The sequence below is a fragment of the Etheostoma spectabile genome, unplaced genomic scaffold (genome assembly GCF_008692095.1).
Source record: "Etheostoma spectabile isolate EspeVRDwgs_2016 unplaced genomic scaffold, UIUC_Espe_1.0 scaffold00018647, whole genome shotgun sequence".
In the NCBI taxonomy this organism is placed as follows: domain Eukaryota; kingdom Metazoa; phylum Chordata; class Actinopteri; order Perciformes; family Percidae; genus Etheostoma; species Etheostoma spectabile.
The window spans coordinates 1-120,000 of record NW_022604376.1 but is presented as its reverse complement, the minus strand read 5'-3'; the positions used below and the strand labels follow the sequence as shown (position 1 = coordinate 120,000).

At 41.1% G+C, this 120,000-nt stretch overlaps 1 protein-coding gene, 3 long non-coding RNA genes, 24 other non-coding genes and 1 pseudogene across 29 annotated transcripts; 16 read left to right on the top strand and 13 right to left on the bottom strand.

The window, feature by feature from the left end:
• Positions 1 to 26,372: 26,372 nt before the first annotated feature.
• trnav-aac (transfer RNA valine (anticodon AAC)) lies at positions 26,373 to 26,445 on the bottom strand. Its single transcript has one exon. It is a non-coding gene; the product is annotated as a tRNA-Val (tRNA).
• A 241-nt stretch (positions 26,446 to 26,686) lies between these two features.
• trnad-guc (transfer RNA aspartic acid (anticodon GUC)) lies at positions 26,687 to 26,758 on the top strand. The gene has a single exon. It is a non-coding gene; the product is annotated as a tRNA-Asp (tRNA).
• Positions 26,759 to 30,298: 3,540 nt separating this feature from the next.
• trnav-aac (transfer RNA valine (anticodon AAC)) lies at positions 30,299 to 30,371 on the bottom strand. Its single transcript has one exon. It is a non-coding gene; the product is annotated as a tRNA-Val (tRNA).
• Positions 30,372 to 32,621: 2,250 nt separating this feature from the next.
• trnav-aac (transfer RNA valine (anticodon AAC)) lies at positions 32,622 to 32,694 on the bottom strand. Its single transcript has one exon. It is a non-coding gene; the product is annotated as a tRNA-Val (tRNA).
• Positions 32,695 to 34,939: 2,245 nt separating this feature from the next.
• On the bottom strand, positions 34,940 to 35,012 carry trnav-aac (transfer RNA valine (anticodon AAC)). Its single transcript has one exon. It is a non-coding gene; the product is annotated as a tRNA-Val (tRNA).
• Positions 35,013 to 35,252: 240 nt separating this feature from the next.
• Positions 35,253 to 35,324, top strand: trnad-guc (transfer RNA aspartic acid (anticodon GUC)). The gene has a single exon. It is a non-coding gene; the product is annotated as a tRNA-Asp (tRNA).
• Positions 35,325 to 37,573: 2,249 nt separating this feature from the next.
• trnar-ccu (transfer RNA arginine (anticodon CCU)) lies at positions 37,574 to 37,646 on the top strand. The gene has a single exon. It is a non-coding gene; the product is annotated as a tRNA-Arg (tRNA).
• Positions 37,647 to 43,113: 5,467 nt separating this feature from the next.
• On the top strand, positions 43,114 to 43,195 carry trnal-uag (transfer RNA leucine (anticodon UAG)). The gene has a single exon. It is a non-coding gene; the product is annotated as a tRNA-Leu (tRNA).
• Positions 43,196 to 57,357: 14,162 nt separating this feature from the next.
• trnal-aag (transfer RNA leucine (anticodon AAG)) lies at positions 57,358 to 57,439 on the top strand. The gene has a single exon. It is a non-coding gene; the product is annotated as a tRNA-Leu (tRNA).
• A 349-nt stretch (positions 57,440 to 57,788) lies between these two features.
• trnag-ucc (transfer RNA glycine (anticodon UCC)) lies at positions 57,789 to 57,860 on the bottom strand. Its single transcript has one exon. It is a non-coding gene; the product is annotated as a tRNA-Gly (tRNA).
• Positions 57,861 to 62,036: 4,176 nt separating this feature from the next.
• trnaw-cca (transfer RNA tryptophan (anticodon CCA)) lies at positions 62,037 to 62,108 on the top strand. The gene has a single exon. It is a non-coding gene; the product is annotated as a tRNA-Trp (tRNA).
• A 346-nt stretch (positions 62,109 to 62,454) lies between these two features.
• On the bottom strand, positions 62,455 to 66,138 carry LOC116681525 (uncharacterized). The gene is made up of 3 exons (XR_004330032.1): positions 65,500 to 66,138; positions 62,802 to 62,972; positions 62,455 to 62,517 (listed from the first exon to the last, which is right to left on the bottom strand). It is a non-coding gene; the product is annotated as an uncharacterized LOC116681525 (long non-coding RNA).
• trnaw-cca (transfer RNA tryptophan (anticodon CCA)) lies at positions 63,836 to 63,907 on the top strand. The gene has a single exon. It is a non-coding gene; the product is annotated as a tRNA-Trp (tRNA).
• A 1,079-nt stretch (positions 66,139 to 67,217) lies between the features above and the next one.
• Positions 67,218 to 67,289, bottom strand: trnad-guc (transfer RNA aspartic acid (anticodon GUC)). Its single transcript has one exon. It is a non-coding gene; the product is annotated as a tRNA-Asp (tRNA).
• Positions 67,290 to 67,530: 241 nt separating this feature from the next.
• trnav-aac (transfer RNA valine (anticodon AAC)) lies at positions 67,531 to 67,603 on the top strand. Its single transcript has one exon. It is a non-coding gene; the product is annotated as a tRNA-Val (tRNA).
• An 888-nt stretch (positions 67,604 to 68,491) lies between these two features.
• On the bottom strand, positions 68,492 to 68,564 carry trnak-cuu (transfer RNA lysine (anticodon CUU)). The gene has a single exon. It is a non-coding gene; the product is annotated as a tRNA-Lys (tRNA).
• Positions 68,565 to 72,219: 3,655 nt separating this feature from the next.
• trnak-cuu (transfer RNA lysine (anticodon CUU)) lies at positions 72,220 to 72,292 on the bottom strand. The gene has a single exon. It is a non-coding gene; the product is annotated as a tRNA-Lys (tRNA).
• Positions 72,293 to 81,335: 9,043 nt separating this feature from the next.
• LOC116681523 (putative nuclease HARBI1) lies at positions 81,336 to 82,797 on the top strand. The gene is made up of 3 exons (XM_032509637.1): positions 81,336 to 81,395; positions 81,772 to 82,114; positions 82,166 to 82,797. Exons 1-3 carry the CDS (start codon positions 81,336 to 81,338, stop codon positions 82,795 to 82,797), a joined length of 1,035 nt encoding a protein of 344 aa, XP_032365528.1.
• Positions 82,798 to 83,534: 737 nt separating this feature from the next.
• On the top strand, positions 83,535 to 90,083 carry LOC116681528 (uncharacterized). The gene is made up of 3 exons (XR_004330035.1): positions 83,535 to 83,593; positions 88,928 to 89,093; positions 89,717 to 90,083. It is a non-coding gene; the product is annotated as an uncharacterized LOC116681528 (long non-coding RNA).
• A 2,108-nt stretch (positions 90,084 to 92,191) lies between these two features.
• LOC116681529 (uncharacterized) lies at positions 92,192 to 92,310 on the top strand (annotated as a pseudogene).
• Positions 92,311 to 92,813: 503 nt separating this feature from the next.
• Positions 92,814 to 92,886, bottom strand: trnav-aac (transfer RNA valine (anticodon AAC)). Its single transcript has one exon. It is a non-coding gene; the product is annotated as a tRNA-Val (tRNA).
• A 241-nt stretch (positions 92,887 to 93,127) lies between these two features.
• Positions 93,128 to 93,199, top strand: trnad-guc (transfer RNA aspartic acid (anticodon GUC)). The gene has a single exon. It is a non-coding gene; the product is annotated as a tRNA-Asp (tRNA).
• Positions 93,200 to 94,775: 1,576 nt separating this feature from the next.
• LOC116681527 (uncharacterized) lies at positions 94,776 to 107,374 on the bottom strand. Of its 2 annotated transcripts, XR_004330033.1 has the most exons (3): positions 107,364 to 107,374; positions 103,870 to 103,876; positions 94,776 to 94,914 (listed from the first exon to the last, which is right to left on the bottom strand). It is a non-coding gene; the product is annotated as an uncharacterized LOC116681527 (long non-coding RNA). The 2 variants fall into 2 exon arrangements; XR_004330034.1 differs by lacking the exons at positions 103,870 to 103,876; positions 107,364 to 107,374 and adding an exon at positions 96,844 to 96,879.
• trnak-uuu (transfer RNA lysine (anticodon UUU)) lies at positions 95,116 to 95,188 on the top strand. The gene has a single exon. It is a non-coding gene; the product is annotated as a tRNA-Lys (tRNA).
• On the bottom strand, positions 97,158 to 97,229 carry trnae-cuc (transfer RNA glutamic acid (anticodon CUC)). Its single transcript has one exon. It is a non-coding gene; the product is annotated as a tRNA-Glu (tRNA).
• Positions 102,136 to 102,207, top strand: trnag-ucc (transfer RNA glycine (anticodon UCC)). Its single transcript has one exon. It is a non-coding gene; the product is annotated as a tRNA-Gly (tRNA).
• Positions 107,375 to 113,009: 5,635 nt separating the features above from the next.
• On the top strand, positions 113,010 to 113,081 carry trnaw-cca (transfer RNA tryptophan (anticodon CCA)). Its single transcript has one exon. It is a non-coding gene; the product is annotated as a tRNA-Trp (tRNA).
• A 4,035-nt stretch (positions 113,082 to 117,116) lies between these two features.
• trnaq-cug (transfer RNA glutamine (anticodon CUG)) lies at positions 117,117 to 117,188 on the bottom strand. The gene has a single exon. It is a non-coding gene; the product is annotated as a tRNA-Gln (tRNA).
• Positions 117,189 to 117,547: 359 nt separating this feature from the next.
• trnas-uga (transfer RNA serine (anticodon UGA)) lies at positions 117,548 to 117,626 on the top strand. The gene has a single exon. It is a non-coding gene; the product is annotated as a tRNA-Ser (tRNA).
• Positions 117,627 to 120,000: the final 2,374 nt, after the last annotated feature.

The window sequence follows — 120,000 nt, the reverse complement described above, 5'->3', positions numbered from 1 at the left end:
AAATTACATTTTTATTTTTTTTAAGCAGGCTGGTTGGTTAGTTTGCTAACGCTAGCTTGCTATTCCCCCAACACTGGCGGTGGGCTCCCGGGGGGTTACGCCGCTGCTACCGGGTCTGGAGCTTTCCATGTCCCGCTGGAGATCAGATCACGTCGAGGTCGGCAGCGGAGCTTTCTAGCGATGTTTCCCCGCTGGCCAAAGCCCACTGACGGCGGACCGTCTGCAGGACCTGGAGCTCAGCGCCAGTGTTTCAGTTTAACTGTTAAAAAGTGTTGAGCTAATTAAAAGGTATTTACAGTATTTAGAAGCGGGCTGGATGCTAGTAAGCTTGTGCTAGCTTTCATGCTACATAACTAAGCCGGACAGAGTTGTCCCTCATCTGGGGATAGACTTTAATGCTTTACAAACACCAAAGCAAGTAAGCGCTGTGACTAACATTACTCTTCTGAAGTGATTTTGGAGAGGGACATCAGGTAGAAATACGCTGGTTGACTAGCATGACACCATTGTATTCATATAATAATCAATCCAGGCTAACGTGAATGACAGTGACTGCATGTTGCTTCCTCTAAATTTCAGGTTGTGGTCGACTAGCGAGGCCAGCTCGTCAGTTGGATAAACTGACCAGACCTGCATGCCTCTTGTTTCTTTGGGCTAGTTGTATTAGCTTTAGCCTGGCTGGTAGCAGCTTTCTGCTTGTTTCTTTAAGCTAACTATATTAGCTTTAGCCTGGCTGGTAGCAGCTTTCTGCTTGTTTCTTTAAGCTAACTATTTTAGCTTTAGCCTGGCTGGTAGTGCCTTTCTGCTTGTTTCTTTAAGCTAACTATTTTAGCTTTAGCCTGGCTGGTAGCAGCTTTCTGCTTGTTTCTTTAAGCTAACTATATTAGCTTTAGCTTGGCTGATAGCAGCTTTCTGCTTGTTTCTTTAAGCGAACTATTTTAGCTTTAGCCTGGCTGGTAGCAGCTTTCTGCTTGTTTCTTTAAGCTAACTATATTAGCTTTAGCCTGACTGGTTGCAGCTTTCTGCGGTGGGAAATGGCCGGGAGACGTTGTGATTATGTTGCATTAATCAGGGGGTTTAGTTTGTATTTGAGGAGAACATAAAACCCCAACTACTGTAGCGTCACTCACTACCCATCAAATACTATGACATCACTGTGTTAGAGGCAGCTGTTGCCAACGGTAGGCTACTTTTCTACACACGGAGAGCCTCACTTCCCATACCAAACCCCGTCGGACTAACGTCACATCCACACGTTGCCCACATGGCTACCTGTCTTAAAGGGGAACGGTCGGATGGTAATAATCATGTAAAGGAGAAACGGTGAAAGGTTACTTTTCTATCAAGCAGCAAAAAAGTATTAACGTCAACATCGTAACGTCCTGCAATGTGACTTTTGCGCATGCGCACATCGCGATGTCGATGCTAAAACACAATATTGTTCAGCCCTAACTGACGGTATACTTCAGTAAGCTAGTTTGCCACTTTTATCTTGGGTAATGCCACATGTAAGTATATCTTAGTTTATTTAGATACCCAACATAGGTTATACTACGTACACTGTATAACAATACATTACGTGTTTCTTTATTTCATCTTACATTTTTGCTAGCCTGTTGTGTAGTTATATTGTTTTTACAATTATCTTTGTTTAATATCTGTGACTCATTACTATCTAAGTAACTGGTCATTGTGTTTTCTCCCAGTTTCACCCTTTGTAACTCAAATAAACGTGTTACAAGGATCCCGGTCGCCAGTGCTTGATGGTGGAAGGTGTTTAGCTGCTGGTCAGATTGCACTGCGTTACGTACGTGAAGGACAAGACATATTTCATGGTAAGTATTTCCAGGTAATCTCTGCACCTCTAATCTCTGCACCTCTGTTATTCTAATATTACCATGTAATAAAATTGAAACAGGCAGTTTTGCATTTTCCACCACTGATTCATGGTTGTTTGACAGTAACTACCAGAAGCATTTCCAGGTTATCACTACACCTCTGTCTTACTACGTAATAAAATAGAAACAGGTAGTTTTGCATTTTCCACCACTGATTCATGGTTTTTATTTCAGAAACTGCCGGAAGCATTTCCAAGTAATCACTACACCTCTGTTTTTGTATTATTACCATGTAATTAAATCGAAACAGGCAGTTTTGCATTTTGGACCACTGCCTTCTAAATCTCTAGCCATGCGCCATTTCTTGCCTAAAACAATATAACCAACAATATGTTAAATTAAATTAGATAGATGTAACTCCCTGATGGTCTAATGGCTAGGATTTGGCGCCCTCACCGCCGCGGCCGGGGTTCAGTTCCCGGTCAGGGAATGGTCAGGACTTGACAGACACAGATTTAAAAGAGCAAGTTTTTGGTTGATTTGTCAAATTCTTCCTCATTAGTTTAACGTTTTAAAGAGTACCATTTCCTTTAAATCAGACCCCGACAGTGGATGTATCCTTTTGTCATCATTGATGGGTCATAAACACTTCATCTGCCTCCATCTCAATAACAATTCTTTTCATTTTTTCAAGCAGTTACTAAACCCCTAACCAACATTTTTAACTGAAAACCAATGTATGTGAGAGTCCAGTAATGTTATTGTTGGATTCAGGTCCAAATTTTGACATTTTAGCGCAACGCAAAGGTGCATAACAGATTTTTTTTTCTACATACCTGGGGCGATGCAAAGCAGGGGTGGCCGACTAGTCAAGGAACAGCAAGAGACTTGGTATTTAAGACTACAAACTGACTATGTGACAGATGTGTAATCTGTCATGTCCTGCCTTCTGAAGCTCTAGCCAGGAGCCATTCCTCGCCTAAAACAATATGACTCATTCCAGTAAATGAAAAGAAAACTCACATCTACAAAGATAAATTTGAAAGATGTGACTCCCTGATGGTCTAGTGGCTAGGATTCGGCGCTCTCACCGCCGCGGCCCGGGTTCAGTTCCCGGTCAGGGAATGGTCAGGACTTGAGAGACTCAGGTGTGATGTTTGAAAGAATAAGTTCCTGGACTTGATTTTGATTTGTCAAATTCTTCCTCATTAGTTTAAATGAACTGACAACATCAGTTAAATGACTTACAGTTCTCAAAGACGCACACAATCTCAACTGGTTATCCTTTAGACAGCTAGTCTCTTTTTCTTTTCTCTCACTTTTTGTCTCTGTCTGGCCTTATGTATTTGCTTGTATTACATCACGTGACCTGCATACCAATGACCGTAAAGATTAATATGTACAGTACATGGTTTTCAGAACTGTATCTTCAGATAAAGGTAAGGCCACTTGAGTTATCTTTGGGCTGCTCTATATTCACCTGCAGAATGATAAACCCTAGAGTTGGCTTACTCCAGGTTATTTAAGCAACAAACGTCCCTGGGTGGACTTGAACCACCATCCTTTCGGTTAACAGCCGACTGCGCTGACCTATTGCGAACAAGGTGAGGGCCATGTGGGGCCTCTGAGCATCATTTATAGACTAATTAATTATTCTCGAGTCAAATTTTTATTGGAAAACACATACTTACATGACCATAGAATATTTTTAGTTTTCTCCTTTTAAGTAATGCATATTAGTATCTCCATACTTCCAGCCAACAATCTCCTATATTACTGACACATTTCATCTCTCCTCCATCTGTACAGGCTTAGCAATATACTTAAAATATAAAAGTAAAAGTAGCCTTATGAATGACAAAGCTCCCTGGACCAGACACATGTAACTAGAGAGCACACTGAGAAACTACAGTGGACATGGAGAAAAGACTCTTTATTCTTTATTCTTTATATGCCATTGGCTACGTTTTAAAATGGCCGTCTGCCAATAGGCCTAAAACATATATAAACATATAGCCTATTTATATTGACAGAGACTGGGACTCCAGGTTAATAAGATTCTGACCGAGTAGCAAGATATGAATTCAAGTGTGATTTTGTGAGAAGTCTGTGTATGTTCCAATTTAATTAGATTAAATTTTGTAATGGTAACTCCAGGGAAATTATTTGAAATTTAGTGAGGACTAGATTAGAACTGGATTTAAAGCTGATTGTGGTTTCCAACTTCGGCCCAGGTGTGTCTGTTAAAACACAGACGGAGACAACTTCTCTCTGTTGATTTATTACAATCAATCATCAGTATAAACATGGGGGGGGCAGCTCTGCTATGAATGTGTGTGTGGTAATAAATGAAATAAACAACATTGTAAAGGCTACCATACACAATGTATAGGAATCATATATGCTAGTAAATAATAACAATAAACCAACTACTAATTACATTATCTTAATGAGCAAGGACGTTCAACAATCGCCATTATATCGAATCAACAGCCAGGTGTAACCTAGCCAACAGTAGAAGAACGTAAACAAGCTAACTTTTAAATGTGCCAGAACTACAGACCAATACAACAACAGGCTTACATGAACTGACAACATCAGTTCTATGACTTACAGTTCTCAAAGACGCACACACGATCTCAGCTGGTTATCCTCCAGACAGCTAGTCTCTTTTTCTTTTCTCTCACTTTTGTCTCCGTGTGCCGTGCGCGCCTGCTCGTGGTGTGAGGCGCGTGTCCGCGCTATTCTCCGACATGGACTCCAAATCACACCTGATAGACAACCTTTAGCACAAAACTAAAGTAACAAGCCAATTTTGTAAAATGTAGGGAGTAGAAAGTACCGATATTGTGGTAAAATGTAAGGAGTAAAAGTAAAAAGTCGCCAAAAAAATAAAGAGTAAAGTAAAAATATCCGCAAAATCTACTTAATTTAATTTTATTTTATTTATAGTATCAATTCATAACACTTGAGTACTTGAGTACAGTAATGAAGTGTTTGTACTTCGTTATTTTGTTAACAAAGTATTTGTACTTCGTTAGTTCCCATCACTGATGACTGTAAAGATGAATATGGACATGGTTTCCAGAACTGTATCTTCTGATAGACATATGGCCACTTGGGTTATCTTTGGGCTGCTCTATATTCACCTGCAGAAGGATAAATCCCAGAGTTGGCTCACTCCAGGTTATTTAAGCAACAAACGTCCCTGGGTGGACTTGAACCACCATCCTTTCGGTTAACAGCCGACTGCGCTGACCTATTGCGAACAAGGTGAGGGCCATGTGGGGCCTCTGAGCATCATTTATAGACTAATTAATTATTCTCGAGTCAAATTTTTATTGGAAAACACATACTTACATGACCATAGAATATTTTTAGTTTTCTCCTTTTAAGTAATGCATATTAGTATCTCCATACTTCCAGCCAACAATCTCCTATATTACTGACACATTTCATCTCTCCTCCATCTGTACAGGCTTAGTAATATACTTAAAATATAAAAGTAAAAGTAGCCTTATGAATATCAAAGCTCCCTGGACCAGACACATGTTACTAGAGAGCACACTGAGAAACTACAGTGGACATGGAGAAAAGACTCTTTATTCTTTATTCTTTATATGCCATTGCCTACATTTTAAATGGCCATCTGCCAATAGGCCTAAAACATATATAAACATATAGCTTATTTATATTGACAGAGACTGGGACTCCAGGTTAATAAGATTCTGACCGAGTAGCAAGATATGAATTCAAGTGTGATTTTGTGAGAAGTTTGTGTATGTTCCAATTTAATTAGATTAAATTTTGTAATGGTAACTCCAGGGAAATTATTTGAAATTTAGTGAGGACTAGATTAGAACTGGATTTAAAGCTGATTGTGATTTCCAACTTCGGCCCAGGTGTGTCTGTTAAAACACAGACGGAGACAACTTCTCTCTGTTGATTTATTACAATCAATCATCAGTATAAACATGGGGGGGGGGGCAGCTCTGCTATGAATGTGTGTGTGGTAATAAATGAAATAAACAACATTGTAAAGGCTACCATACACAATGTATAGGAATCATATATGCTAGTAAATAATAACAATAAACCAACTACTAATTACATTATCTTAATGAGCAAGGACGTTCAACAATCGCCATTATATCGAATCAACAGCCAGGTGTAACCTAGCCAACAGTAGAAGAACGTAAACAAGCTAACTTTTAAATGTGCCAGAACTACAGACCAATACAACAACAGGCTTACATGAACTGACAACATCAGTTATAGGACTTACAGTTCTCAAAGACGCACACGATCTCAACTGGTTATCCTCCAGACAGCTAGTCTCTTTTTCTTTTCTCTCACTTTTGTCTCCGTGTGCCGTGCGCGCCTGCTCGTGGTGTGAGGTGCATGTCCGCGCTATTCTCCGACATGGACTCCAAATCACACCTGATAGACAACCTTTAGCACAAAACTAAAGTAACAAGCCAATTTTGTAAAATGTAGGGAGTAGAAAGTACCGATATTGTGGTAAAATGTATCAGTAATAAAAAATAAAAGAGTAAAGTAAAAATATCCGAAAAATGTACTTGAGTACAGTAATGAAGTGTTTGTACTTCGTTATTTTGTTAACAAAGTATTTGTACTTCGTTACTTCCCATCTCTGATGACTGTAAAGATTAATATGGACATGGTTTCCAGAACTGTATCTTCTGATAGACATAAGGCCACTTGGGTTATCTTCAGGCTGCTCTATAGTCTCCTGAAGAAGGATAAATCCCAGAGTTGGCTCACTCCAGATTATTTAAGCAAACGTCCCTGGGTGGACTTGAACCACCATCCTTTTGGTTAACAGCCGACTGCGCTGACCTATTGCGCCACAGAGACTGCATATGTCTGATGTTTTTTTTATTTCTGATTCTGATGTAGAGATGGACAAACGACTCAAAAGCATAATTCTTCTTGCCGTGACATAACAAGAAACAGTAAAAAAAGAGGTTGGCGAGATAGAGTTCAAGACCCTTTTTTCAGGACACCCAAACTTTGTCGCTCAATATGACAGGAATTCTATGCATCCAGGGCCAAATGTTTTACCATTTCATCCACTACGTTCAACCCTCACACGGGGCAGGAGTTTTAAAAAAAAAAGTGTTTAAAAAAAACACTACTGCTGCTAAAAATACAGTGACAGTTGGTTGAATACTGGCACAAGCACATGAATGGAATTTGTCATTCTTTGGTTATTTCTGAGATTGATACAATGAAAGGAAGTATTTAAGAGTCGTAGCAAACCAATGAAAAGGGTTATAGAACATATGTGGTATGTCCTTAGACATACTATCCAAGCAGGGAGATGAGTACAGAGATTTGGGTGCTAGCAAGATGGATGTAGGTTGCCCATTGTTCATTTAGACTTACCAGCAACATTGTTATGATACAAACCTGCTTGAAAAACAGCCACAATTCTTTTTAAAGACTTGTGCATGGAACACACATGAGATGGCAGTGTCTGAAGTGTTCAGGTATGTCAAATGGACAACTCATCTAGCAGAATGTGCAACTTTACACTGGACAACTTGGTAATTTTTCATATCCTGCTTCAACGGCATGCAATAGAAAAAACTGGGGAAAAATGTGAGGAACAAACAGGACTCTCCTTGTTCGTTGGTCTAGGTTTATGATTCTTGCTTAGGGTGCGATAGGGTCTGGATGAGACTACTTTGCATAGAAGTGGAGGTATGGATTGAATAATCTGGTTTATTTATTGAGTGTGATGGACGAGAGAGTGTCACCTATTTGGCAAATTCATCACAATATTACTATTACTTTTTACTGGCAAAATCAAGTCTGTGTTTTGGTAAAAATATTTTGTATCAAATGTTTCCTGTTGGCAAACGATATCGGGAAACTGACTAAAGCTGCATTTCCTTTTTACGAATATGAATGTTAACCTGCAGTCCTGGAATGTTAAGTTGCAGTTCTGGAACAATAGGTTGAAGTTGTAGAATTTTAAGAGTTGCGGTCCTAAACTGTTAATTACAGTTCTAAAATGGTACATTGTATTTCTAGAATGTTAAGCTGCAGTTCTAGAACAATAGGTTGAAGTTTCAGAATTTGAACATGCATTGTCACCAGACTTTAGTTTGATCTGAGGAACAGGAGGTCAGCACAGGCCATGATCATAGAAGGCAGGCTCATTTTAGACTGGTAAATTACAGGGATTTTTACACTGGGATGGAACTGCTATTCTTGCGATTGACAGACGATCTGCCCCAATACAGAAACCTGATACTGTGCAGAACTCAGGCATTCCCACTCTCTAAAACACCACAGCCCAACGTGGGGCTCGATCCCACGACCCCGAGATTAAGAGTCTCATGCTCTACCGACTGAGCTAGCCAGGCACTTCTTAACCCTTTTGTCGTCCTTCGTGTCCTGGGGACCCGTGCAGTTTTACCCATAGTGTTGTCCTTCATGTCCCCGGGACCCGTGGCGTTGTACTTTGGGTTCCAGGGAGCCGTAGCATTGTCCTTTGGGTCCCGAGGACCCTTGACGTGGTCCTTTGGGTCCCGGGGACCCATGACATTGTCGTTTGGGTCCTGGGGACCCTTGACGTTCCTTTTCGGGTCCCAGGGACCCTTGACATTGTCCTTTGGGTCCCGGGGACCCTTGACATTGTCCTTCGGGTCCATAGGACCCGTGGCATTGGCCTTGCGGGTCCAAAGGACCTGTGGCATTGTCCTTCGGGTCCCGGGCACCCTTGACGTTGTCCTTTGGGTTCCAGGGACCCGTGGCATTGTCCTTTGGGTCCCGGGGACCCTTGACATTGTCCTTTGGGTCCTAGGGACCCGTGGCATTGTTCTTTTGGGTCAAATGGACCCGTGCCGTTGTCCTTTTGGGTCCCGGGGACCCTTTACGTTGTTCTTCGGGTCCATAGGACCCTTGACATTGTCCCTTGGGTCCATAGGACCCTTGACATTGTCCCTTGGGTCCATAGGACCCTTTACATTGTCGTTCGGGTCCATAGGACCCTTGACGTTGTCCTTCGGGTCCCGGGGACCCTTGACGTTGTCCTTCGGGTCCATAGGACCCGTGACATTGGTCTTGCGGATCCTGAGGACCCGTGGCATTGTCCTTCGGGTCCAGGGGACCCATGACGTTGTCCTTCGGGTTCCAGGGACCCTTGGCATTGGCCTTATGGGTCCTTGGGACCCGTGGCATTGTCCTTCGGGTCCCGGGCACCCTTGACGTTGTCCTGTGGGTTCCAGGGACGCGTGGCATTGGCCTTATGGGTCCTTATGACCCGTGGCATTGTCCTTTGGGTCCCGGGGACCCTTGACGTTGTCCTTTGGGTCCTAGGGACCCGTGGCATTGTTCTTTTGGGTCAAATGGACCCGTGTCATTGTCCTTTTGGGTCACGGGGACACGTGGCGTTGTCCTTCGGGTCCCTAGGACCCGCGACATTGTCCTTCGGGTCCCAGGGACCAGTGGAATTGTCCTTCAGGTCACAGGGACCCTTACGTTGTCCTACGGGTCCCGGGGACCCATGACGTTGTTGTTTGGGTCCCGGGGACCCATGACGTTGTCCTTCGGGTCCCAAGGACCTGTGGCATTGTCCTTTGGGTCCCGGGGACCCTTGACGTTGTCCTTCGGGTTCATAGGACCTGTGGCATTGTCCTTCGGGTCCCTGGGACCCGTGGCATTGTCCTTCGGGTCCCGAGGACCCTTGACGTTGTCCTTCGGGTTCCAGGGACCCGGGGCATTGGCCTTATGGGTCCTTGGGACCCGTGGCATTGTCCTTCGGGTCCCGGGGACCCTTGACTTTGTCCTTTGGGTCCTAGGGACCCGTGGCATTGTTCTTTCGGGTCACATGGACCCGTGGCGTTGTCCTTTTGGGTCACGGGGACACGTGGTGTTGTCCTTTGGGTCCCAAGGACCCGCGACATTGTCCTTCGGGTCCCAGGGACTCGTGGAATTGTCCTTCAGGTCACAGGGACCCTTGGCATTGGTGGTACACTCAATCGGACGTATTATTTCTGCTACCCTCCCATCGTCCTGCTTTTGAGTCCCTGGGATTCTGGCCAATGGCTTGTAGTTGTAGTAAAAACAGGAAAGGCAAAGGCGAGTGGAAAGGGAGGTTAAAAAATAAAACTAAAGGCTTGACATCAGTCTACTAATTATTTTCATTACACACACACACAATATACACTTTAGACACATTGGTCTTCTTGTTGTCATCATTTTTTTTCACGTCATCTTGTTTTGGACCTGTGCACTTGTTGCACGTGGCTCGGCACAGCCGGGGGAGCAGCTGCAGCATGGCCCGTCGTTTGACTCAGGAGTTGAAGCTGCATCGGATTCTCGTGAGTGGCGGTGCCGCTCGCAATGTCTCCGCTGAAGCCAAGGTACAAAAAGGAGAAAACCCACAAGAGGCCTGCGACGAACAAGACGACGACAACCACCACCACCGTGACTGTGATGGCGGTGGGTGTGCGTCACAAGAGGACCAACACATACACGACCACAGCGGCGAAAAAGACTACTGCTGCTACGACGACGACGACAAAGATGATGACCAAGGCCAAGTGGACGTTGAAGTTCAAGACGAAGAAGGACAACAAGTGAATGAAGAAGAAGAAGTAGAGGAAGAAGAAGACGAAGACAAAAAAGTACAAATAGGAGAAGACGTCGAAGAAGAAGAAGAAAAAGAAGAAGAAGAAGAAGAAGAAGAAGATGGTAGTGAAGACGAGGGGCAAGAGGAGGATGAGGAAACATTTGTGTCAAAAGATGGCAAAGTCAAATGGTCCTCAAAAACGTGTCATCCCAGTGTCCCTAGACCTCATTGCCACGCTACCGAAAAAGACAAACCCGACCAAGAAGAGGACACAACAGACGCTGCTGTTTGTGGCTGCCACAAATCTCATTTTCCGTGCCACGATGCCAATCAAGCAGTTCCACGCGTACTCTAGACTGTTGCGATTTGACGACCGTGTGTCAAGAGCTGCCCAATGAGCCTCGGACAAACTGGCGGCCGTACGAGAGGTGTGGGACGAGTGGACGCGGCAGCTGCCTCGCCTCTACAACCCGGGCACCGACGTGACGGTGGACGAGCAGCTGGTGCCCTTTCGAGGTGTTGTATTTGTTGCTTTGTTGTTGTTTTCGGTTTTTTTTTTGTACCATTGCCGTACAATTGTCTTAGTGTGTGTGTGTGTGTGTGTGTGTTACATTTTTTCTTCCATCTCTTTCCATCATGTTCCATCTTCTTGTTTGGACACGCCACTTTCACACACCCGAGAGGGATCTGGTCGCCCGCGTGGTGCTGGACGTGACCGAGGGCCTGAGGGGCCCGCGTAACGTGACGTGCGACAACTTTTTCACTTCCTACGCGCTGGCCCAGCAGCTGCTCGTCGAGCGGCGCCTCACCGCGGTGGGCACGATGGGCAAAAACAAGCCTGAGTTGCCGGGGGCGTTGCTCGCCAAGAAAGGTGCCTTGCGGTCTTCTCGTCCAAGTTTGCCTTCACGCCCGTCCCCACTCTGGTGTCCTACGTGCCCAAGAGGCACAGGAACGTGGTGCTGCTGAGCACGCTGCACACGGGGGATGCGCGCGTTGGCGCCGGCAGGCAAGCCAAACCTGACATCATCCTCCACTACAACCACACCAAGGGAGGCGTGGACAACCTGGACAAGCTCGTGGACACATACAGCTGTCGCTGGAAGATGGTGCGCTGGCCCCTCGCCGTGTTCCACAACATCCTCGACGTGTCCGCCTACAACGCCTTTGTGCTGTGGCGAGAGCTCAGGCCCGAGTGGATGCGCGGCAAGCTCAACAAGAGGAGGGCGTTCCTCGAGCAGTTGGGAAGGGCCTTTGTGAATCCGCTCATCGAGAGACGGCGGCGTCTGCCTCGCACGGAGGCGTCCGCCGCACTTGTCAAAGCCATCGTCAAAGTGAGGAGGTCCTGTGGTGGTGGCGGCTGTAGTGGCGGCTCTAGTGGCGGCAGCGGCGGCAGCGGCGGTGGCACAGTCACAAGGGGCCTAGAGGAGGACGGGGATCTTTGAACCGGACACACCGAGGGTGCAAAGCAAAAGGAAGCAGTGTCAGCTCTGTCCAGAGGGAAAGGACCGCAAATCACACATTGTGTGCAGTGGCTGCAAGAGATACATCTGCGGGAGCTGCTCCCGGGCCTACTACTGTGCAGACTGTGTTTGTCCTTAGCCTCTTGGCCCGCGTGGACAAAGCCCCGAACAAACCTTGAATCTGTTTTGGATAAACACACACATGGGGCATGTTGAGTAGTCACCTGGTCGCTAATGTAACTTGAAGAAGCTCCACATTTGACAGTATTGACTGGAAGTGATAGTAATCAGTCCCATATGGTCTAGCGGTTAGGATTCCTGGTCTTCACACAGGTGGCCCGGGTTCAACTCCCAGTATGGGAATCGATGAAGGTCTCTAGCAAGATAAGTAAGCTCTTTATTATTGGTCTTGTATTAAATCATGGATGTAGTTTGACGTACTACTCGTCATTAATGGAGGAAAATAGCAACAACCCCAGGTTTATCTTCAGCACTGTAGCCAGGCTGACGGAAGGTTATATGGTTATATTGTTATACTGCAGCTTAACATTCTAGAATTTAAAGCTAACATTGTAGAATGGCAGCTTAACATTCTTGAACTTCAACCTAACATTCTAGAACTGCCAAGTAACATTCTAGAACTGTAACATTTCAGAAGTTGTAAGTGAAATTTTTGGACCGCAACTCAAAACTTGAGAAGTGCCTGGCTAGCTCAGTCGGTAGAGCATGAGACTCTTAATCTCAGGGCTGTGGGTTCGAGCCCCACGTTGGGTGGTGGTGTTTTAGAGAGTGGGAATCCCTCAGTTATGCAAAGTATCAGGTGGCTGTATTGGGGTGGGTCGTCTGTCAATCGCAAGATCAGCAGTTCCATCCCAGTGTACTAATCCCTGAAATTTACCAGACTAAAATGTGCCTGCATTCTATGATCATGGCCTGTGCTTACCTCCTGTTCCTCAGATCAAACTAAAGTCTGGGGACAATGCATGTTCTTCAACCTATTGTTCTAGAACTGCAGCTTCAACATTCAATGTAACATTTTAGAACTGTAATTAACAGTTTAGGGCCGCAACTCTTAAAATTCTACAACTTCAACCTATTGTTCCAGAACTGCAACTTAACATTCCAGAACTGCAGGTTAACATTCTTGAACTTTGACCTAACATTGTAGATTAACAGCTTAACATTCTAGAAATTAAACATAACATTCTAGAACTACAACACAACATTGTAGAACTGTAAGTAACATTTTAGGACCATAACTCTTAAAATTCTAAAACTACAACCTATTGTTCTAGAACTGCAACTTAACATTCCAGAACTGCAGCTTAACATTCTTGAACTTAAATCTAACATTCTAGAACTGAATATTAACATTCTAGAACTCAAACCTAGCATTCTAGAACTGCAACTTACCATTCTAGAACTAAGATGTAACCTTTTAGAACTGTAAGTAACATTTTGGGACCGCAACTTACAAATATTCTAAAACTTCAACCTATTGTTCTTGAATTGCAACTTTACATTGTATAATGGCAGCCTAACGTTCTAGAACTACAACATAACATTGTTGAACTGTAAGTAACATTTTAGGACCATGACTCTTAAAATTCTAAAACTACAATCTATTGTTCTACAACTGCAACTTAACATTCCAGAACTGCAGCTTACCATTCTAAAACTACAATGTAACATTTTAGGACTATGAGCAACCTTTTGGGAATGTAACTTATACAAATTCTAAAACTTCAACCTATTGTTCTGGAATTGCAACTCAAATTTCAACCTAACATTCTAGAACTGCAGCTTAACATTCTAGAATTTAAAGCTAACATTGTAAAATGGCAGCTTAACATTCTAGAACTTCAACCTAACATTCTAGAACTGTAACATTTCAGAACTTTTGAGTGAAATATTTGGACCGCAACTCAAAACTTGAGAAGTGCCTGGCTAGCTCATTCGGTAGAGCATGACACTCTTAATCTCAGGGTCGTGGGTTCGAGCCCCACGTTGGGTGATGGTGTTTTAGAGAGTGTGAATGATTAGATTAGATAGATTAGATTAGATTATACTTTATTTATCCCACGACGGGGAAATTCTGTCGTTACAAGTAGCAGCATAGCAGCAACAGCAAAAAACAGAAAAACAAAACAATAACACACAAACAAGTAAGCACGAAAGAAATACAAGGCAAGAAATACAAGGCAAGAAATACAGGCAAGAAATAGACAATGAAAATATGGTAGACTGAGTAAGTAAAATGCCGTCAAACAAAAGGAATTTTAAAGTGCGGTTGCCATGATAAGAGAAACAATATTGCGGTGTAAGTGACGTTAAAAATTAAGTTAAGTTGAATGTGTAATTAGAGCAAAGAAGCAAGAGTCGGTAGCATAATTTAAATTATATTAACCTGAGACCATAAATATTGAAAAGTAAGTACTTGTAATAAAATAATATAAATACCAATATTAAAGATAAACAGAAAGTGTGTGATGTAGATGGGAGAAAAACAGGAACAGAAACTACAACACTATCAGGTAGAGCAGGTGTTGTAGAGTCTGACAGCGGCCGGGATGAAGGACCTGCGGTACCTCTCCTTCTTACACCGTGGGTGTATCAGTCTGCTGCTGAAGGAGCTGCTCAGGGACCCCACAGTGTCATGTAGGGGGTGAGAGGTGTTGTCCATGATGGATGTCAGCTTGGCTAACATCCTCCTCTCCCCTACTTCCTCTATGGGGTCCAGAGGACAGTCCAGGACAGAGCTCGCTCTCCGGATCAGTCTATTGAGTCTGCTCCTGTCCCGGTCCGAGCTGCCCCCCCTCCAGCAGACCACAGCGTAGAGGATGGCAGAGGCCACCACAGAGTCATAGAAGGTCCTGAGGAGAGTCCTACACACTCCAAAGGACCTGAGTCTCCTCAGCAGATGGAAGCGACTCTGGCCCATGATGAGGTCATCAGTGAGGTCACAAAACGTCCACAGAGGACCTTATAAGTACAAGCCATGTTGAGTCTTTAAGTTCAGGGTTCTGCTCCTGGTAGCTGGAGGCCAGCGGATTCGGCAGAGACTAGGCGCTGCAAAAGCAGCTTGTCTTGGAGGCCTCGCTCCCAGAAGACTAGGACCAGATGCTGCGAAAGCAGTTTGTCTTTGGAGGCCTCGCTTCCAGAAGACTAGGACCAGATGCTGCGAAAGCAGTTGGTCTTTGAGGCCTCATCGCCTGAAGCCGCTGTTCTCCAGTCAGCCAGAGCAGAGGGCCCGACCTGCTCCGCCGAGGAACAGAGCTACCAGCTCTGGAGGCAGGGGTCAGGGACCAGGGTAAGTGGTTTAGAAAGGTATTAGGGATCGTAAATGCGCTTCAGCAAAGCTGAAAACAAGTCTGAAAAAAAAGCCCATAGTGTCACACCACCTTGTGTTTGTGTTGTGTGTGTGTGTGTGTGTGTGTGTGTGTGTGTGTGTGTGTGTGTGTATGTGTGTAACTAGATAAAAAATTAAATGCTTTGGACTTTTATTTGGCACTTTAGAGATTTATGGCTTTGACTAATTCTGTTTATCTGTAAAGGTTATATTTTAGGTTTGTCTGTGATTTGTCCTCAGACCTGCTGTACTTTCCTATGGACTATGGGATCAGGTCAGAGTTGACTGTGGGAACAAGTTTTATCTGGCATTATTCATACAGGGTCGGCAAGATGGCTCTGTGTCGTGCGGCAGCCTGTTGCAGCACCTCCTGATTGTATGCGTGTTTTGTGTGTTTTTAGTCACTTTATTTTTATTTATTTTTTGGCCGGGGGCCAAACCTGAAATCCCAAAGGAACTACGAAGGAGACGCCGGGGTTGCAGAGGAGGAATAAAACGTAAAGAAAAAATAAGAAAACACAGGCCTGCCGTCCCAGCGATCATTATGGGGAATGTACCGTCTCTGGGGAATAAGACGGACAAACTAGCAGCACTCATCAGAATCCAGAGGGAGTTCCGCGAGTGCAGCATGCTGTGTTTTACCGAAACATGGCTGCACTCGCACATCCCGGACTATGGTGAGGCGGTACCAGGCTTTTTGACCGTTCGGGCGGACAGGAACGTTATAGAAAGTGGTAAGAAGAATGAAGGGGGGGTTGCACTGTATGTGAGTGAAAGGTGGTGCAACCCGGGACATGTGAATGCAAAAGAATGTTTCTGTAGCCCCGACATTGAACTGCTGGCTGTGGGGTTTCTTCCGTACTATCTACCGAGGGAGTTTACATCCGCCATAATGATAGTTGTCTACATTCCACCGTCTGCTGATGCGGAGGCAGCTGCTGACATCATTCACAACATGGTCTCACGACTGCAGACGCAGCAGCCCAACGCCTTCATTACTATCTCTGGGGATTTTAATCATGCTTCTCTGGATAAATCCCTCCTGGACTTTAAACAATATATTTACTGCCCCACAAGAGACAATAAAACTTTGGACCTCCTGTATGCAAATGCTAAGGATGCATAAAGTGCCGCTGCCCTTCCCCCCCTTGGCAAATCAGATCACAATCTTGTCTTGCTGTCTCCTATGTATGTTCCTTGTGTCCTCCGGCAGCCTGTCCACAAAAGGACTGTGAGAGGTGGACTCAGGAGGCTGAGGAGGCACTGCAGGGCTGCTTGGAGTCTACAGATTGGAGCGTGCTCTGTGAGCCACATGGGGAGGACATCAACAACATGGTTGTCTGTATCACAGAATACATTAAGTTCTGTGAGAACACCACCATGCCCTCCCGGACTGTACGCTGTTTTCCCAACTACAAGCCGTGGATCACCAGTGACCTGAAAGTCCTTCTGAAGGAGAAGAAGACAGCTTTCAGGTCATGGGGCAGACAGGAGCTTAGGGAAGTACAGCACCGACTGCGGGATAAACTGAGGGAGTGTAAAAACATCTACAGGAGGAAGCTGGAGGCCAGTCTCCAGCAGAGCAACATGAGGGAGGTGTGGACAGGGATGAAGGAGATCACCGGGTGTGGGGGGAAGAAGAGGACAAACACCAGGCAGCAGGGAGAGAGCAAACGAGATAAACTGCTACTTCAATAGGTTTAGCTCACAGCCATCCCCTGCCTCCGTGTCCCTTCACTTTCCCGGTCCCTAAGAAGTCGACTCCATCTGGCCTTAAGGACTACCGCCCAGTGGCTCTCACATCCCATGTGATGAAGGTGCTGGAGAGGCTGGTCTTGGCCTACCTGAGGCCGCAGGTGAGTTCTTCTCTGGACCCTCTACATTTTGCCTACCAGACTCGTGTGGGAGTGGACAATGCTGTCATCTATCTTCTGCAGCGTGCACATTTGCACCTGGATGGCGGTGGCGGCACTGTGAGAATCATTTTTGTTTGATTTCTCCAGTGCATTCAACACCATCCAGCCACTGCTACTTGGTAAGAAGCTGCAGGTGATGGGTGTCGGTCTGTCCACAGTCCCCTGGATCACTGACTACCTGACAGACAGACCACAGTTTGTCCGCCTGGACCGTGTTCTGTCTGATGTGGTGGTGAGTGGTACGGGGGCCCCACAGGAGATGTGCTGTCTCCTTTTCTGTTCACCTTATACACCACAGACTTCCAGTACAACTCAGAGTCATGTCACCTACAGAAGTTTTCTGATGACTCTGCAGTTGTTGGGTGTATAAGGGATGGACAGGAGGGGGAGTACAGGGCACTAGTGGATGACTTTGTGGAGTGGTCTGGTAAGAATCACCTGCTGCTGAACCTGGATAAGACCAGAGAGATGGTGATCGACTTCAGGAGGAAGGGAACGGCTCCGCAGCCACTTTGCATCCTGGGAGGTGACGTGGACATGGTGGAGGATTACAGATACTTGGGTGTCAACATCAACAGCAGACTGAACTGGTAGGTCAACAGCACTGCTGTTTACAAGAAGGGGATGAGCAGACTCTATTTCCTGAGGAAGCTGAGATCCTTCAACGTGTGCAGCAGGATGTTGGAGATCTTCTACCAGTCTGTTGTGCGCTCTGTTCTCCTCCGCCATCTGCGGGGTCAGCAGCATCGGAGCCAGCGATACAAACAGACTGAACAAACTGATCAGGAAGGCTGGCTCCGGGATCGGCTGCAAACAGGAAACTTTTGAACCGCTACAGAAAATCCTTCATACCATAAGCAATAACACTTTTTAACATGTCATCACTGGGTGCTAGATAAGACTTTTGGGCACCACACTACTGCTCTAATGCAACCTGCACAATTTGGTTTATGTAGCATACATTTTTAACATTTTAACATATTATTTAAGCAGTTGCACATTATTGTTTCCCCATCCTGTACATATTCAAATATTTGTTCTTTTTTTACTTTATTCACATTATTATTTAAAGTATATTGTATGTATGTATATTTTTTCCTAGTATTTCATTTATATTTATATTCTGTGCTTTGTGACTGATTTTGCTGCTGCAACACCGAAATTTCCCATTTTTCTTGGGCTCAATATATAGACATTTAAGTATTATATTTATTGTATATTTAAGAAAACCGAATATGGGAAATAGCCTGGAAGCACACATATTGTTCAATGCGACCTGCAAATTACTAAAATAAAATTGCATATTTTTCCATAATGTTACTGTTTAGAAATCTTTGTGAGCATCGAGGGCTAGCTACAACTAAAGAAGGCTACATGCCAACAGGTTAACGTTACTAAACTCACCTGTACTCAGAGATTGGTGTTCACAGTCTGTGTCATCGCTGGTTTCAAATAAAATACTGCTTTTATCCCTCTCAAAACCATGACACTTCTTGTTTGCTGTCCATTTTAGCAATATTGCTAACGCTCCCTGGCAGTGTTGCCAGATCTCGCGAGACAAATACGCAACCAGGCCTGTGAAAACAAGCCCAAAATAAGCAACTTTTTTACGGCGCCCCCCTAAGATCCTGGAAGAGAAAAATAAATCAAACTGTGTGTACGGTTTTACAATCCATGAGGACAGATTAGTAAACTGTGCACACGGTAGGCTAGAGTTTATTAATGTTCTCCCCCTGAGCTTCAGGACAATGACCACAGGAGGGAGTTAAACCACCTTTTAACATTATTTAACATTAGAAAACTGATGGGATTTGAAATATAGACACTTTTTCACAGTGATTTTGAATTGTTCTTGTTCCCCACGACGGGTTGAATCCATTCTTTTCCTCCTTTCTCCTTTTCCCAGTCTTTGTTATACTTCTTCCCGTAGTTCACCCACTTTATCCCGGGCATTTATTCCTCCAAAAACTCTCCTACAGTCCACTCACCATTGGTCGCTACTCGCGCATTTTCCTAACCAGAAAACAACAGACTGACCTGCTCTGCCTCTGATTGGCTGGTACTCGTTTCCATCTGGGTCAGAGCCAATTAGAAGCAGGAAGTGGGTGGGAAATAACGCTGCTGTCAATAGTGTTTATGGGGAAAGGGGCGGGATCGAGCGAACCGGCAAGAACAACCTGGGAACAAGCCCAAATAAGCAACTACACTTTAGTGACAAGCCCAAAAAAACGCAACCCGCAACTACCAATATTTGTAAGCGACTTTACAAAAAAATAAGCCCAAAGTTGCTTATAATAAGCGGACTTGTCAACACTGCTCCCTGGTTACGCTCGCCCTACTCTGCCTCTGATTGGCTAGTAGTCATTACCTTCGGTTTGTTAGGTTGGGTGTCTTTCTCTAGCTGTCACTCTGGGTTGGGTATTTTCAGAGTCCGATATGCATGAAGAGTGAAATAGTTTGGTACAGTCAGAGCCAATCAGAGGCACAGTAGGGGCGGGTTACAGCCATACCGGTGGCGGGCGGGCTGTGGGCATTTGGGCGCACTTTTGGCTCTAACAGGTCTGGTCTAACTAACTTTTCCGTGTGTAACCCATTTGATGGAAAATGCCTGGTTTAGCAAGTGAACTAAGGGAGTTAATCGAAGGTAGCCGATTGAAAAGAAAACACCATAAGGAACTAAAAAAATGGCTAAAGAAAAGACAACTTCTGAAACAGAAGATGAAATGCAACATTTGCCACCACAAAATGAAGATGAAGCACTGCAGTCGTGGTAGGCCTAACTAATATGGGCATACATGGCCTAAAGGTCTGATATTACTAAAGAATTTTTTTTTGTTACTGTAGCTTATAAGCCTAGTTTTCTTCTTTTTTACTGTATATTTAGCATTTATTTAACAGTATATTTAGTATATGTTTTACTGTTTACTTAGGTATGTATTAAATTTCTTTACTGATGCTTTTAGAGTGACCGGCCACTTTTCTAAGTGATTTTCCCAATTTAATTTACTCCATTAAGGTTTCAGTAAATCCTTAGCCTACATGGTTTTAAGTCTGGAACCAAGTCAACCAACTACAAGATGAATAGTGGCCATAAGACATTTAATTTACCGATAAAATGTTGTAAATGGAAAAATAGCAAAGATAACGTTACAAGACTGTGTAGCTTACATAACTCTAGTAGACTTCAGTTGTAGCATTTAGGTGAGTATAATAATAGGAAAAGCATTCTTCGTTTTACTTGTTACCCCTGAAGTACCCCAAAGGTTCCAGTCCATGCTTTAGGAAGCAACGACAAAAGACTGAACAAAACAATGACAATATAAATGTTTGCCATTTGTTCAATCTCATGTCTCCTACTCAAACATTTTTTGTTCTTAAAAAAATGGTCTTGCATTGAAGCAAAACAATTTAAACAGATATCATAACAATTATGGTATATCTTTGAATTCCATTGGATCTCAAGTTGTGCCATGTTCCATAGGGTATGTCAACAGAGGGCCAAACATAGAGCCGTTGTCAGAAAATCCATCCGACACCAGTCACTATTTAGGCAATCCAAGATATCCCTTTTCAACTGGATGCGATTTGTGTACAGGTATGGAAATCAAATTTAAGTTCAAGAATAACATGCTATACACCTACATGAATCAAAGTGCCTGTAATTTAGATGATATATTACGCTAAAACCAGTGGTAGGCTACAGGATACAGAAAGTAAATATACATAATTTTATTGCTGCAATATTCTAAAGGCAAGTGACATCTCTTTGAAAATCACAGTGAATTGCTGCATCCAAAGAGATACTTGCACTTTTTATATGCATTGGATAAATTGAACACACCTTCTGGGTTCCATTAATGTAAGCTACTTTATAGTGCATATGGTAATAGCTTTTCACAATAGCTTGCACAAGTGCAAGTTAGTGGCAAATGGCGAAGCACATGTTAATTGTTGTTAGGCAGTGGATGGACACTACGTCTAATTTTCATTAGTATTACTCCCATTTTACATATCTTGAATCACTCTCATGCCCATAAGAATGCTGTGCCAGGTGTAATTACTGAAGTATTGTTTGCATAAGGCCACAACATTTTCACCATTAATTTTGTGTATTTCCAGGTTTGCACAAGGCCACAACATTTTCACCATTAATTTTGTGTATTTCTAGGTTTGCACAAGGCCTACGATTAAGACAAATTGACATGATAACTGATGACATTGCTGCAAGCACAACTACACTGTCAAAGATGGCAAAAAAGCTACAAGATGTCTGTGTTGAGGCAATGGAGAGAAGAAAAAGAAGAAAAGGACAGAGGCTGGGAGGGCATAACGAGTTTGGGGTTATCGATGAAAGCCACTTCAGACACAAAAGAAAGGTTGATGTAAACACCATACAGCTAAAAATTCTATGGGAATTCTCACAACAAGCCCAATGCTTTCCAGCCATTCTATTTAAGTGACAGAACTTGCAATTCTTGCCTTTTCAAGGTATGTCAGTGTATTTGTTTTTTTTCTTTTGCTTGACTTGGCTTTGACAGCTATCAGGAGGAGGATTTTTCAGGAGGACTATGTCCTCTTGTATATACTGAATGCTTTGATTACTATAGGCTTTTACCCACAAGGTTATAATAATATATAAAGGAATCAGAATGAATGAAACAGTTGCAAAACATAAACAATTACGTGTTACTTACCTACATGCCAGCTGTAAGGTTATTCAGCATTCAGTCCGGCGTTATAAATGAACAATTATTAGTTTAAAACTTTTTTATTAATCACAAATTGTGTGGCATGGTGTTATAACTTTATAATTACCAAACTTTTGATTTCATAGTAACTGTCATTTAATTACATGTTGTTCTCTGTAACTGTGATGGATTACAGATATACAGTTGAACAACATCAAAAAACAACAAAAAACAGAAAATTCAGAATTTCCAGAATAGGTCATAATGACAAGTTATTGTCCATGTATAGATTTATCTTTAGGTTTCATTACTGCATGGCTGTAAGGAGATGCAGTAATTGCTACCACAAATAAAAAGTTATTCCTCCAGGGGTCACAAATGGTCACAGCAAATTATAAAAGACTGTATTGAAATCACCACCGGGAAGCATCTGTGGACGCAGTGGTGGGGGGTGAATCCAAACTTATGGGGATAGAATAATTTTATAACTCAGGAAAGTAAATCAATTGTCAGCATTCTGTGTTTCAATGGTCAAATAATTACAGTAAATATTAGTTATACATCACCATGCAAATAATTGCCATTTCTAATATGTGTCCAATTTAATATTTTGACAGTACGGACGTGGAAGAATGGCTGGTGGGTGGAAAAGGAAGAAGTGGGTGTTTGGGATGCTTGGCGTGAAGCACAGAGGACAGAGGACCATGCCTGTTCTCCGCCTGGTGGCAAGACGGACCAAACGAGAACTGGTCCCATTGATTCTCCACCACGTTCGTACTGGATCCACAATATTAAGTGATGAGTGGCGGGCCTACCGTCAGGCTCTGCCGGCATTTGGATACAAGCATTACACAGTTAACCACAGTGTGGCATATGTCAATGCTGAAACGGGTTGCCACACTCAACACATTGAGAGGGCCTGGAGGAGCTACAAGGAGACAATTGGTAGACTCCGAGGGAATCGCAAGGAGGATCTGCTCAGAGACCATTTGATTGTGATCGAGTGGAATGAATGGTTGGGTAAAAAACACCATAATGGTCCACTGGGACGCCTGCTCCACGATATTGCTAAGCAATACAAATAGAAATAAATTGTGTCAAGTTTCTGGAGCTTGTTAAAATATTATCAGTGCACAAATAATCACTGTTTTATGGACCACTAATAAAAGATTTAAGTGTACCAAATAAAGTAACTTGATGCTTTATACACTTATTTATAATTAACTCACTATTATAGACCACCCACCTGTTGCAACTTTATAATAGGCATTACAATAATTCTTATTGACATTTTACAAAGTATTTTACCAACTATTTAACAAGGTATTATAGTCATCTGTTGCAACTTTATAATAACATCCAGACACTGTTTATAGATTGTTTATAAAGTATTTATTAACTATTTAACAAGGCATTATAGTCATCTGTTGCAACTTTATAATAACCATCCAGACACTGTTTATAGAAGGTTTACAAACCAACTAGTAACCATTAATAAAGTATTTTATATTATTATGTTTATTAATGCATATTCACATCAACTTTCTTTTAGATTAATGCATATACACATCAACTTTCTTTTTAACATGTTGGGAGTATAGCTCCCGGCCCCGGGACGTATCCTCGCCGTTTTTCGGAAGTGCTGACTTCCCTCATAAATGCAAGCATTAAACCGTCATAAACACGCTCAAGCCATACACCATTTAAAAGCTTAAAGTCTCATGATTCCATCGAGCCCACACACAAAGCAATAAGGTGACTCACAACGGTTATAATCATGTTCTGAAGTAAAGAAAGACAGAAAGATTCGAGTCTAATCGAGTGTGTTTTCCTACCTGTCTCCTCGTGTCTTTAATCACAGCGGTGAAAGATCGCCAAAAACTTTTTTTTACTACATCGCCAACACTCCAAGGTATTAGAATATCCAAGTCTTGTAATCCATAATTATCTGGTCCCCTCACAATCTTGTAGTTTCAGCCCAAGTTTTGACGTAGAGAAATCTAGATAGATCATCATTTTTTGGGTTTGATTGAACTTTTTTCACCACTAGACTCTCTGGCTTCTGCAGATTCCACTGAACTTTGTTCCCAGCCAATAGCATCAGTCTATCTCAAGATACCCCCAAGCTAAGCCAATGAAATCTCACAGTCCCCATTGGGCCCACGTGGGAATGATTGACAGTATATCCCACCAGTTAGAAAAAGACGTCATAAAACTGGCCTCCCTGTGTAGCCAATAAGGAGACGAGTTGATTGATATCAAACATAACCAGAAAAAACTAACCCTGTGATGGCTCCACCTCAAAGTAAAAATAAGGCCTTCTTATGGCATTTCACCATTTCATCAAATTATGATTACTTATTTCTATAAATCTATGTATGCAGTTTTTTCAGGTATATGTGTGAGTGATGTGGATGTGTTTTTGTATTTCAGAAGTTTTGTATTTAGCACTTTTTTGGCTTTTTTAGAAATAAGACAAACGCACAGACATATCTGTAGAAATACATTCATATAAAATCCATTTTATAAGTAATTTTCTTCTGGATTTTTTCTGTTCTAAGTTGAGACATGTGGCTAGGGTACTATTGTAGTATATAGCCCATGTAATATGCTTACAGTAGTGCTTTTTATTAATTTTCCAGATGATTTACTTGGACGGAAATAGAAATTCTGTGTTCTAACCTCTGTAGCTCTGTGTCAGTAAGGCCTAGTGTCACAATGCCACTAGAAACAACAAATTGAGAGTGTTAGCTTCACAATGAACTCAGGGTCATCACAGAGGGCCAAAGCATGTGGAAACTGCAGCACTTTTTAGGGGGTACAAATTTAGGCGAGAAAATCATATATTTTTAAGTGTATCTGAAGAGGTTTTAACCGGCATGTTATTTTAAGCATGCAATTGATATGAGTTGATCAGAAATTGTTATATTTATTGCTGATTTGAAAACTATTTACATGACCGCATCGAGCTTCAGATCAATGGTGTTGTCATGGTAACAAACAAACTGTATACAGAACGTTTTGCAACAATGAATACACAAACACTTGCGGTTGCAATTATGAAGTAAAATGTAATGAACAAGAGTTTTCATACTCAATATAACTTTCTTTTTTTAACTTTTAATTTTTTTATGATCATTGTGACTTTTTTTGTTTTTGGTTCTTTTTTAATTTTTTTTATTTCCACACCAGGTATGTGTGTGTGTGGTGAGTAAGAGAGACACAGAGAGAGAGAGAGAGAGAGGGGGCGGGGGGGGGGGGGGGGTGGGGGGGCAGCTGGCAGTTAAAAAAAAAAATCTCCGATGGCAGAGACGCAACGGGAGTTTCATTTAAACCAAGCAGCATGTCTGAAACCCACGTTCACCAGAAATCTACTGGTTACTATGTAAGGACTACAAATCCCACGTTCACCAGGAATCTACTGGTTACTATGTAAGGACTACAAACCCCACGTTCACCAGAAATCTACTGGTTACTATGTAAGGACTACAAACCCCACATTCACCAGAAATCTACTGGTTACTATGTAAGGACTACAAACCCCACGTTCACCAGAAATCTACTGGTTACTATGTAAAGACTACAAACCCCACGTTCACCAGAAATCTACTGGTTACTATGTAAGGACTATAAACCGAAGTTAAAAACAAACCTGAAGCTGAAGAAACCCTAAACGTTAACGAAACAGATCTGCAGACCCGACTGACTGAAGGAGCGGGAGAGAGAGCGAGAGAGAGAGCGAGAGAGAGCGCATTTCTCCATGTTCTGTGTGTGTGTGATTGATCCGAGCGGGTTTGCAGCGGGGGGGGGGGGGGCGCTGTGATTATCACAGAACGCTGCGCGGCCAGTTGAGGAGTTTTATTCAATCCGAGCACGGATATTGACTCATATTACTCGTATAATACTTGTACTCGGCAAAAGTGCTTTATCCGTACCGGATACTCGTTTCAGCCGGTTACTCGGATCACCCCTAATATACACACCAACTTTCTTTTTAATATATGCATATAAACATCAACTTTCTTTTCCATTAATGCATATACACATCAACTTTCTTTTTATTATATCATCACCATTCCTTTTGTCTTCATCAAAATTCATTTTGACATCAACTTTCTTTTTAATAAATGCATATACACATCACATTTCTTTTTTATTAATGCATATACACATCAACTTTCTTTTATATTAATGCATATAAACATCAACTTTCTTTTAGATTAATGCATATACATATCAACTTTCTTTTTGATTTATCAACACCATTCATTATATTATTATCACTATTCATTACGAAATCAACTTTCTTTTTAATAACTGCATATACACATCAAATTTCTTTTAGATTAATGCACATACACATCAACTTTCATTGATATTAAAGCATAAACACATCAACTTTCAAATAGGTCCAGACCATCTTCTGTGATGTTATTTACAGAAACCCGAAAATTCCCACCAAGAGCAAGCACTAGGCGAAAGAGGCAAGGAAAAACTGAGCCAGCACAAAGAAATGTGTTTCAGCCCTGTTTCGAACAGGGGACCTTTCGCGTGTTAGGCGAGCGTGATAACCATTACACTACGGAAACTAAAGAAAAATATTTATTTTGCATATTTGTGGGAAAATGCACCATTTTTATTTTACTGCAAATGTTCAAAAAGCTACAAAATAGAGATTTTAAACTAGATTCAGTCACATATGCTTTGTCATGGATTTGAATGATAGCAAATATGTAGTAAACTTAAATATTTCTACATGCATTGACTGTGGTCTGAATGTTGGAATAGCGCCACCTATTTCTTGATGTGCCAAATATTTAGCTTGGGCGTTCCTCGTTAGTATAATGGACAGTATCTCCGCCTGTCACGCGGAAGATCGGGGTTCGATTCCCCGACGGGGAGATTTTTCTACCAGCTAACCGATGCAAGGCCTCGAGGAAGTCCCGGCGAACGCGTGGGACTACTCGGGAAAGTGGGCCTTGGCTCAAGCTGTGTTCAGCATGGAAGGAGAACTCCTGATCCTAAATGGGAATATTTTCAAGCGATTGAAAGAGCACAACTCCTGGACGTGAACAAAACGTCACAAGGTGCCGCAGGAGTTGGGAGAGTGTCAAGTCTAGCCACCTTGGAATTCCATTTACAGGTAAAAGCCAGTAAATTAGAATATTTTGAAAAACTTGATGTATTTCAGTAATTGCATTCAAAAGGTGTAACTTGTACATTATATTTATTCATTGCACACAGACTGATGCATTCAAATGTTTATTTCATTTAATTTTGATGATTTGAAGTGGCAACAAATGAAAATCCAAAATTCCGTGTGTCACAAAATTAGAATATTGTGTAAGGGTTAAATTTTGAAGACACCTGGTGCCACAAACTAATCAGCTGATTAACTCAAAACACCTGCAAAGGGCTTTAAATGGTCTCTCAGTCCAGTTCTGAAGCCTACACAAACATGGGGAAGACTTCAGATTTGACAGCTGTCCAAAAGGCGACCATCGACACATTGCACAAGGAGGGACAGACACAAAAGGTTATTGCTGAAGAGGCTGGCTGTTCTCAGAGCTCTGTGTCCAAACACATTAATAGAGAGGCAAAGGGAAGGAAAAACTGTGGTCAGAAAAAGTGTACAAGCGATAGGGATCACCGCGCCCTAGTCAAGATTGTGAAAAAAAAAACATTCAAAAATGTGGGGGAGATTCACAAGGAGTGGACAGCTGCTGGAGTCAGTGCTTCAAGATCCACCACCAAGAGACGCTTGAAAGACATGGGTTTCAACTGCCGCATACCTCGTGTCAAGCCACTGTTGACCAAGAAACAGCGCGAAAAGCGTCTCACCTGGGCCAAGGAAAAAAAGAGCTGGACTGCTGCTGAGTGGTCCAAAGTCATGTTTTCTGACAAAAGCAAATTTTGCATTTCCTTTGGAAATCGAGGTCCCAGAGTCTGGAGGAAGACGGGAGAGGCACAGGATCCACGTTGCCTGAAGTCTAGTGTAAAGTTTCCACCATCAGTGATGGTTTGGGGTGCCATGTCATCTGCTGGTGTCGGTCCACTCTGTTTCCTGAGATCCAGGGTCAACGCAGCCGTCTACCAGCAAGTTTTAGAGCACTTCATGCTTCCTGCTGCTGACCTGCTCTATGGAGATGGAGATTTCAGGTTCCAACAGGACTTGGCGCCTGCACACAGCGCAAAATCTACCTGTGCCTGGTTTACGGACCATGGTATTTCTGTTCTAAATTGGCCAGCCAACTCCCCTGACCTTAGCCCCATAGAAAATCTGTGGGGTATTGTGAAAAGGAAGATGCAGAATGCCAGACCCAAAAACGCAGAAGAGTTGAAGGCCACTATCAGAGCAACCTGGGCTCTCATAACACCTGAGCAGTGCCAGAAACTCATCGACTCCATGCCACGCCGCATTAATGCAGTAATTGAGGCAAAAGGAGCTCCAACCAAGTATTGAGTATTGTACATGCTCATATTTTTCATTTTTATACTTTTCAGTTGGCCAACGTTTCTAAAAACTCCCTTTTTTGTATTAGCCTTAAGTAATATTCTAATTTTGTGACACACAGAATTTTGGATTTTCATTTGTTGCCACTTCAAATCATCAAAATTAAATGAAATAAACATTTGAATGCATCAGTCTGTGTGCAATGAATAAATATAATGTACAAGTTACACCTTTTGAATGCAATTACTGAAATAAATCAAGTTTTTCAAAATATTCTAATTTACTGGCTTTTACCTGTATGCTCTTTGCAGACTATGTGGTTCATTTGGCTTTATCAGGCATTGATCTACAGCTTCCACTGGGGTGAATCATGAGGGGGAAAGCGTGCCTTGGCTCAGGCTGTGTTCAGCATGGGAGGAGAACTCCTGACCCTAAATGGGAATATCGTCAAGCGATGGAAAAGCATATCTACTGGACATGAACAGCACCTCACAAGGCGCAGCAGAAGGTGGGAGAGTGTCAAGTCTGGGCACCTTATAATTCCTCTTCTGCTCTTTCCAGATTATGTTGTTCTGTGGGCTTCATCAAACAGTGATCTACAGCACCCACTGGGGCAGATTGAAGTCCAGTGTCAAGCATTCGTAATCAAAGTCAGCCCCTCCAAATCTCAAAGCTCAGGATTTCTCCCATCGGGTTGGGAGTCAATTGCTGTCCCAAGTGAAGACGTTCTTGTATCTCAAAAGCTTATTTCAAACAGTGCAACTTGTTCCAACACAAAACCACAATACTACTGAAACTTTGGATGGTCGCCTCCGCCTCTCACACGGAAGACTGGGGTTTTATTTCCCGATGGGGAGATCTGTCTACCAGCTGCTAATTATTTCCCAAGGCTAAATCGACACTAGTATCATCTGCCAGAGTAGTTTGGATACGAGGCCCAACCATAGCAAAAGATATGACATTTTTAAGAATGTATTATAGTGGATATACTCCAAGAAAGACAAAGGTTTTACAAAAGGATTGAGAATGATCCTGCTATCAAAGATATGTTTTCAGTGACGATATGATCACCTACTTCAGGATCCAGGAACGTAGGCAGACGGCAGGAACCTAAGACGGATCCAAGAACTCCAACTATGAGGCTAGGAAGTTGAGGTTCAGGTAATTTAATTCAATTCAATTTTATTTATATAGCGCCAAATCACAACAACACTTATCTCATTGCGCTTTTCATAAAAGAGCAGGTCCAGACCATCTTCTGTGATGTTATTTACAGAAACCCGAAAATTCCCACCAAGAGCAAGCACTAGGCGAAAGAGGCAAGGAAAAACTGAGCCAGAACTACCTATAAGCTTCATCAAAGAGGAAAGTCTCAAGCCTACTCTTAAATGTGGAGATGGTGTCTGCCTCCTGAACCCAAACGGGAACCTGGTGAGGAGCTTGATAGCTGAACACTCTGGCTCCCATTCTACTTTTGGAGACTTTAGGAACCACAAGGAACCCTGCATTCTGGGAGCGTAGTGCTCTGGTGGGGTAATAAGGTACAATGAGCTCTTTAAGATAAGATGGTGCTTGAACATGAAGAGCTTTGTAGGTGAGAAGAAGGATTTTAAATTCTATTCTGGATTTTACAGGAAGCCAATGCAGAGAAGCCAAACCAGGAGAGATGTGATCTCTTTTCCTGGTTCCTATCAGAACACGTGCTGCAGCATTCTGGATCAGCTGAAGAATCTTTATGGACTCTTTAAGCAACCTGATAATAAAGAACTGGAGTAATCCAGCTTAGAAGTAACAAATGCGTGGACTAGTTTTTCTGCATCAATTTTCGACAGGATACTCCTGAATCTCTGAATGTGATGACTACTGCACTGGGGAAACTTCGGCAGGCCTGGCCACGATTTCACGTCAGGGAGATTTTTCCGTGAATGTCATGGAGAGTTTAACTTCGCAGAGTTTGATTGTGCGAAGTCAATACAAACAAAGAAATGTGTTTCCGCCCTGTTTCGAACAGGGGACCTTTCGCGTGTTAGGCGAACGTGATAACCACTACACTACGGAAACTGACGAAAAGCATTTATTTTGCATATTTGTGGGAAAATGCACCATTTTTATTTTACTGCAAATGTTCAAAAAGCTACAAAATAGAGATTTTAAACTAGATTCAGTCACAGATGCTTTGTCATGGATTTGAATGACAGCAAATATGTAGTAAACCTAAATATTTCTACATGCATTGACTGTGGCCTAAATGTTGGAATAGCGCCACCTATTTCTTGATGTGCCAAATATTAAGCTTGGGCATTCCTCGTTAGTATAATGACCAGTATCTCCACCTGTCACGCGGAAGATCGGGGTTCGATTCCCCGACGGGGAGATTTTTCTACCAGCTAACCGATGCAAGGCCTCGAGGAAGTCCCGGCGAACGCGTGGGACTACTCGGGAAAGTGGGCCTTGGCTCAAGCTGTGTTCAGCATGGAAGGAGAACTCCTGATCCTAAATGGGAATATTTTCAAGCGATTGAAAGAGCACAACTCCTGGACGTGAACAAAACGTCACAAGGTGCCGCAGGAGTTGGGAGAGTGTCAAGTCTAGCCACCTTGGAATTCCATTTATGCTCTTTGCAGACTATGTGGTTCATTTGGCTTTATCAGGCATTGATCTACAGCTTCCACTGGGGTGAATCATGAGGGGGAAAGCGTGCCTTGGCTCAGGCTGTGTTCAGCATGGGAGGAGAACTCCTGACCCTAAATGGGAATATCGTCAAGCGATGGAAAAAGCATATCTACTGGACATGAACAGCACCTCACAAGGCGCAGCAGAAGGTGGGAGAGTGTCAAGTCTGGGCACCTTATAATTCCTCTTCTGCTCTTTCCAGATTATGTTGTTCTGTGGGCTTCATCAAACAGTGATCTACAGCGCCCACTGGGGCAGATTGAAGTCCAGTGTCAAGCATTCGTAATCAAAGTCAGCCCCTCCAAATCTCAAAGCTCAGGATTTCTCCCATCGGGTTGGGAGTCAATTGCTGTCCCAAGTGAAGACGTTCTTGTATCTCAAAAGCTTATTTCAAACAGTGCAACTTGTTCCAACACAAAAACCACAATACTACTGAAACTTTGGATGGTCGCCTCCGCCTCTCACACGGAAGACTGGGGTTTTATTTCCCGATGGGGAGATCTGTCTACCAGCTGCTAATTATTTCCCAAGGCTAAATCGACACTAGTATCATCTGCCAGAGTAGTTTGGATACGAGGCCCAACCATAGCAAAAGATATGACATTTTTTAAGAATGTATTATAGTGGATATACTCCAAGAAAGACAAAGGTTTTACAAAAGGATTGAGAATGATCCTGCTATCAAAGATATGTTTTCAGTGACGATATGATCACCTACTTCAGGATCCAGGAACGTAGGCAGACGGCAGGAACCTAAGACGGATCCAAGAATGTAAAACATCAACTATGAGGCTAGGAAGTTGAGGTTCAGGTAATTTAATTCAATTCAATTTTATTTATATAGCGCCAAATCACAACAACACTTATCTCATTGCGCTTTTCATAAAAGAGCAGGTCCAGACCATCTTCTGTGATGTTATTTACAGAAACCGGAAAATTCCCACCAAGAGCAAGCACTAGGCAAAAGAGGCAAGGAAAAACTGAGCCAGAACTACCTTTAAGCTTCATCAAAGAGGAAAGTCTCAAGCCTACTCTTAAATGTGGAGATGGTGTCTGCCTCCTGAACCCAAACGGGAACCTGGTGAGGAGCTTGATAGCTGAACACTCTGGCTCCCATTCTACTTTTGGAGACTTTAGGAACCACAAGGAACCTGCATTCTGGGAGCGCAGTGCTCTGGTGGGGTAATAAGGTACAATGAGCTCTTTAAGATAAGATGGTGCTTGAACATGAAGAGCTTTGTAGGTGAGAAGAAGGATTTTAAATTCTATTCTGGATTTTACAGGAAGCCAATGCAGAGAAGCCAAACCAGGAGAGATGTGATCTCTTTTCCTGGTTCCTATCAGAACACGTGCTGCAGCATTCTGGATCAGCTGAAGAATCTTTATGGACTCTTTTAAGCAACCTGATAATAAAGAACTGGAGTAATCCAGCTTAGAAGTAACAAATGCGTGGACTAGTTTTTCTGCATCAATTTTCGACAGGATACTCCTGAATCTCTGAATGTGATGACTACTGCACTGGGGAAACTTCGGCAGGCCTGGCCACGATTTCACGTCAGGGAGATTTTTCCGTGAATGTCATGGAGAGTTTAACTTCGCAGAGTTTGATTGTGCGAAGTCAATACAAACAAAGAAATGTGTTTCCGCCCTGTTTCGAACAGGGGACCTTTCGCGTGTTAGGCGAACGTGATAACCACTACACTACGGAAACTGACGAAAAGCATTTATTTTGCATATTTGTGGGAAAATGCACCATTTTTATTTTACTGCAAATGTTCAAAAAGCTACAAAATAGAGATTTTAAACTAGATTCAGTCACAGATGCTTTGTCATGGATTTGAATGATAGCAAATATGTAGTAAACCTAAATATTTCTACATGCATGACTGTGGCCTAAATGTTGGAATAGCGCCACCTATTTCTTGATGTGCCAAATATTAAGCTTGGGCATTCCTCGTTAGTATAATGACAGTATCTCCACCTGTCACGCGGAAGATCGGGGTTCGATTCCCCGACGGGGAGATTTTTCTACCAGCTAACCGATGCAAGGCCTCGAGGAAGTCCCGGCGAACGCGTGGGACTACTCGGGAAAGTGGGCCTTGGCTCAAGCTGTGTTCAGCATGGAAGGAGAACTCCTGATCCTAAATGGGAATATTTTCAAGCGATTGAAAGAGCACAACTCCTGGACGTGAACAAACGTCACAAGGTGCCGCAGGAGTTGGGAGAGTGTCAAGTCTAGCCACCTTGGAATTCCATTTATGCTCTTTGCAGACTATGTGGTTCATTTGGCTTTATCAGGCATTGATCTACAGCTTCCACTGGGGTGAATCATGAGGGGGAAAGCGTGCCTTGGCTCAGGCTGTGTTCAGCATGGGAGGAGAACTCCTCACCCTAAATGGGAATATCGTCAAGCGATGGAAAAAGCATATCTACTGGACATGAACAGCACCTCACAAGGCGCAGCAGAAGGTGGGAGAGTGTCAAGTCTGGGCACCTTATAATTGCTCTTCTGCTCTTTCCAGATTATGTTGTTCTGTGGGCTTCATCAAACAGTGATCTACAGCGCCCACTGGGGCAGATTGAAGTCCAGTGTCAAGCATTCGTAATCAAAGTCAGCCCCTCCAAATCTCAAAGCTCAGGATTTCTCCCATCGGGTTGGGAGTCAATTGATGTCCCAAGTGAAGACGTTCTTGTATCTCAAAAGCTTATTTCAAACAGTGCAACTTGTTCCAACACAAAAACCACAATACTACTGAAACTTTGGATGGTCGCCTCCGCCTCTCACACGGAAGACTGGGGTTTTATTTCCCGATGGGGAGATCTGTCTACCAGCTGCTAATTATTTCCCAAGGCTAAATCGACACTAGTATCATCTGCCAGAGTAGTTTGGATACGAGGCCCAACCATAGCAAAAGATATGACATTTTTTAAGAATGTATTATAGTGGATATACTCCAAGAAAGACAAAGGTTTTACAAAAGGATTGAGAATGATCCTGCTATCAAAGATATGTTTTCAGTGACGATATGATCACCTACTTCAGGATCCAGGAACGTAGGCAGACGGCAGGAACCTAAGACGGATCCAAGAATGTAAAACATCAACTATGAGGCTAGGAAGTTGAGGTTCAGGTAATTTAATTCAATTCAATTTTATTTATACAGCGCCAAATCACAACAACACTTATCTCATTGCGCTTTTCATAAAAGAGCAGGTCCAGACCATCTTCTGTGATGTTATTTACAGAAACCGGAAAATTCCCACCAAGAGCAAGCACTAGGCAAAAGAGGCAAGGAAAAACTGAGCCAGAACTACCTTTAAGCTTCATCAAAGAGGAAAGTCTCAAGCCTACTCTTAAATGTGGAGATGGTGTCTGCCTCCTGAACCCAAACGGGAACCTGGTGAGGAGCTTGATAGCTGAACACTCTGGCTCCCATTCTACTTTTGGAGACTTTAGGAACCACAAGGAACCCTGCATTCTGGGAGCGCAGTGCTCTGGTGGGGTAATAAGGTACAATGAGCTCTTTAAGATAAGATGGTGCTTGAACATGAAGAGCTTTGTAGGTGAGAAGAAGGATTTTAAATTCTATTCTGGATTTACAGGAAGCCAATGCAGAGAAGCCAAACCAGGAGAGATGTGATCTCTTTTCTGGTTCCTATCAGAACACGTGCTGCAGCATTCTGGATCAGCTGAAGAATCTTTATGGACTCTTTTAAGCAACCTGATAATAAAGAACTGGAGTAATCCAGCTTAGAAGTAACAAATGCGTGGACTAGTTTTTCTGCATCAATTTTCGACAGGATACTCCTGAATCTCTGAATGTGATGACTACTGCACTGGGGAAACTTCGGCAGGCCTGGCCATGATTTCACGTCAGGGAGATTTTCCGTGAATGTCATGGAGGGTTTAACTTCGCAGAGTTTGATTGTGCGAAGTCAATACAAACAAAGTAATGTGTTTCCGCCCTGTTTCGAACAGGGGACCTTTCGCGTGTTAGGTGAACGTGATAACCACTACACTACGGAAACTGACGAAAAGCATTTATTTTGCATATTTGTGGGAAAATGCACCATTTTTATTTTACTGCAAATGTTCAAAAAGCTACAAAATAGAGATTTTAAACTAGATTCAGTCACAGATGCTTTGTCATGGATTTGAATGACAGCAAATATGTAGTAAACCTAAATATTTCTACATGCATTGACTGTGGCCTAAATGTTGGAATAGCGCCACCTTTTCTTGATGTGCCATATTTTAGGCTTGGGCATTCCTCGTTAGTATAATGGACAGTATCTCCGCCTGTCACGCGGAAGATCGGGGTTCGATTCCCTGACGGGGAGACTTTTCTACCAGCTAACCAATGCTACAAGGCCTTGAGGAAAGTGGGCCTTGGCTCAAGCTGTGTTCAGCATGGGAGGAGAACTCCTGATCCTAAACAGGAATATTTTCAAGCGATGGAAAGAGCACAACTCCTGGACATGAATGAAACGTCACAAGGCGCCGCTGGAGTTTGGAGAGTTTATGTGGTTCATTTGGCTTTATCAGGCATTGATCTACAGCTTCCACTGGGGTGAATCATGAGGGGGAAAGCGTGCCTTGGCTCAGGCTGTGTTCAGCATGGGAGGAGAACTCCTGACCCTAAATGGGAATATCGTCAAGCGATGGAAAAAGCATATCTACTGGACATGAACAGCACCTCACAAGGCGCAGCAGAAGGTGGGAGAGTGTCAAGTCTGGGCACCTTATAATTCCTCTTCTGCTCTTTCCAGATTATGTTGTTCTGTTGGCTTGATCAAACAGTGACCTACAGCGCCCACTGGGGCAGATTGAAGTCCAGTGTCAAGCATTCGGAATCAAAGTCAGCCCCTCCAAATCTCAAAGCTCAGGATTTCTCCCATTGCGTTGGAAGTCAATTGCTGCCCCAAGTGAAGACGTTCTTGCATCTCAAAAGCTTATTTCAAACAGTGCAACTTGTTCCAACACAAAAACCACATTACTCCTGAAACTTTGGATGGTCGCCTCCGCCTCTCACACGGAAGACTGGGGTTTTATTTCCCGATGTGGAGATCTGTCTACCAGCTGCTAATTATTTCCCAAGGCTACATCGACACTACTACATCTGCCAGAGTAGTTTGGATACGAGGCCTAACCATAGCAAAAGATATGCAATTTTTAAGAATGTATTATAGTGGATATACTCCAAGAAAGACAAAGGTTTTACAAAAGGATTGAGAATGATCCTGCTATCAAAGAAATGTGAGAGTCTCTTATAATGGACAGTATCTCCGCCTGTCACGCGGAGGCCTGTCGCATATAGGTGGCATTTGCTGACAGCATATTAATCTTTACGGTCATTGATATGCATGTCACTTGATGTAATACAATCAATACATAAGGCCCCACCTAAGTTTTGTGATACGTGGCGTGCAATTGTATGTCAATGATCAAGCTTGTTGCTGTGACCAAGAAACCACCAGCAAAATGACTGATACATCATCAGTTCCGAAATTTTCTTGGATGCCAAATATTTTTAATTCAAAGTCAGAATCCAATTGACATGTAAGAAAATTACAATACACGTCCATCTTCCCTAATTTCTAAGTAACAGGAAAATAGCCTGATAAGCATACATGTGCAGCTCAAATTTAAAAAGCCATAAAGCAAATGCTTGTGGCTTAAAGATCAAGCTTCCACTCATAATACATCAGCCAGGTGCAGTCTCTGTGGCGCAATAGGTCAGCGCAGTCAGCTGTTAACTGAAAGGATGGTGGTTCAAGTCCACACAGGGACGTTTTTTTTCTTAAATAACCTGGAGTGAGCCAACTCTGGGTTTATCCTTCTGCAGAAGACCATAGAGCAGCACAAAGATAACCCAAGTGGCCTTATGTCTATCAGAAGGTACAGTTCTGCAAACCATGTACACATTAATTTTTACGGTCATTGGTATGCAGGTTACTTGATGTAATACAAGCAAATATATAAGTCCCCACCCAACAGCTTTGTGATACGTGGCGGGCAACTGTATGTCAATGATCAAGCTTGTTCCTGTGACCAAGAAACCCAAAAACAAAATAACTGATACATCATCAGTTGTGGAATTTTCTTGGATGCCAGATATTTGAATTCAAAGTCAGAATCCAATTAACATGTAAGAAAAATACAATGCACGTCCAGCTTCTACATTTCCGCATGAGTCAGCTTCCCCAATTTCTGAGTAACAAAAAAATAGCCTGATAAGCATACATGTGCAGCTCAACCCCAAAAAGCCAATTGTGCAAATGCTTGTGGCTTAAAGATCAAGCTCCCGCTAATATTGAACTCGCAAATCAATTGATGAGATTTTGGAGGTCAAAGGTTCAATGTCAAGGTGACTGTGTCCTCATGTCTGTCCATCCGATTCTTGTGAATGCAATATCTCTGGACGCCTAGAGGGAAGCACTTTAAATTTGGCATACATAACCACTAGGAGTCGCGGATGAACTGATTTCGATTTTGGAGGTCAAAGGTCAAGGTTACTGTTTCATTACGTCTCCAGAACTGTATATGTATTTCTCCTGAACTGGTGATGGGGATGCTTCGGGGATGTAAAGCCCCAGTGGCCTAATGGATAAGGCACTGGCCTCCTAAGCCAGGGATTGTGGGTTCAAGTCCCATCTGGGGTGAATTTCAGCAGATTGGCACAATGGAAGTGTCATGAGGCCTCTGACCCAGAGGTTGATGGATTGAAACCATCCTCTGCTAACTCTGATTTACATAGTGTGATGAATCATGTTATACCTGCTGGAAAAGTTGTTGGCAAGTCACTTCTTGCATCTTAAAAAATTGACATCCACTACCCTGTCAGGATCCTGTAGCAATACTGACTTTCCAGTGATGTGGTTGGGCTGTTTTGATCATATCCATCGGTTGCATGAATGGGACATCAATACTCCGGTTCTATCACCTGGTTGCTGTCTTGTCTTTGTCGTTCAACGACTATTTGGGCTCACACCTTAACACACCCGAAGCATCTCAGCCTAAAATCACGCTGCACCTCAAAGAACTCTCAAGCACTCCCAGCTGTGCTTTTGCAGAAGAGCGCCTTGTTTTCTTTTAGCTTGGGAAAAGACTTTAGCTTATGACAAGGTAAACAGATTGCACCATTGTGCTACTCATTAGTGTGTCCACTTCCGTTATGTATTGAAGCACATCCTTAGAGCTAATGGCCCTTATTTATTAACCTAACGTACGACAGGCTTCACGTGAGATTCATGAAACGTTCCTCTCACACCAATCAGAGCGTAAGAATGATCGTACATTGATAAATGCAGCGGCTGGAAACGATTGTAATTTAAATATTTTCTGATCATATGCCTGTGACATTTGAGACTGTTTTTGCCCGTGCTGTGATCAAAACTCCGGTGCCTGCACGAAGCTATCGGATTATTAACCCCTCCACTGCCACGCAATTCTCCATGGCTTTTGACCAGCTCTGTCCTCCTAATATGTCTGATGACCAGGAGCTCAGTACCTGGTTCCAGTCTTCCTGTAAAGCTGTCCTGGACTCGGTGGCGCCATTAAAGGTTAGGCAAACCAGAACCAAACCTGAACTGTGGCTTAATGCCGGGACTCGAGCTGTCAGACAGGAATGTCGCAGAGCTGAGCGTAAGTGGAAATCAGATAAATTGCAAGTGTCCTTTCAGATTTTTAAAGATTGCTGGCGAAACTACCAGAATGCTGTTAAAGAGGCAAGAAAAGAGTATTTCTCTAATATTTTTTCATCTCACGTCCAGAATCCACAAATGCTTTTTAGTACTATTGACTCTCTTTTTAACGTTCCACAAACTGTTGGTTTGGAATCCTCCATTGCACTCTGTAACAATTTTATGCAATTTTTTATTGATAAGGTCGCCTCTGCGAGGGCGCTCAACTGTTATTCTGGTTTAGATCCCTCTGTTTGTGCTGCTTGCCCTGTTGTTTTTAATCAATTTGAGCCTGTGACGCTATCACATTTGAAGGATGTGGTTACTCATATTAAGCCTTCTGGCTCTCCCTGTGATGTTCTTCCACCAAGGCTGTTTAAAGAAGTTTTTCCCACTATTTGGTACTGGGTACTTGCTATTGTAAATGGTAGCCTGTCATCCGGTGTGGTTCCTGCAGACTTTAAGCATGCTGTAGTGACACCCCTGATAAAGAAACCTGGTTTAGATCCTACTGTGTTGAATAATTTTAGGCCAATTTCCAAGCTCCCATTTGTATCTAAAATCTTGGAGAAAATTGTGTATCTACAACTAAAGTCTTTTCTTGATGAGCAGGGTTTATCAGAGGTTTTTCAATCTGGATTTAAAACCCTACACAGCACGGAGTCAGCACTGTTGAAGGTCTGCAATGACATCCTCTTGGCATGCGATTCCGGTAATAATGTAATCTTGGTCCTGTTGGACCTTACCGCTGCCTTTGATACTGTAGACCACAGCATTTTAATCTCAAGGTTACAGCACCAAGTAGGCCTCTGTGGCACTGTCCTGGAGTGGTTTAGATCCTACCTGTCTGACAGAACATTTCATGTTCAAATGGCTTGAGTTTGAATCCCATGCTGCTCCACTGTCATGTGGTGTTCCCCAGGGTTCAATTTTAGGTCCCTTGCTTTTTTCATTGTATCTGCTTCCTTTTGGGTCTATTCTTAGAAAACATGGTATTTCTTTCCATTGTTATGCAGACGACTGCCAGATTTATGTACCCTTAAAACGACATGACACCTGTTCTATTACACCTCTTTTAGCATGTCTGGAGGATGTTAAAGCATGGATGGCCTTAAACTTTTTAAATTTAATGAAAAGAAAACAGAGGTGATAATGTTTGGACCTGGTGGCTCATATGAGATCCCCCCTACTGAGCTGGGCCCTCTAGCCTCATATCTTAAACCAACAGTATTAAATCTTGGTTTTAGATTGGACAGTGATTTTAAACTGGACAGCCAAATCAACGCCACAGTCAAATTAAGTTTTTTTCATCTGAGGAAGTTGGTAAAGGTGAAACCTTTCCTTTCCAGGCAGCAGTTAGAAACCGTAATCCATGCCTTCATTTCTTTACGGCTGGATTACTGTAATTCCCTGTATTTTGGACTCAGTAAATCCCTACTCGCACGTCTGCAGCTAGTCCAGAACGCTGCTGCACGGGTTTTGACTGGAACCCGGAAGAGAGAACACATCACTCCCGTCCTGGCTTCACTTCACTGGCTGCCTGTGCATTTTAGAGTCCATTTTAAAATCCTCTTGATTACTTTTAAAGCTTTAAACGGTCTTGCCCCGTCTTATTTAATTCAGCTACTCAACCGCTACACTCCCTCCCGGTCACTCCGGTCGGCTGACCAGTTGCTCCTGGTCGTCCCCGGATCCAAGCGGAAGCTTAGAGGGGACAGGGCCTTTTCTGTTTGTGCTCCTAAGTTATGGAATGCCTTACCTTTGACCATTCGTCAGGCTTCCTCAATACCGATTTTTCAAACTCTTCTTAAAACTCATTTCTACACTTTGGCTTTCAACCCAAACTGAGACTTGATCTTATCTGTTTTCATATAGTGTTATTGGGTAGATCTTCACCCCCAGTTTATTATTTTTATGATATTGTGATTGTTATTTTTATCTGTGTTTGCTGCCTTCATGTACAGCACTTTGTTCAGCTACTGCTGATGTGAAAGCGCTTCATAAATAAAGTGATGATGATGATGATGATGATGATGATGATGATGAAATATCACGCCCCAATATATTCTCAGTTTTGAGGCCTCGCCTCTATTATTTATGACATGGCCAGACATAATCCGGCTAAGAAGCGGCACTTTTCAGAGGTGGGGATTTAAAGCCTGACATCCCAGGTGCTCTGGTGCAGCCAGATACCACCAGGCCCAGGGGAATATGCCGCCTAAGAAAAATGCAATCCTACCCGATGAGAAGAACAAACATTGTGAAAATAACGAAAATATGAATACATTAAACATATACGGGCATTGAACATATTGCTGCAGTCTCGGTCTTTGGATGGTATAGGTAGCGCCCCGTCATACATGTCATGATATCATGACGTTTAATTTACTATATAATAATTTTTGAGACAGGTCCTACTGAAGATCTGTTGGATCAGTCAGGATGGCCGAGCGGTCCAAGGCGCTGCGTTCAGGTTGCAGTCTCTACTGGAGGTGTGGGTTCAAATCCCACTTCTGACAACTAGTATTTTCATTTGGAACTAATGTCTAAGAGTTGATATTGGGAATAAAGAACTTAGCAGTTCTTTGTATTTAAGAGGACATGAATGTGCATGAGAAACGCAATTCCAAGTGCAGCGTTTTGTGAGCATCTTTATTGTCAACACATGTAAAGTTCCTTAGGGGCCCGTAGTGGATGAAATGGTAAAACATTTGGCCCTGGATGCATAGAATTCCTGCCATATTGAGCGACAAAGTTTGGGTGTCCTGAAAAAAGGGTCTTGAACTCTATCTCGCCGACCTCTTTTTTTTACTGTTTCTTGTTATGTCACGGCAAGAAGTATTATGCTTTTGAGTCGTTTGTCCATCGCTACATCAGAATCAGAAATAAAAAAAAAATCACACATATGCAGTCTCTGTGGCGCAATAGGTCAGCGCAGTCGGCTGTTAACCGAAAGGATGGTGGTTCAAGTCCACCCAGGGATGTTTGTTGCTTAAATAATCTGGAGTGAGCCAACTCTGGGATTTATCCTTCTGCAGAAGACCATAGAGCAGCCTGAAGATAACCCAAGTGGCCTTATGTCTATCAGAAGGTACAGTTCTGCAAACCATGTACATATTAATCTTTACGGTCATTGGTATGCAGGTCACTTGATGTAATACAAGCAAATACATAAGGCCCCACCAAACAGTTTAGTGATAGGTGGCGTGCAACTGTATGTCAATGATCAAGCTTGTTGCTGTGACCAAGAAACCACCAGCAAAAAGCCTGATACATCATCAGTCAGCTATTGCACCCCCACTGCTGCTGTATGTGGACTGTGGCTGCTGCATCAGTGAGCGGTCCAGCAAGCTGCAGACAAGGTTTGGGGAGTGGCCAGACCTCCACATACGGCTGGACATCTGGCACTTCATGCGAAGGCTGGCTGTCTGGTGTTCCACTGACGCTCATTCCCTCTACCCCACCTTCATGAGCTGTCTCTCTGCCTGCATGTTTAAGTTGGATGCAGGGGAACTCTCTCTGTCGCGGCGGCCAAACACAGAGCAGCTCAGGCAGGAGGGTGTGCCAACCATGACTGATCATGTGGTGGATGCAAAGATCAGTAAGAAGGAGCTGAGCCAGTACTGTCGCAGGAGGACACGCGGTGAGGAGGCCACCATCACCATCATTGAGCGGCTGCTGCAGGAGCTGGGAGGGGGAAACAAGAGGGACCTCATGGGGGTGCCACTGTTGGACCAGGTGCTTATGGAGCACATCTGGCGTGTGCAGCAACAACACGTCAAGTGCATCCAGGACCGGCCTGGTGTGCAGCTTTATATAGAGACGAGGACTATCAAGAAGGGGGGTGCGGTCCTGACCAAGTATCGCTGTGCCAGAGGGTCCACGTCTCTGGGATTCTTTCATTGCCACCTGAACAAGTTCGTTCTATCTAAGTAGTATGTGTTTCATGATTGTACTTTTGTTTTTGAATGGTAAATGAACATATTTTTAAAGAATAATTTTAGAACTGTGCTGGAATTTGTAATCAAAAACATGACCTTTCCCATTTTGACAAACTGTTTTGATGCCTTGTGGTATTTCAATGAAGTCTTTGGTCTTGGACAGTTACCTTGCAATCTAAAACTGTATATCCTATTGTCTCTGGAACAATAGTTGGCAGTTGGAGGAGTAATGGCTCTTTACAGTGAATATGCAAAAGAAGATGTTCACAAATTCAGCCCACATAAATGCTTGGCCCATATTCACACAGACATACACCTACTCACTTAATACTGATTACAATGTTCTAATAATCAACAATGACAGAGACAAATGATAAATTGTGATAACATTTTTTAATAAAGTACTGGTATTTGCCTTGCAAAAAGTGTTGTTCCAATAACATTAACAAGCATACCGTTAGTTAAGGTCCCTGTGCGTGTTACGATGTGGAGAATAGTTACATGCAGGTAGTGTGGCCGAGTGGTCTAAGGCGCTGGATTTAGGCTCCAGTCTCTCTGGAGGCGTGGGTTCAAATCCCACCACTGCCATTTGCAAATGTTACAATGGGATGACTTGGAGTTCAGATGAGATTATCTCCTTTGACATAGATCGGAGAAGTACCAAAAGTCAAAAGATTAAACTTGTTAACCTCTGTCCTCGCAATGCCCTGTTTTTAATGACGACCAAATCGTAAATGTTCAACGTGAAATACTCATTCATTGCCAAAATTGTCGGTAACTGTGACGGGGCGCATGTCAGCCGTCACGGTAGCGATACGCTACCTATACCAGCCACAGACTGAGACTGCAGGTATTTGTTATATGCCCGTATATGTTTAACGTGTTCATATGTTTCGTTAATTTTCACAATGTTTAAAATCATTAGTTAACCTAGCCATTCTCCATTTCCCCACAGTAATCCCATAGCTTTCTTGTGCGGACATTTTAACATCTAAAACTACGGTGATTTACATGCTGCTGCTACATGCATCAATCCGTCATTCTGTTTAAAACCATACCATACTTCACAAACATTACCTATTTACAATAACCACACAACACTCAGATCTCTGTTAAAGTCCAACAAATACTTTTTCAAACCACAGAGATGTGTCCCAAGGCAGGTGAGGCATTAACAGTGTAAAGATCAACGAGCCACTGACACACATGTTCAAATCTGATTCATTCAATAAATTGTCTTAAAAACCTCCAGCCAGTTTCATATTACACCAACATTTGCAGCATCCTGAGCCTTTTACAGGTTAGTACAAAAACTTAGCCTAGAGTAATTTTATTTTCCTCAAGTTATATTTAAACATTAAAAAAAACAAAGAAATTGCAACTTTTATTGCAAGACAAAAAAGCTTTACAAAAGCTCCCGCAAAAATCTGGCATTTTGGACTGCAATACTTGCAAAAAAAGACCAAAAAAATTCTGGAGGGACTGATGTCTCCATCTGCTGAAAAGCACAATTTATAACCATTTCCCCAGGTGTGTGTGCACACGCATGTTTATGCAGGAGAGCACAATGTGATCTTTTGCAGGTCTCTGGTACTGTGTGCATTTCCATGTGTTGGATAGCACAATGTTACCATTACAGGAGGTAGATTGCAGCTGCTGGTTGTACGATTGTGTGTTTGTGGGGGGCCGTGTATGTGTGAGGGTGTTTTAGTGGGTCTTTACATGTACTCATCTGCTGTAAAGCACAATAGTGCTCCATTGGACCACCAGGTCAAAATGGACCTAGGAAAACCGAACACTATGTATTTAAAACCCTAAAATTCAATGAAATCAGTAATTTTACTAGCAAAGACCATTGATAACCACCCATGTTACTTTTGGTTAATAGAAACTCATTTCTGATAACGAAACTTAAGTCAAATTTTACCCCAAGACAAAAAGGAAAAAACGAGTTTTAAACTAAAATAGACTCAAGCCTACTAGTGGGTACTTGCCATGCTGACTGTTGTAGTTAATCTAAACTGCAACAGTGTTGACCACGAAGTGATCACTTTTTCGTGCAATATTTTTGTTTGGAGGCATGCATAAAGTAATGGCAAAAAGAAACCGTTGTGCTTCCTGGCAGATGAAATCATTCATTGCTTAGAATTGATCAGAGAAGTATGGTGAAATCAGTTCAGTTTAATATCACCACAGATATAAGTAGGTACATGCCGAAACATGTCAAAGGCGCATCAGGTTGACAAGGTAACAGGCGTCTGGTTGGCGGCCTGGTCGCCCAGCGTCATGTTGGCGGCCTGGTCGCCCAGCGTCTGGTTGGCGGCCTGGTCGCCCAGCGTCAGGTTGGCGGCCTGGTCGCCCAGCGTCTGGTTGGCGGCCTGGTCGCCCAGCGTCTGGTTGGCGGCCTGGTCGCCCAGCGTCAGGTTGGCGGCCTGGTCGCCCAGCGTCTGGTTGGCGGCCTGGTCGCCCAGCGTCTGGTTGGCGGCCTGGTCGCCCAGCGTCTGGTTGGCGGCCTGGTTGCCCAGCGTCAGGTTGGCGGCCTGGTCGCCCAGCGTCTGGTTGGCGGCCTGGTCGCCCAGCGTCTGGTTGGCAGCCAGAACTTATACAAAAAGAAAACTTTAACTAAAATATGTGTGTCTGTGTTTGTGGTTCCTGTGCATGTGGGATTTAAATGCAGCAAAATGTTTAAAGAAAGTGGAACATTGCTCATTTCCATGTGCAAACCTATAGTTTGCCATGTGCTGATGTTTTTTCACATGTCTACAGAATATTCATTATTCTGGAGCACACAGGTTGCAAAACGTACACCTTTACATGCTTTTTGTTGTATGATGATAGATTGTTGAAAGGGATCATGTGCTCCTGTGGGTCATGGGGTCAGACCTTCTTCCAACTTTCTTCTTCCTCCCGTCTCTCTCAGTAGTTCTAGTCACTGGTTGTTGCTCTACATTTGTAATGATGAAAATGTATATTTAACAGTGCATGCATGGGGTTATAAACACAATTACAACAAGATAAAAAAAATGCATGCATTAGTATGCAGGTAACCAGTATAATGTAGGTAACTCTTATATTGTTAGAATAACACAGAATGTTATGTGATGTATTAAAAGTTAATCACTATGCCATTATAAAGAGTCCTTAAATAACTTGTTAAAACAATCTGTCAAATTTAAAAAAAAAAGGTTTAAGAGGATAGGAAAATACATTTTTAAATTTTACTTTTCCTTTCCCCCATAAACCATGGTAGCTATAGACTCAACTCCTAAAACCATATTCTTTGAGTTACACACTCTTTAGCTTAGGTCTCATACACTAAAAAGGATGAACAATATGAAATATCACATTACAGAAAGCAGTAATACTACTAAAAGTAAGGCACTGGGGAAAATCTTTGCTGGACATCACAATGGTTTTAAGTGGCCAAACCCTGAAGACAAGGCAAAAAACTGCTCTCCATAAATGCTGGAGACACTGAATTTTCCACCAAATCTAGAGCTTAATGTGGTTAACATTGAATTAAATTTACCACACGTCTTTTTTTAGCTAAAAAAACAACAAAGATACATTTTTCCCTTTCCATCCACCACATTAACGTTACTTAAAGACACTTTTCCTGTCACCCGACATATAAAATGGGTATTTAAAAAAAAAACATAGCCTAAATGTTAACTAGCTAGATTGGCAAAATGTAAAGGTAACAGTTTAATGTTAACTTTACCTCCACTAATATAACCGCGTAGCCTATGCTAGGCCTATAATATAGCTGTAATAAGTTTTAATTAATCATTCTAAAACACTGACAAACCAACAAACAGAATCGGGAACATAACGTTAGCATCAACCGGAGGTAATGTTAGCCAAAATACGGCAACAGCTAGCTCAAAAGCTAGCAGCAACCGACCTTAAACTTCCAGAATATGGGTTACATTGTATTTCAGACAATGGTCTGACAGTAAAGTAAAAAAGATGTCCAAAACAGCGCATGTAAAACGAGTTGTGTTAGCTTTACCGAACGTCGTAAAATAGCTAGCTTATCCTCACCACGGGGAAAATGTTAGGTTGGAGCGAGACTAAGTTTTCCTTTGGGGGGGAGCTAGTTAACAGCTTGCTCTAGCCCAGCTATGACACAGGTCGGTAAACTAACGTCGCCGCTTGCGAAGGCTTATCAGCAGAGATTTTAATGTCACAAAATTAGCAAAGATTGATCTTACCTTAACGCTGCTCCAGCTCTCTCTGAGTAGTGTGTGTGACCGGACTCTGCTGCGCACGGACCAAACCGGTCCTCCTTTGATGTCTCAAGCTGCTACTTCTTTCAACACCTTTGAAGTATCTACCCGCTATTCTTTTGAAGTCGTGAGGTCAGAGGTCAAATATGGCGGTCAAGCATTTATATCCGTAATCCCTTTCTTGTTTGTCTCTACAACTCTCAATAAGTTATTTACACTGCTGAAAAGCATGTCACATTTTTAAATTACCTTCACTGCCAAAAGCATAATAAATCAAATGTAAAATATCTCTATAAAATTAAATAATTTAACTTTATAGAGATATTTAATTTCCATGCTTCTATAACATAAACTAACAATTTTATTTAAGTCTGTCTTATTCAACTACAGTAGCATTACTGCTGTTGCTTTACAGCAGACTACCGCAAAGTCAAAAAAATACAGTAAATCACTGTAAATTAAATGTTACCACGCACAATGCAATGCATAATACAGTAATAAACCGGAACAGAAAATAATGGTATTTTACTGGGCATTTTATGGTAAGTAACTGTAGAAATGCAGTAAAGTTGAACAGTGTACCGCAAATTCAAAATGTACAGTAAATCACTGTAAATTAAATGTTAATACCCATAATGCAATGTTTATTACAGTAATGAACCAGAAAATAAAGTTATGGTATTTTACTGGACATTTTGTGGTAACTGTAGAAGTTACAGCAAAGTCCAACAGTGTAGGATACGTACGTAACTACAGCTCTTATCTAATACCGGACAAATGTCAGAGATCATACAGATCTTTCTGCAGACCTTCTGGCAGCTATATTCCAATTTCCGTACCGGGAGTTGAACCCAGGCAACCTTGATGAAAACAAGGAATCCTAACCGCTGGACCATATGGGAATGACTACTTATTAATAACAGGCATTTCATGAATCAATCCATAGTCTGGCAAAAAAAATTATATATGAAAAGCCGTCTTGGTTCATCTTTCCACTGTTCCTACAATCACCACTCTGGTCTGGTTGGAAACTAAAGGATCTAAACTAAAAGGATGTTCCTCTTTAACTAACAGGTCTATCTCTGTAGGGATCCATCCCATAATGTTGTCACACACTTAGAATAATGATCTGAGTCTGTCAGCAGCAACAACACAACCTTTAGTGGCCGCTGACTTTACCTTTAAATTAGGAGTTTAAACAGAGACACAAGGAAGAATAAATCCATCAAATCAAGTCTCCAATAATCAGCATGTGGCCTTGTTTTATTTCAGGTAGTCAGCATGGAGCTGTTCCACATTCCCAGACATTTAAAACAAGTCAATCATTGGCGTTATTCTACGAGTCAGATGAATAAATCAGCTGTTTGCTATTTGAGCTGCTCTGTTTCCTGCTGCTCCGTCATTCTTTAGTGTCCTCTGGAAACAGGTTGCTGTCCTTTATGTTTCTTTTGGATGACATCATCAGTGTCTTTGCTTTAGTCTGAAGAAACTCCAACAGATTTAAAACCACATGCAGTCACAGAAAATACAAACAGGGAATAGAAAATATCAGACAAAGAATATGAAATGAAAAGTCCCCAAAGTAGGAAAATATAATGTTAATCTACCAAACAACAAGAACTGGAGAGCATCCAATTAAACATGGCCGACTTCCAGTATGTCGGTAATGAAGAGAGGAATGTTTGGATATATTACAGATGAATTTTATTTTATTTAATCTTTATTTAACCAAGAACAATCCCATTGAGCAACAGTAACTCTTCTTCCAGGGAAATAAGTTTCATAATACATAAAAGACAAGAAAGTGGTTCCATACTACAACACATTACACATAACTTAAGCAGACATACAACTTAAAAACAGGCTCCACTGAGATTCGAACTCAGATTGCTGGAGTCAGAGTCCAGAGTGCTAACCATTACACCATGGAACATTAGAAATTTTGCAAGGGTTTGCTAAACAGTTTCTTTCATATTATCCACATGTGTGATATTAAAGGCACACAACAATCACAACAAAGATGAAAAAGAAACAATTACAGGCCAGCTTAAGTCATTTAGTTAGCTAAGCGTTCAAAGGATGTGGGAAAAAGCAAGTCAAGAACAGGTTTTAAAGGACTTGCCACAGACAGTGAATACAGCAGTAGATATGTGTACAAACACATGGTAACTTTACATGTGTTGAAAATAAACATGCTCACAAAACACTGCACTTGTAACTGCGTTTCTTGGGCACATTCATGTCCTCTTACATACAAAGAACTGATAAATTCTTTAAGGCAAGGCAAGGCAGCTTTATTTGTAGAGCACATTTCAGCAACAGGGTAATTCAAAGTGCTTTACACAAAATAAGTTAAACAGATAAAACACAAGTACAAACAGTTAAAAATCATAAGCATTAAAAACTGATAAAACACATGAATAGACAGTTAAAAACAAAATAGAAACATTAGGACACATAAAACACAAGAATAAAAGTTGCAGTGCAGCATAAGAAATTTAAAGAAATGAGCATTAATTTAAAGAAAGGCAGCATCAAAAAGGAAGGTCTTCAACCTTGATTTAAAAGAACTGAGAGTAGCAGCGGATCTACAGGTTTCTGGGAGTTTATTCCAGATATGAGGAGCATAGAAACTGAAAGCTGCTTCACCCTGTTTAGTTCTGACTCTGGGGACAGAAAGTAGACCTGTCCCAGATGACCTGAGAGGTCTGGGGGGGTCATAGTGTAGTAGCAGATCAGAAATGTATTTTGGACCTAAACCGTTAAGGGATTTATAAACTAGCAAGAGTACTTTAAAATCAATTCTTTGAGACACAGGAAGCCAGTGTAAAGACTTCAGAACTGGAGTGATGTGATCCAGTCTGTTGGTCTTAGTGAGGACTCGAGCAGCAGCGTTCTGAATCAGCTGCAACTGTCCGATTGATTTTTTAGGGAGACCTGTAAAGACCCCGTTACAATAGTCAAGTCTACTGAAGATGAAAGCATGGACCAGTTTTTCCAAATCCTGTTTACACATAAGTCCTTTAACCCTTGATATATTCTTAAGGTGATAGTAGGCTGACTTTGTAATTGTCTTAATGTGGCTGTTAAAGTTCAGGTCTGAGTCCATGACTACACCAAGATTTCTGGCTTTGTCTGTTGTTTTTAACATTGTTGTTTGAAGCTGAGCGCAGACTTTTAATTGTTCCTCTTTTTTTCCAAAAACAACTACCTCAGTTTTTCCTTCATTTAATTTCAGAAAGTTCTGGCACATCCAGTCGTTAATTTGTTTGATGGACTTAGTCAGTTTTTGTATTTGACTATAGTCCCCTGGCGATAAGGTTATGTAAATTTGTGTGTCGTCCGCATAACTATGGTAACTTATTTTGTTTTTCTCCATAATCTGAGCCAGTGGAAGCATGTAGATGTTAAACAGAAGAGGCCCCAGAATGGAGCCTTGCGGAACTCCGCACGTCATATTTGTACGCTCAGATGCATAATTACCTATTGACACAAAGTAATCCCTATTTTTTAGGTAGGATTCAAACCAGTTTAGTACTAAGCCAGAAAGTCCTACCCAGTTTTCCAATCGGTCTAGTAATATGTCATGGTCGACCGTGTCAAATGCAGAACTGAGATCAAGTAATACTAAGATTGAAATTTTGCCATTATCTGTGTTAAGGTGGATGTCATTAAAGACTTTGACAAGAGCCGTTTCAGTGCTGTGGTGTGGTCGGAAACCCGACTGAAAGGTATCAAAACTGTTGCTTAGTGACAAGAAATGGTTGAGTTGTTGAAAGACTACTTTTTCAATGATTTTACTTAAAAACGGAAGGTTTGATATTGGCCTATAGTTGCTCATTAGTGACTTGTCTAGGTTGTTCTTTTTTAAAAGTGGCTTGATTACTGCAGTTTTCAGGGCCTGTGGAAAGATACCTGAAAGAAGAGATGTGTTCACAATCTGTAGAAGATCAGAAGCCAAACAAGTTGAAACACTTTTGAAAACACCCGTTGGTAGAATATCAAGGCAACAGGAGGAGGATTTCAGATGTTGTATAATGTCCTCCAGGTTTTCATGGTTGATTATATGAAATTCTGTCATATTGGAAATAGTTTTGCTTGAACACTGTGACAACACATGTCCTGTACTTGATATGGAGGCACTGACTGTTTGTCTAATCTTCAGAATTTTGTCTTTGAAGAAGGATGCAAAGTCATTGCAGGCTTTGGTAGATAAAAGTTCAGATGCTACTGGCACTGGAGGGTTTGTTAACCTATCAACAGTAGCAAACAAAGCACGTGAATTATTATTGTTTCTAGAGATAATATCAGAGAAGAAGGACCTTCTTGCATTCCTCAGTTCCAAATTATAAATGCGAAGTCTCTCTTTATAGGTGTTATAATGGACCAGGAGATTTGTTTTTCGCCACCTTCGTTCAGCTTTTCGACACTCTCTTTTTTCTGTTCTCACCAGTGGGACATTTCTCCATGGAGACCTTTTCTTACCAGAGACAACTTTGACCTTAGTGGGAGCAATAGCATCAATAACATTTGTAATTTTACAGTTGAAATTATCTACAAGCTCAGTCACTGATAGCCCAGAGAGGGCGGGTGTGGAGGAAAAAAGCTGAATAAATGTTTCACTGGTGTTTTCAGTGATATACCGTTTTCTGATTATCTTTGTTTGGACACTTTTGGGCACAGAGATAGAGCCGTTAAAGAAAACACAGGAATGATCAGACAGAGCAACGTCAGTCACCAAAACCTTGGAAATGTTCAGACCCTTGGAGACAATCAAGTCCAGAGTGTGTCCCTTATTGTGAGTGGGCTCTGTCACATGCTGAGTCAGTCCATAGTTCTCAAAACACAACACAGTTCTTTGGTCCCCCTGTCCTGGGGGTTGTCAACATGAATGTTAAAATCACCCGCAATGATTACACAATCAAAGTCAATACAAATTATAGACAGCAGTTCAGTGAAGTCATCAATGAAGGTTGCACAATATTTAGGTGGCCTGTAGATATTTAGAAATATCGCTTGAGGGGAAGATCTTAATTGAAGAGCAACATATTCAAAAGAAACAAAATTTCCATAACATATTTTCGTACAGTGGAATGAGTCATTAAACAAAATAGCAACTCCACCTCCTTTCTTATTCACTCTATTCTCACTCATAAAACTGAAGTTTGGGGGAGCTGACTCAATAAGAACAGCAGCGCTGTTATTATGGTCTAACCAGGTTTCAGTTAAAAACTAAAAAAACCTAGATTGTGCTTAATAATAAAATCATTGATTAAAAATGATTTTCCTGCCAAAGACCTGATGTTTAGTAAGGCTAGTGTTAGTGTGTTTTCATTTTTTGGGACAGGCTGTAGCTGACGAGGAATGGATGCTAAATTTGCTAAGTTTGCAGTTAAGTGCTTATTCACCATTCTTTTCCTATTACCTATCACAACATAAATTGAGGAAGAATTGAATCCACAGGGCCCAGGCTTGTCTTGGAAAAAGTCATTAGTATCACTAGTCCTGCAGCCAAGGCCCGGCATCTATCAGATAGTGCTTGCCAGATTTTGCACACAAGCGTCCTTATCAGTCTGGGGGGAAGGAGTTTTCTGACATCCTGGTAGTGGTGCTTGGCGTTTTACTTTTGCCCGGGGTTGAGCCATGGGGGTAGGAAGGGGTGTATAATTGATGGGGGAAAGGGAAAGGGAGTGTGGAGACATCAGTAGAGACAGCGATGAATCCTCAGAAGGTTCGGGGTTGGTAGGGGGGTTTGAGGGGTTTCGTGTCTCTGCTCTCTGGTCTCCCAGGGTCAAATCTTTGCACAGGTGGGGGCTGTGCTGGATCACTGCCGCACTTTGTTGTGTCTTCCTTTTGTTTTGATTCGTCTTGTCTCGTGTCCTTGGCAGAGGGAGCAGATGTGTAGCGCAGAAAGTAAAGCAGATTAGAGGTGAACAGCTTTACTCCTGGCTTGTTAAGGGAAAGTCTATCTGCTTTAAAAAGATGTCTGCGCTCCCAGAAAATGTTTAAATTGTCAATGAACTGCAGAGAGTGGACGGTACATTCAGTTGAAAGCCATTTGTTTAGTGCCAACAGCCGGCTGAATCTCTCATCTCCTCTTCTGACTGGCGGTATAGGGCCACTGATAAACACATCTGCGTTTAGGGGGCTGACACTGTCCAGCAGTTCCCTAAACTCCAGTTTCTGCAATTCAGACTGTTGCTTTACAACATCACGTGACCCGATATGCAGAATAATGTTCTTCACAGTTGGGTGTGCTGCCACGATAGCTGGGATTTTTTGGGTCAAGTCAGACACCATGTCTTTGGGAAAACAGAGTATTTTGGTGTTTTTACTGTTTTTTAAATCTTTTACAGCAGAGTCACCCACAATCAGGGTTTGAGGCCCAGTTGTTAGCTTTTTACTTTTTGAATTGCTCTCAGTCCTTACCCTGCTGTGTGGTGATGAGACGCAGTCCCGGTCATCAGATGTCTGTCCAGCGTCTTGCAGCAGAGGAGCAAATCTGTTATCCACTTGCACACCAGGTTGTTGGGGGGGCATTTTGTTGCTTATTTTCCCTTTTGCAGCTGTCCACGGCTGTGTCCTACTAGGTACAGGGGTTGAAGAGGCGCTCTGCCCGGATGATAATGCAGGCCAGCCGGTCATATCACAAATCTCAGGGCGCTGTGCCCTGCCCGTTAGTCGTCCTCCCATTTCCCAGGAAAATGATTTAGTCTTAGGCTTTGCACCAGACGAGTTCCAGGGAGGACTGCCACTTGTTGATTTATTACCAGTTCCACCCTCCTGTTTCTTTGTAGTCTTGTTGGTGCTAATTAGCCGTGTGTTAGCATGCTTCTGTCCATTGTTATGGGTCCATGGTAAAGTGGTGTCATTTCCACAAGATCATGGAAAGAAGAATGTCATTGATGACTCTGATGAGTAACGGTTGTAAGAGGGAGGGTGTGTGACGAAGTGGGTTTGCTCACCACTTGTCCCATACAGGTCATTAGTAAAGTAAACACACAGTCACGTTAGTTTCAGTTCCATTTTATTAGGTTGCAAGTTGAAACGTGGTTTTCCCTGTATTGATACTTACAATTGTTTGTTCCTTTGTTCAGTTCCACCATGCAAGACAATTGGTAGGGGAGGGGCCGGCCTAAGTATTTCCTGTTTTATAGGAATAGGGTGGTCATGGATGACATCACCGGGCCAAACCAAGTAGAGGGTTTTCTTTTGTATAGGAATGTTTATTTTGGTTGTTTTTGGTCATTGTATAAAAAAGGTATGCAAAATCCTGACCTGTTTTGTAGTCAGCAGGATAGGAGGGAACTGGTGACCAAGTTCCATAGGTTAAGAGATGGCAAGGTATTAATGTTATGGAGTAGATCAACCTGCTTTAGGATGGGATGGACTGAAGCAGTGGGGTGGGAATTGACAACCCTATATAAATGGGGGGATTTGTGCTCCTGGGAGGAGAGAGGGAGGTGAGGCTGTGCTGCCAGGAACATGTGCCTGTTATTGCTACTATTAGTTTAATGTGCCACTGTCTTTAAGTTTGATGGGTTAATTATCCGTGTACTGCAGACCATGGAAATAAACTAATCACCTTTGAAAATGTGCAATGTTCGAGTCTGCCAACCTACCGCCATCCTAGCCACTCTGGCTAACTCTCCACGAATGTGTTAAACTAAAAAGAAGACACACAAGACCAAAAACAAACAAATTAACTACAGCTATTCTGATATTCCTGACCAGGCTGATGCCTGTTGGCCTGTAACCCCCCCCCAAATCATCAGTGTCCTGTATCAAAAACAAAAACAAAACACAAGTGCATGAACAGGAATTAATTACAAATGATTACAATAATACAGTACCGATGCAGTAATGAATGGGTACAACATGAACACATGATTTAGGAAACGTTGCTGGTTTTCAGCCCTAAAGTGGATCAGCTGCTGTGTCCTCCTTTCAAGTAAGATGGCGTTCTCCCTTGATTTTCTTCATTCATTGTCTATGGTTCCTAGGGCCATACACCCCTTGCCCCTTGATCAAAAACATTATTGGGACAGCACTCACGTGAACGCTCAAGACGTAGGGAAAGGGGTAGGGGTAAGATAGAGAAATGAGATTCAGCCTAAGACCTCTTGTGTTAATCTGACTGATAGGGTTATGGAACATAGTAGTAGACCAAGGCCTCCTGTGGTAATCTGACTTGAAGGGTTCTGGAGCGTAGTGTTAGACTAAGACCTCCTGTGACACAAACTAAGCAGTATGCTCTCCCTTTTATACCTCAGGCTATTGTAGACAGCACAACAACCACTTCAAACATACACATTTTACAGTTTTTATTGTACTTTATCTATACAATATTAATGCTCCAGTTTTAATGGGTGTTACAGCGGGGATGAGCACTCTAATTTCCATTTTAATGGATGAAATAAACATAACATAATGACTGTACCCTTCAGCAGGAGGAAACATTTCACAAACAGATGCATTGTTAATTTTCAACAGGCTGAGAGTGGACTTTATATGGAGACAAAGCATAGCAATTAGCAGAGGATGGTTTTGACCCATCGACCTCTGGGTTATGGGCCCAGCACGCTTCCGCTGCGCCACTCTGCTCTGCTAGACAAGGCCACGGGTTCAAATAAGCAGGTAAATCACCGTAGTTTTAGATGTTTAAATGTGCGCACAAGAAAGCTAAGAGATTACTGTGGGGAAATGGAGACTGGCTAGAGACTGAAGATTTTAAACATTGTAAAAAATGTATGAAACATATGAACACGTTAAACATATACGGGCACATAATATATACCTACAGTCTCAGTCCTTGGATGGTATAGGTAGCGTATCGCTACCGTGACGGCTGACATGCGCCCCGTCACAGTTACCGACAATTTTGTCAATGAATGAATATTTCACATTGAACACTTACGATTGGGTGGTCATTAAAAACAGGGCATTGCAAGTACAGATATAAAATCCACAGTCAGGGTCTTTAGGTACTTCACTAAGCTATGTCACAAAGGACAACCTCATCTGAACAACAAGTCATCACATTGATTATTTTCCAGCAATGTAACATTTGCAAATGGCAGTGGTGGGATTTGAATCCACGCCTCCAGAAAGACTGGAGCCTGAATCCAGCGCCTTAGACCACTCAGCCACACTACCTGCGCATGACTATGCTACACATAACACGTAACACACACAGGGACCTTAACTAACGTAATGCTTGTTAATTGTTAACCGTCTTTGTCATTTTTCTCTGGCATTGTTGATTATTAGAATATTGTAACCAGCATTAAGTGAGTAGGTTTAGGTCTGTGTGAATATGGGCTGAGCATTTACTTGGACTGAATTTGTGAACATCTTCTTTTGCATATTCACTGTAAAGAGCCATTACTCCTCCAACTGCCAACTATTGTTCTAGAGACAATAGGATATACAGTTTTAGATTGCAAGGTAACTGTCAAAGACCAAAGACTTCATTGAAATACCTCAAGTGATCAAAACAGTTTGTCAAAATGGGAAAGGTCATGTTTTTTATTGCAAATTCCAGCACAGTTCTAAAATTATTCTTTAAAATATGTCCATTTACCATTCAAAAACAAAAGTACAATCATGAAACACATACTACTTAGATAGAATGAACTTGTTCAGGTGGCAATGAAATGATTCCAGAGACATGGACTCTCTGGCACAGCGATACTTGGTCAGGACAACACCCCCCTTCTTGATAGTGCCCGTCTCTGTATGAAGCTGCACACCAGGCAGGTCCTGGATGCACTTGATGTGTTGTTACTGCACACGCCAGATATCACAATACTGTTGGGTGGAGCCTCAAGTATTTGCTTGTATTACATCAAGTGACCTGCATACCAATGACCGCAAAGTTTTATATGCACATGGTTTCTAAAGGCCACTTGGGTGATCTTTGGGCTGCTCTATGGTCTTCAGCTGAAGGATAAATCACAGAGTTGGCAGACTCCAGGTTATCAAAGCAACACACATCCCTGGGTTGACTTGAACCCCCATCCTTTCAGCTAATAGCCAACTGCGCTGACCCATTGCGCCACAGATACTACGCCTGTCTGATGTTTAATGAGCGGGAGCTCGATCTTTAAGCCACAAGCATTTGCTTCATGGCTTTTTGAGGTTGAGCTGCACATGTATGCTTATTCGGCTATTTTCCTGTTTATATTTCCTTAGAAATTGGGGAAGCTGACTCATGCGGAAATGTAGAAGCTGGACGTGCATTGTATTGTTCTTACATCTCAATTGGATTCTGACTTTGAAATCAAATATTTGGCATCCAAGAAAATGTTTAAACTGATAATGTATCAGTCATTTTGCTGGTGGTTTCTTGGTCACAGCAACAAGCTTGATCACTGACATACAGTTGCCCGCCACATATCACAAAACTGTTGGGTGGGGCCTTAAGTATTTGCTTGTATTACATCAAGTTTTCCAATAACATTAACAAGCATAACGTTGATTACGGTGCCTGTGTTTGTCATGATGTGGAAATTTGGTAATTGCAGTGTGGCCGAGTGGTCTAAGGTGCTGGATTAAGGCTCCAGTCTCTCTGGAGGCGTGGGTTCAAATCCCACCACTGCCATTTGCATATATTACATAGCTGGAAGGCAACCAATGTCTTACAGCTGTGGCATTTGGCCTGAACTTGGTGAAGTAACTAGAATCATCCATCAATCACCTTGCTGAGATTGTTCCTTGTTAACCTGAGGTTCAACGATTGGTGAAACCTTCCTTTCCAGCACTTTGGACTAGAAAATCAACAAATAATTGTGATAATTAATCGTGATCTCCATATTGATCAAAGTAATTGTCGTTATCATTTTGGCCATAATCATGCAGCTCAAAGAGATTTTATCAAACCAGGTTGGGCAAGTAACCGTTCTGCTGACTTCTTGTAAAAAAAGAAAGTACCACAACCTAAAAACAGTTACTGCGATGGCTGGGAATCGAACCCAGGTCAACTGCTTGGAAGGCAGCTATGCTCACCACTATACCACCATCGCTGGCCTATGTTATGTTGACTTCAAGTCTTGTAATACATTTGGGCATTGAGACTGGTTCAAATCTGGCTCGAAGGAACAGTCTTTTCCAGAGTTCCCCTTCAGGGATCAATAAAGATTTTCTGATTCTAATGTAGAGATGGACAGACAACCCAAAAGTATAATACTTCTTGCCGAGACATAACAAGAAACAAAAAAACTGACTATTGTAAGTAATGAATGGCTTCATGAATAGACAACCATCATCCCAATGTATGCCATTAACAGTCTATGAGTGGTCAATTAGAGTCCAATGACTTTCTTTGGGGCAACTCCTTTTTCCTCCAGATAGAGCTCATTCAGCATTAGAAAGTACCAGTTAGTGCTAAATATCTATTCCAAAACCCCCATTATTTTATTTATTTAGCCAGCGGTGGACTCTGCATGTGTTAGTGTCTGATGATGAACTCACAACCAAGACAACCCCAAAGAGAAGCACTTATGAACACAATGATCATCAGTGTCTTTATTTGAGGTGATCTGAATGTGATTACAATGACATCTTAAGTTACAGTCTTAACTTCTCTTCACCAGAAGAGGCCCAGGAGTTTTACGATCGTCGTGTTGCTACACGTAAGTAGCCCAGGCTACTACTTCTGAGGACTGTCCTGCACTGGACGTAACGTTTTCATGCCGCCAGGACACTCGTTGCAGATGCACTCAGGTTATAGTTTCAGTGCTACAAGTTCACTTCTATATGTCCTGCTGGATGTGGTAATATGCCATTTTGAAATAACCTAATTGTTGTTATTATCGGCTAGCAACTCAAGTTGTCTTGTTGACTGTGTGCGTTTATATGCCTGTGTTATGTTTGGGAAGAGCCTAATATATTGAGATAGCAAGAAGGACTACTGGAAGTCTAATTCACGCTAAAGCTGCGGTTCGTCGTAGTTCAGAGGATGAACCTAGAGTGTTTCGTTAGTTGTATAATAGGGATGGGTTGCCGGGTAATGTACTTTTTTTTTTTTTTCTCTTCTTGTTTTTCACTTTGTCAAGCGAATGGCCTTTTATGTCACTTCATGGCGTGCTCTGCCACCCATATGGTATCTTTTAGGAAATGAGTGGCACAGTAAGTAGAAATGTGGCAGGGGGATCTGCAGTGCGTTTTACTAGCTGGAATGTTAGAGGTATGAATGGACCAGTGAAAAGGGCCCGGATATTCTCACATCTGAAAAGACTCCATACCAAAATTGCATTTTTACAGGAAACACATCTCCGTGTTCAAGACCATATTTTGCTTAGGAAGGCTTGGGTAGGACAGGTGTATCACTCAAATTTTGGCAGCAGAGCCAGGGGCACGGCAATAATAATTCATAAAAAGGTATTATTCACTCCCTCAGAAATAATTTCGGATCCCCAAGGGCAGTATGTCATAGTAACAGGTAGTCTGTTTCACTCCCTGGTGGCCTTAGTATGCATTTATGCCCCCAACTGGGATGATGCTGATTTCTTTAAGAAAATAATGACCTTGTTGCCCGATTTGAACACACATCATCTAATATTTGGTGGAGATATGAACTGTGTGATGTCCAGAGCAATCTCTAGCTTCATGTCTCATATAGGTTGTATAGACCCTTGGAGGTTTCTGTATCCTTCCAGAAGAGAATTTTCTTATTTCTCGCATGTGCACCAGTCCTACTCTAGGATAGATTACTTTTTTATTGACAAACACCTTCTGCCTTCAATAAAATCTGTAGAGTACTCCGCCATTGTCGAATCAGATCACGCACCCCTCATACTTGATATTTCCATTGCGCTTAACTATCCCGCAAGGTCTGCTTGGAGGTTGAACACAACATTACTTTCAGATACAAACTTTTGTCAGTACGTCTCACAATCAATAGACGATTTCCTTTTGTTTAATCAGACGGACTCTATAACACCATCCGTACTATGGGAAACATTAAAAGTGGTACTACGGGGACAAATAATATCATTTTCGGTATCACGAAATAAAGACAGGAGACGGACACAGGAAAAAATAGCCGATTCCATTTTGAAAATTGATCATCAATATTCAAAGACCCCATCGCCCGAGCTATACAAAGAAAAATTGAACCTTAAGGCACAATATGATCTACTGTCTACGGAAAAGATAGAAAGAAATCTGTTAAGGTCACGTTCATTTTTCTACGAACATGGGGAAAAGGCAGGGCGCCTTCTTGCCCATCAGTTGAAGGGTAAATCTGCATCCAGACTTATTCCTACTATCAGGAAGGCACCTCAAGAAGTGACAATGGACCCGCAAGAAATCAACAGCACCTTTGAGAAATATTACTCAGATCTATACAAATCAGACTTCCCCCACAATGTCTCTGATATGACGGAATTTTTAGAAAACTTGGGCGCTCCAACAATTACACAAGTCCAAAGAGAAAGCCTAGAAAGACCTCCTTGCAGCTCACGCCTCTGCTTGTCAACATGTTTAACCACTCCTTTGAACAGTCATCCCTCCCACGGAGCCTCACGGAGGCACTTATCACAGTTTTACTAAAGCCAGGCAAAGATGCAATGGACTGCAGCTCTTATAGGCCTATATCGTTGCTGAATGCAGATGTTAAAATTCTTTCTAAAGTCCTGGCCGTTAGAATAAGTTCTGTCATTCCAGACATAATTTCAGTTGATCAGACAGGTTTCATTAAAGGGCGCCATTCATTTGTCAACGTCCGTAGACTTTTAAATGTGGTTCACTCTCCAGCATCTGGAGTTGCTCCAGAAGTGGTAGTATCCCTTGACGCAGAGAAGGCTTTTGACAGGGTTGAATGGGGCTATCTCTTCCCCGTGTTGGACAAGTTCGGGTTCGGTCCAAAATTCGTCTCCTGGGTCCGGCAATTATACTCGTCCCCTAAGGCTGCAGTAGTCACTAATAATTTGTGTTTGCAATATTTTTCACTGTTCAGAGGGACGCGTCAGGGTTGCCCTCTCAGTCCGTTGCTGTTCGTCCTAGCGATAGAACCCCTGTCAATAAAGCTTCGAAACACACAGTCCATACAGGGTATTATTAGGATGGGAGTGGAACATAACGTCTCTTTGTATGCTGATGATCTCTTAATTTATGTAACGGACCCATTGTCCTCTACACCTATAATTTTGAAAACTCTGGAGGTCTTTGGTAGTTTTTCTGGGTATAAAATTAATTTCTCAAAAAGCATGTGTTTCCCTATTAATGAGAAGGCGCTTCAAATACAAGATACGGACTTGCCCTTTCATATTTCAAAATCAGGATTTAAGTATCTAGGAATCCATGTCACCCCCTCTTTCTCTGGTTTGCTAGATGCAAATTTTACTCCAATACTTGGGAGACTAAAATCTGACCTCCAGCGATGGAGCACCATTTATTTATCTCTAGCTGGAAGAGTTAACTGTGTTAAAATTAACGTGTTGCCTCGGTTTCTATATTTATTTCAAAATCTTCCGGTCTTCCTTCCAAAGTCTTTCTTTCGAGCAACAGAAAAGTTACTTTCAAGCTTTCTATGGGGAGGTAAAACTCCAAGGTTGCGTAAAAAATTCCTTGAAAGACCAAGACAAAGGGGTGGGCTCGCCCTCCCAAATTTAAGGATTTACTATTGGGCTGCAAACGTACAAAAAGTTGTTTACTGGTTTCGACATCCTGAGGCAGACTGGTGTAGTGCAGAGGCCAAGTTTTGTAAACTGGCGTCACTTGCTTCATTGATTACGTTAAGACTCCCTCTCTCCCCGACACATTTCACTTCTAGTCCGGTAGTAAGCGCGACTCTTAATAAAAATATTTTAAATAAGCACATTTTTTACATAAGCTATACCCTCCTCAGAATAAATCCCCTGTATTGTCCATGAGGATGTGGAAAGCATCGGTGGCCCTGCTTACTAGCCTGCGCGTTCACAGCAGGCTCTGCAGTGGGGGAGGAGCTGTGGAGGGGGGGCTGTAGCACAGCGGAGAGCAAGGGGGAGGGACCTGTAAGGTGTGCTTGTTCAAATTTTTTGGCTAAGTCCACGTTTTCTCAGAACTCCCTACTGCAGCTTTAATCCACGGAGAAATGCACACATGTATATGCATTAACCAAAAAAGAAAGTTAATCTGTAGGCATTAATCAGAAAAGAAGTTAATATGTACATGCATTAATCAAAAAGAAATTTGATCTGTATAAGCATTAGTCAGCAGACCTTGTGGCGCAATGGTAGCGTGTCTGACTCCAGATCAGAAGGTTGCGTGTTCAAATCACGTCAGGGTCAAATGTTGATGGGTGACAGTAGCTCAGTATGTGGTAGTTGGGAGTACTCCCTCAGCAAGGATTTGAGAATCAAAGTCTTCAATTCCTGTATTAATATAGGCTTTTATGCACCAATTTACATATACATCTAATACCTGAAACACATCAAACACTTGAAAGACATCAAACACATCCAACACTGGAAGCACAAACAGATCAAACACCTGAAACATGTCAATCACATCAAAGACATTAAACACGTGAAACACATCAAACAGATAAAACACGTCAAACGCCTGAAAGACATCAAACATCTGAAACATATCAAACACTTGAAACACATCAAACACCTGAAACAAATCAAACACCTAAAACACATCAAACACATCAAAGACATCAAGCACCTGAAAAATATAAAAAACATCAAAAACCTGAAACACATAAAACACATCAAAGACATCAACACCTGAAACACATAAAAGACATTAAACACATCAAAGACCTGAAACACATCAAATAACAGAAACACATCAAACACCTTAAACACATAGAACACCGGAAGCACAAACACATAAAAAACATAAAACACATCAAACACATCAAACACCTGAAACCCATCAAAAACCTAAAACACATCAAACACCTGAAAGATATCAAACACATGAAACACCTGAAAAAAATCAAACACCTTAAACACATCAAATACCTGAAACACATCAAACACATCAAACAACTCAAACACCTGAAACAAATTGAACACCTGAAACACATCAAACACTTGAAACAGATCAAATCCCTGAAACAAATCGAACACATGAAACATATCAAGCACCTGAAACACATCAAACATCTGAAACACATCAAACACCTGAAACACATCAAACACCTGAAACACATCTCAAACAAAAAAAATCAAAGACCTGAAATAGATAGATAGATAGATAGATAGATAGATAGATAGATATTTATTGATCCCAAAAAATGGGAAATTACAGTGTTACAGCAGCACACAAAATATACAAACATACAATATACATGAAATAATAATAATTATAATAACAAAATATAAGAATAAAATATAAGAATGTAAGAACAAATATTTAAGTATATACAAGATGGGAAAAAACAAAAAAAACAAAATGTACATTAAACACATCAAACACCTGAAACACGTTAAATAACTGACACACATCAACCACATCAAACACCTGAAACACATCAAACACCTGAAACACCTGAAACACATCAAAGACATAAAAGACATTAACACCTGAAACACATTAATCACCAGCTTCAGGTAAGGAGGCCTCAAAGACCAACTGCTTTCGCAGCATCTGTTCCTTGTCTTCTGGAAGCAAGTCCTCCAAAGACAAACTGCTTTCGCAGCGCCTGGTCTCTGCCAAAGCCGCTGGCCTCCAGCTACCCGGAGAAGAACCCTAAAACTTAAATCAGTCACTTAGACGCAAAAAAGTAAGGAAATAGGGTTCAAGTTTTGAAAAACAAAAGTCATCACTTGAAAGTCATATATTGTAAAAAGGGAGGTTTCTGTGTCTTTTTTTATTCAAAACCCGGTTGATTTGCAATATGAATACTGTGAAAGTAACAAAACGCTTAATCCACGGAGAAATGCACACATGTATATGCATTAACCAAAAAGAAAGTTAATCTGTAGGCATTAATCAGAAAAAAAGTTAATATGTATATGCATTAATCAAAAAGAAATTTGATCTGTATAAGCATTAGACAGCAGACCTTGTGGCGCAATGGTAGCGCGTCTGACTCCAGATCAGAAGGTTGCGTGTTCAAATCACGTCAGGGTCAAATGTTGATGGGTGGCAGTAGCTCAGTATGTGGTAGTTGGGGGTACTCCCTCAGCAAGGATTTGAGAATCAATGGCTTCATTTCCTGTATTAACATAGGCTTTTATGCACCAATTTACATATACATATAATACCTGAAACACATTAAAGACATCAAACATCTGAAACACATCAAAGACATCAAACACCTGAAACACATCCAACACTGGAAGCACAAACAGATCAAACACCTGAAACATGTCAAACACATCAAAGACATTAAACACCTAAAAAACATCAAACACCTGAAACAAATTGAACACATGAAACACATCAAACAGATAAAACACGTCAAACGCCTGAAACTAATCAAACAAATCAAACACCTGAAACACATCAAACACATAAAAGACATGAAGCACCTGAAACATATAAAAAACATCAAAAACCTGAAACACATAAAACACATCAAAGACATCAACACCTGAAACACATAAAAGACATTAAACACATCAAAGACCTGAAACACATCAAATAACAGAAACACAAACACATCAAACACCTGAAACACATAGAACACCGGAAGCACAAACACATCAAAAACATAAAACACATCAAATACATCAAACACCAGAAACACATCAAACACATCAAAGACATCAAACACATAAAAAAACATCAAACACCTGAAACACCTGAAAGATATCAAACACATGAAACACCTGAAACAAATCAAACACCTTAAACACATCATATACCTGAAACACATCAAACAACTCAAACACCTGAAACAAATTGAACACCTGAAACACATCAAACACATGAAACATATCAAGCACCTGAAACACATCAAACACCTGAAACACATCAAAAAACACAAAAAAAATCAAAGACCTGAAATACATCAAACACATCAAACACCTGAAACACGTTAAACAACTGACACACATCAACCACATCAAACACCTGAAACACAACAAACACCTGAAACACATCAAAGACATAAAATACATTAACACCTGAAACACATTAATCACCAGCTTCAGGTAAGTAGGCCTCAAAGACCAACTGCTTTTGCGTCGCACGGTCCCTGCGTACTGGAAGCGAGGCCTAAAACTTAAATCAGTCACTTAGACACAAAAAAGTTAGGAAATAGGGTTCAGGTTTTGAAAAACAAAAGTCATCACTTGAAAGTCATATATTATAAAAAGGGAGATTTCTGTGCCTTTTTGAATTCAAAACCAGGTTTGATCTGTACATGCATCAGTCAGCAGACCTTGTGGCGCAAAGGTAGTGCGTCTGACTCCCGATCAGAAGGTTGTGTGTTCAAATCACGTCAGGGTCAAATGTTGATGGGTGGCAGTAGCTCAATATGTGGTGGTAGCAATAATTTGAACATCGACGGTTTCATTTCCTGTATTAAATTAGACTTTTATGCACCAATTTACAAATACATCTAATACCTAATTCCTGAAACACATCAAACACATTTAACACCTGAAACACCTGAATCACTACAGACACCTGAAACCCATCAAACACATTCAACACCTGAAACACATCAAACACCTGAAACACATCAAACACATCAATCACCTGAAACACATCAAACACCTGAAACACATCAAACACCTGAAACACATCAAACACATCAATCACCTGAAACACATCAAACACCTGAATCACATATAACACCCGAAACACATCAATTCAAAACATGTGAGGGTCAAAAGCTGATGGGTGGCAGTAGCTCAATATGTGGTAATTAGGTGTCCTCCCCCACCAAGGATTTCAGCATCAAAGGCACATCAATCATGTGAAATACATAAAACACTCCTCTGTTTTAGTTACAGAGTGAGGAATCACACTTCTCTTCCATCTTTGTTGAGAGTTGCAAATGCGCAGTACCTAGGTAAGGATTACAAGCCAATCAGGAGCAGAGTATAGGCTGGACTACAGTAGAGCTGTTTGGAATCAGTGTTTTCTTTTGGAGATTCATGATCCCTAATACCTTTCTAAACCACTTACCCTGGTCCCTGACCCCTGACCCCAGAGCTGGTAGCTCTGTTCCTTGGCGGAGCCAGTTGGGCCCCCTGCTCTGGCTGGCTGGAGCTCAGAGGCTTCAGGTGAGGAGGCCTCAAAGACCAACTGCTTTTGCAGCATCTGGTCCTAGTCTTCTGGAAGCGAGGCCTCCAAAGACAAGCTGCTTTCGCAGCGCCTAGTCTCTGCCGAAGCTTCTGGCCTCCAGCTGCCCGGAGCAGAACCCTGAACTTAAAGACTCAACACGGCTTGTACATATAAGGTTCTCTATGGATGTTTTGTGACCTCACTCATGACGTCATCATGAACTCACAGCTGATTGGTCAGTAGTTCTTTTGATGTATTATAGAATGCTGTGATGTCATACACCGTAGACAATTCCAGTCTATAAGACTTTTCTCATTTTATTTTTATTTATTTTTGAGGGATGAAAACAAAATACATTGTAAAAAAGTATGAGAATATACACATCACACTATAAATGTGTAAATTAATTTAACGTGTATAGAGCAGACATATTTTCACATGTAAATTGGTAAATATTATATTTGATTATTAATAGCTTTGATAGCAGGATCATTCTCAATACTTTTGTAAAACCTTTGTCTTTCTGGGAGTATATCCACTATAATACATTCTTAAAAAAGTTCATATCTTTTGCTATGGTTAGGCCTCGTATCCAAACTACTCTGGCAGATGATACTAGTGTCGATGTAGCCTTGGAAAATAATTAGCAGCTGGTAGATAGATCTCCCCATCGGGAAGTAAATCCCCAGTCTTCTGCGTGAGAGGCGGAGGCGACCATCCAAAGTTTCAGTAGTTTTTGTGTTGGAACAAGTTTCACTGTTTGAAATAAGCTTTTGAGATACAAGAACGTCTTCACTTGGGACAGCAATTGACTCCCAACCCGATGGGAGAAATCCTGAGCTTTGAGATTTGGAGGGGCTGACTTTGATTCCGAATGCTTGACACTGGACTTCAATCTGCCCCAGTGGGCGCTGTAGATCACTGTTTGATGAAGCCAAAAGAACAAAATAATCTGGAAAGAGCAGAAAAGGAATTACAAAGTGCCCAGACTTGACACTCTCCCACCTTCTGCTGCGCCTTGTGAGGTGCTGTTCATGTCCAGTAGATATGCTTTTTCCATCGCTTGACAATATTCCCATTTAGAGCCAGGAGTTCTCCTCCCATGCTGAACACAGCTGGAGCCAAGGCCCACTTTCCCGAGAAGTCTTACGCGTTCGCCGGGACTTCCTCGAGGCCTTGTAGCATTGGTTAGCTGGTAGAAAAGTCTCCCCGTCGGGGAATCGAACCCCAATCTTCCGCTTGACAGGCGGAGATACTGTCCATTATACTAACGAGGAATGCACAAGTTTAATATTTGGCACATCAAGAAATAGGTGGCGCTATTCCAACATTCAGACCGCAGTCAATGCATGTAGAAATATTTAGGTTTACTACATATTTGCTGTCATTAAAATACATGACAAAGCATCTGTGACTGAATCTAGTTTAAAATCTCTATTTTGTAGCATTTTGAACATTTGCAGTAAAATAAAAAATGTGCATTTTCCCACAAATATGCAAAATAAATGCATTTCGTCAGTTTCCGTAGTGTAATGGTTATCACGTTTGCCTAACACGCGAAAGGTCCCCAGTTCGTAACAGGGCGGAAACACATTTCTTTGTTTTTATTGACTTCGCACAGTCAAACTCTGCGAAGTTAAACTCTCCATAACCTTCACGGAAAAATCTCCCTGACGTGAAATCGTGGCCAGGCCTACCGAAGTTTCCCCAGTGCAGTAGTCATCACATTCAGAGATTCAGGAATATCCGGTCTAAAATTGATGCAGAAAAACTAGTCCATGCATTTGTTACTTCTAAGCTGGATTACTCCAATTCTTTATTATCAGGCTGCTTAAAAGAGTCCATAAAGATTCGTCAGCTGATCCAGAATGCTGCAGCACGTGTTCTGATAGGAACCAGGAAAAGAGATCACATCTCTCCGGGTTTTGCTTCTCTGCATTAACTTCCTGTAAAATCCAGAATAGAATTTAAAATCTTTCTTCTCACCTACAAAGCTCTTCATGTTCAAGCACCATCTTATCTTAATGAAAAAGAAAGTTGATGTGTTTATGCATTTATTAAAAAGAAAGTTGATGTCATAATGAATTGTGATGATAAATCAAAAAGAAAGTTGATGTGTATATGCACTTACAGTTCTACAATGTTATTTTGTAGTTCTCGAATGTTAGGTTTAATTTCTAGAATGTTAAGCGGTCGATCTAGAATGTTAGGTTCTAGAAAGATATCTTTCAGTTCTGGAATGTTAAGTCTCAGTTCTGGAACAACAACAGGCATTGTCACCAGACTTTAGTATGATCTGAGGAACAGGATGTCAGCACATGCCATGATCGTAGAATGCAGGCACATTTTAGTCTGGTAAATAACAGGTATTTTTACACTGGGATGGAAGTGCTAATTTTGCAATCGACAGCTGATCTTCCCCAATACAGACACCTGATACTATGCAGAACTCACGGATTCCCACTCTCTAAAACACAACCGCCCAACATGGGGCTCGAACCCACGACCCTGAGATTAAGAGTCTCATGCTCTACCGACTGAGCTAGCCAGGCACTTCTTAAGATTTAAGTTGCGGTTCTAAAATGTTACTTAAAATTTCTGAAATGTAACAGTTCCAGAATATTACTTGGCAGTTCTAGAATGTTAAGCTGCAGTTCCAGAAAGTTAGGTTAAAGTTCTAGAATGTCACTTGGCAATTCTAGAATGTTAGGCTGAAGTTCTAGAATGTTAAGGTGCCATTCTTGAATGTTAGCTCTAAGTTCTAGAATGTTAAGCTGCAGTTCTAGAATGTTGGATGTAAGTTCTAGAATGTTAGGCTGCAGTTCTAGAAAGTTAAGCTTCCATTCTAAAATGATAAGTTACAATTCAAGAACAATAGGTTGAAGTTTTAGAACTTTTATAATGTTAGGTTTAAGTTCTCGAATGTCAGTATGCAATTCTAGAATGTTAGGTTGAAGTTCAAGAATGTTAATTCATTACACTTCTAAAAGGTTACATTGTAGTTCTAGAATGGGAAGCTGCACTTATAGAATGTTAAGTTGCAATTCTAGAATGTTAAACTGCAGTTCTGAAATGTTAAGTTGCAGTTCTAGAACAATAGGATGTAGTTTCAAAAATTTTAAGAATTATGGTGCCAAAATGTTGTTAACAGTTCTACAATGTCATGTTGTGGTTGTGGAATGTTAGGTTTGAGTTTGAGAATGTTAATATGCAGTTCTAGAATATTAGGTTGAAGTTCAAGAATGTTAAGCTATCAATCTAGATTCTTAGGTCATAGTTCTAGAATATTAAGCTGTCGATCTAGAATGTTAGGTCAAAGTCCTAGAATATTAAACTGCCAATCTAGAATGTTAGGACAAAGTTCTCGAATGTTAAGCTGTATTTCTAGAATGTTAGGTTTAAGTTTTAGAAAGTTAAGCTGCCATTCTAGAATGTTAAGTTCCAATTCCAGAACAATAGGTTGAAGTTTTAGAATTCTTTTAAGTTGCGGTCCTAAAATGTTGCTTACAGTTCTAAAAGGTTACATTGTAGTTCTAGAATGGTAAGTTGCAGTTCTAGAATGTTAAGCTGCCATTCTAGAATGTTAAATTGCAATTCAAGAACAATAGGTTGAAGTTTTAAACATTTTATAAGTTGTGGTCCTAAACTGTTACTTACAGTTCTAAAAAGTTACATTTTAGTTCTAGAATGGTAAGCTGCAGTTTTATAATGTAAAGTGGCAATTCTAGAATGTTAAACTGCAGTTCTGAAATGTTAAGTTGCAGTTATAGAACAATAGGATGTAGTTTTAGAATTTTAAGAGTTATGGTCCTAAAATGTTACTTATAGTTCTGCAATGATATTTTGTTGTTGTAGGATGTTAGGTTTCAGTCCTACAAAGTTAATATGCAGTTGTAGAATATTAGGTTTAAGTTCAAGAATGTTAAGCTGCAGTTCTGGAACAATAGGTTGTAGTTTTAGAATTTTAAGAGTTATAGTACTAAAATGTTACTTACAGTTCTACAATGTTATTTTGTAGTTCTCGAATGTTAGTTTTAATTTCTAGAATGTTAAGCGGTTGATCTAGAATGTTAGGTTCTAGAAAGTTAACTTTCAGTTCTGGAATGTTAAGTCTCAGTTCTGGAACAACAACAGGCATTGTCACCAGACTTTCGTATGATCTGAGGAACAGGATGTCAGCACATGCCATGATCGTAGAATGCAGGCACATTTTAGTCTGGTAAATAACAGGTATTTTTACACTGGGATGGAAGTGCTAATTTTGCAATCGACAGCTGATCTTCCCCAATACAGCCACCTGATACTATGCAGAACTCACGGATTCCCACTCTCTAAAACACAACCACCCAACGTGGGGCTCGAACCCACCACCCTGAGATTAAGAGTCTCATGCTCTACCGACTGAGCTAGCCAGGCACTTCTTAAGATTTAAGTTGCGGTTCTAAAATGTTACTTAAAATTTCTGAAATGTAACAGTTCCAGAATATTACTTGGCAGTTCTAGAATGTTAAGCTGCAGTTCCAGAAAGTTAGGTTAAAGTTCTAGAATGTCACTTGGCAATTCTAGAATGTTAGGCTGAAGTTCTAGAATGTTAAGGTGCCATTCTTGAATGTTAGCTCTAAGTTCTAGAATGTTAAGCTGCAGTTCTAGAATGTTGGATGTAAGTTCTAGAATGTTAGGCTGCAGTTCTAGAAAGTTAAGCTTCCATTCTAAAATGATAAGTTACAATTCAAGAACAATAGGTTGAAGTTTTAGAACTTTTATAATGTTAGGTTTAAGTTCTCGAATGTCAGTATGCAGTTCTAGAATGTTAGGTTGAAGTTCAAGAATGTTAATTCATTACACTTCTAAAAGGTTACATTGTAGTTCTAGAATGGGAAGCTGCACTTATAGAATGTTAAGTTGCAATTCTAGAATGTTAAACTGCAGTTCTGAAATGTTAAGTTGCAGTTCTAGAACAATAGGATGTAGTTTCAAGAATTTTAAGAATTATGGTGCCAAAATGTTGTTAACAGTTCTACAATGTCATGTTGTGGTTGTGGAATGTTAGGTTTGAGTTTGAGAATGTTAATATGCAGTTCTAGAATATTAGGTTGAAGTTCAAGAATGTTAAGCTATCAATCTAGATTCTTAGGTCAAAGTTCTAGAATATTAAGCTGTCGATCTAGAATGTTAGGTCAAAGTCCTAGAATATTAAACTGCCAATCTAGAATGTTAGGACAAAGTTCTCGAATGTTAAGCTGTATTTCTAGAATGTTAGGTTTAAGTTTTAGAAAGTTAAGCTGCCATTCTAGAATGTTAAGTTCCAATTCCAGAACAATAGGTTGAAGTTTTAGAATTCTTTTAAGTTGCGGTCCTAAAATGTTGCTTACAGTTCTAAAAGGTTACATTGTAGTTCTAGAATGGTAAGTTGCAGTTCTAGAATGTTAAGCTGCCATTCTAGAATGTTAAATTGCAATTCAAGAACAATAGGTTGAAGTTTTAAACATTTTATAAGTTGTGGTCCTAAACTGTTACTTACAGTTCTAAAAAGTTACATTTTAGTTCTAGAATGGTAAGCTGCAGTTTTATAATGTAAAGTGGCAATTCTAGAATGTTAAACTGCAGTTCTGAAATGTTAAGTTGCAGTTATAGAACAATAGGATGTAGTTTTAGAATTTTAAGAGTTATGGTCCTAAAATGTTACTTATAGTTCTGCAATGATATTTTGTTGTTGTAGGATGTTAGGTTTCAGTCCTACAAAGTTAATATGCAGTTGTAGAATATTAGGTTTAAGTTCAAGAATGTTAAGCTGCAGTTCTGGAACAATAGGTTGTAGTTTTAGAATTTTAAGAGTTATAGTACTAAAATGTTACTTACAGTTCTACAATGTTATTTTGTAGTTCTCGATTGTTAGGTTTAATTTCTAGAATGTTAAGCGGTCGATCTAGAATGTTAGGTTCTAGAAAGTTAACTTTCAGTTCTGGAATGTTAAGTCTCAGTTCTGGAACAACAACAGGCATTGTCACCAGACTTTAGTATGATCTGAGGAACAGGATGTCAGCACATGCCATGATCGTAGAATGCAGGCACATTTTAGTCTGGTAAATAACAGGTATTTTTACACTGGGATGGAAGTGCTAATTTTGCAATCAACAGCTGATCTTCCCCAATACAGACACCTGATACTATGCAGAACTCACGGATTCCCACTCTCTAAAACACAACCGCCCAACGTGGGGCTCGAACCCATGACCCTGAGATTAAGAGTCTCATGCTCTACCGACTGAGCTAGCCAGGCACTTCTTAAGATTTGAGTTGCGGTTCTAAAATGTTACTTAAAATTTCTGAAATGTAACAGTTCCAGAATATTACTTGGCAGTTCTAGAATGTTAAGCTGCAGTTCCAGAAAGTTAGGTTAAAGTTCTAGAATGTCACTTGGCAATTCTAGAATGTTAGGCTGAAGTTCTAGAATGTTAAGGTGCCATTCTTGAATGTTAGCTCTAAGTTTTAGAATGTTAAGCTGCAGTTCTAGAATGTTGGATGTAAGTTCTAGAATGTTAGGCTGCAGTTCTAGAAAGTTAAGCTTCCATTCTAAAATGACAAGTTACAATTCAAGAACAATAGGTTGAAGTTTTAGAACTTTTATAATGTTAGGTTTAAGTTCTCGAATGTCAGTATGCAGTTCTAGAATGTTAGGTTGAAGTTCAAGAATGTTAATTCATTACACTTCTAAAAGGTTACATTGTAGTTCTAGAATGGGAAGCTGCACTTATAGAATGTTAAGTTGCAATTCTAGAATGTTAAACTGCAGTTCTGAAATGTTAAGTTGCAGTTCTAGAACAATAGGATGTAGTTTCAAGAATTTTAAGAATTATGGTGCCAAAATGTTGTTAACAGTTCTACAATGTCATGTTGTGGTTGTGGAATGTTAGGTTTGAGTTTGAGAATGTTAATATGCAGTTCTAGAATATTAAGTTGAAGTTCAAGAATGTTAAGCTATCAATCTAGATTCTTAGGTCAAAGTTCTAGAATATTAAGCTGTCGATCTAGAATGTTAGGTCAAAGTCCTAGAATATTAAACTGCCAATCTAGAATGTTAGGACAAAGTTCTCGAATGTTAAGCTGTATTTCTAGAATGTTAGGTTTAAGTTTTAGAAAGTTAAGCTGCCATTCTAGAATATTAAGTTCCAATTCCAGAACAATAGGTTGAAGTTTTAGAATTCTTTTAAGTTGCGGTCCTAAAATGTTGCTTACAGTTCTAAAAGGTTACATTGTAGTTCTAGAATGGTAAGTTGCAGTTCTAGAATGTTAAGCTGCCATTCTAGAATGTTAAATTGCAATTCAAGAACAATAGGTTGAAGTTTTAAACATTTTATAAGTTGTGGTCCTAAACTGTTACTTACAGTTCTAAAAAGTTACATTTTAGTTCTAGAATGGTAAGCTGCAGTTTTATAATATAAAGTGGCAATTCTAGAATGTTAAACTGCAGTTCTGAAATGTTAAGTTGCAGTTATAGAACAATAGGATGTAGTTTTAGAATTTTAAGAGTTATGGTCCTAAAATGTTACTTATAGTTCTGCAATGATATTTTGTTGTTGTAGGATGTTAGGTTTCAGTCCTACAAAGTTAATATGCAGTTGTAGAATATTAGGTTTAAGTTCAAGAATGTTAAGCTGCAGTTCTGGAACAATAGGTTGTAGTTTTAGAATTTTAAGAGTTATAGTACTAAAATGTTACTTACAGTTCTACAATGTTATTTTGTAGTTCTCGAATGTTAGTTTTAATTTCTAGAATGTTAAGCGGTCGATCTAGAATGTTAGGTTCTAGAAAGTTAACTTTCAGTTCTGGAATGTTAAGTCTCAGTTCTGGAACAACAACAGGCATTGTCACCAGACTTTCGTATGATCTGAGGAACAGGATGTCAGCACATGCCATGATCGTAGAATGCAGGCACATTTTAGTCTGGTAAATAACAGGTATTTTTACACTGGGATGGAAGTGCTAATTTTGCAATCGACAGCTGATCTTCCCCAATACAGCCACCTGATACTATGCAGAACTCACGGATTCCCACTCTCTAAAACACAACCGCCCAACGTGGGGCTCGAAAGTTCTAGAATGTCACTTGGCAATTCTAGAATGTTAGGCTGAAGTTCTAGAATGTTAAGGTGCCATTCTTGAATGTTAGCTCTAAGTTCTAGAATGTTAAGCTGCAGTTCTAGAATGTTGGATGTAAGTTCTAGAATGTTAAGGTGCCATTCTTGAATGTTAGCTCTAAGTTCTAGAATGTTAAGCTGCAGTTCTGGAATGTTAAGTCTCAGTTCTGGAACAACAGGCATTGTCACCAGACCAGTTCTAGAATGTTAAGCTGCCATTCTAGAATGTTAAGTTGCAATTCAAGAACAATAGTTTGACATTTTACAAATTTTATAAGTTGTGGTCCTAAAATGTTACTTACAAATCTAAAAGATTACATTGTAATTCTAGAATGGTAAGATGCCATTTTAGAAATGTAAGCTGCTATTCTAGAATGTTAAGTTGGCTGGCTGTTAAAATTCAGGTCAGAGTCCATGACTACACCAAGATTTCTCTTTGTCGGTTGTATGAAATTCTGTCATATTGGAACTAGTTTTGCTTGAACACAGTGACAACACATATCCTGTACTTGATATGGAGGCACTTACTGTTTGTCCAATCTGAATTCTGTCTTTGAAGAAGGAATTAAACTCATTGCAGGCCTTGGTAGGTAAAAGTTCAGATGCTACTGGTACTGGAGTGTTTGTTATCCTATCGACAGTGGCAAACAAAGCACGCGAAATATTATTGTTTCAATAGATAATGTCAGAGAAGAAGGACCTTCTTGCATTCCTCAATTCCAAATTATAAATACAAAGTCTCTCTTTATAGGTGTTATAATTGACCAGGAGATCTCTTTTCGCCACCTTCGTTCAGCTTTACTACACTCTCTTTTTTCTGTTCTCAACAGTAGGACATTTCTCCATGGAGATATTTTCTTACCAGAGACAACTTTGACCTTAATGGAAGCAATGGCATCAATAACATTTTTAATTTTACAGTTGAAATGATCTACGAGCTCAGTGACTGAGAGCCCAGAGAGCCCAGAGAGGAGAAAAGCTGAATAAATGTTTCACTGGTGTTGTCAGTGATATACTTTTTTCTGATTATCATTGTTTGGACACTTTTGGGCACAGAGATAGTGCCGCTGAAGAAAAGCATTGTTAGTCACCACAACCTCGGAAGCATTCAGAAACTTGGAGACAGTCAAGTCAAGAGTGTGCCCCTTATTGTGCGTGGGCTCCGTCACATGCTGATTCAGTCCATAGTTGTCGAAAACACAACACAGTTCTTTGGTCCCTCTGTCCTGGGGGGTGTCAACATGAATGTTAAAATCCCACACAATGATTACACAATCAAAGTTAATGCAGATTATAGACAGCAGTTCAGTGACATCATCAATGAAGGTTGCACAATATTTAGGTGGTCTGTAGATATTTAGAAACATTGCTCGTGGGGAAGACCTTAACTAAAGAGCCACATATTCAAAAGAAGCAAAATTTCCATAGCATATTTCCGTACAGTGGAATGAGACGTTAAACAAAATGGCGACTCCACCTCCTTTTCTATTCGCTCTATTCTCGCTCATATAACTGAAGTTATGGGGAGCTGACTTGATGAGAACAGCAGCATTGTTATTATGGTCTAACCAGGTTTCAGTTAAAAACATAAAATGTAGATTGTGATCAATAATAAAATCATTGATTAAAAATGATTTTCATGCCAAAGACCTGATGTTTAGTAAAGATAGTGTTAGTGTGTTTTAATTTTTTGGGACAGGCTGTAGCTGACAAGGAATGGATGCTAAATTTGTTAAGTTGGCAGTTAAGTGCTTATTCGCCGTTCTTTTTCTATTCACAACATAAATTGAGGAAGAATTGTACACACAGGGCCCGGGCTTGTCTTGAAAAAACTAATGAGTGTCACTAGGCCTGGCACATGTCAGTTAATGCTTGCTGGATTTTGTACACAAGCATCCTTATCAGTCTGGGGGTAAGGAGTTAGCTGACATCCTGTGTTGGAATAAAATGTATTCATATCATGTGTGCTCATAAACATTATATTCACGTAGTGCATTATATTAATCATGTGTGTTCAATTCATTATATTTTGAGGCAAAGAGCAGATGTGGATAGAGTAGCCAAAAATTTTACTCAAGTAAAAGTACTGTTACTTCCGAATAATATGACTCAAGTAAAAGTAAAAGTAGTCATTCAAATAATTACTTGAGTAAGAGTAAAAAAGTGCTCGGCAAAAAACTACTCAAGTAGTGAGTAAGTGTTGATTAACGTCTGATTTATTTTGTAACAAAAGCATCAATCAGACAAAAACACAAAATAATAGTCTTTATGGAAAAATTAAAGTTCATCCAATCAATAAAATAAAATAAATGAATTACAAAAGCTTAATTTAAAAATAAGGTAAATTCAAGTTCTTATAAATAAAATCAATAAAATAATAAGAAATAAGAAATAAATAAGCAGAAGTAACACAAATGTCCAAACCTTTATACTTTTTTACCAGTCTCTGTACGCAGAACTAGAACAAGGCAGCCCATAAACTCTCAAACTGTCAAGCAGGCTTTCGGTGTGAGTGGCGCAACTTTAAAAACAAAACAAAAACAACAACAACTTTTTCTATCAATAATTACAGCACCCAATCTCCTCTGTGGCTTTGTTGTAGCATTTGATCTTAAACTCTTCTCAACAAAAGTTTACAATCATTTTAAGAGATTTAAAGATGAGGAGCACCCTCAGTTTTTATCAGCATGCTTGAAACGGCATATTTAACACTAGCACTGCCAGACACCGAAGAGTGACTGTGTGTGTGTGTGTGTGTGTGTGTGTGTGTGTACAATTTCACCAAAACAAATCACAGTTATGTGATTATTAAGCTTCAACAGTAGTTGGCTCTCAAGGTTTTTGCTGTGAAGCTGTGATCGTTAAGCAGTGAACAGGAGTCCTGCATGACTGAAAAGTCTCTTACGCTGCAGATGCAGGGAGACCTGTGTTGACTTTGAGTGATAGCTTCTTGATGTGAGGAAAGGTGTGGAGTAGATCCATACCTGCAGGGGACAGACATGAAAGGTACCTCTCCAGCTTTCCTACTTGTGATTTTCCTAACTCCATGGATGCAAAGAAGTCGTCTTCATCAGAGAGGCTGCTGTTTGTACTGGTGACATCATCCAAGTCGGCGTCAAGGTGACTTCTGATGTAGTCAAGGCCTGTGACAAGATAATTATTTATTTTTTAAATGTAGGTCTGCACATTATTCATATCCTTCTACTGTATAGGCTGTCAAGCTGATGGTGTTTGACTTTAAAAGCTAACTGAGCTTATTGCCACCCTGTGGTTTGTTACCGACAAGATATAATCTTAAATGACAGTAACATTTTACAGATTTATATAGGTCAATGTCTACTGGTTCACATTTCAAGTGATAAACAAGTATATCTACCAGCTTTTAAGATGTTCTCCTTTGTGGTCCAGGATGTTCTGAATCTTGGTAGGAGTATTGCTGCCGCAGCTCAGGTTCTTTCATGACGTCTCCAAACCGTTTCTGGATCCCTTGCTGGAGGGCGTTAACAAGAGGTGTACACATTTTGCAAGTTGACTCCAACCTCTTCAGCATGTCCGACAACTGGTAAAGTGTTGGCAGCAGGAGGCCCATATGCACAGAGGATTCCCCTTGGAGGATATTAAGGGCCATGGCAACAGGCTTCATCACAGCAGCATACCCGACTAGAAACCCCATTTCAACTGGATTGAACCTATAAAAGATGTAACAATAAAAGATAACTTATAGCTACTTCTGTTCCAATGTCTATTATGCATTGTACATGTTAAATACACAAATAAATAAAAACAAAATAAATCAGTATCCAAAGAAAACTTGAGACAACCCATTAATCAGCCAGGTATATTATTTGTATTATTCTTTAAAAAGAAAATATAAATTTTGTCAACTTACATCTTTATCTTTAATGCTGTCCAGACATTGCGAATTGCTTGTTCTCCTTGCTCTCGATGAATGCGCACAATCCTTTCTACAGCAAGGAACAGGGAGCTCCAGCGTGTCTGATTGGGTCGGAGAAACTGCAGCTTGCATTCACGTTCCACTGCTTCATGGGCCATGGTGGACCTGCTGGTTTTATTCCAAAGAGCATGACATTTTGCAAAAGCAGACCGAGACAGCCTCTTGTAGGTTTCGTTTGTAGCTTCTCCTGCAGTGGCATCAACTGTGGATATGAGATTGAGTAGATGGCATGCACACTTTTGATGCCTTGGAAGTTGGTACTCAAGGCCTGTGTTGTCATCCAGAATAGCAGACACATCTTGATACTCAACCTCTGACTCACTCTGATCTTCTGTTGCATCATCAAGGGTGGAGTCACTCTCCTCTTGTACATTGGTGGCTTCCTCCTCTTTCTCCTCACCATATAATCGAAAGGCCTTCAGGAAGTTTGAGCCACTGTCTGTTGTTGTCCTGGTTACTTTTTCCCTTATGTGGTACTCAGAATGTATTTCCTCTAATGCAGCAGCAAGGACATCAAACGTATGCGAGCCTTTGACAGGTCTACAAGCCAATGCAGCGGAGTGCGGTGTTGTCTATCCAGTGACAGGTGACACCTAAGTAGCTACGTTGTCTGGCAAGCCAGCAGTCTGTTGTGGTAGCAACAGAGTTCACAGCACTCAGCTTTTTGATGATTATGCTCTTCTTGTGTTTTGCAGCTTCTTGTATTCTTGTGCATAACGTTTTCCTTGTCATCATTACTGTATGAGGTTGCAAGGTTTTAATCAAAGTCTTGAAGGATGGTGTCTCAACCACAGAAAATGGTTGGTTGGCCTCACATACAAAGTTTAGTACCAGCTTGTCAAGCTTTGCTTGTGTTACCCGCCCTGGGGCAGAAAAGGCTGTGATTTTTGCATTTTTCACAGGAGTATCACTGGAAGAGGAGGACTTGCATTTTCTGTGGTTCTCCAGTAAGTTTGTGTACTCAGACAGTTTGTTGGGATGAATCCTCTGTGGATAAAAAAAATATCTGAGGTTACAGGGAGAAAAAAAATACAAAAATACAATCCTGCTGGTACCTGACTTTTTCTAAAAGAGTCTATATTTTCATTTAAAATGGTTTTATACACATGACATTACACAATAGGCAAGTGAAATAAAATAGCTTTTACCTATTTTGGCCATACATAATCATACTGACTGCTCAGATTTCCACAGTATTGTATTGTTTTTATTATTTCGAGCTTTTGCATATTGGTTGCTTAGTAACTATCAGCGTCTCTGTCGGAGAAACGTCATAAGCGGTCTCGAGTAACAAGTAACTTTAACTGTCTATGGTAACAACTGTGGGCATCAGCAATGGGCCAAAGGCAAAGCCAGAGTCGGTAACGCTGGCTACCACAATAAATATGCCGTGAATGGACTCTGTTCTGAATCAGAAGGCAGCGCCGGGGGCTCGCTCTGTGATAGACGCGGTACACGGAGCTAGATGGCCGGTGGCTGCCTACGTGTTCATATAATTTTATACATCCTCGAACTGGCTTGAATCATTGCACACATCCTCTCCAAGGAGTTCACCAGCAGTGAAATTGTCCGAAAGATGTACATGCAGCAATGCAGAGGAGCTGAGAGCGGAGTTAATGGAGGAAAAAAGGGCAGTGGAGCATGGTCCGAGCAGGACAAATAAGAATAAGATACTTTTTGGTGTGATTTGCCTGTTATGAACTTATGTTGAATGAATTTCCATATAATATTTTCCGATATGAATGCAGCCTATAAAATAATTACGTTTTACTAAGCCATGATATGAATTATTGAAACGCGTGGGCTACTTAAGTGTATCATTAAACTCGTTAAATTGTACATTTTGGTGTTATTTCGTTTTTCAAAACTTGTCGTTATACAATACCTGCATTAATATTACAATTAGGTATTTATCTTGAGAGATTAGAGTTTGAAATGTGGCGGTCAAAATGACCGCTCACGGCAATTTTAGCTAGTAGTTATGGAATCCCGGCACTTCTAATATTAAAAGAGACTTAGCTATTACATCAAATTTGGATGGATGGATATAGGTAAATAGCTATATATAAGCAAAAAAAAAAAAGTAACCTAAAAGACAAACATTCGCCTATCCACAGCAAAAAAACGAATTTAAGAAACTCACAGCTACATGTGGGGCGCATCGGAGTGTGAATGTGTGTGAGTGTTTATCTGATGAGCAGGTGGCACCTTGTACGGCAGCCCCGGCCACAGTGTATGAATGTGTGTGAATGGTGAATGTTTCCTGTAGATGTAAGAGCGCTTTGAGCAGTTGTTAAGACTGGAAAAGCGCTATATAAATACAGCACATTTACATTTACATGTTTCGTTAAATTTCCGTTTGTCGTGGTAGACAGAGAAGACACCGCATAATGTTGCTGCTGTTTTTCAATTTCACTACGGTAAACATACTTTCTATATGAGGCCAGGGGTGTTCCTCCTCTTCTGTGTCTGCATTGCCGACGGTTGACTCTGACATTTTAATTTTGCTCCAACCGTACTGAAGCTAACCTGTCCCGGCGCCTATAGACAGCCAAAGTCCCGCCGATGAGATTGAGTATGACGAAACATGACGAAACTGCACAACTACGTTTGATTGGTGAAACACAGTCACGTGGTAGAGCCTTTAGCAGAAGTCTCTGTCAAAATAAAACATTAAAATGAGGCGTACGCGGGGGTAAAAACAATGACGCGTAGAATACCAAAGAGGTAAAAAGAAAAGTAACGAGCTCATTGTAGCCCTTCTTCCTCACAAATCTACTCAAGTACAAGTAAAAGTATAGTGATTTAAAACTACTCCTGGAAGTACATTTTTTTCTAAAACTTACTCAAGTAAATGTAACGGAGTAAATGTAACTCGTTACTACCCACCTCTGGTAAAGAGCAAAAGCATTACACATATAGTGTGTTCCAAATCGCGCACTTCCCTTAGTGCACTAACGGAAGTGCACTTCGTACACTACGTACTTACTTGGATAGTGCGTAAAATTTTACTGAGAGTGTCGCGCACTTCTTGATGTACTTACCGGAAATGACGATCACAACAGCTCATTCCTCCTCCTTCTTCTTCTGTGAAATTGCGAATTGCACCCAGAAAGAGAGCATTCCTGCCACCTATTGTCCCCCGCGAAAAATACACTTCTGCTTTGTTCATCAAGATGAATGTGATTGTGGTTATTGTTGCTTGTATCTGCCCTCTGTTTTTTGCGAGAATGAGAGGATTGCGACGCCGCCGTCGTATCATCCGCCTGCTTTTAACGGAAAATATACAGGTATGTTGATATTCATACTTTTGCTCTTAAATAATTTATAAAAAAACACCAAAAACTAGCCATTATGAGTTATTTCAGCAAAAGTGGAGTACTTAAAATTATGTCCAACTGACGTGTTAACTTAAAGAATAAATGTTTTATTACCATCATTATTATAATAATAACTTGTTATACTGATGTATTTGCTTTAAGCTGCTGTAGTACAGATATTTCCCTTGTGTGGATTTCACATTTTCGAAGCTGGAACTAGTGACTTGATAAATGACTTAACTATTAATCTATTAATTACAGTGACAATACAAGAGTAAAAACAGATAACATTTAACACATTCAGTCCAGTTTTATTTTAAAAGACGGTCCTGCGTTACTTCTCCAGGCTCCAGACCCCCGGCAGTACTGCCAGGTCAACCACACGGTGCCATTGCTGGCGCTGTATTTTGACGGGGAGAGCAACATGAGGGTGGACTTCAGGCTCTCTCGGGGATCCTTCCACGCCCTTATGGCCATCCTCGGCACGGGGTCTGACCATGGCTGGGGACCCGTCATTGAGGCCCTGGTCTTCCTCTTTTGGCTGGCCAGCGGTACATCCTACCGCGTGGTATCCAGGGCCTTTGCCATGCCACGGACCACTGTGCATCGCGCTGTCCACAAGACCAGCAGGAAGGTCCTCTCTCTCCTCCCCCAGGTTGTCCGTCTTCCGACAGAGGAGGACTTTCCTCGTATTGGAGCAGGATTTGCGCGGCTGGCCGGGTCGGCAGCCTTCCACAGGGTTGTGGGCAGCATCGACGGCTGCCACGTCCGTGTGACCCCCCCGGCAGAGGACGCAGCCTGTTACTTGAACAGGAAGATTTTTCATTCTGTTCAGTTTCAGGCTGTGTGTGACCACACAGCAAAGTTCATTGATGTTTTTATTGGTTTCCCTGGGTCAGCTCATGATGCGAGGGTTTTAAAGAACAGCCCCCTGTACTACCAGCACAGGTACCCTCCTCCTGGTTTCTGCCTCATCGGGGATGGTAGCTACCCCTGCCTCAGGCAACCCATCGCCCTCATGACGCCCTTTAGGCAGCCTGTCCACAAAAACCTCCAGGTCCGCTTCAACAGTCACCTGTCTAGAGCGAGGTGTGTTGTGGAGAGGGCATTTGCCATCCTGAAGACCAGATGGAGGTCCATATTTTTGAAGGCGCTGGAGGTGGATGTCCTCTATGTACCGGAGGTCATTGCCTGCTGCACAGTCCTGCACAACATCTGCCTGACCAATGGGGACCTGCTGGAGCCAGAAGCTGATGTGGAGGGAGACGCAGAGGACCATCCTCAACCAGCTCCTCAAGGGGCCATCTGTGGAGCAGAGGACAGGCAGAGGATGGCCATGATGTGCCTGGTGCCTGACCATAATTATGCCTAAATGTGATTATTGTAATTATATTGTTGTTCTGCTGTTCGTGTTCATTTGTGTATTATAATCTGTTTAAAAAAACATTTAAGCAATCCAAATGCATGTGTTTTCATTTAAATGTAATGATATAAAAGATTTGCTGTACTGTATATACACATTTCCCCGTGTGAGCAATGAGGAAGTAGGTTGTGTACCATGGCTGACATCAATACTATTCAGCTGCCTACCAACTGTAATACACCATAACAGATTAGTTATTAGCAACAGTAATAAAAGACAGATCAGATACACTGTAAACCTTTGATGTAAATTTACAGCTAAAATCTCACAGTATTTTACTGTTTTAATGGTATACAGTATCATACTGTAAGTGGCATTGCATTCTGGGAGAAAATAATAATATTACACCGCATTTCTGCAGAATGTTGCAGATTACAGATTTACTGTTAATCGCAGTGCATCTCGGGAAACTAAAGAAAAAGCGGGGATTACACTTTGAAATCTTTCTTTTTCTTACCAGTCTATTTGAAGACATGCAGCGCATTTTGCTGTTGCTACTCTTTCCAAATTAGCTTTCAGGGCAGCAAATGTGTTTTATTAAGACAATAGATTAGTAGCTAATAATTAGTGAGAAAATATTTAGCACATAACAGAACATTTTTCACGGCAGAGTGTGTGTGTGTGTGTGGTGAGGGGGGGTGAGACGACGACAGGCTTGATGCATATCAGTCTCTGAGGAAAGCGCGTGGAAACGGACAGTAACTGCACCAAGAGGACGCCAGTCAGCGGATTTTTCAACATTTATGTAAGTTTGAAACTATTTTTGTTTGCCTGCATGCTTTGTTAAGAACAGTTTTATCGATGAATCTTTTGTCAGATATGGCAGCCGATCACCCAGTAACGTTAACGTTAAGCTAGCTAGCTAGTAGAGTAGGGTAATGTTAGCTAGCTAACGTGTGACAGGTCACTAACAGCATTAACGTTAGCTTCCCTATAGATAGACGTTACACTGTACACGCATTTAGAAAACTCCTTAACGCAGTGCTGCATCTCCCCTAACTTGCTCGGGTTTTCTTATAAAACCATAACTTTAACTCGCTAGATAACAGACTTTTTGTGCAAAAGAAGAGAATGTTATACTATTGACGATTTTATTCATTTTTAATCTATTTTCAAACGGTTTCATGGTCAGTTTTGTGGCTTCATATTTAAATTTTTTTCCAAAGATTTTAGGCGGACTTTTTTGTTTTGCTAATGAACATTGTTTAGTCATATTTGCTTCTAAAACTATAACTTTAGAAAACGGAGTTTTTTGTACAAACGAAGATATTATATTGACGTGTTATCTATCCATTTTCAAACGGTTTTATTGTCAATTTTGTGGCTCCTATGTTTAATTTTCAAATACACTTGGCGGACTTTTTTTGCTAAGGAGCATTTGAAATTGTAAACGCGGCTTAATTTTTGCTCCTTTTCCATCTAAAACTATAGGTAACAGACTTTTTTTTTCTTTTCTTTTTTAAGCAGATGAACATTTCAAAATGTTCTTTTGTCAAATCTGTGGTCATGACTGTGACACAAATTTGCATTTGTTAGGCATATGAAAATTCACAGTAATGTCCCTAACTTATCCTTTCAATGTGCCATACCTAATTGTAAGCGTACATTCAGAAACATAACGGTTTTCAAAACTCATGTATATAGAGATCACCCAGATAAAAATAAGAGGCTAACTGGTAACGTTAACGCTACAAGTCTTTTTGTTGGCCATGAAATAATGTCTTGTCATGTGGATTTTTGCACCGTCAAGTGTGACAATATTTCAAATTTCCACTCTCATTTAAAGAGCCATATTAAAGAGGGCAGGTCAGTTTCTTGTCCACATACAAACTGTGATAAAGTATTCTCTGTGGTGTCTACATTTTCATCACATTTGTCAAGGATGCACAAAAAAAGTGCAGTAGGATGTGTTGCAAGCCATCCGACGTCAGAAAGAGGAGCAGAAATTCAGGCAGAGCGTGTCAGTGAGCAGGTCGCAGGCGTGAGTGAACAGACAGAAGTCACGGGCAGGCAGGCAGTTACATTGGCTGGCAGTGATAACGGTGAAACAGAGGGGGAGAATTCAGAGGTTTTTCCTGAACACGTAGATGAGTCGGTTTTCTTGAACAGTTTGGCATTGTTTTATCTTAAACTGCAGGCAAAGCTGCTATTACCATCGTCAGTCATACAGTCCATTATTGAGGATTTCCAGGGCATACATGATATCAGTCAATCTAATGTATTCCATAAGCTTGCAGAGAAGTTGGTTGCCCAGGGAATCCCAAAGGGGGATATTAACAACATTTTAGATATCCTTAAATCAGAAGATCTATTCCGGGCATGCAACTCTGGTACATTGAAAACTGATAAAAGAAGAAAAACTGTTTTCAAAAATCAGTTCAGATATGTTGAACCAGTTCCTCTCTGTCTGGGTCAGAATGAGTCAGGAAAAGAAAGCTTTGCCCAGTATGTGCCTGTGAAAGAGACACTCAAGTCACTTTTTCAGTGTGAATCAGTCAGGCAACAAGTGTATTCACATAAGGAGCAGGTGTGCTCCTTAGCTCAGCCCACAGATACCTTGGAGGATGTGTGGGATGGCACCAATGTGACACAGCATGCATTATTTCAATCTGATGCCAACTCCTTGGGCCTCATACTATATCAGGATGCCTTTGAGGTTGCAAATCCACTAGGCTCAGGTAAAAAGAAGCATAAGATTCTTGCTGTTTACTTTACACTGGCCAATATTGCACCCCACCACCGATCAAGTATGGATCAAATGCAGCTGGTTTTATTATGTAGAGAGCAGGATTTTAAGTACTTTGGCCAAGACAAAGTATTTAGCTCACTTGTAATAGATCTAAAAGATTTAGAGGAAAATGGTGTGACCTTGTCTGATGGAAAAGTGCACAAAGGCACACTGTGTGCCATTGCTGGTGATAACCTGGGATCACACAATATCGGTGGTTTCAATGAAAATTTTAGCAGGAGTATTTACTTCTGCAGATTCTGTGATATTGATCGTAAGACATTTCTTACTTGCCCCTTGGCAAAGGCCTCAGCCAGGACAGTTGAATCGTACAATGGCCATGTGCAGCAAAATGTTGCAACAAACTCAGATTCATCTGCCGGCATTAAATTTGATTCAAAATTTAATGAACTATCTTTCTTTCATGTATGCAAACCTGGGCTACCTCCTTGCATAGGCCATGATCTTTTTGAAGGTGTTGTATCATACGATCTGGCCTTGTACATCAGACACCTCATTACAGAGCAGAAGCAATTTACTTACATTGAACTAAACCGCCGCATTAATCACTTCCGTTACCTTGGCAGTGACGCCAACAATAACCGAGTGATGTCAATCCTGGAAGTGAGAAACTAAGTGGACATGCAGTGCAGAATTGGTGTCTTCTTAGACTTCTGCCAGTCTTGATTGGGGACAAGATTTTCAATCCGATGAACAACAATATTTGGCAACTGGTGCTGCAACTCAGACACATTGTTGAACTGATCTGTGCTCCAAAGATAACCACTGGTCAGATAGCATATTTGAAAGTTCTGACAGGTGAGTATTTACTAAGCCGAAAAGAAGCTTTTCCAGATAGTCCATTGAAGCCAAAGCACCATTATGTATCACATTACCCAGATCTTACCATCTGTTTTGGGCCTCTCATACGCCTCTGGACGCTTCGATTTGAGAGTAAGCATACCTATTTTAAACAGTGTGCTCGCAAACTACACAACTTCAAAAACTTGCCTTCTATGCTTGCTGAAAGGCATCAGCTTCTGCAAGCATACCATAGTGCTGGGGATATCCTCCCACAATGTGTAGTTGTAGCAGGAGGGACAGATTTCTTTGTACCGGACTACAACGACAGGATACAAAAGGCAGTTGCTCATTTCAGTTTTCTGCCAAGCAACACTGTTGCTGCTCATGAAGTTACCGTAAAGGGTACATGCTATAAAAAGAACATGTGTGTTGTGTTAGAGGAAGACAATGAAGGACTAGTCTTTGGCAGGATTAAGTTGATTCTAACTCAAAATGCTTCTGTGGTCTTCTTTGTCACAGAAAAATGCAGATCTGTTTGTCTAGTTGATCAAGGGGTTCATTGCCTTACAACTGATGCACAGTATGTTTGCACTGAGCATGACAAATTACTGGACTACTATCCTCTGCCAGAGTATGATATGCAGGGTTTATCAGTAATAGCAATTCACCACTCTTTCCCGTCCCTATAGGATGTTGGACCCTAGTGCTCTGATCAGAGAGTCCATCCTCTGCACTCTTCCCAGCATCGCTCCAGAGTCACTACAAAATGTGATTGAGAAGCTTATGCAGCAAGGAGTGGACAGCAGAGCAGACTTGCAGTATGTGAGAGAGCAGGACATGGAAGAGTTCATCCGGCCAATTCAGTGCAGAAAACTGCTGGAAGCCTGGAAGCCCAAAGGTAATCTAACCTTTTGAGTGTATTTGCAAGCTATATTGTATGAGTTATAAAATTGTATTTATCTTAATGAGAGAAGACGATAGATAATAAACTAATAGAAGTTAAGACAAGAGAAGATAAATAAAATGTGACGATAAAAGAAGAGAAGACAATAATATAATTTAGAAGATAAAAGTAGATACTGTACAATGACAAAAGAAGATTAGAGAAAATAAATAAATGTGTATCATATTTCTATTAACATATTACAGAAATGCAAGTCTCAGTAAATATGTACAGGTATTAAATTATGGTGTTTTGTCAACACACTTAGCAAGTTTTACCCATTCACAGGTGGCTTCTAAAATTTATAGTAACATGATTGATCTTAATGCAGCAATTATATACAAAACTACAAATATCTATAAATTTGTGAGTGAGGGGTATCATTCTGACTCTACAACATTCTATCTTAAAATTGAAAAATGTTGTCATTGCAGAGCCAGAGAACAGCTGTGACCTTCGCAGGCAGATGTCTGCATGCAGCCCATTGATGGAGACCTCTTCATTATCAAGTAGCCCCATGTCCTCTCCTCCAATGTCTCCACCTCACCTGAGAGTAGGAAACTGGCCTGACACTTTTGAAATTAAGTGGGACACAATGCCACTTGCCCTGCATACAGCCATTCAGAATGGAAAGAGGCCTCTGCCGGGGGACAGGCGACAGTTTATTCGAATACTTGTTGATGACATGAGAAAGTTTGAAGTGAATCCAAGCAGAGCCCAATGTCTGCTGATTGCAAAGGCCATAGTGAGACAGTATCCACAGTCGTTTGCAGATACAATGGATGATGGAAGAACGACAGTAGGAGCAGGATATGAATCAATTTTATCTCAAATGAAAGTACGCGTCATCGAAGCTGATGTAAGTATAAATCTGACAATGTCAGTTTGATTTTAGAACAATTATTAAAGCAGAGAAATACATACATAAAGTACATACATGATCCTCCTTTCCTCCCACAATATCTTTCCCTATGTTATATTTTAAATGTTTAATTTCTATCAAAATGTTACTATAAGGTAATTATTGCATTTTTGTTATGTTTTTTCTTTGCAGGTGTCTTCCACTCCAGCCATGATCCAGACTGTCCCGCTGCCTGAAAGCCCGAGACTAATAGTACTCGGTACGTTGTTTGAATAGCAGTCTACTTTGCATTACCTTTTTGAGCTCATTATTATCATATTTTTTATATAACAGTCAATACTACAGAGCATTAACAAAAATATGTTGGTTGTTATGACCTAACACACCGTGGGCTACGGGGGAAATACACTGACGGAAAGTCATCAGGCTTTGTATTAGTTGGGTAAAGCCAAAATGCCATAGAATAAAATAATTTTTAGTTTTATATTTGTAAAACAATGTATAATTCTACCATAGCCATAAATATGAAGACATTTCCATACGTGATTAAAAAAAAAAAACGTATGAATCTAAGCTTATTTTGTTTGGTTTTGACATGCAGTATTTGTCACACACAAGTTGTAATGAAATTACTGAAGCAATTTTTTTCCCAACCCTATGTAAATAAATTCAGATCAAATGAATTTATGTACAGTGAAATCATATTGTTACCAACTCTATTAACTATTCCTATTTCTTTTAGGTCCAACTTTGCTGACTGATCAGCGGTGGTTTGTGAGCGTGGAGGGCCAGGTTGTCAGTGAGGGGGGGTCCTTTGTGCTGGGGTTTGCTGTTCTACTGTCAACTTACTACAACTTTAACCTGCAGTACCAGGACCAGGCTGCATGCTCGTTGGAGTTCATTCAGAGGTAGGAGATTTTCCACACAGACTGTATTATGCACCGGGATTGACTTTTTATTGATTAAGTGCTCCAAGATTTGAATTTCAGTAGCTAAAGCTTCTGATGTGCTACAAGCATATACATTGACTTAAATAAAAATACTTAGGGGTTTGAAGAAATTTCGCGAAAACCCCGCCTATTGTCACTTGTCACGCTGTAGCGGCAGCCCCATAACTACCCACCGTCAAGCATCATTACTTTTTGTGACATTTCAAAATAAAAGAATATTTCCCTCATTAAAGTTTTCTAAAATAATACTGTAACAACAGCTCTAATGTTCATGAAAGGTTACCAACAAATGCAGAAGGAATAAATTGAACTTAGTTGTATTATGCTGTAAAATATCTTTTCCAGAAATTATTTCTGGACATTTCTAAATTATTGGTAACTGTATTGTTTATTTCCTTTGGAATGTGTAATTCTACAATGGCATAAATCATATACAGTTTTTATTCTTGTTTAGTAGCTGAATACTGCTTGTATAAGAAAAATACAAATTAAGTTGTAGTGACTTTAACACTAAAAGAGTATATCTTCTCCAAAATGAACCATTTCTTCATTAACCTTTGTGTTGTTCCATTGTCATTTAGGATCTGCATGGGGATTAATCCTGAGAGAGGATCAAAGGCACACAGTGGACCAACCCCCAGCAGAAAAACTGGAAAGATGGTCCAGAAGAAACCTTCTACAGTGAACCCGCATGTCTGCACCCTGATAAGGAAGCTCAATGACTTCAAGTGGGACTTTGTTTGAGTTTCTTTTGTATTGTTTTGTTTAGCTGCAGTTATTATTTATTGATAATCATTTAACAATATCTGCAGATAAAAGGCCAATACTGCTAGTTTTTGTGTTTAGTTAAGTTCTTGCGGCTGTACTGTTTGGCCCCATTCAAGTGCATTGACGTTTGATAAATTGTTGATATAATGATTACTGCATGATTGAGCCAAGCAGTTAAAAGATGAGTTCCTACATTTTTGATTGAAATAAATAATTAATTAGATTTTGAATCTTGCTTTTTCATTGTTATTTAGGACAAATTATTTATTGCAGTGTTCCCTGAGGTATATTTAAAAATGCGGAATTTCTTCTTCTGGATCAGTATACTGAGATTGCCAATATGTATACCCGTTTACAGTAAAATACCTTAATTATAAAATACAGTATGCTTACTGTAAATTAACAGTAGTTTACTGGCGAAGCTGCTGCCAGTATATTACTGTAAATTCAAATAATACAGTAAGTAACTGTATACCCGTTTACAGTAAAATACCTTAATTATAAAATACAGTATGCTTACTGTAAATTAACAGTAGTTTACTGGCGAAGCTGCTGCCAGTATATTACTGTAAATTTACGGTGAAATGTTTTACAGTGCAGCGGTGAAAGATCGCTAAAGACTTTGTTTTCCTACATGCCTAACAGTCCAAGCTATTAGAATATCCAAGCCTTGTAATCCATAATTATCTGGTCCCCTCACAATCTTGTAGTTTCTGGCCAAGTTTCGACGTTCAGAAATCTAGATCATGCATCATTTCTCGGTTTTGATCGCGTGTATCTTTTTCCGTGTGCGCGCTACATTCTCACTCGGCACACCTTCGGAATCTGTGGGTTGTGCAGTTTCCAATGAACTTTGTTCTCAGCCAATAGCATCAGTATTTCTCAAGATACTCCCAAGGTAAGCCAATCAAATCCCACAGTCACCATTGGGCCCACGTGGGAAAAACTGACAGCATTTCCCACCAGTCAGAGAAAAAGGTAATAAAACTGGCATTCCTGTGTAGCCAATAGGAAGACGAGTTGAATGATATCAAACATGGCCAAAAAAAATATCCCTGGGATGGTCTCCAGCCCTTTCATTGCAAAAATAAGGCCGTCTTATGGCATTTCACCATTTCATCAAATTATGATTACTTATTCCTATAAATCTATGTATGTACTTCTTTAAGGCATGTGTGTGAGTGATGTGGATGTGTTTTTGTATTTCAGAAGTTATGTATTTAGCACTTTTGGGCTTTTTTAGAAATAAGAAATGAGATAAACGCACAGACATATCTGTAGAAATACATTCATATAAAATCCATTTTATAAGTAATTTTCTTCTGGATTTTTTCTGTTCTAAGTTGAGACATGTGGCTAGGGTACTATTTTAATATATAGCACCTGTAATATGCTTACAGTAGTGCTTTTTATTAATTTTTCAGATGATTTACTTGGACGGAAATAGAAATTCTGTGTTCTAACCTGTGTAGCTCTGTGTCAGTAAGGCCTAGTGTCACAATGCCACTAGAAACAACAAATTGAGAGTGTTAGCTTCACAATGACCTCAGGGTCATCACAGAGGGCCAAAGCATGTGGAAACTGCAGCACTTTTTAGGGGGTAAAAATTTAGGCGAGAAAATCATATATTTTCCAGTGTTTTATAAGAGGTTTAAAGAGATTAAAATTATCATTATTTGTTCCCCCCTAAATTTTGGACAGGAAGTGGTTAAAGCTTTGGCTCAAAGACGCCTAGGCTCAGCTTGTCCAGCCCATTCAAACTATGCTTCGCTTGTCGCTCTACAATGCACCCTTCATATATTGCATATTCGCCCCTTCCCAGCATTAGCCCTCGTCTCGGGGCCCATTTGGGGAACAACAATGGAATAGAGACTTAGGAACCCTTTTGGCTGAATGCCGGGGTTGCTCTGGTAAATCCTGTCAATTTTGACACTTATGACACAAAAGGAAGTTAATAAACACTTAATTAAAATATCTGTTAAATAATTAAGATTTTAAGATGATAATATATGAAAATATGGATTTAGAGTAATTTCTATTAAAATTTGCTACTCTGGGTCACATTGCCTGTAGTGATAATTTTCTGTAATTTTAGATCAAAATCTGGAATTTGGCAATTTTTAAGGTTTTGCTGAACTCTAGTGGTCGCTCGTGAACTGCTTCCAGAATTCCACATTTTGAATTATTTATTTTGGAATATGGAATCTGGAAGTTCCATTTTCCTGTCTGTTGGAAGTGAGATTTTTCATTTCATTGTCAATGCGAAAACCCTACACTTAACCCTAACCCCTAACCCCTAACCCACCCTGAAAGCGCCCGCTCTCGTCTGATCTCGGAAGCCAAGCAGGGTTGGGCCGGCTTAGTACTTGGATGGGAGACCGCCTGGGAATACCTGGTGCTGTAAGCTTTTTAGTTAGCCTAAGGCGCTGTGACTTCTTTGCTGGACGCAGAGCTGACAAGGAAACTTGTTCCAACACAAGCTTGCTTGCGTGCTTGAACATGAAGAGCTTTGTAGGTGAGAAGAAGGATTTTAAATTCTATTCTGGATTTTACAGGAAGCCAATGCAGAGAAGCCAAACCAGGAGAGATGTGATCTCTTTTCCTGGTTCCTATCAGAACACGTGCTGCAGCATTCTGGATCAGCTGAAGAATCTTTATGGACTCTTTTAAGCAGCCTGATAATAAAGAACTGGAGTAATCCAGCTTAGAAGTAACCAATGCTTGGACTAGTTTTTCTGCATCAATTTTCGACAGGATACTCCTGAATCTCTGAATGTGATGACTACTGCACTGGGGAAACTTCGGCAGGCCTGGCCACGATTTCACGTCAGGGAGATTTTTCCGTGAAGGTCATGGAGAGTTTAACTTTGCAGAGTTTGATTGTGCGAAGTCGATACAAACAAAGAAATGTGTTTCCGCCCTGTTTCGAACAGGTGACCTTTCGCGTGTTAGGCGAACGTGATAACCACTACACTACGGAAACTGACAAAAGGCATTTATTTTGCATATTTGTGGGAAAATGCACTATTTTTATTTTACTGCAAATGTTCAAAAAGCTACAAAATAGAGATTTTAAACTAGATTCAGTCACAGATGCTTTGTCATGGATTTGAATGATAGCAAATATGTAGTAAACCTAAATATTTCTACATGCATTGACTGTGGTCTGAATGTTGGAATAGCGCCACCTATTTCTTGATGTGCCAAATATTTAGCTTGGGCATTCCTCGTTAGTATAATGGACAGTATCTCCGCCTGTCACGCGGAAGATCGGGGTTCGATTCCCCGATGGGGAGATTTTTCTACCAGCTAACCAATGCTACAAGGCCTCGAGGAAGTCCCGGCGAAGGCGTGGGACTACTCGTGAAAGTGGGCCTTGGCTCAAGCTGTGTTCAGCATGGGAGGAGAACTCCTGATCCTAAATGGGAATACTTTCAAGCGATGGAAAGAGCACATCTCCTGGACATGAACAAAACGTCACAAGGTGCCGCAGGAGTTGGGAGAGTGTCAAGTCTAGCCACCTTGGAATTCCGTTTATGCTCTTTGCAGACTATGTGGTTCATTTGGCTTTATCAGGCATTGATCTACAGCTTCCACTGGGGTGAATCATGAGGGGGAACGCGGGCCATGGCTCAGGCTGTGTTCAGCATGGGAGGACAACTCCTGACCCTAAATGGGATTATCGTCACGCGATGGAAAAAGCATATCTACTGGACATGAACAGCACCTCACAAGGTGCAGCAGAAGGTGGGAGTGTCAAGTCTGGGCACCTTATAATTCCTCTTCTGCTCTTTCCAGATTATGTTGTTCTGTTGGGAGTCAATTGCTCTCCCAAGTGAAGACGTTCTTGTATCTCAAAAGCTTATTTCAAACAGTGCAACTTGTTCCAACACAAAAACCACAATACTACTGAAACTTTGGATGGTCGCCTCCGCCTCTCACACGGAAGACTGGGGTTTTATTTCCCGATGGGGAGATCTATCTACCAGCTGCTAATTATTTCCCAAGGCTACATCGACACTAGTATCATCTGCCAGAGTAGTTTGGATACGAGGCCCAACCATAGCAAAAGATATGACATTTTTTAAGAATGTATTATAGTGGATATACTCCAAGAAAGACAAAGGTTTTACAAAAGGAATGATCCTGCTATCAAAGATATGTTTTCAGTGACGATATGATAACCTACTTCAGGATCCAGGAACGTAGGCAGACAGCAGGAACCTAAGACGGATCCAAGAATGTAAAACATCAACTATGAGGCTAGGAAGTTGAGGTTCAGGTAATTTAATTCAATTCAATTTTATTTATATAGCGCCAAATCACAACAACACTTATCTCATTGCGCTTTTCATAAAAGAGCAGGTCCAGACCATACTCTGTGATGTTATTTGCAGAAACCCGAAAATTCCCACCAAGAGCAAGCACTAGGCGAAAGAGGCAAGGAAAAACTGAGCCAGAACTACCTATAAGCTTCATCAAAAAGGAAAGTCTCAAGCCTACTCTCAAATGTGGAGATGGTGTCTGCCTCCTGAACCCAAACTGGAACCTGGTTCCACAGGCGAGGAGCTTGATAGCTGAACACTCTGGCTCCCATTCTTCTTTTGGAGACTTTAAGAACCACAAGTAACCCTGCATTCTTGGAGCGCAGTGCTCTGGTAGGATAATAAGGTACAATGAGCTCTTTAAAACCTGTTAGCTGACAGATAACACTTCCTCTCCTCTTCTCCAAGTCTGTTTTCTATGAAATTGCTGTTGGTGTTGAGGCCTGAGGTCAGTTAGGAGTCAGTCAGTCGGTCAGTTAGTCAGTAAATCCTGACTGATAATTTAAATTTAGCAGCTGAACCAATCTGGAAAATAACATGAGATCAATACAGTTGTTCGGGCCCTGTGCTACATGTTTATTGGCGTTGCCTAGCGTCTGCGTCGGACAACTCTCCTACGTCGGTGGACATGGGAGGACCTGTGAGTCCTCCTGCGTCTGCGAGCGGGGCGAGCGGCGTGTCTGCGTCTGCGTGGCATTGTCAAAAAACAACCTGATGGGAGCAACCTGATTGGTCCTACTTATAGACTCTCATGACAATGCTCTGTGATGTCACTGATAATGGCACAGTGATCCAGAAACGGCTTTCCTGCTTGCAGTGGAGATGTGTTAACAGGTCGAGTTTTACATTTAGGTCGACACTTGATTTCACAGTCACTTGCTTTCGAAGCCTGGGTAGCTCAGTCGGTAGAGCATCAGACTTTTAATCTGAGGGTCCAGGGTTCAAGTCCCTGTTCAGGTGTAGAGTTGAACATTCTGCTAGATGAGTTTGACATTTGACATGCTTGTATGGACATGGACAAATTCAGACACAAGTAGATTTTTTGGATATTTTTACTTTACTCTTTATTTTTTTGGCGACTTTTTACTTTTACTCCTTACATTTTACCACAATATCGATACTTTCTACTCCCTACATTTTACAAAATTGGCTTGTTGCTTTAGTTTTGTGCCAAAGGTCGTCTATCAGGTGTGATTTGGAGTCCATGTCGGAGAATAGCGCGGACACGCACCTCACACCACGAGCAGGCGCGCACGGCACACGGAGACAAAAGTGAGAGAAAAGAAAAAGAGACTAGCTGTCTGGAGGATAATCAGCTGAGATCGTGTGCGTCTTTGAGAACTGTAAGTCATAGAACTGATGTTGTCAGTTCATGTAAGCCTGTTGTTGTATTGGTCTGTAGTTCTGGTACATTTAAAAGTTAGCTTGTTTACGTTCTTCTACTGTTGGCTAGGTTACACCTGGCTGTTGATTCGATATAATGGCGATTGTTGAACGTCCTTGCTCATTAAGATAATGTAATTAGTAGTTGGTTTATTGTTATTATTTACTAGCATATATGATTCCTATACATTGTGTATGGTAGCCTTTACAATATTGTTTATTTCATTTATTACCACACACACATTCATAGCAGAGCTGCCCCCCCCCCATGTTTATACTGATGATTGATTGTAATAAATCAACAGAGAGAAGTTGTCTCCATCTGTGTTTTAACAGACACACCTGGGCCGAAGTTGGAAACCAGAATCAGCTTTAAATCCAGTTCTAATCTAGTCCTCACTAAATTTCAAATAATTTCCCTGGAGTTACCATTACAAAATGTAATCTAATTAAATTGGAACATACACAGACTTCTCACAAAATCACACTTGAATTCCTATCTTGCTACTCGGTCAGAATCTTATTAACCTGGAGTCCCAGTCTCTGTCAATATAAATAGGCTATATGTTTATATATGTTTTAGGCCTATTGGCAGACGGCCATTTAAAATGTAGGCAATGGCATATAAAGAATAAAGAATAAAGAGTCTTTTCTCCATGTCCACTGTAGTTTCTCAGTGTGCTCTCTAGTAACATGTGTCTGGTCCAGGGAGCTTTGTCATTCATAAGGCTACTTTTACTTTTATATTTTAAGTATATTGCTAAGCCTGTCCAGATGGAGGAGAGATGAAATGTGTCAGTAATATAGGAGATTGTTGGCTGGAAGTATGGAGATACTAATATGCATTACTTAAAAGGAGAAAACTAAAAATATTCTATGGCCATGTAAGTATGTGTTTTCCAATAAAAAGATTGACTTGAGAATAATTACTTGGTCTATAAGTGATGCTCAGAGGCCCGACATGGCCCTTCTATGTTCATGTCAGTATGTGTTTTCCAATAAAAATTTGACTCGAGAATAATTAATTAGTCTATAAATGATGCTCAGAGGCCCCACATGGCCCTCACCTTGTTCGCAATAGGTCAGCGCAGTCGGCTGTTAACCGAAAGGATGGTGGTTCAAGTCCACCCAGGGACGTTTGATGCTTAAATAACCTGGAGTAAGCCAACTCTAGGGTTTATCATTCTGCAGGTGAATATAGAGCAGCCCAAAGATAACCCAAGTGGCCTTACCTATATCTGAAGGTACAGTTCTGAAAACCATGTACAGTACATATTAATCTTTACGGTCATTGGTATGCAGGTCACTTGATGTAATACAAGCAAATACATAAGGCCAGACAGAGACAAAAAGTGAGAGAAAAGAAAAAGAGACTAGCTGTCTAAAGGATAACCAGTTGAGATTGTGTGCGTCTTTGAGAACTGTAAGTCATATAACTGATGCTGTCAGTTCATTTAAACTAATGAGGAAGAATTTGACAAATCAAAATCAAGTCCAGGAACTTATTCTTTCAAACATCACACCTGAGTCTCTCAAGTCCTGACCATTCCCTGACCGGGAATCGAACCCGGGCCACGGCGGTGAGAGCGCCGAATCCTAGCCACTAGACCATCAGGGAGTCACATCTTTCAAATTTATCTTTGTAGATGTGAGTTTTCTTTTCACTTACTGGAATGACTCATATTGTTTTAGGCGAGGAATGGCGCCTGGCTAGAGCTTCAGAAGGCAGGACATGACAGATTACACATCTGTCACATAGTCAGTTTGTATTCTTAAATACCAAGTCTCTTGCTGTTCCTTGACTAGTCGGCCACCCCTGCTTTGCATCGCCCCAGGTATGTAGAAAAAAAATCTGTTATGAACCTTTGCATTGCACTAAAATGTCAAAATTTGGACCTGAATCCAACAATAACATTACTGGACTCTCACATACATTGGTTTTCAGTTAAAAATGTTGGTTAGGGGTTTAGTTACTGCTTGAAAAAATGAAAATAATTGTTATTGAGATGGAGGAAGATGAAGTGTTTATGACCCATCAATGATGACAAAAGGATACATCCACTGTCGGGGTCTGATTTAAAGGAAATGGTACTCTTTAAAACGTTAAACTAATGAGGAAGAATTTGACATATCAACCAAAAACTTGCTCTTTTAAATCTGTGTCTGTCAAGTCCTGACCATTCCCTGACCAGGAATTGAACCCCGGCTGCAGCTGTGAGGGCCCCAAATCCTAGCCATTAGACCATCAGGGAGTTACATCGATCAAATTTAATTTAACATATTGTTGGTTATATTGTTTTAGGCAAGAAATGGCGCATGGTTAGAGATTTAGAAGGCAGTGGTGCAAAATGCAAAACTGCCTGTTTCGATTTAATTACATGGTAATAATACAAAAACAGAGGTGTAGTGATTACTTGGAAATGCTTCTGGTAGTTTCTGAAATAAAAACCATGAATCAGTGGTTGAAAATGCAAAACTACCTGTTTCTATTTTATTACGTAGTAAGACAGAGGTGTAGTGATTACCTGGAAATGCTTCTGGTAGTTACTGTCAAACAACCATGAATTAGTGGTGGAAAATGCAAAACTGCCTGTTTCAATTTTATTACATGGTAATATTAGAATAACAGAGGTGCAGAGATTAGAGGTGCAGAGATCACCTGGAAATACTTACCATGAAATATGTCTTGTCCTTCACGTACGTAACGCTGTGCAATCTGACCAGCAGCTAAACACCTTCCACCATCAAGCACTGGCGACCGGGATCCTTGTAACACGTTTATTTGAGTAACAAAGGGTGAAACTGGGAGAAAACACAATGACCAGTTACTTAGATAGTAATGAGTCACAGATATTAAACAAAGATAATTGTAAAAACAATATAACTACACAACAGGCTAGCAAAAATGTAAGATGAAATAAAGAAACACGTAATGTATTGTTATACAGTGTACGTAGTATAACCTATGTTGGGTATCTAAATAAACTAAGATATACTTACATGTGGCATTACCCAAGATAAAAGTGGCAAACTAGCTTACTGAAGTATACCGTCAGTTAGGGCTGAACAATATTGTGTTTTAGCATTGACATCGCGATGTGCGCATGCGCGAAAGTCACATTGCAGGACGTTACGATGTTGACGTTAATACTTTTTTGCTGCTTGATAGAAAAGTAACCTTTCACCGTTTCTCCTTTACATGATTATTACCATCTGACCGTTCCCCTTCAAGACAGGTAGCCATGTGGGCAACGTGTGGATGTGACGTTAGTCCGACGGGGTTTGGTATGGGAAGTGAGGCTCTTCGTGTGGAGAAAAGTAGCCTACCGTTGGCAACAGCTGCCTCTAACACAGTGATGTCATAGTATTTGATGGGTAGTGAGTGACGCTACAGTAGTTGGGGTTTTATGTTCTCTGCAAATACAAACTAAACCCCCTGATTAATGCAACATAATCACAACGTCTCCCGGCCATTTCCCACTGCAGAAAGCTGCAACCAGTCAGGCTAAAGCTAATATAGTTAGCTTAAAGAAACAAGCAGAAAGCTGCTACCAGCCAGGCTAAAGCTAAAATAGTTCGCTTAAAGAAACAAGCAGAAAGCTGCTATCAGCCAAGCTAAAGCTAATATAGTTAGCTTAAAGAAACAAGCAGAAAGCTGTTACCAGCCAAGCTAAAGCTAAAATAGTTAGCTTAAAGAAACAAGCAGAAAGGCGCTACCAGCCAGGCTAAAGCTAAAATAGTTAGCTTAAAGAAACAAGCAGAAAGCTGCTACCAGCCTGTCTAAAGCTAATATAGTTAGCTTAAAGAAACAAGCAGAAAGCTGCTACCAGCCAGGCTAAAGCTAATACAACTAGCCCAAAGAAACAAGAGGCATGCAGGTCTGGTCAGTTTATCAAACGAGCTGGCCTCGCTAGTCGACCACAACCTGACATTTAGAGGAAGCAACATGCAGTCACTGTCATTCACGTTAGCCTGGATTGATTATTATATGAATACAATGGTGTCATGCTAGTCAACCAGAGTATTTCTACCTGATGTCCCTCTCCAAAATCACTTCAGAAGAGTAATGTTAGTCACAGCGCTTACTTGCTTTGGTGTTTGTAAAGCATTAAAGTCTATCCCCAGATGAGGGACAACTCTGTCCGGCTCAGTTATGTAGCATGAAAGCTAGCATAAGCTTACTAACATCCAGCCCGCTTCTAAATACTGTAAATACCTTTTAATTAGCTCAACACTTTTTAACAGTTAAATTGAAACACTGGCGCTGAGCTCCAGGTCCTGCAGACGCAGACGGTCCGCCGTCAGTGAGGCTCGGCCAGCGGGGAAACATCGCTAGAAAGCTCCGCTGCCGACCTCAACGGGATCTGATCTCCAGCGGCAGCGGCGCAACACCCCATGAGCCCACCGCCAGTGTTGGTGGAATAGCAAGCTAGCGTTAGCAAACTAACCAACCAGCCCGCTAACAAAAAAAAAAAGTAATTTAAAAGGCACGCATTATACCTACTGATGGTGGTCTGTCCGTGGCTGTAAGACCTGGAGCTCACCCCATTGTTTGAGTTTGACTGTTTAAAGTGTTGAGATAATTAAAAGGTATTTATTTATAAGCGGGGTTAGTTTTCTAACGCTAGCTTGCTAATCCACCAACACTAGTGGTGAGCGGGTCTGAAGCTATCCATGTCCGTCTGCAGCTGCAGGACCTGGAGCTCACCGCCAGTGTTTCAGTTTGACTGTTAAAAAGTGTTGAGATAATTAAAAAGTATTTGTTTAGAAGCAGGCTGGCTGCTAATTAGCCAATGCTAGCTTCCATGCTACATAAATAAGCCTGACAGAGCTGTCCCTCACGGAAAAAAAACACCGGTAAAATTAAAAAAAACACTACATAAACTTTGCTACAGTGTGTTTATTCAAACATAGGTACACCTACATGTAGGGTGACGAGATTGCAATATAAGCCTTTATATTAATATTAGCAGCGGAAGCGTGCTGGGCCCATAACCCAGAGGTTGATGGATCGAAACCATCTTCTACTATTTCCTGTGCTTTGTATCTTCAGTAAGTATATATCCAGTCTGTTGATGTTTAACACAGCAACTGATGTTGCAAGTGTCTGAAGTGAAATGTCTCCACCTGCTGAAGAGTAAACTTAATGGCATGTTGAGATTATTTCACGCATAAAAAAAGAAACTACAGTGCTCATACCTTTTATTCCCGCTGTAACACACATAAAAACTAGAGTGTAATACAGTAAATATACTACACTACAAGTAATAAATACTGTAAATAGAAACTGTAAAACATGTACGTTCAAAGTGCTTGTTGTGCTGTCTACCAGTCAGATTACCACAGGAGGTAATATCTGTTGCAGCTCTTTTAAAGACTCTACCATAATACCTGCTGGAGATGCCAGGTCCTCATACATGTAAAGCATGAGCTCTACCACTGAGCTACATCCTCTGAAGATTTTGAAATTCTTTTGACTTTTTTCTGAGATAGACTTAGACTTATCTTTATTAATCCTTTTGGGATGACTCCCGCAAGGAAATTGAAAAATGCCGTGGCTTGAAATGAAACCTGGGCAAAATGCTTGCAATGCTATGGTATAAATCATAGTCGAAAAGTAACACACCTGTTGCCTTTCTGCTGGACAATACAACGTTCACTGCAAATCTTGTAAGACAGATTGATAAGAAATACATTGGTGGAGACTGGTTGCTTCCAGTACCTATGAGATAAGACAATATTGTTTATGAAGGCACATCTGCGATTTGGTATACTGTGATGTGTCATTGGTTGGCTACCACTCTTAAAAAACAGCGCTCGTTGTCAGCAGGATTTGAACCTACACGGGGAGACCCCAATGGATTTCTAGTCCATCACCTTAACCACTCGGCCACGACAACCTGACAAGTAGCTCTATACCTGTTTGCACAAATATTCATAAACGTTTCTATTGGTTAAGCCTGTAACTTAAGCTGTCTTTGTAATCACATTCAGATCACCTCAAATAAAGACACTGATGATCATTGTGTTCATAAGTGCTTCTCTTTGGGGTTGTCTTGGTTGTGAGTTCATCATCAGACACTAACACATGCAGAGCAAGTACATTTCACCAGTTGTCCACCGCTGGCTAAATAAATAAAAGAATGGGAGTTTTGGAATAGATATTCAGCACTAACTGGTACTTTCTATAGCTGAATGAGCTCTATCTGGAGGAAAAAGGAGTTGCCCCAAAGAAAGTTATTGGACTCTAATTGACCACTCATAGACTGTTAATGGCATACATTGGGATGATGGTTGTCTATTCATGAAGCCATTCATTACTTACAATAGTCAGTTTTTTTGTTTCTTGTTATGTCTCGGCAAGAAGTATTATACTTTTGGGTTGTCTGTCCATCTCTACATCAGAATCAGAAATTCTTTATTGATCCCTGAAGGGAAACTCTGGAAAAGACTGCACCTTCGAGCCGGATTTGAACCAGTCTCATTGCATATTACAAGATTTGAAGTGAACATCACATTGTTCAGCGATGGTGGTATAGTGGTGAGCATAGCTGCCTTCCAAGCAGTTGACCTGGGTTCGATTCCCAGCCATCGCAGTAACTGTTTTTGGGTTGTGGTACTTTCCTTTTTTTACAAGAAGTCAGCAGAAAGGTTACTTGCCCAACCTGGTTTGATAAAATCTCTTTGAGCTGCATGATTATGGCCAAAATGATAACGACAATTACTTTGATCAATATGGAGATCACGATTAATTATCTCAATTATTTGTTGATTTTCTACTCCAAAGTGCTGGATGGATGATTCTAGTTACTTCACCAAGTTCAGGCCAAATGCCACAGCTGTAAGACATCACATTGGTTGCCTTCCAGCTATGTAATATATGCAAATGGAAGTGGTGGGATTTTAACCCACACCTTCAGAGAGACTGGAGCCTTAATCTAGCGCCTTAGACCACTCGGCCACACTGCAGTAACAACACATCAAGTGCATCCAGGACCTGCCTGGTGTGCAGCTTCATACAGAGACGGGTACTATCAAGAAGGGGGGTGTTGTCCTGACCAAGTATCGCTGTGCCAGAGGGTCCACGTCTCTGGAATCATTTCATTGCCACCTGAACAGGTTCATTCTATCTAAGTAATATGTGTTTCATGATTGTACTTTTGTTTTTGAATGGTAAATGGACATATTTTAAAGAATAATTTTAGAACTGTGCTGGAATTTGCAATAAAAAACAAGACCTTTCCCATTTTGACAAACTGTTTTGATCACTTGAGGTATTTCCGTGTAGTCTTTGGTCTTGGACAGTTACCTTGCAATCTAAAACTGTATATCCTATTGTCTCTAGAACAATAGTTGGCAGTTGGAGGAGTAATGGCTCTTTACAATGAATATGCAAAAGAAGATGTTCACAAATTCAGTCCAGGTAAATGCTCGGCCCATATTCACACAGACCTAAACCTACTCACTTAATGCTGGTTACAATATTCTAATAATCAACAATGCCAGAGACAAATGACAAAGAGTGATAACAGTTAACAAGCATTACGTTAGTTAAGGTCCCAGTGTGTGTTACGATGTGAAGCATGGTCACGTGCAGGTAGTGTGGCCGAGTGGTCTAAGGCGCTTGCTTAAGATTCCAGTCTTTCTGCAGGCGTGGGTTCAAATCCCGCTACTGCCATGTGCAAATGTTACATTGCTGGAAGGTAACCAATGTGATGACTTGTTGTTCAGATGAGGTTATCCCTTGTGACATAGCTTAGTGAAGTACCTAAAGACCCCTTTCTGAATCTGGATTTTATATTTGTACTTGCAATGCCCTGTTTTTAATGACCACCCAATCGTAAGTGTTCAATGTGAAATACTCATTGATTAACAAAATTGTCGGTAACTGTGATAGGGCGCATGTCCGCCGTCACGGTAGCAATACGCTACCTATTCCATCCAAAGACTGAGACTGCAGGTATATATTATATGCCCGTATATGTTTAACGTGTTCATATGTTTCATACATTTTTTACAATGTTAAAATCTTCAGTTAACCTAGCCAGTCTCCATTTCCCCACAGTAATCTCTTAGCTTTCTTGTGCGCACATTTAAACATCTAAAACTACGGTGATTTACCTGCTTATTTGAACCTGTGGCCTTGTACAGCAGAGCACAGTGGCGCAGCGGAAGCGTGCTGGGCCCATAACCCAGAGGTCGATGGATCAAAACCATCCTCTGCTAATTGCTGTGCTTTGTCTCCATTTAAAGTCCACTCCCAAGCTGTTGGAAATTAACAATGTTTGTGAAGTGAAATGTTTCCTCCTGCTGAAGGGTACAGTCTTTATGTTATGTTTATTTCATCCATTAAAATGGAAATTAGAGTGCTCATACCCGCTGTAACACCCATTAAAACTGGAGCATTAATATTGTATAGATAAAGTACAATAAAAACTGTAAAATGTGTATGTTTGAAGTGGTTGTTGTGCTGTCTACAATAGCCTGAGGTATAAAAGGGAGAGCATACTGCTTAGTTTGTGTCACAGGAGGTCTTAGTCTAACACTACGCTCCAAAACCCTTCAAGTCAGATTACCACAGGAGGCCTTGGTCTACCACTATGTTCCATAACCCTATCAGTCAGATTAACACAAGAGGTCTTAGGCTGAATCTCATTTCTCTATCTTACCCCTACCCCTTTCCCTACGTCTTGAGCGTTCACGTGAGTGCTGTCCCAATAATGTTTTTGATCGAGGGGTAAGGGGTGTATGGCCCTAGGAACCATAGACAATGAATGAAGAAAATCAAGGGAGAATGCCATCTTACTTGAAACCGAGGGGTAGCGATATACAATGTGCAACAGGCAACAATGGCTGCCGCATCGACCAGAGAGACGCATTTCTGGTATTTTCGGCTTAAATAATTGATTTAAAAATTACGACAGTCTTGTTTTGTGGTCTATACAGTCCTGTCCATACATGCTTGCAACCATGTTCCTAACTGAAACTTTTTAAAAATCGCTAGCTTGCTATGCTAACGCCAATCGCTAACCACTAACGTTAACGTTGATTTTTGAACAAAATCTATTGGATATTTTAAACTTTTTTAGCAAATAAAAAACTGAAAAGTGGTGCGTGCTAAATTATTTGGCCCCCTTGCGTTAATACTTTGTAGAGCCACCTTTTGCTGCGATTACAGCTACAAGTCGCTTGGGGTATGTCTCTATCAGTTTTGCACATTGAGAGACTGAAATTCTTGCCCATTCTTCCATGAAAAACAGCTGGAGCTCAGTGAGGTTGGATGGAGAGCGTTTGTGAACAGCAGTTTTCAGTTCTTTCCACAGATTCTTGATTGGATTCAGGTCTGGACTTTGACTTGGCCATTCTAACACCTGGATACGTTTATTTGTGAACCATTCCTTTGTAGATTTTGCTGTATGTTTGGGATCATTGTCTTGTTGGAAGATAAATCTCCGTCCCAGTTTCAGGTCTTTTGCAGACTCCAACAGGTTTTCTTCCAGAATGCTCCTGTATTTGGCTCCATCCATCTTCCCCTCAATTTTAACCATCTTCCTGTCCCTGCTGAAGAAAAGCAGGCCCAAACCATGATGCTGCCACCACCATGTTTGACAGTGGGGATGGTGTGTTGAGGGTGATGAGCTGTGTTGCTTTTACGCCAAACATATCGTTTTGCATTGTGGCCAAAAACTTCGATTTTGATTTCATCTGACCAGAGCACCTTCTTCCACATGTTTGGTGTGTCTCCCAGGTGGCTTGTGGCAAACTTTAGACGAGACTTTTTATGGATATCTTTGAGAAATGGCTTTCTTCTTGCCACTCTTCCATGAAGGCCAGATTTGTGCAGTGTACGACTGATTGTTGTCCTATGGACAGACTCTCCCACCTCAGCTGTAGTTCTCTGCAGTTCATCCAGAGTGATCATGGGCCTCTTGGCTGCATCTCTGATCAGTCTTCTCCTTGTCTGAGCTGAAAGTTTACAGGGACGGCCAGGTCTTGGTAGATTTGGGGTGGTCTGATACTCCTTCCAATTTCAAAATGATCGCTTGCACAGTGCTCCTTGGGATGTTTAAAGCTTGGGAAATCTTTTTGTATCCAAATCCGGCTTTAAACTTCTCCACAACAGTATTACGTACCTGCCTGGTGTGTTCCTTGGTCTTCATGATGCTCTCTGCGCTTTCAACAGAACCCTGAGACTATCACAGAGCAGGTGCATTTATACAGGGACTTGATCACACACAGGTGGATTCTATTTATCACCATCAGTCATTTAGGACAACATTGGATCATTCAGAGGTCCTCACTGAACTTCTGGAGGGAGTTTGCTGCACTGAAAGTAAAGGGGCAGAATTTTGCACGCGTCACTTTTCAGTTTTTTTATTTGCTAAAAAAGTTTAAAATATCCAATAGATTTTGTTCCACTTCCCAATTGTGTCCCACTTGTTGGTGATTCTTCACAAAAAATAAAATTTTTATATCTTTATGTTTGAAGCCTGAAATGTGTCAAAAGGTTGAAAAGTTCAAGGGGGCCGAATACTTTCGCAAGGCACTGTAGATGTTTATTGATCCCAAGAAAAATGGGAAATTTCGGTGTTACAGCAGCAAAATCAGTCACAAAACACAGAATATAAATATAAATGAAATACTAGGAAAAAATATACATACATACAATATACATTAAATAATAATGTGAATAAAGTAAAAAATAACAAATATTTGAATATGTACAGGATGGGGAAACAATAATGTGCAACTGCTTAAATAATATGTTAAAATGTTAAAAATGTATGCTACATAAACCAAATTGTGCAGGTTGCATTAGAGCAGTAGTGTGGTGCCCAAAAGTCTTATCTAGCACCCAGTGATGACATGTTAAAAAGTGTTATTGCTTATGGTATGAATGTATGTATGATTTTCTGTAGCGGTTCAAAAGTTTCCTGTTTGCAGCCGATCCCGGAGCCAGCCTTCCTGATCAGTTTGTTCCGTCTGTTTGTATCGCTGGCTCCGATGCTGCTGACCCCGCAGATGGCGGAGGAGAACAGAGCGCTGGCCACAACAGACTGGTAGAAGATCTCCAACATCCTGCTGCACACGTTGAAGGATCTCAGCTTCCTCAGGAAATAGAGTCTGCTCATCCCTTCTTGTAAACAGCAGTGCTGTTGACCTTCCAGTTCAGTCTGCTGTTGATGTTGACACCCAAGTATCTGTAATCCTCCACCATGTCCACGTCACCTCCCAGGATGCAAAGTGGCTGCGGAACCGTTCCCTTCCTCCTGAAGTCGATCACCATCTCTCTGGTCTTATCCGCGTTCAGCAGCAGGTGATTCTTACCAGACCACTCCACAAAGTCATCCACTAGTGCCCTGTACTCTCCTCCTGTCCATCCCTTATACACCCAACAACTGCAGAGTCATCAGAAAACTTCTGTAGGTGACATGACTCTGAGTTGTACTGGAAGTCTGTGGTGTATAAGGTGAACAGAAAAGGAGACAGCACAGTCTCCTGTGGGGCCCCCGTACCTCTCACCACCACATCAGACAGAACACAGTCCAGGCGGACAAACTGTGGTCTGTCTGTCAGGTTGTCAATGATCCAGGAGACTGTGGACGGACCGACACTCATCCCCTGCAGCTTCTCACCAAGTAGCAGTGGCTGGATGGTGTTGAATGCACTGGAGAAATCAAACAAAAATGATTCTCACAGTGCCGCCACCGCCATCCAGGTGCAAATGAGCACGCTGCAGAAGATAGATGACAGCGTCGTCCACTCCCACACAAGTCTGGTAGGCAAAATGTAGAGGGTCCAGAGAAGAACTCACCTGTGGCCTCAGGTAGGCCAAGACCAGCCTCTCCAGCACCTTCATCACATGGGATGTGAGAGCCACTGGGCGGTAGTCCTTAAGGCCAGATGGAGTCGACTTCTTAGGGACCGGGAAAGTAAAGGGACAAGGAGGCAGGGGATGGCTGTGAGCTAAACCTATTGAAGTAGCAGTTTATCTCGTTTGCTCTCTCCCTGCTGCCTGGTGTTTGTCCTCTTCTCTCCCCCACACCCGGTGATCTCCTTCATCCCTGTCCACACCTCCCTCATGTTGCTCTGCTGGAGACTGGCCTCCAGCTTCCTCCTGTAGATGTTTTCACACTCCCTCAGTTTATCCCACAGTCGGTGCTGTACTTCCCTAAGCTCCTGTCTGTCCCATGACCTGAAAGCTGTCTTCTTCTCCTCACAAGGACTTTCAGGTCACTGGTGATCCACGGCTTGTAGTTGGGAAAACAGCGTACAGTCCGGGAGGGCATGGTGGTGTTCTCACAGAACTTAATGTATTCTGTGATACAGACAACCATGTTGTTGATGTCCTCCCCATGTGGCTCACAGAGCACGCTCCAGTCTGTAGACTCCAAGCAGCCCTGCAGTGCCTCCACAGCCTCCTGAGTCCACCTCCTCACAGTCCTTTTGTGGACAGGCTGCCGCAGGACACAAGGAACATACAGTGGTGCTCACAAGTTTACATACACATGCTTAAGTTGACTAAAAAGAGGAATAAAAAAATCATGTTTTGGAAATTTATTTTAACACCTAAATTAAAAAATGAGGTAAAATCCAACCTTTAAGGACACCAATTTTCTTTGTGAATGAATAACGTATTGTAAATAAATAAATGTTCTTATTTAAAATACAGGGGTCATAAGTATACATACCCTATGTTGAATTCCCATAGAGGCAGGCAGATTTTTATTATTAAAGGCCAGTTATTTCCTGGATTCAGGATATTATGTATCCTGATAAAGTTCCCTTGGCCTTTAGAATTAAATAGCCCCACATCCTCACATACTCTTCACCATGCTTAGAGATAGGCATGGGATACTTTCTATAAAATCATCTCTCAATGCAAATCAAACCAGGTATTAGTCTAACTGAAATAAAACCATGCCTATCTCTAAGCATGGTGAAGAGTATGTGATGATGTGGGGCTATTTTAATTCTAAAGGCCAAGGGAACTTTATCAGGATGCATAATATCCTGAATCCAGGAAATAACTGGCCTTTAATAATAAAAATCTGCCTGCCTCTATGGGAATTTAACATAGGGGTATGTATACTTATGACCCCTGTATTTTAAATAAGAACATTTATTTATTTACAATACGTTATTCATTCACAAAGAAAATTGGTGTCCTTAAAGGTTGGATTTTACCTCATTTTTAATTTAGGTATTAAAATAAATGTCCAAAACATGATTTTTTTATTCCTCTTTTTAGTCAACTTAAGCATGTGTATGTAAACTTTTGAGCACCACTGTACATAGGAGACAGCAAGACAAGATTGTGATCTGATTTGCCAAGGGGGGGAAGGGCAGTGGCACTGTATGCATCCTTAGCATTTGCATACAGTAGGTCCAAAGTTTATTGTCTCTAGTGGGGCAGTTAATATATTGTTAAAGTCCGGGAGGGATTATCCAGAGAAGCATGATTAAAATCCCCAGAGATAGCAATGAAGGCGTTGGGCTGCTGCGTCTGGAGTCGCGAGACCGTGGTGTTAATGACGTCAGCAGCTGCCTCCGCATCAGCAGACGGTGGGATGTAGACAGCGATCTTATGGCGGACGTAAACTCCCTCGGGAGATAGTACGGACGGAACCCCACAGCCAGCAGTTCAATGTCCGGGCTACAGAAACGTTTCTTCGCATTCACATGTACGGGTTGCACCACCTTTCACTCACATACAGTGCAACCCCCCCTCCATTCTTCTTACCACTTTCTATAACGTTCGGTCAAAAAGCCGGGTACCGCCTCACCATAGTCCGGGATGTGCGAGTGCAGCCATGTTTCGGTTTTAAAACACAGCATGCTGCACTCGCGGAACTCCCTCTGGATTCTGATGAGTGCTGCTAGTTTGTCCGTCTTATTCCCCAGACCGTACATTCCCCATAATGATCGCTGGGACGGCAGGCCTGTGTTTTCTTCTTTTTTCTTTACGTTTTATTCTTCCTCTGCAACCCGGCGTCTCCTTCGTAGTTCCTTTGGGATTTCAGGTTTGGCCCCCGGCCAAAAAATAAAAAAAATAAAGTGACTAAAAACACACAAAACACGCATACAATCAGGAGGTGCTGCAACAGGCTGCCGCACGACACAGAGCCATCTTGCCGACCCTGTATGAATAATGCCAGATAAAACTTGTTCCCACAGTCAACTCTGACCTGATCCATAGTCCATAGGAAAGTACAGCAGGTCTGAGGACAAATCACAGACAAACCTAAAATATAACCTTTACAGATAAACAGAATAGTCAAAGCCATAAATCTCTAAAGTGCCAATAAAAGTCCAAAGCATTTAATTTTTTATCTAGTTACACACATACACACACCCCACACACACAACACAAACACAAGGTGGGTGACACTATGGGCTTTTTTTTCAGACTGGTTTTCAGCTTTGCTGAAGCGCATTTACGATCCCTAATACCTTTCTAAACCACTTACCCTGGTCCCTGACCCCTGCCCCCAGAGCTGGTAGCTCTGTTCCTCGGCGGAGCCAGTCGGGCCCTCTGCTCTGGCTGACTGGAGAACAGCGGCTTCAGGCGATGAGGCCTCAAAGACCAACTGCTTTCGCAGCATCTGGTCCTAGTCTTCTGGGAGCGAGGCCTCCAAGACAAGCTGCTTTCGCAGCGCCTAGTCTCTGCCGAAGCCGCTGGCCTCCAGCTACCCGGAGCAGGACCCTGAACTTAAAGACTCAACATGGCTTGTACTTATAAGGTCCTCTGTGGACGTTTTGTGACCTCACTGATGACCTCATCATGAACTTACAGCTGATTGGCCATTAGTTCTTTTGATGTGTTATGGAATGCTGTGATGTCATACGCCGTAGACATTTCCAGTCTATAAGACTTATCTCATTTATTTTATTTATTTTTGAGGGCTGAAAACAAAACATATTGTAAAGATTATGAGAATATACACATCACACTATACATGTGTAATAAATGTAATGTGTATAGAGCGACATATTTTCACATGTAAATGGGTAACTATGGGTTTATTTCAACCAAAACTAGAGTTGTGATGGTTGGAAAAGTGAAAAGACGACCCAAAACGGCTTTTCATAGTTTTATTTTGTTTCTGTCAACTTTGAATGAAGTGCGTGTTTTATGATCCTAAAATGACTGTTTATTTACATGGAGTCTGGTGGGTTTAGCGATCGCAATTACTTGGATGTTTTATGTTAAAAAAGAATCTAACTCTTAAACAGAAAGGTCAACCTCCTTAAATCCTTCCATTAAGTTGTCAGACACGTTAGAATATTAATCTGAGCCTGTCAGTGGCAAATCAGTGGCAAATTTTCCCTTTTACCTCACATTGTAGCTTGTTTTGCCACTGTATATGCATCAGTCAAAATAAAGTTGATGTGTATATGCAATAATAAAAAGGAAAAGTTGATGTTTATATGCATCAATTAAAATAAAGTTGATGTGTACATGCATTAATCATAAAGTTTATCTGTATAGGCATTAATCTAAAAGAAAGTTGATGTATATGCATTAATCAGTAGACCTCAAGGCGAAACGGTAGCGTGTCTGACTCCGGATTACTAACAAAGGGTACAACTTGTAATTTCCCCACTGGGGATCATAAATATTACATTATATTATTCAAAAAGAAGGATGATTGTATATGCATTAAGAAAGTTGATGTGTAAATGCATTGATCTAAAAGAAAGTTGATGTGTATATGCATTGATCTAAAGAAAGTTGATGTGTATATGCATTGATCTAAAAGAAAGTTGATGTGTATATGCATTGATCAAAGTTGATGTGTATATGCATTAATCTAAAAGAAAGTTGATGTGTATATGCATTAATATAAAAGAAAGTTGATGTGTACATGCATTAATCTAAGAAAGTTGATGTGTATGCATAAATCTAAAAGAAAGTTGATGTGTATATGCATTAAGAAAGTTGATGTGTATATGCATTAATCTAAAGAAAGTTGATGTGTTTATGCATTAATCTAAAAGAAAGTTGATGTGTTTATGCATTAATCTAAAAGAAAGTTGATGTGTTATGCATTAATCTAAAAGAAAGTTGATGTGTTTATGTATTAATCTCCTCACAGTGATCGCTAACATCAAAGTAACATTTTGTTTTAACTTGATCTGAAACAATAATCGGCGATTCATTGTTGAAGAAAGGTTCTAAGAAATGTGAAGGAAGAATTAAGCTTTACCGCCTTTTGAAATGTTTTGTGTAGACTCTCCCAAATCTGGTGTTTTTCATTTTGAAGGTTTCCAGGAAGAAGCAGGAAGTGGCTTTGAGGAAGTGTTTCCTCGGTGTTTGCTGTCAGACGGGTCAGATTGGCCGACTCCGAGACGGTGTTATCCGTCTTCAGCTTCCTGCTTCACCTCCAAGAGTAGCCTAGGTATCATCATAAGGCTATTGGCGATTCATTCAGAAATGTTCATGAATATTAATATATTATTAATAATAGTCCATAAATGAGGTGTATCTGTTCAAACACTTATGTAATAACAGCTGCGACTAGTCATTTAATCAAATACATCAAAAGTCACAGTAAGTATGCAATATTTAGTTTATTTTGTGTCCTGTTTAATAGCTACATGTATGACCTTTGAAGCAAAGAACTTGTGAAAATCAGGTTGGTATTCAGTGAGGTTGATTGGTTGTTTAGAGGCTAAAACAGGTTTAAACTAACTGTCCCTGTTTGAGCCTGTTGGGTGCTAACTCTAGCAGGAGGATAACACGGGTAGACACCACCGATTGGTTTCATTTCTCTCTCCACTGACAGACCTCCTAATGTACAAACTACAGAGCTACGTGTTGAAATTGACTGGAATTCTCCTTTAAGGAAAAGTCCATCTGCTTTAAAAAGATGTCTTAATGCACCTCTCCATATTTCCTGACATTTGCCGTTACAATCAGATATGTCACTGTAAAAAATAGAATGTTGGCACATGTAGGGAGCTGCGTTGGGAACCGGAGGGTCGCAGTTCAAGTCCCATGCGGACCAAATTACAGAGTGTGGTTGGATGCCACTTCACATCCTGGGAACTGCCAGGTACCCCCCCAACCGCTCAAGGCGCTGGTCCAGCTGGTAGCCCACTCCCTCTCACATCTCTCCATTTGTGCTTGAATAGATCCTGAGCGTGTGTGTGTGTATTTCAGGCCTGTGTGGGATTACTGAAAAAGTGTACACAGAGTGTAAATTGTAATTTCCCCACTGGGGATCAATAAATATTATAGATGAAATTATATATCAAAAAGAAAGATTATGTGTACTGTATTACTCAAAAAGAACGTAGAGGCATATAACGTATAGGCATATGTGTTATGCCTTAAAAAGAACAGATATGCATTAATCAAAACGAAAGTTGATGTGTACTGCATTAATCAGCAGACCTCGTGGCGCAATGGTAGCGCGTCTGACTCCAGATCAGAAGGTTGCGTGTTCAAATCACGTCGGGGTCAAATGTCCTTACTGCAGTTTGTGTGTGTATTTCAGCCCTGTGACTGAGTGTAAATTTTAATTTCCCCACTGAGGATCATTAAGTTATTTTAATCCAGTGGTTCTCAACCGTGGGGGGCGCGCCCCCCTCTCTCCTGGGGGGGCGCGAGTAGACTACAGGATGGGAGGTGAAAAAGACTGCTCAACCACGGGAGCTGCCGTGAGCCCCTCTCCCGTCCAAAAGCACTCACAGTTAGCAGTAGCCTCGCGCAGCAGGCACAGCCTGCAGTCAGAGCAGAGAGAAGACACACACCCCTCCGCGTCCAGGCTAGGGTGACCACCCGTCCCGCTAACGCGTGCGCGCACAGCGTTTGAAGCCCAATTCATACGTCCCGCAAATTGAGACCGTGTCACGCATAATCAATGCTTGCTCAAAAAAAATTGGTCGCTCTATCTTGGAGCCCGAGGCAGCCAAACGAACAACTCGTTCGGGATGAACTGCGCCTGTAAGTAGACGAGAGCCGGCGGCAGCAGCCGTAGGGGGGGGGGACAAAAGCGGAGGTAAAGTCGGACAGTTTCCAGCCAATTTCAGAAGAGGAGGTGACAAAAACACTGTGGTGCGATTCCGATTTAATAAAATATAATCAGACCCACATATCGCTGGAACAGTCTCTAGTTTTATTGTAGCTCTCAGAATGTTCTACATGAGATCTGATGCTGATTTTAATTAACAACAGACTGGAGATGATCTGTGATCTGAACGGATTTAGTCTCTCTGACTTCTAAACGTCACTATCAGCCAGAATGTACAGAATATGACTGTAAATCAGCCAAATTTAAAATCCCTCTGATTCGTTGTCATGACAGCGCACGCACTGCATACCAGACACTGGAAGGGACTTTTAGGAACGCGCTTTCCAATTCAAAAAATGGAGAAAGAGCCCGAGTCTGAGCAGTCAGGCCCCCCCACCATCAGTTAAAAAGAGAAGGTGGGTACAAGGAAGACTGGGAAGACTCTTTTTTAAACTGTTCCTGTGGTGTTGAGAAACTACAATTCCTGTTAGTCCTATAATTTATATTATGTATTTAAAGTGAATAAATTGTAAGGAAATATAAAATTAATAGCTAAAGTAAATCGTAAGTGGAAGTGCATCTGTCAATTATATTATAATTGTATGAATGTTCAAAATATTAATCTTTATTTAGAATACACATTGGTTGGCCTATTCATGAGCTTACATCAGCAGTTACACATGTTTCGGGGCATAGGGCATTATTAATATACCATGTAAGGTGGTATGTGCTAGAAATGGGTAAACCAGTATTAGTGAGTCTGCTCGTGGGGGGAGGGGGGGTAGGCACCGCTGCGCCAGGCAGTGTCCCACATTGTCCCTCAGAAACATACCACTTGTCCCCCTTGGCTTATTAGCAGGTGGTCTCCCTATTCTTAAGTAAGTTTTATCTTGAAGCTTTTGAGTGTTCTTTAGGTTTTTATCTGCTTTAACTATTACCGGACAGCGGGGCACGGAGCAGAGCAGAGCGGCCGTTAGGGAGGAATCCACCTCCGTGTTCAGCTCCCTTTTGAACTGGCGGCAAAAATCTTAACGTTGGAACTTTATGATGAATAGAAATGTTGACAGGTTGATTTCTGTTAATAACAACACAACTATAGTCAATAGAAAAAAACAAAATATGACAAGCCATCTTGGTTCATCTTTCCACTGTTCCTACAATCACCACTGTCTGTTGGAAACTAAGGATCCAAACTAAAGGATGTTCCTCTTTAACTAAAAAGGTCTATCTCTGTAGGGATCCATCCCATAATGTTGTCACACACTTAGATAATAATCTGAGTCTGTCAGCAGCAACACACAACCTTTAGTGGATGCTGACTTTACCTTTAAATTAGGAGTTTAAACAGAGACACAACAGAAGAAAAATCCATCAAATCAAGTCCCCAATTCAGCATGTGGCCTTGTTTTATTTCAGGTAGTCAGCATGGAGCTGTTCCACATTCCCAGACATTTAAAACAAGTCAATCATTGGCGTTATTCTACAAGTCAGATGAATAAATCAGCTGTTGCTATTTGAGCTGCTCTGTTTCCTGCTGCTCCGTCATTCTTTAGTGTCCTCTGGAAACAGGTTGCTGTCCTTTATGTTTCTTTTGGATGACATCATCAGTGTCTTTGCTTTAGTCTGAAGAAACTCCAACAGATTTAAAACCACATGCAGTCACAGAAAATACAAACAGGGAATAGAAATGTCAGACAAAGAATATGAAATGAAAAGTCCCCAAAGTAGAAAATATAATGTCAATTTACCAAACAACAATAACTGGAGAGCATCCAATTAAACATGGCCGACTTCCAGTATGTCGGTAATGAAGAGAAGAATGTTTGGACATATTACAGATGAATTTAGTTAAGTTAATAAGTTTCATAATGCATAAAAGCCAGGAAAATGGTTCCATACTACAACACAAACAAGACTTACACTTCACTTAGCTAATGGAGACATAACTAAAACAGGTTCCACTGCGATTTGAACTCAGATTGCTGGATTCAAAGTCCAGAGTGCTAACATTACACCATGGAACTTTAGAAGTGTTGTAAGGGTTTGCTGGACAGTTTCTTTCATATTATCCACATGGTGCTATTAAAGGCACACAACAGTGACAACAAGATGAAAAGCAACAATTGCAGCCAACTTAAGTCATTTAGTTAGCTAAGCATTCAGAGGATGTGGAAAAGCAAGTCAAGAACAGTTTTGAAGACTTGCCACAGACAGTGAATACAGCAGTAGATATGTCTACTGTGTACAAACACATGGTAACTTTACATGTTTGACAATAAAGATGCTCAAAAACACTGCACTTGCAATTGGGTTTCTTGTGCACATTCATGTCCTCTTACATACAAGAAACTGATAAATTCTTTAATCACGATATCATATCTCAGACATTAGTTCCAGATGAAACACTGGTTGTCAGAAGTGGGATTTTAACCCACGCCTCCAGTGGAGACTGTAACCTGAACGCAGCGCCTTGGACTGCACGCCATCCTGACTGATCCAACAGATGTTCAGTAGACCTGTTTAAAAAATTATAATATACTAATTAACATGTCACTCTATTGTAGGTTCTCAGTCATCCAGTCATAGTTAACAAGGGAAGTTTCTCAACTGTCAGCCAAATATATGGGCGTTCATGGAGACATGGAGAAAGTCACCAGGGTGGCAATGTGCTTGACAATGGCATACATTGCGCGGGATGTGAAGGCAATGTGCAATACAGGCTAAATCCTATGGTGGGAATCAAGATCCACCAATGTCTCTGTCCACAATGTCCACCTGAATCCAGAAATGTCCCTGCCACATGGGAAATAGACTGACAATTGGGTCACATTGTGCAATTATCTTCAAAATGTCCAACTGAGTCCACAGATAACCTGCCAGGTGGGAAATAACTGATAACTGTCTTCATGGTCTAAATGTGTCAAATATTGCCGTACAATGTCCCCATTGAGTCCAGATGTGTCCGTTTTGGTTCCTGATCAATGCTTTATCCCAAAAGTGCACAACTAGGCAAGGGCAACTGGACTTGGTAAAAGGTCCTCTGCAGAAGTTTTGTCTCTTATCCAAGAGACTTCTTTAGTTTGTTTTTTACACAGAAAGGGTTTGACACAGTGCCCACTCCCCCACCCATATCTGACAGTTGAAAGCTGTGGGGAAACGGGGGTTCCAAAGCTAATAGACCATTCAACAAGCAGTGATGTGCACTATACTGGCCCATTCGGGATGAACACTGTATACTCTGACTGCAGCAACACAAGTTCAAATTTCAATGATAGCTTATTTTATGGTGATTATGAGACTGAATGCAAAGTGTGTATCCCCCATGCAACTCAAAGCCACCACTTCCAGTCAATACTGTCAAATATGGAGCTCTTTCAAGTTACATTAACAACCAGGTGACTCCTCAACATGCCCCCACCACACAGCTTACTTTAAACTAGATGTGGAAAGTTTGAATGTTTTCACCAGTGCTGTGGCTTAAAACTAGGTTCCACCGAGATTTGAACTCAGATCACTGGATTCAGAGTCCAGAGTGCTAACCATTACACCATGGAACCTTCAAAGAGTTTGCTAGGCAGTTTCTTTCGTTATATCCACATGTGTGATATTAAAGGCACACACAATCACAACAATTAAATATCACGCCCCAATATATTCTCGGTTTTGAGTCCTCGCCTCTACTATTTACGACATGGCCAGACGAATCCGGCTAAGAAGCAGCACTTTTCAGAGGTGGAGATTGAAACCCTGACATCTCAGTTTAATTTGCAGTAAAGTATACACCTACATGTAAAGTGTACCCATATTTAAATAAACACACGGTAGCAAAGTTTATGCAGTGTTTTTTAATTTTACTCATGTTTTTTTCGTGAGTCAGTGTAAATATTAGTGCAATCAGTATTACACTGCTTTTCAGGTTGTTGTGGCCGAGTGGTTAAGGTGATGGACTTGAAATCCTTGGGGTCTCCCCTCGCAGGTTCGAATCCTGCCAACCGAGAGGCGCTCTTTAATTGTGGTCACACATCTCATTGTAACAAATGGCAGATGTGCCTTCATGGACATACTACAATATCAAATAGTTACTGGAAGCCACTGATGCATCTCTGAGCATTTATTTTCATTCTCAATGCACAGATGTGTTGCAGTTGATATGGCTTTGGTTCCCAGCCAGTAACTTTCTTTGAGTGACGTTACTTGCTTTATTTGTCAAGAAGTAACCAGAAAGGTTACTCTCCCAACCCGGTTTGATAAAACATTAGATCTCTGTTATATCGCACAAATAAGGGAACACAATCAATCAAGCTGCCTCCATGAGGATCCCCAGACTAGACATGTTCCACCACCCGCAATTAAGCCTGTCTCCTCAGCTTCTAGACGCCGCTGCATCACCTCGCATTCTGCGTTTGTGACAGTTTCTCACAGTTAGCAAAGCTCACATAAAGCAAATGCTTGTGGCTTAAAGATCGAGCTCCCTGGAGTGATCCAACTCTGGGATTTATCCTTCTACAGAAGACCATAGAGGCAGCTTCTCCAATTTCTGAGTAACAGGAAATAGCCTGATAAGCATACATGTGCAGCACGACCTCAAAAGGCCATAAAGCAAATGCTTGTGGCTTAAAGATCAAGTTGGCGCTCATATACATCAGCCAGGCGCAGTCTCTGTGGCGCAATAGGTCAGCGCAGTCGGCTGTTAACTGAAAGGATGGTGGTTCAAGTCCACCCAGAGACGATTGTTGCTTAAATAACCTGGAGTTAGCCAACTCTAGGATCTATGAGCTCAAAGATATCCAAGTGGCCTTATATCAGAAGGTACAGTTCTGCAAGCCATGTACATATTGATCTTTGCAGTCATTGGTATGCAGGTCACTTGATGTAATACAAGCAAATACGTAAGGCCCCACCCAACAGTTTAGTGATAGGTGGCGGCAACTGTATGTCAATGATCAAGCTGGTTGCTGTGACCAAGAAACCACCAGCAACGAACTGATACATCATCAGTTCCAGAACTTTCTTGGATGCCAAATATTTGAATTCAAAGTCAGATTTCAATTGACATGTAAGAAAAGGCATGCACGTCCAGCTCTACATTTCAGCATGAGTCAGCTTCCCCAATTCTGAGTAACAGGAAAATAGCCTGATAAGCATACATGTGCAGCTCAACCTCAAAAAGCCATAAGCAAATGCTTGTGGCTTAAAGATCGAACTCCCGCTCAAAACATCAGACATATGCAGTCTCTGTGGCGCAATAGGTCAGCGCAGTCGGCTGTTAACCGAAAGGATGGTGGTTCAAGTCCCCCAGGGAATTTGTTGCTTAAATAATCTGTAGTGAGCCAACTCTGGATTTTTCCTTCTGCAGGAGACTATAGAGCACCCAAAGATAACCCAAGTGGCCTTACCTCTATTAGAAGGTACAGTTCTGCAAACAATGTAATATTAATCTTTACGGTCATCAGAGATGGGAGTAACAAAACCAAATACTTCATTACTGTACTCCAGTTGAATTTTCAGGTATTTTACTTTACTATTTATTTTTTGGGCGACTTTTTACTTCTACTCGAATATCGTACTTTCTACTCCCTACATTTTACAAAATGGCTTGTTACTTTAGTTTTGTACTAAAGGTTGTCTATCAGGTGTAATTGTGAGTCCATGTCGGAGAATAGCGCGGACACCCGCCTCACGCCGCGAGCGGGCGCCACGCCACACGGAGAAAAAAGTGAAAAAAAAAAAAAAGAGACTAGCTGTCCGGAGGATAATCAGCTGAGAACGTGTGCGTCTTTGAGACTGTAAGTCATTTAACTGATGATGTCAGTTCATGTAAGCCTGTTGTTTGTTGGTCTGTAGTTCTGGTACATTTAAAGTTAGCTTGTTTACGTTTCTTCTACTGTTGGCTAGGTACACCTGGCTGTTGATTCGATATAATGGCGATTGTTGAACGTCCTTGCTCATTAGATAATGTAATTAATAGTGGGTTCATTGTTATTATTTACTAGCATATATGATTCCTTGTTATTTATTTATTTATTACCAACACACAGCCATAGCAGAGCTACCCCCCCCCCCCCCCCATGTTTATCCTGATGCTTGATTGTAATAAAGCATCAACAGAGAGAAGTTGTATCCGTCTGTGTTTTAACAGACCACCTGGGACCAAATTGGAAACCAGAATCAGCTTTAAATCCAGTCCTAATCTAGTCTCAATAAATTTTAAATAATTTCACTGGAGTTAGTTATTATTTTTGCATCATCATACCAAAATTAATCTAATTGAATGGCAATATTCACGGAATTCTCACAAAATCACAACTGAATTCATATCTTGTACTTGCGTGAGAATCTTCATAACCTTGAGTCCCAGTCTCTGTCACA

What these genes read in the sequence shown, in the direction of transcription:
- LOC116681523 (XM_032509637.1), top strand. Translation starts at nt 81,336, where the DNA reads ATGAGAGGATTGCGACGCCGCCGTCGTATCATCCGCCTGCTTTTAACG. An exon ending in TTTTAACGGAAAATATACAG is followed by an intron (nt 81,396 to 81,771) that starts GTATGTTGATAT and finishes TTACTTCTCCAG; the next exon opens with GCTCCAGACCCCCGGCAGTA. An exon ending in GACAGAGGAGGACTTTCCTC is followed by an intron (nt 82,115 to 82,165) that starts GTATTGGAGCAG and finishes CCTTCCACAGGG; the next exon opens with TTGTGGGCAGCATCGACGGC.